Source organism: Medicago truncatula, chromosome 8 (assembly GCF_003473485.1).
Source record: "Medicago truncatula cultivar Jemalong A17 chromosome 8, MtrunA17r5.0-ANR, whole genome shotgun sequence".
Classification (NCBI taxonomy): domain Eukaryota; kingdom Viridiplantae; phylum Streptophyta; class Magnoliopsida; order Fabales; family Fabaceae; genus Medicago; species Medicago truncatula.
Genome location: NC_053049.1, coordinates 1,427,752 through 1,571,930, shown reverse-complemented (window position 1 = coordinate 1,571,930; position 144,179 = coordinate 1,427,752). Strand labels below are relative to the sequence as shown.

At 34.2% G+C, this 144,179-nt stretch overlaps 5 protein-coding genes, 4 non-coding genes and 1 pseudogene across 9 annotated transcripts; 4 read left to right on the top strand and 6 right to left on the bottom strand.

Annotated features, from left to right (window-relative positions):
- Nucleotides 1-5,132: 5,132 nt before the first annotated feature.
- On the bottom strand, nt 5,133-6,739 carry LOC25500143 (UDP-glycosyltransferase 91A1). The gene has a single exon (XM_039828455.1). The coding sequence runs from the start codon at nt 6,693-6,695 to the stop codon at nt 5,283-5,285; it is 1,413 nt and encodes a 470-aa protein (XP_039684389.1). The 5' UTR covers nt 6,696-6,739; the 3' UTR covers nt 5,133-5,282.
- Nucleotides 6,740-29,688: 22,949 nt separating this feature from the next.
- LOC120577813 (small nucleolar RNA R71) lies at nt 29,689-29,795 on the top strand. Its single transcript, XR_005643793.1, has one exon. It is a non-coding gene; the product is annotated as a small nucleolar RNA R71 (small nucleolar RNA).
- Nucleotides 29,796-45,354: 15,559 nt separating this feature from the next.
- LOC25500139 (uncharacterized) lies at nt 45,355-50,884 on the top strand. Its single transcript, XM_013588469.3, has 4 exons — nt 45,355-45,864; nt 45,957-46,190; nt 46,571-46,939; nt 50,211-50,884. Exons 1-4 carry the CDS (start codon nt 45,469-45,471, stop codon nt 50,625-50,627), a joined length of 1,416 nt encoding a protein of 471 aa, XP_013443923.2. The 5' UTR covers nt 45,355-45,468; the 3' UTR covers nt 50,628-50,884.
- A 7,291-nt stretch (nt 50,885-58,175) lies between these two features.
- On the top strand, nt 58,176-60,087 carry LOC25480621 (7-deoxyloganetin glucosyltransferase). Its single transcript, XM_039829569.1, is given in 4 exon segments — nt 58,176-58,701; nt 59,132-59,352; nt 59,354-59,939; nt 59,942-60,087. Coding segments are annotated over 4 exon segments (1,443 nt in total). The 5' UTR covers nt 58,176-58,190; the 3' UTR covers nt 60,067-60,087.
- Nucleotides 60,088-70,134: 10,047 nt separating this feature from the next.
- LOC25500136 (UDP-glycosyltransferase 91A1) lies at nt 70,135-71,740 on the bottom strand. Its single transcript, XM_039828443.1, has one exon. It carries the CDS (start codon nt 71,694-71,696, stop codon nt 70,284-70,286), a length of 1,413 nt encoding a protein of 470 aa, XP_039684377.1. The 5' UTR covers nt 71,697-71,740; the 3' UTR covers nt 70,135-70,283.
- An 8,773-nt stretch (nt 71,741-80,513) lies between these two features.
- On the bottom strand, nt 80,514-127,945 carry LOC120577393 (acetylornithine aminotransferase, mitochondrial-like; annotated as a pseudogene).
- LOC112417643 (U2 spliceosomal RNA) lies at nt 83,350-83,541 on the bottom strand. Its single transcript, XR_003008241.1, has one exon. It is a non-coding gene; the product is annotated as a U2 spliceosomal RNA (small nuclear RNA).
- Nucleotides 93,970-94,076, bottom strand: LOC120577810 (small nucleolar RNA R71). The gene has a single exon (XR_005643790.1). It is a non-coding gene; the product is annotated as a small nucleolar RNA R71 (small nucleolar RNA).
- LOC120577809 (small nucleolar RNA R71) lies at nt 102,796-102,902 on the bottom strand. Its single transcript, XR_005643789.1, has one exon. It is a non-coding gene; the product is annotated as a small nucleolar RNA R71 (small nucleolar RNA).
- A 3,785-nt stretch (nt 127,946-131,730) lies between the features above and the next one.
- On the top strand, nt 131,731-135,658 carry LOC25500129 (junctophilin-2). Its single transcript, XM_013588459.3, has 3 exons — nt 131,731-132,784; nt 134,090-134,351; nt 135,095-135,658. The coding sequence occupies exons 1-3, from the start codon at nt 131,850-131,852 to the stop codon at nt 135,272-135,274; spliced, it is 1,377 nt and encodes a 458-aa protein (XP_013443913.1). The 5' UTR covers nt 131,731-131,849; the 3' UTR covers nt 135,275-135,658.
- The last annotated feature ends 8,521 nt before the right edge of the window (nt 135,659-144,179 follow it).

Genomic DNA, 144,179 nt, shown 5'->3' with positions numbered 1-144,179 from the left:
TCCATTTGAAGTAGGGGTAAACTAAATATGGAAAATTATTTTCATAACAACCAAGTAATATACTGGCTTCTCAAGACGAACAAAATATTACTCGTAATGTTGTTATAAATATAACACTTTACTTAAGTCGAATTCTTTCCATATAAGGGCAGAAAGCAATAAGATTCCAAATTTTAGATGGATATGATATGAGAAGCTTGAAGTTGAACTATATAGATTCATGAAATAAATGGAAAACCAAATATGGTTAGAATAGTAAAAGGGGACCCAACTTCACCTAGAAAGAGCTAAGAGCAATATCAAAAGGCTAAACTCTACAAAGAATATTAATACTAACCAAATGAAATAACTTAATGTATTTAAATCCAAATAAAAGGAAGCAAGTATAGCATAATGAGCTTAAAATTATAGTACGTGAGGTTAGGTGAACTTAACACCTTGACCAACAGAAAGGCTAGCGAGATCGTGTTCCATATATTCACACACAAAATAAAGACTGCATGACATTCTAGAAGTAACCAAATCTTCAAGATTTACATCATTTGGATGATCAAGCTTCCCCAAAACAAGCATCTCTCTTGCCATAAACTTCACACTCTCTAGCTCCAAATTATAAAATCTCACTTTCTTCAATGCCACTATCTTCCCTGTAACCAAGTCTGTTGTGTATGTCTTCAAATTGTATAGTTGGGAAGCAGAGAAATCGTGACACAATTTGGCAATCGTGACACGATTTTGGTAATGTCGAGAGCTGTTTTCAGGGCGTCCAATCGTGACACGATTTTGGGAAATCGTGACACGATTTTTGGCTTGCTGGGCAAGATTTTCAGGATAAGGTTGGTCGTACCTTGGATCGTACGCATCAATCGTGGCACGATTGGGGAAAAACGTGACACGATTTTGACGCAGAAGACAACTATATAAGTGTTCTTTGCAGATTTTGAAGAAGAGCTGGAAGAGAGAGAAACTTGGGAAATCAAAGGAAGCAACTTTAGGGTTTAGGGTCCTTGATTAGAGTTCTCTTTGGTTGGGAAACATTGTAAACACCTTGGTGAGTGAAAATCATTGAGTGTCTTGTTCATTGGTGAGATTGAAAAAAAAAGGTAGAAATTAGGGTTGTTCTTTGTGAACTTGTCAAAGCTAATTTCTTGTAACCCTTTTGTATCTCTTTGAAGAACTCATTGATAGTGGATTGGAGAGTTCAATCTCTCCTCCATAGTAGGTCAAGTTTGGACCGAACTGGGTGAACAATCGTTGGTGTGTTTGTTTCTCTCTTCTCTCCTTTTATATTTTGCTTGTGGTTTGCGCTTTTGACTTTGATTCCTAGATTAGATCTAGGTGCTGTTATTGTTGATTATTGCTTGTGTTCACTTTGTTATTGGTTACTACTTTCCTTTACTCCACACATCATAGTTCGTATTGGTGTGATTTTGAGACCGAAATTCACAACAAAGTCTTTAGCTTTATACACATTAGTATATATCCATTTCCCAGTCTGAACAAATCAAACATAAAATAATCACCCGATTTTTCGTGATAAGATTGATAGATAAGATAAATACTTCAGAGACTAATTTAATTTTTAATGAATAGTTCATGATCGATTTGACAGTCTAACAATTTATAATGACTTTCATTTTAAAAAGTCCAAAATATATAAAAATAAAATTGATCAAATCCGTCCATGTGCACGTGGAAGCTGCTTAGAATTCCACATCATCATTGTTAACGGCAAGACTTGACGGAAGGATTAAATTGATTAACATTTATAAAATTGAGATATATTGGCTATTTCGAAAAATTTAGAGATGAAATTGTTGGAACAAAATATGTTTAGCAATAATAATCCTTAAGAGTTTTGATGATAACAAAGTATTAAAAATTGTCAATTGGATACGCTAATATTTATTCAAGTGTACATGACTATAGACAATATTTGACATCTTAAGATTGGTCTTGAAAGAACAAATAACGAGCAAGTATATCACCAAAAAGGGAAGCTTAAAGCATCTGAAGAAAACTGCGTCTGAAGTTTGGAGTGCTCCTGAAGACAAAGTGCCTCTGAAGTGATGACGTCATCAGAAGCAAGTTCATCAGAAGCTGTGTATCACCAGAAGCTGCAGTTCATCAAGAGATGGAACTCAAGTTTTCAAAAGTTGTTTCAAGGACTCTTACTCGCCTAGAAATTACAGAAGACTAGAAGAGTGTGGCAACGGCTAGTTTGAAATGCATTGGATGCTAATACTTCAAAGTGCGTTGACATAGTACGTCTGTACGAAAGTGTACAACAACTACTTCCACTACTCTGTTTCTGTATCTACTACAAGACAAGAAAAAACAGCTCTGCCTGCAGACAATGTTTATACACATTGGGAACGCATTTAAAATTGATCATTCATAGGACAATAACCATATCAGGCAAAGGATCATTGGTGATAGATCAAAAGCTTCAAACGACTCTATTTTGGATGTGATGACATTTCAACGTCTCTTTCACACCTCTATATAAAGGAGTGAAGACTCAGAGTTTAAAACAGTAAGAATAATAAACACATCAGCTAAGCAAAAACTCTGTTGAATTTGTTCTCCACTCCAAAGTTCACTTAGAATTTATTAACAAAGTTTACATCTTAGGAATTCTAGAGTCTTTAGAGTCTGTATCTGATTTGTATTGTGAACACCACTGATTGTATATCAAGTGTTCAAACTCAAACATATTCTTTGTAATTTTGTTTGAATTGAGAAGTCTCTTGCAGTTTTGATTGAGCAATAGAAGTCTCTTGATTATGTTCATGAGCATAGGAAGTCTCTTGCAGTTGTGCTTGAGCAATTTGTAATCAGATATTACATAGTGAACTCCTCTTGGAAGTGCAAGAGGGACATGACTGACTTCTGGTTTGTGGAAGGAACCTGTATAAATTGCTTGTGTCTCTCTTCTCTCTGTTTTTATCCGCTGCATTTAGTTCTGAACATCTCTTCAGAAGTAGAATTCTATCTGCTTCTGATCTGCCTGTTTCAGATAGGAGAAATAAAAGAAAAAGTTAACACAATTCAACCTCCCTTCTTGCGTTTTTCTCACATTCAGAAATTGATTGTTGCCTACACTCTCCGGTTACTATAATAAGCAAAAATATACATTTTAGATTCATTCATTTAATGATGCACATAGTAGACCATATACATCATTAAATAAATGAACATAAAATATAGATTTTTGCTTATATTAGTGACCGGAGGGTGTACAAATTTGAGAACTATATTGCTTATTCACTCTTTAGAAGTAGGTTAAAAGAGGCTACATCAATCTTTGGAAAGGAAAGAAAAACGGAAATACGGGAGGAGGCATTTCGTTTTGGCCTAGAAGGCGCACATAGAGAAAACATGAAACAACACCGATAAGAAAGAATTTGAAGAGTAATGTCGTTAACGGAGGAATTCCATTGAGTTTATCTTCTTTTTATGTTGTTTATTTTTATGAACATGAGTAGTCAATTTCTATTGATTAGATTTCTAGATGATTTTAATTTGATATGTTTGAAGTTCAAACTTTGAACCATGTAATTGTTGACACAAATTGCAATCTAGTATTATTTCTGTATATGTGTTTTTAATGATTTTCATATGTTGACGAATGTATGAATTGATCAATTGACTGTTAGTTATAGTTGTTCATTTAGATATATAATGTTCAATCTAACAGGTCATTTCAGAGAAATTGACTTGTTAAGAAATTATCGTTATGTAAAACCTTCAACGATTACGAACTCATCTAAGAGATTATGAGGTTGTACTCGGAAAAGAGAGTTTTAAGTTTAAGAGATTGATCATAACTATTTTTCAAAACACTTGTTTGCTCAATTATATGCTTTGCGTACTCCACCAATTGTTAATTCCTTATTATAAATGCATTGCTAAGTTGAGATTGGAACAATATATGTGAAGACAAATTTATATTATTACTTCGATGAATTTTTAGTTGTTAAAAGTCTCTTAGGAATGGGTTGGTTCATTTTGAGGGAGAGATTCATTGGTTGAAAAACGCATGAGAGGAGAGTCTTTTTGAGCAGTTGGGTGAATATTGGAAGACTCAAAAGTGATGATCTTTAGGAAATCAAAGATGAAGAGTTAGTTCCTGGTTAGATTCTTCTAAAGTTGAAAAACAATTGGAAGTATCTTAAATAGTGAAATCATTAAGTCTCTTAACCATATGAAGAGATTCGAGTAATTGCTAAAAATTATGATTGTTCTTGAAAAACTAGTTAAATTTAATTTGTTGTAACTCTTTTGTAATCTCTGTAACAAATAGTTAAAAATTAGAATTGCTCTTGGAGAGGTAGTTGAATCTAATTTAAAAATGATAAACAATAGACCAAATCTTTGAGGAAAAAATTAGAGGTAAACAGTCTATCTTGGGAGCTAATATATGACAGGAATTTTATACCATGGATTGCTCGACGTGTCGGACCTCATTTAATAGGCGTAGAAGCATGATGGTGTTTCTATGTTTTGCACTTTGCCATCTGGTCCCTTGTTATGTTAGAGCAACTTTAGCGGTGGTATTTTACTTCAGTTCGCCAGCATGTCAAACGGTTTTTCAGCAATTTAACACTACTCCGGCCTGGCGCTCTCGTTGCTTCAGTAAATTGCAGTAAAAAATTGGACAATGTCGCAAGTTGTGGGACCCAGCATGTCTCTCCCATTGAATAAATGAGTAGAATATTAGTAATATATAAGACAAAGCTCTGGGACTCAATATGAGTTTTTTAAAGTTATGTCATTGGAGTAAAAAACAAAAGAGTTATTTTGAGATGATATGGTATAATGGGACCCACAAAATAACATTGGAATGAGATCACCATTGAAGTTGCTCTTATATGAATTATTTTGTTAATTTGACATATCTTTAAAGTTTAATTCGGTCCAACGTTTTCCATCTGGTCTCCTGTTATAAAGTTTAATTTTATTTTTGTTTGTGGTATACACAGGAGATACAAGCACCAAGTTATAGTATATATAAATTTTTTATACAAATATCAAATTACGATGTAAATAAATTTTAAGATGAAGAAGTATGATTGAAAGAGTCTAAAATTTGTTTACTACGCACAACCATTATTGTTTGTATTTTTGGAATGTGCTAAAGGCACAACCGGTGGGAACAACGCTTAACTAGTGCGCATGCCTTGAATCGGATTAGTCGTCCATTATTGGTGGGTCGGAAACCGGTGCGAAAGACAAAAAAAAATGAAAAATAAAAATAGAAGTTCATAATCTCTTCAACTTCATATCGCTTTCCTGATTCCATCCTTGAGAAACTGGACAAATGCTGCTATGTAATGATCCTGATGCAGCTTCAAATTTCCTACAATTCCCACAGCTTCTCTTGTCTTAGTTCTGAGTTCTTTTCCTTCCTCCAACACCATAGCTTGTCTAAGTGATTTAGCAATTTCATATCTAGTGAATGTTCCATCTTCATTTCTTTTAACTTCAATAGCCAAACCCTTATCCACCAGAAGCCTTGCATTAAGAGGCTGATCGACATTGAAAGGTAACACAACAAGTTTGTTTTCAAATTGCAATGCTTCAATTGTTGAACCCCACCCAGAATGAAACAAAGACCCCCCAATAGATGAATGTGCTAATATCTCTTGTTGTGGTATCCATCCCATACAAACAAGTCCTCTATCACATGACCTTTCACTAAAACCAATAGGTAGAAAATCTTCATCATTATATGCCCAATTAGGCTTTCTTAATCCCCATAAAAATGACAACTTAGAATCTTCTAGCCCATAAGCTATTTCAAAAACTTGTTCCTTGCTCAATTTGCATTCACTCCCAAACCCTACAAAAACAACCGATTTTGTTGCTTGCTTATCAAGCCACTGAAATATAGCAGTCCTTAATCCTGTTACTGAGCCCAATCCATCAAGAAGTCCTCTTTGTGGCATCTCTACAGGCAACAAACCTATAGGAATCACAGGCTTCCCTACTAGTTTCTTGTATAGGTTCAGATATTCACCTTCGATCTCATAGCAACTGCAACATATTATAGATTTAGCAGCATCAATTACCTTGACAAGCCTTTCAATACCACTAACCTCAGAAGCATTGTTTTGATGGACATACTTAGAAAATGCCACTGCCTCAGTTCTGTTATAAGCAACTGATGATGGAAATGTCATCCATTTCGGTGGCAATGTTAAACTGTCTGGCGAGAAGCGACCATTCATATTACTTGGTGGTCCAAGGAATGCTAATGTTGCTGCCGAAACAACAGAATAGTATATTAGGTTTATATGAAACTCTTGTGCAATATCTACTATCCAATGAGGATTGTAATCACATATTATCCAATTAGGTAACCAATTGGATACTAATTGTTTCACTGGATTTTTGAGTTTATCATATGCTTGTTCTAAGTATTGAATTTTATCAAATGGAATGTCCATAGTTGCTTCAGCACCTTCGGGCAAGAGATCTTCGTTTAATGATGGCAATGGAATTTCTACAAAATCAATCAAATGTGACAGACTTGACGGAATTTTTGGAAGTCTTTGAATGTTTTTGGGAGTTGATATGTAGGAGACATGAACACCAGCTTTGGCTAAGGCGATTGAAAGTTTGAAAAATGGTATTAAGTGGCCAAATGCTGACCACGGAAGCATCACCACATGAATTGTATCCTCAGTCATTTTTGACGTTGATGGATTACCGTCTGCTGAATCAAGCACTTTGCTTCTATATAAATTAGTTGCTCACATATCTCATATAACCCAAAATATGGAAATACAAAGATTGTGAATATGAAAAAGAGGTGATGTGAAATGAATGAATCTTTTTTTTCTTTCCTCTCTCTCTCTCGTGCGTGCTAGCCAACTTATTAACCATGTGTATATACATACACATAATAACCGTTGCAAAGCCTTCAAGTAAAACAGAAAATCCTATTAACTAGGATTATTGACCAAGTAAATAGTAAATACCAACGTTCACATTTGACCGAGCAGAAAATCCTTATTTATATCACCACGTCAAATAGAAAATCCTTATTTTATATTTTTAAGGTTTAATTACCTTTTTGGTCCTCTAACTATTTAATTGGTATCGGATTGGTCCTCTAACTAAAAATTGATTTATTTCGGTCCTCTAAGTTTCTCACCGTTACTACATTTAGTCCTTTTTGTTAGTTTTATTCAAATAAAGTTAGGTTTTGTGTTATGTGGGTCCTCTAACTTTATTTGTTAGTATCATTTTGGTCATATATCTCGTTAAGATATTATGATTAAATAGTGACTGATATTATTGGTAATTCTTATGTTTCATTTGTATGTGTGAAATAGGAGGTCAGGCACCCACATAGCACAAATCTTGACGTTTATTTGAATAAAACTAACAGAAAGGACTAAATGTAATAACAGTGAGAAACTTAGAGGACCGAAATAAATCAATTTTTAGTTAGAGGACTAATCCGATACCGATTAAATAGTTAGAGGACCAAAAAGGTAATTAGACGTTTATTTGTTCCTTTTTAATTGTCACTTTTTGACATTTTACATAAATCAACACAATCAATAAATGTTGTCGATTTTGATAAAACATAATGAGTTTGAGAGATAAAGTTGTCAAAAAATGGTTGTGTAAATATCATTTCTCTAATCAATACCCTATGTCTCACAATATTAGTCGTCTAAGGTTTGTGTACGATTATTAAGGAAATAATTAATTGTGTTGATTTCAATGGTAAAATTAGTACACCCTCCGGTCACTAATATAAGCAAAAATTTACTTTTTAGATACATTCAATTAATGATGTATGTAACATATAATGATGTATGTAAAATTAGTACTATCATTTACCAAAATATTCTTATTAATTGTAGTTAGTTAAGTAGTTAATTTTGATGAAATTTAATAAATAAGGGTATAAAAGTGAGAAAAAAAATAAATGTTACATTGATATTCGAAAATGATAATTATTCTGAGAAAGAAAAAATACTATTAAGAGCCAATTTTTTTGAGACGGATAGAGCATAACAGTGCAAGCATGATCGATAATTGCAGTAGGTGATTAAGTATATCGAAGAATGTAGAAAAATTCTTGTATGAAAACAATATGAGGATTAATATTTAAAACAACAAAATCAAAATAAATATTAAGTATTAAAATTGAAATAAAATTATACTAATATTTGATGAACCAAGGGAAACAACAATAATTTTAAATGACATAACTATTTTAGGGCAATATTGATAGCAATAATAGAAAATTATGTCAATCGAAGATTTCAAACTTGTCCATACTTCAATAATCAAGTGAATCAACCTCCATTAACAATTTAGACTCATTTTTAAAGTTGAGTTTTTTTTGTTAACAACAAAACTTGAGTTTTTAAAGTGAATCAATTTTTTTAAATTCTTCAAATTTCAAAAAGTAGAATATGTTTATGACTTGAGCTCTATCTTCCTCTCCTCCTTATTCTTCAAATTGGGTTTTTCAGATTAACATTTCCACCAACACATTTCCCACCACCAATAATACACTCTAACTCACCATGACTCAATTCCTCGCCCCAAATTTTCTCACATCTTATTGAGCTTCTCAAAGCATCTAATCGAAATAAACAACTCCATCTTTGCCTTCTTTTCGCGATGTGATATCAGGACCGTCTCTATGAAATTGAAAACTTGACTCTCATAATAAATGATTAATCTTTTATTTAAATTGGAAATAACACTTGTATAATGATTATGAGCCACCGAAATTAAAATTACCAATTAAAATTTCGTTGTTAAGTGGTAATGGTAATGGATGCTGACGAGGCACTGCCCTCTCATAAATTAAAGTCATTTATTCCCTTTGTATTTCTTCTTCTTCTTTCCATACTCAATCCCCAAATTTCATCCATATTTTATTCTTCTCCAGATTTAATTACTCCCGGTTTCATCATCAACTAGAATTGCAACTCATCTCTATATTATTTCATCTATTTGATTTCTCACCCCATAATCTTGTTTTCATCAATCAACGATTCATCATCTTCATCGAATTTTATCAAGAGCAATCAAACACATTTGTTTCATTAATCACATGACCAATTTCGATTTCCAACAATTCAGTGGATTTCGATTTCAGTTCGTTCAATTTCATTAAGGAAGTTCGATTTCTGGTTTTGCAGTTTTGATTCGATTTCAACTTAGTTCTATTTCCTTCTATTTCATCTTCGTAATCAATTTTGTCTTCAAAATCGTGTTCGATTTTAGTGTTCAATTTCAAGTTGTTGTTGTTCAATTGTTTTAGTGTGCTTTAGTGTTCGACCATCATCGATGGATTTTTTATTTCAAGTTGTTGTTCTATAAAAATCCCAATTGATGAGAATTTATGGTTTCTCTTTTTAACTATCTATTTAACCATTTTTTAAGGATATTAATCCTTTTTTTTTATATTTAAACACTTCTATTGATTTGTTATACAATCTTTAACTGGGTCTCAAATTTGAAGACTTGTACATATTAGGTACTTCTATTGAAAGAAAGAAAAAATTTGGGTGCCTATAGGATCCGAGATCTCAAATTTAACACTAATCTTAAAGTGGATGCTGCATATTATTAATATAAAAAAATTGAAATGTAATAATATAAAGTTATTGATAGTTGATTAATGTGTTCTATTTAAAAAATTTAGGTGAAACGGTGAGATTGAATATTTACTATCTACTAATATTAAAAAAAATATATATATTTATACACGTATGACTTATTTAAATACTTTAAAATAGATATCTTTATTGTAGATGTTGTTATTCAATTCAATAAAGGTCCAAATAATTGTTAGTTCTACACTATAGTCATGTTTCTCATAATAATAGATACATATTAGTATAGAAATTAAACAAATTTGAATTGAGTAAGGACTAATACTTAGTGCATAGTATTTTTGTAAGAACTAAAACAACTATTAAAATTAAGTAAAGACTAAACTTAAAATGTCTCAATTTGATAGGAACTAAAAACATATTTAACCCAACAAAAAAAGTCAGATGTAGCATCCACGTGTGCTTCACTGTTCGCTCAATCAGTGATGAGATAAAACCGCAAGTGCACGGTCTTACCGAAGTAGTATAAAAAGAGTATCGTTCCGACAGGGAGTAGTTCAATTTAATTAACCTTTAGAAATGATTAGAGAAGAAGAGAATTGTAAGTTGAGGTTTTCAAACGATTGAAAATTAATATAATAAAAGGAGCCTTGGGATCGTTGGTTTCATCTAAATAACAAGTCCTTCTCAAACCAAAACTATAAACTTATAATGTTATGTTAGACCTAATTTCTCAAGACAGTTTCTCTTATGTTCCTCTAGCAACCAAGCCTATTTCGCTGACTTGATTACTATTAGATTTTGGTTCCTCTAACAACCAAGCCTATTTCGCTGACTTGATTGTTATTAGTTCCCTTGAAGATCGAAACTATATGTCTCAAAGATTGCAAAGCCTATTTCGCTGACTTTGCAATCCTTGTCTGAATTCACTTATTCGAATATCAAAGCTCCACTTTCGTTTTATGAATTGATATTTGGAATAATGGATAAACAATTATCAAACCCTCCACTTTCGTTTCCACAGTTTGCTAATGGTTGATCCATGTTAAAGCGGTGAATTCAGATAAGAAATTAGGGTTACATAGGATTAAGGCTTAGAGCTTGGTTTGATTAGGATTATGTCATTTAGACTTATCCAACAATCCCAAGACAAGGAGAAGTCTACTCACTCATGTTCATCGTAGACATGGGAGAGAAGAGAGAAAGCATAAAGGTAAATGACAAGAAAATAAAGGGAAAAGAAAAGAACTTTAACTAGAAAAGCAATTGTCACTTATTGTATTTCAAGTAAAGATGAATATTTGTGATGGATGACTACTCTATTTATAGCAATCATTCGACTTAAAATCTAAGCTATTACATTCGGGCTAAAAATAGAGTAGCTTAAAATCTAAGCAAAAGCAGCAAAAGGCACTCTGGATGGTGGCATGGCCGTGCCAAGGCTAGCACGGGTTGTGCCAAGCTTCTGACTGTGGGGAGACATATTTTTGTCTCTCAATCTTCATATTTTTGCATCCAATCGGCTCCAAGTCCCTCTCTTTTGCTCCAAGACTCAATCCATCCAATATTCATTCCTGAAATAAAATAAAATGCAATTTGTAGTAAACTATCTGTTTACACTGATTTTTGGTAAACAATCGCTGGTTTCAATGATGTTAACTTGCAAGATCAACCAGTAAATCTTAGGAGCATATTGTGTTTTTACTGTTTGAAAATAGGAGTAATACTTGTTCGTAAAGTATTTTCGATAATTGTAAAGAGAAGAACAAAATGTAAAGAATCGAATCCAATCCGTGTTGAATTCAATCGAAATGTTGTAAATGACAGTAATGTAAAAGAAGTACTTTGAAAGACTTAGTAAAACAAGACTTAAATTGCAAAAGTGTTTAAAAGATTGTATTGAATTTGTAAAGACTTAATGAAAGTTGGTACACATATTCATACTTTGCAACTTGTGACTCGTTTGTCGCTTCCATACGGACAGTATTGAGTGTAAGTTTTTAGTATGATTGAATTGTGACCCTTTTTCCTAAGAAAAAACTACTATTTATACAGATAGTCCTATAACTACCTAATCATATCCTTCGATTCAAAATCGAGACTAGCCGTTCGAAACTAGCCGTTTGCTAACCGCTTGGCCTTATCCAAAAAACTTGGAAGGCGCGTCGACAACTTCCTTTACTTGTCGAACAAAAACCCACTCTTCGATTCCTACTGAAGTAGATTTGTATTTTTCGATGGATTCTGTCCACAAAGCTACGCTCCATTTTTTGGTCAAACCCTTGACTGCATTAAATGATCATATTTTTACAAATATTGGCTAACAAATTGCCCCCCAGAAACGTTATGTTCGAACTTTCTTCTTCAATTTTAGGAGAAACTTGACGTTTCTGAAGAAAACATGTGACTCCTCAGCATGACATCATTCTTTTGGCAACAGGATATTTCAAGAAGTGTAGAACCGTCATCATAAAGACTTAGTGGGCCATACTGTCGTTGGGAATCATCAAAAACAACTATTCCACGCGATGATTGACATCTGTCCAATATCAAAAGCTATATATGACTCTGAGTCATACTTTTGCTCTTACTTCGTTTCTTTTAGTTACTTTTACTCTTTTCACCATCCCCTTCTTCTACTTTACGATCCAAAGTACTGTTCATCTTAACGAACCAAAAATTTGAATTTTTATCGCGCGCGTAGAAGGTTCGTCTTCTCAACCAATGAAACAACATGAAACAAATGCCAATCTTTCCATAAATACTCAGTTTATGGAAGAACCAGACGTTAAAGAAGCTGAAGACAGAATCTGGAAATCCCAGGTAATTATTCCATGCTCAAACTCATCGCATGCATACCTAGGGCCTTTGCCGGATGACTCCAACGATCAGAAAAAACTAGCCACTGTTTTTCCTTGCAACGAAGCGCAATCGCCTCTTATTTTCTCCAAAGGTCCATATGACCTAAGTTTTCTGAAATCTAAATTTAGGACTGAACCCAAAATAGAAAACAACGAAAAATATCTTGACTGGCTGGAGAAAGTAGAGAAAATCAAAGGTCCATTTTGGAAAGAAATGGGCATCTTTGATCTCATTCAATTATCTCGCCAAGGACCGAAATATCACAATGAGATGATAATTGCTGCTCTTCACTTCTGGAATCCTTCAACCAATAGCCTTCACTTAAAATGTGGGATGCTGACTCCTACGTTATTAGATGTTGCTGGTTTAGTTGGCCTGAAACCCGTAGGCCAAATTTTCGATCCTGATACTCACTCTTCGGAAATATCTTTTGATTTTTCGAGACCTGCTTATGGTAACTTCATCATCGATCATCACGACACTTCTAGTACTACAGTGTCGGATCAGGAGCACATAGCCTTCCTGACTTATTGGCTATCCATGTATATTTTTTGCTCGAGATCGATTCAAATTCCTAAGAAATTTACCACTTTAGCTATTTAGTTGCATGAAGGGCGAGACATATGCCTAAGTAAACTCATCTTAGGATCTCTATATGAGAGTTTGAACCATGCGGTATCCAGCATAAAGGATTTTCAAGCTGGTAGCAGTCTTATCATTCCTGGCCCTATCTGGCTATTTCAATTGTGGCTTTTGGCCACTTTCAGAACAAAGCTGGCAGTTCACCTGCCCCCTGCTCTTTCGAAAGCCTATGACAACAGATCTATCGAAGGTTTAGGTCTAGCCATGCTTCAATATGGGAACAGGAACTCTCCAGATCTATTTGCAGTGGCTTTCAACGCCTTCTTAAGCTGCATTTCCTTTACTCCTTCGATGGCTCCTTTTACTACTAGATCTCGTGGGCCTTCGTGGTTTACATCAAAATTCCCATCGGATTCTACTGAAGAAGAGGTGGATATAAATGCCATCTGGGAAGCTTACCTTACCCCCACCTTTTTGTCCAGTCGAGTGACCGCTGGAAGCCCATATGGTGTGTACAGCTACCAACCCAATCATGTGGCTCGACAGTTTGGCTTAATTCAAATCAAGCCAAGTTTGTTGCATAAGTGTTTAGATGATTTGAGGCAACCTCTTATAGAGCACGCCTGGAGGTCTATTCTGCGTCAGGCTCAACGGCAAAAGCTGATTTTCGAACCCAAACCATTTACTTCATCTTATGCATGCACTGAAGTGTTCTATCGATGGTGGCAGTGCTATTTTAAGCACCAATCCGATCGCGTAGATCCTGATTCTCTACTTCCTGAACTGATTCTTGCTTTTCACACTGTGCAGAAAAAATCGAAGAAAAACAAAGGTACGCATATTCGAGAAATTCAAGCTTTTCAAAATTTCTTTCAAACTGTATATGATCCTCTCCATCTAAAGAGGACAGTTCATTATGCGGCCAAAACTTTAAAGGATAAAATTCATGACAGAATTCCTTCGATGTCTTTTCCACCCTTTACTCCTAGTAAATATCTTTTTGCACTTCACTTTAGAATTAAGTTCCCTGTTTTGCCAACTAGCCCGTTGGCCTTGGCCTTTAGGCCACCCTATCCCAAATGGTTATTTTGTGATAGTTTGATGGGAATGAAACAAAGATTTGCAAAGAGGGAAAAAGACAGGGTAACTGCAACCAAACACAGCCTATATACATATAGATGGCACCTGCACTTAAATGATCCTCATATTCGAATTTTGTCCGAAATGGGATTCGGTAATGAACCTTTTCGATTTTTTTCTTTTTCTAGAAAAATATCCAAATTTCGAATCTATTATACTTGAATAAGAGAGGATACTTATCTGTTTTGTGTCTATGGCTAGCAGCAATTCCTTGTCTTCAGGAGATGTGGAAGACCTGGAGGAAGACAATTCTCGAAGGACGTCTCGATCGAAGTCTGATAAGACTGCTCAAAAGAAAAAATCTTGGAAGGCGGACAAAAAGAAGAAGTCCGACAAATCTTCCAAAGGAAAACAAGCCCATACTGTCGAAGATGAAGTAAGTTATTCCTCGAATGACTTTAAACTTACACTCCCCGCAGGAAACTTTCTAACACTTATATTTCTCTGTAGGTTGAAGTTTCCCATGCTGCCATCGAAAGAGCTGCTGTCTCTGAGCCCATTCAACCAAAGGAGACTCGTAGGAAGAGGAAACATGACTCTCCGGCTCTCGAGACAATTGTAATAGAAGAAACTCTGGGTCAGCCTAGTCCCAAGAAGATGAAAACCCGCAAAGATTCAAATCCTACCAGTGCTCATTCTTGCGTTGGTGACAACGCTTCGAATGTATTTTTCAAAAAGGACCTCTTTGCTTTTTCTTTACATGAGTTTCGAAATATGCCTCTTACAATAGTGTTTTATTTTGCAGGCCATGCAAATCGACATTCCCCAACATGCTCAAGTTGGTCAAGCTGAAGCTTCGCCTATTGCTGAAGAGGATGAAGGCGTCGAGACCAGTATCCTTACACCCGATTTGGAGATCACTTCACCTAATCATATGGTGGTTGATTTGAGTAATCATCAAGGTGAAGGGCTGGAGGAGGATAGTGACATGGGAGTGGATCTCGACACTGATCAATTTATTGCTACCCCCAAAGAAAATCTGGTTGTTGAAAACTCTCCACTAACACACACCTTGGATGATCAAGGCAACGCTGAGCCATCCCCGAATCCAACTTTGGTCCCAACAAACCTGAGTCAACTTGAGGAATCTAACCCTTTGGATGCTTTTGATCTTTTGGCCAGTGACCTCCTTATGTCCAGGAGCACCGGGAAATCCTCCAATGTGTCGACTGAGGATCCTTCTCAAGCTTCGACCGAAGGTCTCTTTGCGGAATTCTGGAGCAAAGTGTTGAGGGCTGATTTATTCGAAGTCATAGAGCAAGATGAGAATGCTATTTTTGAAATACAAGCATTGTTCCACAAACTCATAGTTCTTCCCTCAAGTCTCAAGTTCCAGCAGTTCTTTGAAGCCTTAAATCCTTTGTTAGATAGCATAAAGCAAGGATGTCTTCAAAGAAAAGATGGCAAGTCCAAGCTAGAGGAGCAGACTCTTCGATATGATCAGCTGTTGGATGAGGTTGCTGCCTTCAAGTCCAAACTGGAAGCCTTTCGACAAGAAACTCCCCTCATTCAATCCCAAGTAGCTGATATTGATTCGTCGATTGCTCAATATAAAGCTAAAATCGAACAGCTGGAGGGTCAAAAAGCTCAACTCTTGGCCAAAGAGGGTGTAATGAAGTCTGAGGCCCAGATTGCCATCAAGAAGATCAAAGAATCGAAGTCTTCTCAACAAGAAATAGTGCTTCTTACTGCCTAGGGCAAAGCACTTGAAGACAAACTTGATGGCTTCAGGCAACAATTGCACCAGCTTACTTCTGGTTTCCAAATGTAATCATCTTGTATCGAAACCATTATGGAAGTTTAGTTTTTATTTTGTTTCTCATTGTACTCGCATTAACTTTGTAACGGTCTAGCAACCGTTTTATCTTAGCACAATTTTATTTGAGAAGTTCCTTCTATTTTCTTAATAAATTTTTTGTTGGAACAAATCTCAAGGCGATCATCATGATGAGAAACCAAAAAGTCCTCTCATAACTTTTAGTAGGATTAGTTCACCTAGGGAACCGTAAACCCTATAAAAATCTAATTATAAGATTCTTTTTTAGGGAAGATGAAACAAAAAGTTTTTTACAACTACTTCATTCCCAAGATTTGGCAATCAAGCCGTATATCTACTGCCACGTGTCCTTTGATGATCCATGATGATCAAGACAAGAGTCGTTTATTTCAAAAGTGAAAAACCGCTTTCAACTTCCCACTCCTCTTATAAATAGAGTCCTTTGGCTTTGTCTCTTCATTTCTCATTTATCTTTCTTTGTGCTTTATCAAACACTTCTTTGCAAACATAGAAATTTTCCCATGGATCATATAAGAAATCTAGGTGATGATCTACTTATAGACATCGCTGCCAGAGTGGCTAAAGAAAGCATGTCTGATCTTTTCTACTTCCAAAGGCAAAACAAACGGATTGCTGCTCTTTGTAGAGACCGTATGGTCTCCAGAGCATTTGGTGAAGATTGTATCAAGCTACTCACCGATTTGAAGCCTTCTCATCCTAAGTTGGATTTCCAACTTCGTTTATGGGAGCATGGACATCATATGTTCTGCATTTTGAGGTGTACTCAGTTCATGCTGTACCCTGAGCCCTGTATTCCTACCGTCCAAGGTTTGCTGAAGAATGCTATGGACGCTGGCTCTGTGACCGCCCTGTACTTCGATGTACTGCTGAGGGTGCTTAACGATGTCAGACTTGATTCCGCTAGACTTTTTCATGATTTCTGGTCTCTTTTGGAGACAAGAAACGTCGCGCGCTATCGCAGAGAGATAACAGGCGGGGACACCCGTTTCCGCTTCGTTTCAGGCTGGTATAAGAGATTACTGCCTCCTCAGTTGGTCCGCCGTCGATTTTGCAATAACTGGCACAACTGTCACGGGGATGGATTGAGACGCAACTATCGAGGTTATCGCCTTGCTGAGGACGAGCAATATGATCTCCAGCGCTTCTGCCTCAGGTGTCGTCTGGATAGCGAGATTCGATGGTTCCTCGATCTCTTTGGCTTTGGCCAACTTGCGTAGGGTTTTCCATCAAAAAACCATTTTCTTTTTTATAGCATTTTTTTCTATAATGGTTTACTTTTGCGCTCTTCTAGAGCTTATTTTGAAACTTTGTGTAAACCACCCATTAGTTGGCCTAATGGAATGCTATGTTTGAGTTTATTTTTTGAATTACTCTTGTATGATTTTAATTTCCTGCAATGTTGGTCTATACTTTTTCAAGTATTTTCCATTTATTCGTAAAATCCTTCGATCGTCGTTCAATTCTTCGATCTCATACGCGTTATTCGAAAAAACCCTTAATATTTGCCATGGTCCTTCCCATCCGGGAGACCACTTTCCCAACGCTCTATCTTTTTTGTCCATTGGTAAGATGACTTTCCATACTAAATCACCTTGGGCAAAAAATTTCGACTTCACCTTTTTATTATATGCTTTTGCTACCCTTTCTTTTTGTCTCGCCAGGACTTCTAACGCTGTTAATCTTTCTTCATCGAGATCGGTCAATTCATCTATGACCATGTCCCAATAATGATTAACTGGTATTTCACATTGTCTTTGAATTCTGACTGATTGCAACAGAATCTCTACTGGTAGTACAACATCATGACCAAATGTCAACCTGAAAGGTGTAGTGTTTGTCGATTCTTTGGGAGACGTTCGACATGCTCATAAAGCTTCGCCTAATATTTTAGGCCAGTTCTTGGGCTTTGCCTTTATTTTTCGTTTAATAATGGCAATGATGTTTTCGTTTGCTGCTTCAACTTGATCATTTGCCTGTGCGTATTATGGTGTCGAAGTTAGCAATTTAAAGCCTGTATCTTCGGCAAATTTCACCATTTTTCGACCAGTGAATATTGATCCTTGGTCTGTGGTTATGGTTTCTGGAATACCAAACCTATAGATGATGAACTTTTGGATAAAGCTTATAACTTCCTCTTGAGTAACATCTTTTAAGGGAATTGCTTCTATCCATTTTGTAAAATAATCTATCCCTACTAAGATATATCTGTATCCTTTCGATGAAGTGTGTTTAATCTCCCCTATCACATCTAAAGCCCATCCTCTGAATGGCCAAGGTTTTATTATTGCATGGAGTTCACTTGCTGGAACGCGTTGAATTCCAGCGTATTTTTGGCATCCTTGGCATCCTTTCGCGAATTCTATGTAATCTTTGAGCATAGTTGGCCAATATAAGCCTTGTCGAAACAAGAGCCATTTCATCTGGTGGCCTACTTGGTGTGTCCCGCATGCTCCATCGTGAGTATTGGAAACAGCCAGATACGCGTCAGTTTCTCTTAGGTATTTCAATAAAACTCCTTCTGAAGTCTTTTTGAATAGCTCAGTACCCATTATCACATAGCTCAGGGCCCTATATTTCATCTTTCGAGGGGTGGTTCCATTTGGATTTTCCAGATAATCTACTATGGGCTTGCGCCAATCATTTTCATTTAAATCGTTAATGACAAAAATTTCGATAGAATCCGTACCGTTTAAAGAAGCTTGGCTTGCTCTGGTCCCCCCAAGTTTTGGCGTTAACGATTTGCCAGAAACACACTCTATCGAGTTTCGCCTGTTTCTAATTTCTATTGGCTCCTACGTCTGCTCTTTGGGCATTTTGTATCCAGAAGCCTTTTGCGCTAGATCATTTTCATCTTGGTTCTCCACTCGAGGTATATGCCGAATGCCCACATGGTTGAATTGCTTTAGTAATCTGCTAGCTATTGCATGATAAGTAACCAAACTCTCTTTGACGCACCTATATTCTTTAGTCATCTGTTTGAGGACAAGTTCGGAATCTCCCTTGATCTCGATGCATCTTGCCCCTAGTTCGAGTGCAATTTCTAGACCTGTAATTAGGGCTTCGTATTCGGCTTCGTTGTTAGAGCAAAACTGACTGATTCGAAACATATGTTCGAATTTATGGTGTTTGGGCGATATTAGGACTATCCCTATGCCAGTACCATTCTTATGGCTAGAACCATCGAAATATAAACACCATGGATGGTTGTCTATTTCGGTCGTTATCTTCAACGGAATCGTGTAGATCCTGATCCGAAATTGACGGTGGCTCCACCATCTACTAGTACTTTATTTACCCCCACACCATTTATCTTGGCCTGAATAAATAAAGGCTTAAGATGCGATTTCATCGAAATATCTGGCTTCTCGAAAACCGCATGTTGTTCTTCCACACAGCCATTATTCATGACATAATAGCAAAGTGGTTTGTGAGTTGCCATCTCATCGACGAAGTCACTTTCGACTTCATTAATATCTGACTGGACATCGTATTCCACAGGCAAGATGGAAACCACATTACAGACTATGTCAAGACTTGGGTCAGATTCCGTGAAATTTGAAGTCATCTCCTCGTCTTCTTTTGAATGATCTTTCTTCAGAATTGACAATGGGGGTGAAATTCGTTCTGTTGCTGGCTTCTTAACCATCTCGAACACAGCTTTCTGCTTGCCCTCCATCTTGTCAATGTTGGTGGTGTCTTGTAGGGCTGTGGCTTTTTTCTGGCGTTGATACCTACACCATTGAGTTCGCGTCATAGGCTGCTGTCCGTTGTAATTATTATTATAAGGATACCTGGTAGGTGATCTTGGTACCTCGACTCGAGGAGCGGGCACTTTTCTCTTTACCCATTTGGTTGGAGGGGCAGAGTAGCCAGATTTTCTTCCTCCTGAAAAGACCCAAGTGTTGGTGGGAGAATTTGCAGGTAGATTGAAAGTTCTCCCCCAATTTCTTTTTTGAGAATTTCCGGCGGCATGGTCTTTATATGGAGCACCCTTTTTGTTGAAATTATATCTAGGGCGGTTATCCTTCTTCTTCCCTTTCCACTTTGCTTGTGGCTGGGCCCCTTCTATTGCTTTAGCGGCCTCTTTATCGAAGACCGCGCTACATCTTGGGCAAAGCATAGCGTTGGTGTTTGAAATTTTGCAACGATTCAGAAAATCAATTAGATCTTCTTCAGCTTTGGGATATGCCTTTTCAACATTCTATTGGAGTTGATCCTCAGTGACCAGGCTAGCATTTTGAACATGGCCTTCAGTAACCATTTCGATGTCATCAGGTACAGCTTCTCTTGATGATAATCTACCATCACTTGGTGTTGCTACGTCCACCATGTTTATACCCACCACTTCAGCGTACATAGATTCGGCCTTTTTGGAAGATTCGACATCAGGCTTGCTTGCTGCTTTAGCCTTTTCTCCGAATTTCAGCCTTCCTTCATTGAGAGCTTTCTGCACAGAATCCCTGAAACGAGTACAACGGGATAAGTTATGGCCCAAAAAACCATGAAATTTACAAAAACCTCTTTTCTTCCTCTGGTCCAGAGGGGGAACTTTCATATTATCTGGCACTAAAATTATGCCATCAGCAACTAAAAGATCAAATATTTCTTCGCATTTAGATACATCAAAAGTATAAGTTTTTGGGGGATATTTTTGATGGCCTTAACAATTTGCAAGTGTAAGGCGGCCCTTCTTTTAACTCCGCGAGATTTACTTCGCTATCCTCAACGGAATCGAAACCCCAATCGAATTCTGGCTCACTATCCCCAGTTTCGATGTAAGCAACTTTTTCTTTCTTAGGGAACCTATTTGTCCTGGCCTTTTCAGCCTTGAGTCTTTCCACTTGGTGGACTCTGTCTGCTAATTGTGCCATGTCCCTAAGGTATTGTGTATCCAATTTCTTTCGGACGGAATAATCTAAACCACCCGCAGCCATTTCGACCAATTCATGTTCTGGCACGGCGGTGAAACATCGGGCTTTGAGGAGTCGAAATCTGTTCAGATAATCATCTATCGACTCATGCGTTTTTCGTCTAACACTGGCCAGTTCTTTCAAACTGATTTTCGATTGGCCCATGTAAAACTGCTCATGGAACGCTTTCTCCAATTGATTCCAAGTGACTATGGAGTGTGGGGGTAATGTCGTGAACCATGTGAATGCGTTCTTCGTCAGAGAACTTGGGAAATATTTCAATTTCAAATTCTCATTATTTGCCAAATCTCCGGCCTCCATAATATATCGAGCAATATGCTCAACAGTGGACTCATTTGTTTCCCCAACAAATTTAGTGAATTTTGGAATCTTATGGTTTCTTGGCATCTCTGTTTCTAGAACGAAATCGGCTAACGCGGAAACGAAATTTGGACGATGTATTCCAGTGTTGAAACCGTTTTGGGCCATCAAAGTTTCGACTATATCGGCTATGTTATTATGGCCTCCATAATTATTTCGACGGGCCTGCATAACCACTTGGTCAGCATTTTGGTTCCTATTTACCACTACGGGGATCCTAACGGGTTCTTTTGGAATTTCAGGCTGTTCGTTTTGTGCCTGATTTTCAAGCACTTGATTAGTCTGTTCTTCGACTGAATTGTGCCTGTTTTTCGAGCACTTGATTGGTCCAAATATTTGTTAGTTCTACACTATAGTCATGTTTCTCATAATAATAGATACATATTAGTATATAGATTAAACAAATTTGAATTGAGTAAGGACTAATACTTAGTGCATAGTATTTTTGTAAAAACTAAAACAACTATTAAATTTAAGTAAGGACTAAACTTAAAATGTCTCAATTTGATAGGAACTAAAAACATATTTAACCCAACAAAAAAAGTCAGATGTAGCATCCACGTGTGCTTCACTGTTTGCTCAATCAGTGATGAGATAAAACCGCAAGTGCACGGTCTTACCGAAGTAGTATAAAAAGAGTATCGTTCCGACAGGGAGTAGTTCAATTTAATTAACCTTTAGAAATGATTAGAGAAGAAGAGAATTGTAAGTTGAGGTTTTCAAACGATTGAAAATTAATATAATAAAAGGAGCCTTGGGATCGTTGGTTTCATCTAAATAACAAGTCCTTCTCAAACCAAAACTATAAACTTATAATGTTATGTTAGACCTAATTTCTCAAGACAGTTTCTCTTATGTTCCTCTAGCAACCAAGCCTATTTCGCTGACTTGATTACTATTAGATTTTGGTTCCTCTAACAACCAAGCCTATTTCGCTGACTTGATTGTTATTAGTTCCCTTGAAGATCGAAACTATATGTCTCAAAGATTGCAAAGCCTATTTCGCTGACTTTGCAATCCTTGTCTGAATTCACTTGTTCGAATATCAAAGCTCCACTTTCGTTTTATGAATTGATATTTGGAATAATGGATAAACAATTATCAAACCCTCCACTTTCGTTTCCACAGTTTGATAATGGTTGATCCATGTTAAATCGGTGAATTCAGATAAGAAATTAGGGTTACATAGGATTAAGGCTTAGAGCTTGGTTTGATTAGGATTATGTCATTTAGACTTATCCAGCAATCCCAAGACAAGGAGAAGTCTACTCACTCATGTTCATCGTAGACATGGGAGAGAAGAGAGAAAGCATAAAGGTAAATGACAAGAAAATAAAGGGAAAAGAAAAGAACTTTAACTAGAAAAGCAATTGTCACTTATTGTATTTCAAGTAAAGATGAATATTTGTGATGGATGACTACTCTATTTATAGCAATCATTTGACTTAAAATCTAAGCTATTACATTCGGGCTAAAAATAGAGTAGCTTAAAATCTAAGCAAAAGCAGCAAAAGGCACTCTGGATGGTGGCATGGCCGTGCCAAGGCTAGCACGGGCTGTGCCAAGCTTCTGACTGTGGGGAGACATATTTTTGTCTCTCAATCTTCATATTTTTGCATCCAATCGGCTCCAAGTCCCTCTCTTTTGCTCCAAGACTCAATCCATCCAATATTCATTCCTGAAATAAAATAAAATGCAATTTGTAGTAAACTATCTGTTTACACTGATTTTTGGTAAACAATCGCTGGTTTCAATGATGTTAACTTGCAAGATCAACCAGTAAATCTTAGGAGCATATTGTGTTTTTACTGTTTGAAAATAGGAGTAATACTTGTTCGTAAAGTATTTTCGATAATTGTAAAGAGAAGAACAAAATGTAAAGAATCGAATCCAATCCGTGTTGAATTCAATTGAAATGTTGTAAATGACAGTAATGTAAAAGAAGTACTTTGAAAGACTTAGTAAAACAAGACTTAAATTGCAAAAGTGTTTAAAAGATTGTATTGAATTTGTAAAGACTTAATGAAAGTTGGTACACATATTCATACTTTCCAACTTGTGACTCGTTTGTCGCTTCCATACGGACAGTATTGAGTGTAAGTTTTTAGTATGATTGAATTGTGACCCTTTTTCCTAAGAAAAAACTACTATTTATACAGATAGTCCTATAACTACCTAATCATATCCTTCGATTCAAAATCGAGACTAGCCGTTCGAAACTAGCCGTTTGCTAACCGCTTGGCCTTATCCAAAAAAATTGGAAGGCGCGTCGACAACTTCCTTTACTTGTCGAACAAAAACCCACTCTTCGATTCCTGCTGAAGTAGATTTGTATTTTTCGATGGATTCTGTCCACAAAGCTACGCTCCATTTTTTGGTCAAACCCTTGACTGCATTAAATGATCATATTTTCACAAATATTGGCTAACACTATCATAAAAAGGAAATAATGCTAATATAAAATAAAATAAAATCTAATTAAAACTAAACTAAAAAGAATATATAAATAGTCAATAAATGACTCATCAAACTCCCCCACACTTGAATCTTTGCTTGTCCTCAAGCAAAAGGCCTAGACATGGCAGCAACAAAAGGATTAATATCTGACACTTTAAATAAAAGCTTATGTCTCCCTCGAGGTTTCATTTCAACGTACACTAATCACAACTTCAAGTATTCTTTGTAAACTTATTCAACCCAACAACAAATCTTAAGTGAGTGTATGTGTGTGTAGTCCAACCCTTTTCTTGCTCTTGTATAAGATAGATATTATGAGGAACAGGTTCTAACCTTAACACTAAAATGACCGAGAAAAATCTTTTCTTCATTTCATATAAGAGAAGTGGGAGAGTTAAGATAGATTTGATGAATTTATACATTTTGTGGCTTGTAGATGCCTAGGGGCTATCATTTCACATTGGAAGTCCGTGAGGGGGTATCCTTTCCTCCAAGTTTCTATGATCACCCTAAGTAGTGCTACAACTTGTTTACTTCACTTAGGAAGTTCCTCTTTTTAGAGGGTTTAATTTAAGCACAATTTGTTTGAGAAGTCATCACCACATTTAGGAAGTTAGTGAGAGGGTATCCTTTCCTCCACGTGCTGGTGATATCCTTCTGCCCCATTTTTGGTTTACACATTTCATCACATTAGAATTATTCCCACACAAACTTATACTACTTTTACTCTGAAGATTTTTAAGGGTCCAGGTTACCATTAAAGTTAGAACGTGTTCCTTAAAATACCTATTCATACACTTACTCAAGGATTGCAACTAGGTGCTTTTCTCATTGGAGAATTTTCACAATAAAACTTGATGTGGGTATAGCAAGAATACTTATAACACAAGAAATCACTTTCATGTACAAGAAACGACCATTGGAGAGACAACAAAAAATTTATGTCATAATAAAACAATAAAAACAAGCTGCTTATTCATGCCTTTTACAATAAAACACAACAAAAGAATAAAGTTCAAGGGAGTTTGAAAACACTACGACTAAAGACACTTTATTAGGCTCCCCCTACACTTAGGAGAAGCATTGTCCTCAATGATTCAAGATAGAAGAAAAAAGAAGAAGGAGAAGAACGAGATAGAGATTGAAAAGATAAGGTGAAAAAGAGGAAGAGGAAAGCTCACATTTTTATTGAGGTCCATAGGGAGGACCTTGGAGGTTGAAGTGTTGCATCATGTTCCGAAGCATTTGGTTATTTTCTTCGGATATGTGGTTGCCCCTTAGGACATCATTTCTTAGCCCGGATAATTCAACACCTTGCCTTTGTTGCTCGGTGCTTATCCTTTGTACCTCGGTTTGCATCCATGCCCAGCTTTCATTGTCGGCGTTATGGTCATGGGGTTCCTCTTCATGGTGCATGTGTGCACCTTCTTCGTCACCTTGATTATGCTCTTCATGTACCTGTAATCCATCACTAACATACAACAAATTTTCCTCCACCTCGGGGTTAGTCCGAGATGGGTTAGGAAGTAGAAACAAGAGGTATATGAAGTTGAAGTGCATAAGTCATGGGTGGGTGAATCTTAATGAAATTCATAGCAACAAGGGTTTCAATATTAAGTCTATTGTTTCCCTCAATTGGATTTATCCCATCTTCCTCACCCACTCCAAACTTCCTAGCGATGAAGGTAATGATACCACCGACTACTATATCAGCTCTATTATCAGGTCTAGAACCTATGGAGGAAAGGTAATCAAGTAGGTAGAAGCAAGTATTAACGGGATTGTTACTAAGCATTTCCCAAAGCATAAAAAGTTCATCCGTCCTAGTTGTTCCAACCTCTTTTCTACCCCAAATAGTACAAGCCATGACTCTTTGGAGGTATCTAAGCACTGGGTTGTGAATGTTACTAGCCTTATTATTACGAGGGTTATATTGCCTTAACCCGGTAATGCGTTTCCAAAAGAGAGTGGGGTCATAGTCTTCCGACTTTAGATTTGGATTCCAAGAGTCATGGATGAACCCCGCATTTGCGAAGTCCATTTCTAAGCAAAAATTTTCAAGAGACATCTCGTAATCCATATTCAAAAGTCGGAAGAAGACTCTATGGTCGGGGTTATCAAAGTTCACCTTATCTTTCGTAAATTCAATAGAACTTAAGAATTCATAAGTGAATTTTTCAAAACCTTTCATAGGTCTAAGCATATCAACCCATCCTAAATTTCCTAGTAAGCTAAACACATTATCCCTTAGTCCTAGCACACTCAAAGTATAAGGATCAGGATATCGACAAGGATGCAAAGGTTTAGAGAGAAGAATTTTGTACCTGTCCCTTTGCTTGGTGTCCTTGAAGATTATGCCATGATTATTGGCTTGCGTTTTCTTCTTTGATTGTGGGCCTCCGGAAGAGCTTGCTCCACCTTTCCTAGATGCCATAATCCTTAACCTTGGTTTGACCTTTTGTGATGGTGATAGAGGTTGGTTTAGTGATGGGGTTAAGGCTTAAGTGAGTTTTAAGAGTTGGGTTGTGGATTTGGATGATGAATTTGTGGGTTTTGGGTTAGGTTAATGGGGGTGACGGATTTGGGTGATTTCGGTTTGGATGGATGAAAGTTGTTTTTGAATGGTGTGTTATGATTGGGATGGTGTTTGTGATTGATGGGGGAAAGAAATGGTGTGAATTGGTGAAGTTTTGAGGGAGATATGGAGTTGTTGAGGTTTTGTGGTTATGGAGGTTTTACAGAAAAATGGAATGATGAGAGATGTTTGTGGTTGAGAATGGAGGATGAAGAAGATGAAAGGTGAGATAAAATTAAACCTGGGATTGGGCACGGCCGTGCCAACCTTAGCACGGGCCGTGCCAACTTTCTGGATGTGGACTAGTTTTTTGGAAGTCAAGGTCTGGCACGGCCGTGCCAGTGTGAGCACGGGCCGTGCCAAGGTTCTGGATGAATTGGCTTCAAAATTTCTCCGTTTTCTCGAATCATACTCGGACAATTACCTACAAAACAATTAAAAACAAACAACAAAACAAAACAAAAGCAGTTAAATGCGTGGGTTGCCTCCCACGAAGCGCTTCTTTATAGTCATTAGCTTGACGTTAAAAGAAAGTGTCCTTAGAAGGGATCAAAGAGGTCATATTGTGTAGATGACGCTAATGAGCGTTCTTTCACATCATGACCTTTAATCACGTGGCAAGAATAGAGATCGGGACCTTTCATATAATTCTCCAACTCAAACCCTATCAGCTCATCACTCACTTGAAAAACAATCCTACCATTCTGAACATCTACTATAGCACCCGCAGTGGCGAGAAAGGGTCGTCCTAAGATTATAGGGCACTCATTGTCCTCATCTATGTCAAGCACCATGAAATCAGTTGGGATGTCTATCCCTTCTATTTTAACGGGGATGTCCTCGACATATCCGACAGGTTGAATATCAGAACGATCGGCTAACTTCAATGTTGTTTCGGTAGGCTTTAACTCTCCCAACCCCAGCCTTTTAAAGAGGGGTAAGGGCAACAGACTAACACTAGCTCCTAAATCACATAAGGTTCGGTTTAAGGTTTCACTCCCTATCATACAAGGGATGGCAAAACTTCTTGGATCTCTAAGCTTTGTAGGTGGCTTCTTAATGATTGCACTATTTTCCCTTGTCAAAGCTATTGTTTCATTATGATCTATAGCCTTTTTCTTTGAAAAAATTTCTTTTAAAAACATGGCGTATAGAGGAATACGAGACAAAGCTTCAGCAAAGGGAATCTTAATGCAAATCTTTTGAAGTATGTTTAAAAATTTAGTGAATTGAGTCTCCAAGTTGAGCTTAGTAAGCCTTAATGGTGTAAGGGCTTTGTTCTTATCAAGCGGTTTCTCACTTTCTATCACACCTTTCTTACCTAGACACTTAACACTCTCTCCCTCGACACTTTTGGCTTTAGCAACGGTCTCTTCTAACTTACTACCCCTGATGAGATAAAACCGCAAGTGCACGGTCTTACCGAAGTAGTAATAAAGAGTATCGTTCCGACAGGGAGTAGTTTAATTTAGTTAACCTTTAGAGATGATTAGAGGAGAGAAGAGGTTGTAAATTGGGGGTTTTTAAACGGTTAAAAACAATATAATAAAAGAGCCTTGGGATCGTTGGTTTCATCTAAATAACAAGTCCTTCTCAAACCAAAACCATAAGCTTATAATGTTATGTTAGACCTAATTTCTCAAGACAGTTTCTCTTAAGTTCCTCTAGCAACCAAGCCTATTTCGCTGACTTGATTACTATTGGATTTTGGTTCCTCTAACAACCAAGCCTATTTCGCTGACTTGATTGTTATTAGTTCCCTTGAAGATCGAAACTATATGTCTCAAAGATTGCAAAGCCTATTTCGCTGACTTTGCAATCCTTGTCTGAATTCACTTGTTCGAATATCGAAGCTCCACTTTCGTTTTATGAATTGATATTTGGAATAATGGACGAACAATTATCAAACCCTCCACTTTCGTTTCCACAGTTTGATAATGGTTAATCCATGTTAAGACGGTGAATTCAGATAAGAAATTAGGGTTACATAAGATTAAGGCTTAGGGCTTGGTTTGATTAGGATTATGTCATTTAGACTTATCCAACAATCCCAAGACAAGAAGAAGTCTACTCACTCATGTTCATCGTAGACATGGGGGAGAAGAGAGAAAGCATGAAGGTAAAAGACAATGAAATAAAGGAAAAGAACTTTATTTAGAAAAGCAAATGTCACTTATTGTATTCCAAGTAAAGATGAATATTAGTGATGGCTAGCTACTCTATTTATAGTACACAATTGACTTAAAATCTAAGCAAGTATATTCCTAGAATATTCCTCGGTAGATTGTGCGCCAAAATAGAATAGCTTGGAGTCAAAGCAAAAGCAGCAAAAGGCATCTGGAGGGTGGCACGGCCGTGCCAAGGCTAGCACGGGCCGTGCCAAGCTTCTGACTTGTGGGAGATATATTTTGCTTCCCAATCTTCATGTTTTTGTGTCCAATCTGCTCCAAATCCCTTTCTTTTGCTCCAAGACTCTCTCCATCAAATATTCCTTCCTGAAATATAATAAATTGCATTTTAAAGTAAACTATCCTAAAAAGGAAATAATACTAATATAAAATTATATAAAATCTAAACTAAAAAGCATATTAAAATAACATATAAATGACTCATCAACCCCCAAGAAAAATAGCGTTGACATGAGCTTTGGGGTTTGTTTCAGGTTGACCAGGAAAGACTCCTGGTGTTTGAGAAGAGGTGGCCACTTGTTGGGCCACTTGGGAGATTTGGAACATTTTGGTGTGTGTGGCGATAGAATCAACCTTGGTAGTGAGTTTGGAGAGAGAGTCGTTCAGAAATCCTGTTTGGTTTTACAGTTCTTGAAGATTTTTATTTTGATGAGCTATGCAATTTTCCAACAAAATCTCCAAACTTGATTTCTGAGCCACTCTCTGGTTGTTTGTATAGCCAGGTGGTGCTGCTTGTCCATAGGAACCTTGAGGATTTTTGTAAAATTTTTGATTTGGCCTCATTCCTTGGTTATATTGAGCGTAATTCAGTTGCTCAATATTGGCAGCACTACGTAAGTGACAATCAACACCGATATGACCGGATATACCACAGATTTCACAAGGAGGGGATGCAGAAGAAGGTGTGACAGCATTAACATTAAGTTTTTCAAATTTTTGGGTTAATGCCTCAACCTTAGCAGCAAGGTGGTTATATTCAGAGACTTCGTATATACCTGCCTCTTTCTTAGAGGGAGTAGGAGCGGTGACGGCTCTCTCGTTGGTCCATTGGTAATGATTCTGAGCCATGTCTTCAATCAAGGCATAAGCCTCCGTATAATTTTTGTTCATTAGAGCTCCACCTACAGCTGCATCAACAGACATCTTAGTGGTATATGACAAGTCATTATAAAACGTGTGGACTATAAGCCACTTTTCCAAACCATGGTGGGGACAAAGTCTAAGCATTTCCTTGAAACGCTCCCACGCTTCATAGAAAGACTCCCCATCTTTTTGATTGAACCGCGTGATTTGATCTCTTAGTTTAGCGGTTTTAGATGGGGGGAAAAATCGGGCAAGGAATGCTCGCCTCATATCGTCCCATGAAGTGATGGAACCGACTTCTAGGGAATGGAACCAAGCGCTAGCTCTATCCCTTAATGAGAAGGGAAAGAGATGAAGTCTTACGGCTTCTTGGTTCTCTTTTATGGTGCCACTGAGTCTAAGGAAGGAAGAAATATGGAGATTTGGATCCTCAGTGGGTGATCCAGAAAACTGATTTTGCTGCACCAAATTGAGTAGTGCAGGCTTGATCTCGAAGTTATTACCCTCAACCGTTGGGTACATGATAATAGCTTGTGGCTCTTCCGCTGAAGGAATAGAATACTCTTTGAGAGTGCGTTCAGCCATAGCGGTGTTATTTTGTGCCTCTCTCTTTTTCTTATGCAAATATCTTTCGATCTCAGGAATAAATTCTCCGAGACTTTTACTTCTTCGAATAAGAAATCGAGAACGCAAGAAGTTAGTGGTAATACAAAGAAAGAAGTAGAAGAAAAGAGGAAGAGAAAAGAGTTCTAATCACAAAGAAAGAGTTAATCAAATTAGTTTACTCCCCGGCAGCGGCGCCAAAAACTTGATGAGATAAAACCGCAAGTGCACGGTCTTACCAAAGTAGTATAAAAAGAGTATCGTTCCGACAGGGAGTAGTTCAATTTAATTAACCTTTAGAAATGATTAGAGAATAAGAGAATTGTAAGTTGGGGTTTTCAAACGATTGAAAATTAATATAATAAAAGGAGCCTTGGGATCGTTGGTTTCATCTAAATAACAAGTCCTTCTCAAACCAAAACTATAAGCTTATAATGTTATGTTAGACCTAATTTCTCAAGACAATTTCTCTTATGTTCCTCTAGCAACCAAGCCTATTTCGCTGACTTGATTACTATTAGATTTTGGTTCCTCTAACAACCAAGCCTATTTCGCTGACTTGATTGTTATTAGTTCCCTTGAAGATCGAAACTATATGTCTCAAAGATTGCAAAGCCTATTTCGCTGACTTTGCAATCCTTGTCTGAATTCACTTGTTCGAATATCAAAGCTCCACTTTCGTTTTATGAATTGATATTTGGAATAATGGATAAACAATTATCAAACCCTCCACTTTCGTTTCCACAGTTTGATAATGGTTGATTCATGTTAAAGCGGTGAATTCAGATAAGAAATTAGGGTTACATAGGATTAAGGCTTAGAGCTTGGTTTGATTAGGATTATGTCATTTAGACTTATCCAACAATCCCAAGACAAGGAGAAGTCTACTCACTCATGTTCATCGTAGACATGGGGGAGAAGAGAGAAAGCATAAAGGTAAATGACAAGAAAATAAAGGGAAAAGAAAAGAACTTTAATTAGAAAAGCAATTGTCACTTATTATATTCCAAGTAAAGATGAATATTTGTGATGGATGGCTACTTTATTTATAGCAATCATTCGACTTAAAATCTAAGCTAGTACATTCGGGTTAAAAATAGAGTAGCTTAAAATCTAAGCAAAAGCAGCAAAAGGCACTCTGGATGGTGGCACGGCTGTGCCAAGGCTAGCACGGGCCATGCCAAGCTTCTGACTGTGGGGAGACATATTTTTGTCTCTCAATCTTCATATTTTTGCATCCAATCGGCTCCAAGTCCTTTTCTTTTGCTCCAAGACTCAATCCTTCCAATATTCATTCATGAAATAAAATAAAATGCAATGTGTAGTAAACTATCCTAAAAAGGAAATAATGCTAATATAAAATAAAATAAAATCTAATTAAAACTAAACTAAAAAGCATATAAAAATAGTCAATAAATGAGTCATCAATCAGCAACAATTAACAACGAGGACATATTTCGCTAACGGAAAAAAACGTTGGGGACCAAAAATTTAATAAAATTTAAGTAGGGACTACTGTTGAAAACACGCCTATTTATAGAGACCTAATACATAATTAACCCTAAATTAATTCATCCATGACACTCTAATGGAACTAACTGGAATGAATATTGATTACAAGAAGAGACAAATAATATGTAATATATTTAAAAAGAGACTATATTTTTATAATTACTCAGCGATAACTTTTGAATAAGTTTCTTTCTTATATCACAACATACCTTTATCCTCTCTTTTCTTTTATCTTTTTCTATATTATTTTTGTACAATAAAAAGAGAGAAAAATATTAGCATAAAAGTTGTTATCAAATGATTGTACGTATATTATTACTCATTTAAAAATGTCGCCCGTCAAGGCCAAAAAGGTCAAATACCTCCCTTAGTCCTTTAAATTTCACATTTGTTCCAAATAGGTCCTTTAAGTTTATAAGGTTTCAGATATGTCCTTTAAGTTTCGAGTTTGTTTTGGATAGGTCATTTCTGTCAACCTCTGTTAGGCCTAAGTTGTTCTGTCTGTTAAGCCAAAGCTGATATGTTTGTTAAGTGGGTGAGGTGGTTCTCTCAAGCACTTGGCATCAATTTTTTCCCCAACCAGATCAACTTTGGCTTAATAGACAGATCAAATTTGGTTTAACGGAGGTTGATAGAAATGACATATATCTGAAACAAACTCGAAACTTAAATGACCTATCTGAAACCTTAGAAACTTAAAGGATTTATCCAAAATAAACTCGAAACTTAAAGGATCTATCCGAAACCTTAGAAACTTAAAGATCTATCCGAAACAAAGATAAAACTTAAAAGGATGAGGTATTTGGCTGGCAAAAAGCTAAAACCATTTTATAGCCTAAGCCTACTAGTCACGTCAACCCTTTGCATCGAAAAATTTAAAAAATCAACCCTAGAACTAAAGATGTCAAACACCTTCTACAATTAATTTTGAGGGGTTAGTGTATTAGTTAGTCCAAGGCAGATAAATAGCAAGAGTATGGGAGTATTGGTATATTTTTTTGGTTTAAATATATTTTTGGTCCTATAAATATACCAACTTTTCGTTTTAGTTCCTCTAAAATTTTCCTTCTACTTTTAGTCCTTATAAAATTTTCAATCATTACTTTGGTCTCTCTTTTAAAGTAAAATCATATGTAGAGTTCATATTTTTAAATAAAATTTTGCAGAAAAATATATAATATTATAAGGATATCTCCCAAAAAAAATTAGAATTTTTTTACCAAAACATGAATTAAATATGAATTTTTATATTTTTGGAGGGAAAAAATTCATATTTAATTCATGTTTTCTTAAAAAATTCTAATTTTTTTCTTGGAGTGATTTTTACAATATTCTATACATTTCTGCATAATTTTATTAAAAAATACAAAAATTTACTTAAAAATAGGAACTAAAAGTAGTGATTGAAAATTTTATAGGGACTAAAAGTTGAAGGAAAATTTTAGAGAGACTAAAACGAAAAGTTAGTATATTTATAGGGACCAAAAACATATTTTACCCTTTTTTTTTTTTGGACAAAATAAGAGGATTGATTCTTTGGAGAAAAAACGGAGTACGAAATGATTTTATATTCTAAATTAAAAATTAAAATACTCAATTCATAACCAAATTTTACAATTGAAATTGAAAGCATACGTTTTGAGTGATGGAAGCCACCGCATGACATGTGACCACGACACAAATGTGAACATCACAATTGGGGATGTGATTTTTATTTTTTATTTTTTTGGTTACAAAGCAAATTAGAGAATAGAAAAACAGGAAAAGAAAGAAAGAAGAAAACACTAGCGCCTAATAAAAATAGAACCTATCTCATCTGTTCTCAACATAGGGATAAGTAACTCGGGAGGCGAAGAGTGAACCGTGAAAGCAACATCAGTCGAAGCTCTAAATTTGGCCATAAAATCCGCGCATTGGTTACCTTCTCTAAGCGAATGATCAAGAGAGAAATTTCTAGAGCTCAGTAGGTCTTTGATGTTTTGAATGATAACCGCGTAAACATGGTACTGACAGATATCTTGCTTGATGAGATTGACGGTGAGGAGAAAATCTGAATAACAAGCCACTTCCTCAAAATTTAAGTTGATAGCTAACCTTAATCCTTGATAAAGGGCCATAAGTTCCGCAAACAGAATGTCCGAAGGGCTGTTTATATAACCTGAAAAGCATGATATGTAGGTGTTATCTCGATTTTGGGGTATCAAGTCATTAATTAGGCTTGAACCTTTCAATCTTTGATATTCTCTATTTTTTTCTTGGGAAGGGTAAAATTGAGAAAACCCTTAGAAACTCTAAGTTCGGGGGTCGTTTTCGTTACGGGAAGGTGTTAAGCACCCGTAACGACTATAGTATTCTATAGTAACCGCTTTCCTAGCTTTATGTCTACGCTTTACTTTTATGCTTATTTATTGAAAAGAAAGTTTATTTAGTTTAAGAATGGAGGGAGGAAATGTTTGAGATTTTGTTTTATTGGACTTGGAGAGGTTTTGACCTCTTGCCTACATACCCTTTTAAGGGATCAAAATTCCATGTAGTTCTCTTCCAAAAGTATTTTTGGTGTGTTTCAATTGATTTTAGTTTTTGAAAATGGTTTTGAAGAAGAGAAAGAGGCCGTAAAGGCATGAGAGGAAAAGATAGTGAATTGTTGGTTCAATTATTAACGAAAAAATGTCTAAGTAGAAATTAAGATTCATTTGAATTTGATTAAGAAAATAAAGGAAAATACAATGGAGTTTTGACTCCAAGGTTTATTCGGAAAGATTTGAGTTATGGAGTTATTTCCGGGAAAATGATATTTTTTCTAAGTATTGCGTTTCCTAAACATACATCTAAGCGGTAAACATACAACGTGTGTGCGTGTCGGTGCTTGTGTCGGTGTACATCATTATAGAGAGTCCATTGTCCTTTACACTTTGCCCTAGTTTACATGCTATGGTCTTGCAAGAAACTAAAAGGAAATTAAACTACCTAGAATTATTACATGTCCACTTAACATAAAAATGAATAGGAATGAAATGATGAAATGCTATAAAATGGATGAGACATAGAACAAAAAATGGTTAGTAAAATAAGGCATGAAAATATGGCAAAGAGAGCAAACAAATGAATATATGGTAAACGGTAAAAAATGACGACAATAACCACAATACAAAGAGGAATGCAATACTTGCAAGGCAATAAATTAACAAATCATATTGAAAACAGCAAAACACACACACAAACAGTGGCATTCTTATCATGAAATTGCACATTGAACGTTCATATCATAGATCAAGATATCACGAACGGAAAAAACGAGAAATTGCATGAAATTCAACTAAAGAAAAGAAAATAATCAAGAAAGCAACACATATATTTTTATCAATTTTATAACATGTTAAAAAAAACACAAAAAAGTAAAAAATGTATCAAGAAACACATAGAAATTTTTAGGAATTTTTACGAGAAAATTAGAACGAACAGTGGTTCAAACAGCAAGAAAACATGGTGTGAATAGCAAGAAAATAGCAAAAACGCAGCAAAGCCAAAAGGAAAAAGCCCAAGCCCAATCCTAAGAGGTCCGGACGCACAGGAACCACAGGATTGATCCAAGGGATCAAACCCTAGATCAAACGGCCAGGAATGAAGGGAATTGGACCGGTCTTGGACCGGTTCGGTTCACTGGCCTATAATAGGAGGGGAGCGCCGGTTCTTTCATTTGCTATTGTTCTTTCTCTCTCTAACTTCTCACTTCTCTCATCTCTCTCTAACTTCCTCCGCCAGATTCATGGATGAATGGCCGGGGAAGATGAAGATCTGTCCGGAACCTTCATAGGTCCGCTGGAATCTTCATCTTCTCCGATGAGATCTCCAGTTTCCGGCAACCTCTAACCTCACCAGAACTTCAAGATTTTTACGTCTTTCTACTCGCCTTTAAACCCTAAACACAAATCTAACACTGATTTTCACAAACAAGGCTTGAAACAACGTAGATCTAGAATTTTCATACGGTTTTGAAAATTATTTAGTTTTTTCAACTTTTTTTGAATGAAACCGTTCAAACTCCTACAGATCTACATAGTTTCGTCTTTGTTGCTGTTCTTGAGGAAAAAAAAATGAAGTTTGAGCTTTACCTGAGTTTTTTATTGGAGATTTTGCGAGATTCTTCAGAAAAACTTGATTCTTGGCTCTACTTTGTTGATTTTGCTTGGGAACCGAAAATAAATCGGTGTCTTCACCGGTTCACTTTCTTCATCTTCTTCACCGGTTTGGAACTCTCTTCCCTTTCTTCTCTGTGATCGGTGCTGGAGTTTCTCACCTCCGGTGAGGAATTCGCGCCTTGAATTGCAGAGATTTCAATTCAATGATGAAGATTCATCCATGGATCTTTGAGAATTGATGCAATTTCATTGAATTTATTGATGAAGTTTCGTTCTGGAAGTTAGGGTTTGTGAATTGTTCTTGGTGATTTTTCTGTTTTGATCCTAACTGCCAAGAGAGAGAATCTTTCACGTGTTTGTGAGTTGGCACTGATTGAATGGGTCTCTGCGGATTTCTCTGACACTGTGCACTATTTATAAGCTGGCACTTGTACTTGAGATCCAATGAAATGGTGACACCTGGACTTGAATGGCTCGGCCTTGGACTTGTTGTGACCTATGGACCTTTCTGCAAAAAAGTAAAATTGAGGACTAAACTGCAATTAATAATAATGGACTAAAATGCAATTTTTAAAAAGTTTTGGACTAAAGTGCAATTCTGGAAACTTGTTTGAGGGACCAGAATGCAATTAAAAATAAAATTGAATTAAAATTGGTAAGTTGGAAAAAAAGTAAAGTGGAACCTAAAATAAAACCAGCAAAAGGACTAAAACGAACCAATTACAACAATGAGGTATTTTAAAATACCTCTCTGTCGAAATTTGGACAGGAAAAGACTAAAATGCCCCTAGGGACTAAACTGACTCAGATGCAATTTTTGAAATGATTTTTAAACAAAGACTCAACAGTGATTTGTAAAACAAGTTGAAAAGACTCATAGACAAACACAGGGACAAAAATGGGTTCCACTGCAGGAAATGACCAAAATACCCTTTTTGTATGATTTTTGAAATAACATGCAAGAAAAGCAATGCAATGATTCAAAGAGTTTTCAAATGACTTGTAATGTAAGAAAGACACTTTGGATGATCTTATGCAAGAAAAACACAGGCAAAATCATGATTTGCAAATACCTTGAGACAGAGACAGTAAAATATACAGATGAAAATAAAGTGAAGATTCAAAGTAAAACATTCATACATCGACTCTACATGCATGTGGTGCCATTGGAGGTCGGAGGTAATTATTTTACCGATTGCTCCCTTTACATATTCTCTACATATTCTCCACAAACAAGACTTATGAAATGAATGAATGTCAAATATTGACTCGATAATGCATAACATCATTAAACTCTTCATATTCTCCACATATTGCATTATCAAAATAATACATTCATACATCGACAATCATCATTAACCAATCATCTCTATTTATTCAACATTATTTATTCATCTCTACATATTCATCATCAATAATCATCAAACAATTATCAATTAATAATCACCACAAAGAAACAACATCATTTCATACATCACAATTCTCATAATAGATTAACAATCGTTCACATCATGATAACCAACACAACATACACCCATCAAGCACTGATTCATTCTTATTTCATCCTTTTCATGATTCAGACAAAGTTCGTCTATTTTCCCAAAACACACCGATTTTCTAAAATTTCACCAAACCAATGATTCAAGCATCAACAACACTCTTATTACATCCCTACATATCATCTAACATCTAGGAAAATCAATCATGCCCTTCCAAGGACTATTTTCAAAAACAAAAAATTTTGCAGGGACCTTTTTTAAAAACAAAATATTTTGCAGGGACCAAAAACTACAAAATTGGTTCAGTTATTAATGAGATAAAACCGCAAGTGCACGGTCTTATCGAAGTAGTAAAATAAGAGTATCGTTCCGACAGGGAGTTATGAATTCAATTATCTTTTAACAATGATTAGAATTAAAGTATAGGAAGTAGAAAGTTGTATTTTTATATATTTAAAAGAAAATAATAATAAAAGATAAAAGCCTTGGGATTATTGGTTCATCCTAACGACAAGTCCTTCTCAAACCAAACTATTAAACTTATAACTTTATGTTAGACCTAATTTCTCAAGACAGTTTCTCTTTTGTTCCTCTAGCAACCAAGCCTATTTCGCTGACTTGATTACTATTAGATTTTGGTTCCTCTAACAACCAAGCCTATTTCGCTGACTTGATTGTTATTAGTTCCCTTGAAGATCGAAACTATATGTCTCAAAGATTGCAAAGCCTATTTCGCTGACTTTGCAATCCTTGTCTAAATTCACTTGTTCGAATATCAAAACTCCACTTTCGTTTTATGAATTGATATTTGAGATGATGGATAAACAATTATCAAACCCTCCACTTTCGTTTCCACAGTTTGATAATGGTTGATCCATGTTAAAGCGGTGAATTTAGATAAGGAATTAGGGTTACATAAGATTAAGGTTTAAAGCTTGGTTTGATTAGGATTATGTCATTAGACTTATCCAACAATCCCAAGACAAGAGAAGTCTACTCACTGACGTTCATCGTAGACAAGGGGAAGAAGAGAGAAAGCATAAAAGTAAATAACAATAAAGTAAAATGAACTTTTATTAGAAAGACAATTGTCACATATTGCATTCCAAGAAAAGATGAATATTTGTGATGGCTAGCTACTCTATTTATAGTACACAATTGACTTAAAATCTAAGCAAGTATATTCCAAGAATATTCCTCGGTAGATTGTGCGCCAAAATAGAATAGCTTGGAGTCCAAGCAAAAGCAGCAAAAGGTGTTCTGGAGAATATTCCAAGTATATTCCACGAGACATATTTTTGTCTCCGAATCTTCATATTTTTGTACCGAATCAGCTCCAAATCCCTTTCTTTTGCTCCAAGACTCAATCCATCCAATATTCGTTCCTGAAATATAATTAAATGCAATTGTAGTAAAATAGTTCAAGAAAGGAAATAATATTAATATAAAATAAACTTAAATCTAAATAAAACTAAACTAAATAACATATTAAAATAGATAATAAATGACTCATCAGTTATAATGTGCCACGTATGCAAATCATCACAAAAGTGGGGTTAGGGCCTATTTTCAAAAGCAAAAAATTTTGCAGTGACCAAAAACAAATTTTTTTTTTACCAAGGACTAAAACCAAAACGAGGCATATTTGCAGGGACTAAAACCATATTTTAACCTTTTTTGAAATTTCTCAAGTTTGTCTCATTTTTAACATGTTTTGAAATCAATTCTTTTTCTCACAACAAGCCATAATAATCCACTCAAATAAGCTCTATTCAAGTAGGTTTACGTGTTAGGAACTCATAGGTTCACAAAGCTCCTTCATTTCTCGAAATTTCTCAAGTTCGTCTCATTTTTAACATATTTTGAAATAAATTCTTTTTCTCACAACAAGCCATAACAATCCACTCAGATAAGCTCAATTAAACTCTATTCAAGTAGGTTTAGGTGTTAAGAACTCATAGGGATATTGTTGGATATTTTTGTGTTGGCTTCATATTTTCTAAAACAAATATTCATGTGTCATGTTTGATACGATGCTCCAACATCCTAGCACAGTTCAGTGTGCCCTGAAGTTGTGCCAAGATTTACGCAAGCTTTATCTTTTTGAGGAAACCACGCCTTATTTCTTGTTGGCCAAGCTGCGTGCTTTTTGGTACAAAATCAGTTGGTTTGTTATTTCCTAAAGCTGTGACAGCAATTTAGTAAACTTTGGATATGTTTGGATTGTTCCTAAAGATGTTCCTACCTTTTAGGAGTTTCCATATTTGGTACGTGGATCAGCTTTTGGATCTACTTTTGTTCGGAAGCCCAACGAGATATTATAACCTATATTGCTTCAGTATATATACAAGACCTAATTCATTTACCGAAGCCGCCATTGAAGATTAGTGCCTTTTTAGGTTTTCGAGTCATTGTTAATTGTGAGCCTTTCTTGTATCACCTTGATACATGTTAAGGACTGTGTTACACTGAGTTGTAATTTGTTCACTACTCCAAAGCTGTGAAGCACGTAGATAGGTAGTTTGTGTACTACACCAAAACTGTGAAGCACGGTGTTAGGTAATTTGTTTGAAGGTAATTTCATCTGATTTATTTGTGTTTGTAACCTGATAATTACAGGGGATGTGATTGGTTGTAGGGAGTGAGATGGGATCTCAGAACTAGGAGTTCTTAGGTTGAAGTCAAGACGGGTATGACCTAGGTCTTTAGTGTAAACGAGGAGTTTGCTGGGAGTTAGAGAATAAGGACTACACTAGTGGATTTCCTCCTGGCTTGGTAGCGCCAGAGTAGGTGACGTTGCACCGAATTGGGTTAACAAACTTCTTGTGCCTTTTACTTTCTTGTCTTTTATTTTGCTGTATTATTTATGTGTGCTGCTAGCTCGATGTTCTAAACATCTCATTCAACATCCGTATTCTATACTAAGTGTTGGAACATCACAGAGAACATTCTGTTGCTAGCCAGCCAGAATTTCAGATACATACGGAACCCCAAAAGTACGAAAAGACAGCCTTTCAGACCACCCATAGAGTGCACGATCGAGCACTTTTGCACAGGCAAAAACGCAAGGTCCAAGAATTTGTGCACGTGTCATGCACTTCCAGAAGGAGACCGTGCACTTTGCTCTGACAACAAAGTTGCACGTTTTCTTATTTTTGCGCACTGGAAAAAGCCTGATTCTCTCCCCAAAATATAGTTTTCTAACCCAAAACAACTTAATTCAAATCAACGCATTAAAACCTTCTGCTGCTAACAAAAATAAAAACGGCGAAAGAGGGTGTCCTTAACGAAGCCCCCTTTTGCATAGGAAATTCCTCCGTCGGACTCCCATTCACCAACACAGATGTCGTAGCTGAGAACCTTCACCAATACCTTATACATACTCCCCACAAGATATATATATATATATATATATATATATATATATATATAGATCGAAAGTCATTCAGATGTTGTGGACTAACCACCTTAGGAATAAGAGAGATTAACGTGGAATTCGCAGGATTTTTAATATGTTGTTGCGGTTATGATGTGAATTTTGATGAGAGACTGATGATGAACGAATTAAAAGATGAAGTTGACATATGAGAATTAAGGAAACTATTTTAGGTTTTCGAATTGAGTGTTTAGCCTTTAAAAGATTAGACGATCTGGTAGGTTAAAGAAGAATTAGTGTTTGAATGATAGTGTAATCAAGGGGTGATGATTAGGGATGAGTAGAATCATATGGATGTCAAGGTGTTAATTGCATATATATATACCTTAAAGCTTCCATGGCCAATCAGTCAGGATTTCAGGCCTTGATGCCATATCTATACGATTTTCGTAGAAGCACAAGTGTTTTCCTTTTGTGTGTGTCTGTTTTGGAGTACATGCATATGACTTTATTTATAAACAACTTTCTAACGTTGTAACCATCATTCATGCATTTTAACTCTCAACAATTACACCAAATCACATGGGCAAAGTAGCCACGTAATATTCCTTTTAATAGTAATAAACCTTTTTAACACTCTCCTCTTCCCAAGCTAGAAGACGCCTTCTCCACACCCAAGCGGAACCCCCTCCTCCACTATATATACCTTAAAGCTTCCATGGCCAATCAGTCAGGATTTCAGGCCTTGATGCCATATCTATATGATTTTCGTAGAAGCACAAGTGTTTTCCTTTTGTGTGTGTGTGTTTTGGAGTACATGCATATGACTTTATTTATAAACAACTTTCTAACGTTGTAACCATCATTCATGCATTTTAACTCCCAACAATTACACCAAATCACATGGGCAAAGTAGCCACGTAATATTCCTTTTAATAGTAATAAACCTTTTTAACACTCTCCTCTTCCCAAGCTAGAAGACGCCTTCTCCACACCCAAGCGGCACCCCCTCCTCCACCGTCACCCATCTATCAACAGCCAAGTCAAAAAGGCGGGGGAGTCTGACCCGTAATGGAACACCGCCCACCCAGCTGTATGTCGACAAAAAAAGTACTGAGTCCTCCTCCTACAACTCTACAAACATTATCCTCGAACTAACCCCCCACTCCTACCCCAACACCATCTCGGATCCCAACCATCATCCTCCACCACAAAGAACAATTCTGCCCCCTTCCTTTAAACGACCACCCTCCTCCCCGTATCGAACTCGATACCAAAAACCGTCATCATCAACTAACATCCTCCACCACCACTTTTCTTACAATGATATTTTAAATTCACGTAACTTCCGCACACCTAACCCTCCATCCTCCTTAGGTAAACACACGGAGTCCCAATGTACCCAATATATTTTCCAAAAATCCTCACCTCCCCCCCCCCCCCAAAAAAAAAAAAAATAAAAAATAAAAACTTTTAAAAATCGAACCCATAGAAGAAATTATACCTACGAGAGCCTTGAAGAAGGAAAGAAAGTAAATCGGCAGAGAGGACATGACAGATTTCAAGAGAATCATACGGCCCCCTAACGGTAAGAATTTGCTTTTCCAACACGACGGTGTAGAAACAATCCGATCAACCACCAGTTTCCAAAACTCTAATCTTCTAGCATCTCCACCAATCGGTAACCCCAAATACACAAAGGGCAAAGATCCCACTCGACAATGCAAAGCTGAAGTAGCCTCATTCAACCAGGATTCTGATACATTAACCCATGTGAGCATAATTTTGTGGAAGTTCACCTTCAGCCTAGACACCTGTTCAAAAATGGTCTGGACTACCCTTATGGATCCAACATTTGCCGAACTTTTTTCTCCCATTAATAATGTGTCATATGCAAACTGAAGGTGAGTCACAGAGACACCATCTGCACACCCCACATGATAACCACTATACATTCCCGCCACCACCAAGGACCTCATCAACGCATTAAAACCTTCTGCTGCTAACAAAAATAAAAACCGTGAAAGAGGGTCTCCTTGACAAAGCCCCCTTTCCATAGGAAATTCCTCCGTACGACTCACATTCACCAACACAGATGTCGTGGCTGATCCAACACATTCTGAAATCCACTTTTGCCATAGAGTAGGAAAATTCATTTTTAACATAACAACATCCAGATATTTTAAGTCGACCGAATCGCAAGCCTTTTCGAAGTCTACTTTAAATAAAAGCATTTATTTTTTTTTAACCGGAGCGCTTCATCAACAACCTCAATAGCAACGAGGATGCCATCCAAAATCAGTTTTCCTTTGACAAAGGCTGCCTGAGAATCTGATACAACACTATAAATGACTCGCGAAGTCGAATAGCTAGAACCTTCACCAATACCTTATACATACTCCCCACAAGAGATATAGGTCGAAAGTGATTCAGCTGTTGAGGACTAACCACCTTAGGAATAAGGGCGATGAACGTGGAATTTGCGGGATTTTGAATATGTTGTTGCGGTTATGATGTGAATTTTGATGAGAGACTGATGATAAACGAATTAAAAGATGAAATTGACAGATGAGAATTAAGGAAACTAGTATCATATGGATGTCAATGTGTTAATTGCGTAGATATATATATATATATATATATATATATATAGAGAGAGAGAGAGAGAGAGAGAGAGAGAGAGAGAGAGAGAGAGAGAGGACAAGTTAATGAATTAATGAAGGATGGTCATGGTTTGAACCCTGAACCTCAAATATATTATGTATTGTTCTGACCAACTGAGTTAAACTTACGAGGATGACATGCTTACTTATGTCCTAAGCACACAAGTTAATGATTCAATTAATGAAGGATGGTCATGGTTTGAACCCTGAACCTCAAATATATTATGTACTGTTCCGACCAACTGAGTTAAGCTTACGAGGATGACATGCTTACTTATGTCCTAAGTACACAAGTTAATGAATTAGAAAAGGAAATAATAAACAAATTTTGTACTGGAACACTAATAAACTTATTGTTTGTCAAAAAAAAAAATTAATAAACTTTTTGTTGAAGAAAAAAAAAATTAATAAACTTGTTGGACTTTGATTTTAATATATTATTATTATTATTATTATTATTATTATTATTATTATTATTATTATTATTATTATTATTATTATTATTATTATTATTATTATTATTATTATTATTATTGTTATAATAGTATTAGATTGATAATTATTTTATTTTTAAGAATTTTCTTTTCTTATTTATTATTTTCTCATTTATTTTTATATAAGAAAAGGAAATAACCCAGTAGAGTGTGGAGTATTTATTAAAAATAAAATAAAATGAGTGTGGAGTATTTATTTAATCACATCATAATTCTTTTCCTTATTAATTTTTAACAGCCATCGACATGCTGCCGTTATGGTGCATAAGGAAATCCTTATGCACCCTGCATAAATCCAGAAATGGTTTCTGTGAGTTGTATTTCAAAACCATTAGATGTATTTAATGGTTTCCATCACCCTACATATATCATAGTATGTTTTGTATAAAATTATGCCAAAACCATTTTGCTGTGGAAATGGTTTATAAGGAAATCCTTATGCACCGTGCATAAATCCCAGCCCATTAACCGGTAGCCCAACATAACTGTTTCCAACACCCCCCAAAGGAAACCAAATGCGGGACCAAACATAACAAAACAAAACGAACCAAACGCGGAAACAAACTGAATCATCACCGTCGTTCATCATCATCAACACCGGAATCTTTAATCTCATGATCAACACCGTCGTTCATCATCATCGTCGTCATTCACCATCATCATCACCGTACCGAAATCATCATCATCATCACCACCGTCATTCATCATCATCCCCGCCAATCAAAATTGTATATGTTAGTTGGAAATGGTTTCAGAGTGTTGATTTGGTTCAATGACAGTCGCAAATGTCCTTATTATATTATGTTTTGTATAAAATTATGCCAAAACCGTTTTGTTGTGTAAATTATTTCTGTGAGTTGTACTCTAAAACCATTAGATGTACTTAATGCTTTCCAGCAGATGAAAAAACTAAGGACCTAGAGCCATTGCCATCATTCAGTTTTGAACTGACACAATTGGAGGAGGAGGAAAGAAATGGTTTCTCTGAGTTGTACTCAAAAACCATTTTGCTGTGGAAATGGTTTCTGTGAGTTGTACTCCAAAACCACCAAAATCTCCACCGGCGGTGTCTTCTTCTTGAATAGTAAATTCATTTTCCAGCAATTCATTTTTTGAGTTTTCACTACAAAGCCACCAAAATCACTAAGCTAAATCACTATTTCGATCCATCAAGAATCGAATTGATCAAAGAGAAGGAGGTAGAAAGTATTTCTGTTCATATCTTAATTCTTAAATCTACGCTTGTTTCCTGTTTGTCTTTGAAAAACAATTTTGAAAATGAGAAATAGGAAGAAAAGGATTGTTGAATATATAAGTTGTTTTTGAAAATGAACGTGGATTATTACACGTATACACTAAATCTGATGATTGTGAAGTGATGTTTAAGCATGGTGCATAAGAAAATGTTTTATGCATAATAACTTTTGTCGGACAAATAGACTGAGCCAGAGACTCGACTAACCATTTATTTCCATAATAATGGTGAAAATATATCACGTCGTCTCATGTATGTTCAGATACCGCACATATATAAATTAAGCAAATTATTAAGCAAGCATAGCTGATTCAAAAACCCCAAACTTGAAAATCGTCGTCACTCTCACCCTCAATGTCTCCAAAACCAAGAGAAGTTGTTGTGAGATTAAGGAACAAATTATTCCTAACCTTTTTGATATGGCAATTAATACCCTCAACTCTCATCTTCCTTCTCTACTTTTCCATTATCCCCAACACCTCATTTTCGTCTTTTCCCCTTTTCCTCTTTTCCCAATTCATCTTCTCCGTTTCTATCTCCTTAATCCCTTCACCTTTTGGTCCTCGTAAAATCAACCTCTCGCTCGCTTTCCTTCTCTTTGTCCCCATCTTCGCGTTCTCCTGGTCCGTTGCGGCGCTTTGTCTCTTTGGAAGAGTTGGGTTTAGGGGTTTTCTTGTTGGTGCCTATTATGGGGTTATTTACGTTGATAACCGTCGTTGGCTTTGGGTTCTTGAGTTTCCCTTTATTCAGGTTAATTACTTAAGCTTTTTAATCAAATGGGTTTCCTTAAAGTTTTACTTTTGAGTTGTAGAATTGATTTTGACATGTTTGTTTGTATGCAGCATCATCCTTTATTGACTTTTAAGAGGCGGATTCCTTTTGCTGCTAAATATGCTTATAAGCTTTCCATTGTTGGTTTCTTTTCTTCTGCTATTTTATCGGTGATGATTCCTGACCCTGACCCTTTCATCAAGTGCATCACTGCAACTCGGGAGTTTGTAGCCGAGCAGATTGTGTTATTTGTTGCTACTTTTGCTATCTTCTTCTGTTGGGAATTGACTCATACTTTACATCGGGTTTGTGTTCCTACTTACACAATGTTTAATTCTTCATTCCTATTTTTCACTCAGCTTCAAATGTTGTTAAATTTTGCAATGTTTTACTTTTTATACCTGTTTTTTAGTTGTTATTTTAGGATGTGTTACTTGAATTGTTGTTCTAAATGTGCATGTTACCGTGTCTGTGCATTGTTTTATGCTTATGCACAAATGGCCGAAAAATGTTCAACCCGGCATGGTTACACATTTGTAACTTAAAATAAGAAATAATTTTGAAACAACTGAGTTAATCTATACAATGCATAATGAATCCCTTTTATATGTGTATCAGTCCTCAGAAGACAGCATTCTTACATATTAACTTGAGTCTCTATATTGGTCAAATATGATACATATAGGTTTTACATACCAAGAGATTCGTATTTGCTCCCCCAAAAGGATCAGCAGCCGCAGAGAAAAATCCAAGTGAGCTCCTCCTTTCAGTTCTACAGCGGAGTAATCCAACATCTCTTCTTCGATATCATGCTTATCTTGATCTCTGTATGGTTTCCGAGAACAATGTTGACGCTTGGCGGCGTGCGGCAATTTTTGAAAAAACCGGTCAGACTTACAAATTGGTAATTGCTGTGTGCTTGAGGCCTTTGGAACAACTTGCCTCAAGATTACGCAAGGACTTGGGGAATTCTGCCGGGAAACCTACAAATCTATCAAATCAATTATCCTCCCCAACAGATGTGAAGCACATAGAAGAACTGGATAACTTCCAGGTACATGTATAACTCTATTATTTGTAGATTGTTTATTTTCTGCTAAGAAATCATTTATTTTTTCCGTATAACTTGAAAGCTTTAAGATTTTTGGGTGGTCACGCTAAACTTTTAAACTCAAGTGTAACAAAATCTCTGAAACAGTGTCTTCTAGACCTTACTGTTTGATTTCAAGTTTTCACTTTGCATATGATATTTGTGAAATTTATTTTAAATTTGTGGAGCCAAAATGGTCTGGATGGATGATGCAGAGAAACATGCTATGATATAAAAAAGAAATAGAATGCAAATTCAAATCAGAATCTTCGAAGACTCAAAACACTACAAAATTCTAGTTTTTATACAATGGTACTCTTGGAAATGGATAGTTTAATGTTGTTCTTGTATCAAAATTCAAAAGTGACAAAACTCAAGTTTTTAACACCCTGAAACCTCATCCTGTGTTTGTTTAAAACACAAGTTCCTGCATTGAAAACAGGGTGTTTGCATATTTAATGAAGTGAGCTTTGAAGTTTTTTCACATGGTTGAAATTATAGGATTGGATGCATTATAAAAAGGATAACTTGATATAACATTTAAGTAATGAGACTCTAACCAACTATGATGCTGTGCTGACATGATATACTAACCCAATACTCTTATTTATAAATTAATATGTGTTCGGTCAATATCAAGCTTAGTATAACTTGTATAGTTCATCTATGTAACAATCCTAGACAATAATATGTCTTACTATATATTGAATTTTCTGTGTTACACCCATAGAAAATGTAAAGCCGCCTCTGCAATCAATTGTCGTATGGTTGATACTTGATATATCAGCATCCTTCTTCACATGTAAATAAAAGTAAAAGTAGACAAAGATTTTGAAGTGTTTACACAACAAAAGCTCTCATCCTTCACTGAGAAAATGATGACAAATGTGGCTGCATGCACAAATAATGCAATTCCTAAATGTGGTTGCACATATCGAGGGAAAGACCAGCCCGTGAAACAGTGGCGGAGCCAGACAAAAAAGTTTGGGGTGGCTGCTATTAAAAAAACTTGCGGAAAAAACGGGAAAAAATACAAAGAGGTGCCGCCTAAATACGTAACACCAATTCACCGAGGAAACCCAAAACCAACAATGGCATCAAACAATGAGGCCGAAGTATATACTAGCATAGAGCAAGCATACCCCTGCTTCACTCCCGAACTAGCCAAGCATCATTGAAAAGCAACCACCAAAGACAGAAAAACAGCTGCAAGCAGCGCTGATCTGCTACACCAGTAGCACCAAAAAACCAGTAAAAAACTGAAAACAGCAGAAAATAAACTGGCAGTAAGGCACAGACAGCTCCAAATACTAAACCATGATCTCTCCTATGGCTCTTGCTCTAGCTAGTTGTCAAACTCAAAGTTCTTTTCTAAGGTTTCATTTTATCATAAATAACTCTTCTTCTCTTCTCCAACATTAAGCTACAACCGCATAGCTATCTTCTTGCTCCAATTTATCTAACATTACATAAAAATATTCACAATTTCAAACAACCATCAAATATACAGCATTTTAACTGCATATCATTTGAGTCATCATCCATTCCACTCCATTAGCTTTCAATTTGGAGCAGTTTAAGATGTAAAAAGTTTAGTCCTACATCAATAATACTATATTTCACATAAAATTAATCAGTAGATTCCTCCAAGAATTTACCACAAAGACTTAAACAAGTAATTTCATTAGAAAGTGAAACCATCACTAGGCTATGATCAAAACTATGATTAACAAAAAAATCTTTGTAAAGAGAGTAAAGGTTGTGCAATTATGAATTTATCAATTAACAAAGGACAGTGAATATGGTTACGACCAAAGGGGCAAAGAACCACAGTCAACAGGTTTAACAATTAGAGTTGACAATCAACTAAAGAACTCATGGCAATCAACTAAAGAACATGTAATCATCAAATCATAATCATAATTGAAGGAAATTACATTCAATTTCACATTACCTTACAAGTTACAACAATTAGGGTTTGTGGAGAGAGATGGAGATAGCTCTCTAAACTGAAGAAGGAGGAGAGTAATCGCGGCGGCGGTGATGGATGGAGAAGGAGGAGAGTGGTCGCGGCTCACCGGCGGTGGTGGATCGATTTGCTTTGGTTGGGAGAAGAAAAGGATCGCGTTTCTCAGATGAAAGAGAAACAGGAAGAGGGAATGAGACTGAATAGGAAATATTAGTACTATTGAAGGATATTTTTGTAATTTCCAGTATATAAAAAAATTTATTTATTTTTAGAATGGGGTGGCGGTGGCTCCCCCTTGCCACCCCCCAGTTCCGCCACTGCCGTGAAACATGAATTGCCACTGCAACCTTTTACATTACAAATTATAAAACCAATGGTGATAGAAAATCACTTGTCCATTGCCTTTGACAAGAGTCCTTGTAGACTTGTAGTGTAGTATTTGGGTCTGTTTAGATGGACTTATTTGAGTTTATCTAGGGATGGCAATTGGACCCAGGCCCAATGGATACCCGCATAAATTACCCACAATGGGTAGGGTAAAACCCCGCTATCATAGGTCCGGGTAATACCCACGAATTTAAATGGCTATGGACACGGGTAAAGGTACTATACTGCCTAGGCCCGCAACCCCGCATATACATATTTATTTAATATCATAAGTAATTTATTTATTTTTAGTGTATAATTAAATAATTTATTTAGCTATTTAAGCCTAAACTAAAACCTAAACCAAAAAACTGCTTAATACAATAACAACTCCATCCTGCCGGTGTACATTTTTTTGGAGATATTTTGGATTTTTTTAATTTGACTAATGTTAAAGTGAGGTTAATGGGTGCGGGTATGGGCACTTAGGTACCCATAGGGTATGGGGAAGGGCACTAAAGTTGTTGCCCACGAGGGCACGGGTAATTTTAATAAATGCGGGTATGGGGATGGGCATTGTAGTACCCTACCCATTTGGTACCCATTGCCATCCCTAAGTTTATCTACTGGCACAAACACTTGTGAGACTGTTTGGGAAATCTTATGACATGTCCATTAGTTTTTTAGTTTATTTCCACATGCGCTCTCCAAGATAGCTTGTGAAAAAAACTTATAACTTGTGAAAAAGTTCAACTTTATTTGACCTTTTGTTATAAAAATAGCTTATATATAAACACTTATATGCTAAAAGCTTAATCTATAAGCTCTCAATCAAGTTGTTTATCAAAACAAGACCTTTGTATGCGAGTTAAAAAAGCTTTCATTTGCTTTTGCATGCAGTCATATGCTTGGTGTTCAAGGATTGTTGCCTCACTGACTGCCCGTTCATGCAAAGAAGATAAGTTTGGGTTTGCTCGGCTTTCTGGGAGTAACACTGCTGTGGTTTCAACCCTGATATCATGCCTTCTTGCTGTTGAGAATTTCATGGGAAAGAAAACAAACCTGCAATCACCAAATCAGTTGGGATCTGCTGTTAAAAGAGAAAATGGGCCAGTGAATTCAAAAGCTTATGCTATTGCTGATGTTCTCAAGACATCAATCTACCAAATAGTATCTGTATTCCATGATGAGATGTTGTCTGATCTTAAATCACGTAATTTGGAGAAGGACTGGATCACAAGCAATACACCACGTTTTGGTACTCGCAGGATGCTTATTCAAAAATTACATCTTTTCCTTGCTTTTCAGGCTACCTAGATGGTACATTGGTACGTGGTTTGGTTGCTACTTAACTGGACTAAACAACATGCTTGTAAGAGGCTATACAAATTGGATGTATTCAAGTAGAGTTGATAATTATATAGTTGGTAGGGATAGAAGGAAAAGGTTCTCAATTTTGTTGTTAGAAATTAGAGATGGATATTAATCTGTAGTGATTATGTGGAACATACTTGCATATGCAGGTGAGTTATCTATAGTATTTACACCTAAAACTAATCATCTTAACCATTTGATCTTTCTGTAAAAAATAAATAATCATCAAATGATTATGTTTAAACCGAAAAATAAGAAGATACACGAATTGACAATGACCTAATTGAAACTAATTGAAAGGACACTTAAAGGGCACTTGTTAGAGAAATGCTAATTAAAACAAGGACTCTTAAAACATTTATTAACGAGACCCTTTCTCTAATATCTTGCACATTAAGATTCAAATTCACTAATACAATATAAGAATTTTAACTCAAGTTAAAATGTCGTGTCGTCTGACTAAAGGAGTTAGCTAATGAAATACACTTGAATTTGTGTCCAATACATAGGGTTTTGGAGTCCGAGGGATGGAAGCTATGCTACCTCCCTTGTTATGAGAAATTGATTTCTTCTTTAATTGACAATTATTTTAATATTAATGAATTTCTTTTTGTATTCATTATTTTTCTCATTTTTTACCATATATTTCTTTTCTTTCTTAGTTTTTCTCATGTCAAACACAGTTTTAAAGAAGACGATTAAGATGTTTTTAACCCCACCAACATTTAAGTAAGAGGTTCGACTTAACTATCCATGTTGGTGAAAATCATATCACATCGTCACAGGTTGTTGTTCAGGTACCACACATATGATAATAATGAGAAAGGTATAAATTAAGCAAGATTCAAAAATCTTAACTTCAAAATCCTTCGTCACCACTCTCAATGTCTCCAAAACCAGAAGAAGTTCTGAGATTAAGGAACAAATTCGTAAGCTTTTTGATATGGCAATCAATACCCACAACTCTCATTTTCCTTCTCTACTTTTCCATTCTCCCCAACACCTCCTACTTTTCACTTGTTTGTCAACCTCCTTTGTATTTTCATTTTTTCCTCTTTATTAAATCACATATATATCACTTGTTTCTCAACCTCCTTTGTATTTTCATTTTTTCCTACTTTGTATGGCAATCAAAATTCTAGTTGTTATGCAATGGTTCCCGTGGAAATGGATAGTTTAATGTTCTTGTATCCAAATTCAAAAGTGACAAAACTCAAGTTTTTAACACCCTGAAACCTCATCTTGTGTTTGTTTGAAACATAAGCTCCTGCCTTGAAAACAGGGTGTCTGCATATTGAATGAAGTGAAGGTAGAAACCTTATGTCCTCACTGAGCTTTGAAGTTATTTTACATGGTTGAAGTAATGAGACTATAACCAACTATGATGTTGTGCCGACATGATATACTAACCCAATACTCTTATTTATATACTAATATGTGTTTAGTCAATTTCAAGCTTAGTATATATAACTGGTACAGTTCATCTATGTAACAATTCTAGACAATAATATATCCTACTATATATTGAATTTTCTGTGTTACACCCAAAGAAAATGTAAAATCGCCCCTGCAACCAATCGTTGTATGGCTGATACTTGATATATCAGCCATCCCTCTTCATGTGTAAATAAAAGTAAAACTAGAGAAAGATTTTGAACTGTTTACACGTGCAAAAGCTCTCATCCTTTACTGAGAAAATGATGACAAATGTTGCTGCATGCACAGATAAAGGTGGTTGCACATATCGAGGGAAAGACCAACCCGTTAAACATGAATTGCCACTGCCACCTTTTACATTACAAATTATAAAACCAACGGTGACAGAAAATCACTTGTCCATTGCCTTTGATGAGAGGCCTTGTAGACTTGTAGTATTTGGGTCTGTTTAGATGGACTTATTTGAGTTTATCTACTAGCATAAACACTTGTGAGACTGTTTGGGAGAGCTTATGACATGTCCATTAGTTGTTTTGAGTTTATTTCCACATGCAACTCTCCAAGAGCTTGTGAAAACAACTTTTAACTTGTGAAAAAAGTTCAACTTTATTTTACCTTTTGTTATAAAAATAGCTTATATATAAACACTTACATGCTAAAAGCTTAATCTATAAGCTCTCAATTAAGTTGTTTATCAAAACAAGACCTTTGTATGCGAGTTATTAAAAAGCATGTTTGCTTTTGCATGCAGCCATATGCTTGGTGTTCAAGGATTGTTGCCTCACTGATTGTCTGTTCACACGAAGTAGATAAGTTTGGGGTTGCTCAGCTTTCTGGGAGTAACGCTGCTGTGGTTTCGACTCTGATATCATGCCTTCTTGCTGTCGAGAATATCATGGGAAAGAAAACAAACCTGCAATTACCAAATCAGTTGGGATCTGCCGGTATCAAATGGGCGATAGCGAATGGCAGAAGATTAGATACTGCAGCTGTTTTTGTTAAAAGAAAAAATAGGGCAGTGAATTCAAAAGCTTATGAATTTTATAATTTTGTTAAAAGACAAAAGTTAAAGATAAAAGTAACAAAATCTGGACATAGAAATAAATTTTTGCTGAGGAACTTTTAGTAACGTTCTTAACATGTTTGCAAAAAATTGTTCAAAAACTTAAAAGTTTAAGCATAAATTAAACATATTTGAATTGAGTAGGGACTAATATTGAGTGCATAAACTTTTTTTAGGGACTCAAAGAACTATTAAAATTAAGTAAGGACTAAACTTAAGAGGTCCCAATTTTATAGGGACCAAAAACATATTTAACCCTATTTTTTATTTCTTTTCAAATCTAAAATGATTTAGAAAATTAGAAGTATCCACAAATAGATTTTGGTAGAATTTTTTTATCCTTGATCGTGTCATTGTCACCATCTTGTATCATATTTCATTTTCAGGGCACCCTTCACTAATAGGGTGTTGAATTCATCAAACATATCTGTCATGGTTCTTTATAGCAAGACTAGAAAAGATACACTGAGGAAGATACTTCTGTACACTTGACAATGTTCCAATCAAAACCTAAAAATCCCTTCTAAAGAAAGGAAACCTTTATTTACAAGTTCCCTACTCTCTTAACAATCAAGATAGGAACTAACTAACTAATCTAACTAAAAACAGAAAATATATAACCACCTAACTAACTCAAAAGGTAGTTAAATCTTATCTCCTACTATGATAGAGTAGCAAAGGCTTTTTGCTGCTATACTCTTTATTAACTGTCCTAACAATATCCTTTTTCATTAGGCTTGTAAATACTTTTTATCAACTTCATTTGATACAAAAATTTGGGGAAAGTCTGAAGATACTTAAAAATAGGAAATTCAAAATAGAAAAACAAAAAAAGTTTTCAGCATTTCAATAACTTGTGAAATATGTCTAAATGAATAAGAAACGTCAAAGACAAATTACCTTTTTGTATAATTTATAATTGATAAAGAAGCCGTGCATGTAGGCTCTAAGTACATTGGTGCCAATCAGGTTGGTCAAATTTAATCTGTCAAGCTCCTCCTTTGTCAAAAATTTGTAATGATCATAGATAGTTGTTTGTCTACCCATCTTTAGTTCCTGCTGTAAAAATAGTTCTGATGTCAATAAGCAAAATAAAGACTACGTAATGTAATAGCAATACCGAAGTAATTACAATCATACCGTGAATTTGGGAACAGGTCTGAGGGAGGGTATGATGTATGATGGTATTTGGCTAAGGTCCAAGGCAAACAGGATCAAACCACTACCAGGAAATGTACACACATCATTTATTGCTCATGTTGTCGGCTCAATACTGGTTAAACCTTCTCCCTGAAAACAGTACAATCTGACATATCATATGGCACAATATAAATGCTGCAATTAAGTTTGAAAAGGAACTCTAATAGGGAATTAGGTGTTTTTGGGTGTCCAGCCAAGTCCCATATCAAGTAGTATCGGATGCTTGGTGGAGTGTTTAAGTGGCTTGGTTTCCCCCTTTATAGCTAACTTTTAATGAAGGATCCTCCAAGTGTTTGGATACTTATGACATTCCAAACCCATCTAAAAACAGCATGCATGAATTTAAAATTTAGCGTAGAAATTGCCACATTATTTATAAAAAAATATATTGCAAGTAACAAGTGACCAGCAAACCACAGTATGAAGGTGCTGACTTGAGTATAACTATTTTAATCTTCCAAAAAGGGTTATTGTATCACTTTACAGTTAACAGCACCTAGTAGCACATGTTCATTAGTCAAATTTAACTTATCAGCTTTACATGGTCAGAGTAACTACAATTTTGTCCTGAAACAATCACATGTGATAAACAAAATAATCACTTTTAGAAGTTTCCATCTGTTTGTTAGAGATTTTCAAAAAAAGAGAATTGAATTGTTTTGACTTTTAAGTAGCCTCTCCAGAATTCGTCAAAAAGAAAAAAGAAAAGTAGCCTCTCCAGAAAATCATTTTTGACAACTGATTTTTTCTATAAAAAAAAAAAATGTGACTTCCGTTGCACACAACTTATATTAAAAATATCTAAAAATAATCTCTAAATTATTGACTATCAAAATCACTTTAACTGTATAGCGTGTAACGAACGGACCCTGAATCAGCTCCCTAGCATCAAACATAACATGATGAAACTATAACAGAACCAGTACAGTTCAGTTTACAGTTAATCGCTTCTCAAAAACAGAAAGCGGCTCTACTCCCTTTCTCCTTTCTTTTCTTTCATTTTCTCAGCACTTTCTCGGTGATTCTTCATTTCTAACACTAGTTAGTAAAATTTGCACCAAATAACATTTAGATTCTGTTTTTACAGTCTGACATGTTCTAACAACCATCTCCAAAAGATAGGATGTGGTATGATAGATATTACAAACACGTCTCATTGAATAGGGAATGCTTGAAATAAAAACATCCACTATTTTTGTTCGCCTAAGAGAATGTTGCTCATATTAAAAACAGACAAAAGAACAAAAATAAAAAAAATTGAATGAAAACAATCATGCTCGAGGGGTAGAGATAAATTTGGAGATGTTAAAATGTTAATGAGAAAACATGAGAGAATGAATCAACTCACCAACTGTGTCAGGATCCCATATCCTAACGACATGTTTATCACTAGTAATCGACTTTGGTCCTCGGAAGTTAAGGGAACGATGCCACTTTATGTCCAATATGGAACTGCCATACCTGTATGACAATTTTTAACCAACAAACCATTAATATAGATGTTTAAGTGATAGAAATAAATCGCAAACAGATCTCTAAAATGAGAATGCCAACTTATATATGATCATGTATCCATTCAGGACATGACGAGCACAGGTCATAGATGTCATATTAAACATAAACAATATCCAATGTTAAAGCGGAAAATATAACCATGGAAATTTAGTTTAGCTAGTGACAATGTGAATATGTGATCCCAGGACATATACAAATAGAAATTAGAAAAAATACAGAAATCTTTGCCATCCCTTACCGCAGCATCCCTATCACATACCACAGTGCCACATTCCTGAACTAAGTATGTGGAACTAGACCTTTTCCTTGTTAGAGAAAAGGTGTTAATCGAAAGGTCACATCCCAGCTCAAGTTTGGTAAGCTCACGCTCTAACCAAAACAATCCTATACAGGTTTGGTGACATGTGTGACAAACTCCGTGATTTATGAATGTCCTTCACTTTCCCACCTTGAGTTTCAGGGAGAAGGGATATACAGATCACTTAAACTACAGAACAATGTTAAACAATAAAGATGTCAATTCAAAACAAAAATTACGAAGAAATTTAAAACCTCTCCGATTCAATTATGACGTGTAAACACGAGAAAAATAGATGTTTCCAGACCACATATGGAACTTCTAAAAGCACATAAATGGTTTGCGACCCCGCACACAAGATTGTGACCCATCACATTTGCCTCATAACAGTTTCAGCACTTCCATTGTAAAAAATCACATTATATTATCATATCTTCTTTACATTGAATATAAATTAAATGAAATAATTTAACATAACATTTTACTATATAAATAACAAATTATTTAATTATAAATTGTGAATATAAAATTATTATTATAAATTTATAATAGCAGTCATCCTACTACACGCGAAAATCGTTATCTTAATTTTGGAGCCGGCTGCTCTGCTCTGCTATCTGGGATCGACTCCTTAGGGCTCAAAATAGTCTGCCGTGATAGAGAAGAAATGCTACCACTAGGTCCGACAACATCAATTCTACCAACTGAAGATCTCACACGGCAGAATTGATGCTGTCGGAGCTAATGGTGATGTTCACCACCAGCAACTAACCCATGAACCTTGCTAAAGTTCAGGTAAGATTCAAGTTCCGCTAATTCAATACAGGGTACGTAAACAATTAAGCTCTGGAATTCTTTAATTTGCCGCATATGCATGTCGTTCACTCTCAATTATTTATAAGTTTGGTGTCAATTCCTTTCTCATGTTTGTTTATAAGCTCTGGAATTCTTTGTTTTGTGCCTTTAATTTCTTTTTCTAAGAACTTTTTTGATAAATTATATGACATATCTATCGATGGTGTTTTTTTCTAAGACCTTGATTATGTATGTTCTTAAATATAAACTGTGTCCTGGATTTTTCTCATTGAAAGGAATAATGTGGATCTAACATGGAGTTTATCAGATACAGAACAATCCAACAATTACAATATTGTGTCATGGTGGTGCTTTTTGATAAACGGGGGAGAACCAGCTTTGGAAAAGACTAAGCGACAGTGCTTCCTGATTAATTCATTGTATTTTCATTTTTTCCACCCTATTAAAATGAAGCACGGACACCCTTCGGATTAGGTGTGTGCAGGTGTCAGACATGTGTCGGTGTCCGACACGACACCTATGATTACACTAAAATATGTCATTTTCACAAATTATTATCCGTGTCGACGTACGTGTGAGTATCCGTATCCTGTCCGGTCTCCGTGCTTCATGGAAAGCACATTCTTCTAACTTGTTTGTCGACCTCCTTTTCTGCATTTCCATATTTTCATCTCTATTTAAGCACATGCTTTTCACTTGTTTGTCAACCTCCTTTGTATTTTCATTTTTTCCTCTTTATTAAATGACATATATATCACTTGTTTCTCAACCTACTTCTTTGTATTTCCTTTTTTTCCTCATGCTTATCACTTGTTTCTTGTTGGTCAACAAAGAAGAGAGAAAGAAGGAGAAACAAGAGAAATAGTAAATAGAAATAAGAAAGGTTACGAGAACTTTAAGGAGAGATTAACTCGTGATCAGAACAAAATTTCCAATAAATATTTTAGTGTAACTAGGTTGTGAGTTTTTGTGAGAAGAGGTCAATCACTTTATAGATTTCACATTATTCTTTTCTCTTCCACAAATCTGACCACGGGAAATTTTGCTTAGTTTCCTAACATTTCTCATCCTCCTTCTTTGTATTTCCACTTTTCCTCTCTATTAAAGCACATGCTTATCACTTGTTTCTCAACCTCATATCTTGCACACATAACATCCAAATAGATAATTATCAAAAATGGGAAACTTTGCAAACAGAAAATCACATGCTGTGTTCATTCCATATCCAGCTCAAGGCCATATCAATCCATTGTTCAAACTAGCAAAACTTATTCACCTTAGAGGCTCTCATGTAACCTATGTCAACACTGAATACAATCACAAACGTTTGCTCAAATCAAGAGGTCCAACTGCCTTGGATGGTTTCACTGATTTTAGCTTTGAAACCATCCCAGATGGTCTAACACCACTAGAAGGTGATGGTGATGTTAGTCAACTACCTTCTCTTTGTCAATCTATAAGAAAGAATTTCCTTAAACCCTTTTGTGAACTCATTAATAGACTTAATCACTCTGCCAATGTTCCACCAGTTACTTGCTTAATTTCTGATTGTTGTATGAGCTTTACTATGCAAGCTGCTGAAGAATTTTCACTCCCAATTCTTCTCTATTTTTCATCAAGTGCATGTTCTTTATTGAATGTTATGCACTTTCGTTCCTTTGTAGAAAGAGGTATCACACCATTCAAAGGTACTAAGTTTATTTTCTTGATAGATAATATTATTTGTATAAATGCACATTATATATTGTGTTTGTGAAAATCAACTTACTCCAAGAGTAAGTCTTGACATATAGTTATTCCGTTTTATTTTTAAAAAATTAGTGAAGGGGAAATTATTTGTTGTCTAAAGGATTTGAACTTTGGGCTTAAGGTTACAAGGTCAAACTATTACACCACCGAACTCACACTTCATAGATTAGTTAGTGCAGTTAACAACAATCCAACCCTCAAATTAAAAGCTCTCGTTGAGAAGACGACCTTCACAAATTTTTATAGAACTTCGAAACTAAAATTTATTATACTTCAACAAATAACTTACATTGAATGTATAATAAATACATTATATATGTGTGTATGAACCTGCAAGCTATTAACTCTTGTACTTATGATGATATGCAGATGAGAGACATCTAACAAATGGATATTTGGAAACAAAAGTCGAGTGGATTCCAGGTTTGAAAAACTTTCGGTTGAAGGATGTTGTTGACTGTATCAGAACAACGGATCCAAATGATATTATGTTAGACTTTTTAATTGATGTCGCTGATAAAGTTCACAGAGACTCTACAATTATTTTGAATACTTTCAATGAACTTGAGAGTGATGTAATAACCGCTCTCCTCCTCTTTGTTTCCTTCTCTTTACCCCATTGGCCCTTTACCTTCATTATTAAACCAAACTCCACAAATTCATCAATTAGAATCTTTAGGTTCCAACCTTTGGAAAGAAGATACTGAGTGTCTTGAATGGCTTGAATCCAACGAACCGGGATCGGTTGTTTATGTGAATTTCGGCAGCATTATAGTTATGACTCCAGATCAACTATTGGAGTTTGCTTGGGGTTTGGCCGATTGCAAGAAACCTTTTTTGTGGATCACTAGGCCTGATCTTGTCATTGGTGGCTCAGTGGTTTTGTCATCTGAGTTTATGAAAGAAATTTCAGATAGAGGCCTAATATCAAATTGGTGTCCACAAGAGAAAGTGTTGAACCACCCTTCAATCGGCGGATTCTTGACACACTGCGGATGGAACTCAACCACTGAAAGCATATGCGCTGGAGTGCCAATGTTGTGTTGGCCATTTTTTGCTGATCAGCCAACAAACTGTAGATTTATTTGTAATGAATGGAAGATTGGTATGGAAATTGATACGAATGTGAAGAGAGAGGGTTTGGAGAAGCTTATCAATGAATTGATGGTGGGAGAGAATGAAAAAAGATGAGGCAAAAGGCCATGGAATTGAAGAAGAAGGCAGAGGAGAACACTAGACCAGGTGGTTGTTCATACATGAACTTGGACAAAGTGATTAAGGAAGTGTTGCTTAAACAAAATTAGATAGAATGATATTGGTTTCTGCAATGCATGCAGCATGTAGAAAACTAAACTGATATATTTAAAGAAGCATTTGACCTGTCATAGTGAAAATGCTGAGAGACAATTTAGCCTCTTAGTAAAGGTTTTCTTTTAACCTTTTATCATAATTTGAACGAATCTTTCTTCTGTCTAGTCTCACTGATAATTTAAAAGGCAGCTCTTCTTCACATGACTCAACCTAGTACTAAATGTAAAAATCTCCGTGAAATACTCCCTTTGTCCCTGTATGTAAGCACCTTTTGCATCTGATAAAAGGGTGCTTAGATACAAGGACGGAGGGAGTAAGTAACAAGTCTTGTATGATTTAACATTTATATTGCAGCTGTTTAACATGTAAAATGACAGATCTTAGGTGATATTGAAACTCTGTTTTCCATTTGAAGTAGGGGTAAACTAAATATGGAAAATTATTTTCATAACAATCAAGTAATATACTGGCTTCTCAAGACGAACAAAATATTACTCGTAATGTTGTTATAAATATAACACTTTACTTTAGTCGAATTCTTTCCATATAAGGGCAGAAAGCAAAAACATTCCAAATTTTAGATGGATATGATATGAGAAGCTTGAAGTTGAACTATATAGATTCATGAAATAAATGGAAAACCAAGTATGGTTAGAATAGTAAAAGGGGACCCAACTTCATCTAGAAAGAGCTAAGAGCAATATCAAAAGGCTAAACTCTACAAAGAATATTAATACTAACCAAATGAAATAACTTAATGTATTTAAATCCAAATAAAAGGAAGCAAGTATAGCATAATGAGCTTAAAATTATAGTACGTGAGGTTAGGTGAACTTAACACCTTGACCAACAGAGAGGCTAGCGAGAACATGTTCCATATATTCACACACAAAATAAAGACTGCATGACATTCTAGAAGTAACCAAACCTTCAAGATTTACAGCATTTGGATGATCAAGCTTCCTCAAAACAAGCATCTCTCTTGCCATAAACTTCACACTCTCTAGCTCCAAATTATAAAATCTCACTTTCTTCAATGCCACTATCTTCCCTATAACCAAGTCTTTAGCTTTATACACATTACTATATATCCATTTCCCAGTCTGAACAAATCAAACATAGATAACCACCGATTTTTCGTGATAAGATTGATAGATAAGATAAATACTTCAGAGACTAATTCAGGGACCAATTTGATTTTTAATGAATAGTTCATGATCGATTTGACAGTCTAACAGTTTATAATGACTTTCGTTTTAAAAAGTTCAAAATATATAAAAATAAAATTGATCAAATCCGTCCATGTGCACGTGGAAGCTGCTTAGAATTCCACATCAGCATTGTTAACGGCAAGACTTGACGGAAGGATTAAATTGATTAATATTTATAAAATTGAGATATATTGGCTATTTCGAAAAATTTAGAGATGAAATTGACTGTTGCCTACACTCTCCGGTCACTATAATAAGCAAAAATATACATTTTAGATTCATTCATTTAATGATGCACATAATCCTTATTATCTAATCCTAAACTACAATGCACACAACAATTGCAAAACCCTAATCCTTAGATTTGAGCGGGAAAATTGTGATTTAACCATATTTAATGTCATTTTTGAATTTCAAATCATGTACCCTTTTGAAATGTGTGCATATGTGCCTAATTAATGTAGATTTTGAAATTCAAATATCCCACCACTTGGAATTGTGGCCGCTTCTTTCCAAGGCATGCAATTACCCACTTCTCAATGCAAAGGCATCTGAACAAACCTATTTCCTTGCATTTTGCTCTCACTCCCTCTCTCTCACTCCCCTCTCACACTCATTTTTCTTTAATAAGAAAAAGTCAGCGATTTTCAGTCCCTCTTCTCTTCTCTCTCACTCCAGATTTCTCTCTAAAAAAAAAGCCTCTTCTCTTCTCCCACGTTATTTTTTTCTTCATTTTCTGACATTCTTCTTCAATTCTCCATCTCTCTGTCATTGTTTATCGCGTAGCTCTTCGTGTCTTAGTTTGGGTGTTCTCTTCATCGCCGGTCAGCCTCACCAAGGCAATAAGCATCTTCAAGTTTTATTGAAAGAGAATGCTTCTATGCAACAAAATTTTCAAGACCTTCGATCCCTCGGTATGCGTTTTCAGTTTCGTTACGTTTTGATTGATTTTGATTTCGTGATTAGGGTTTTGGTATCACCGGTGTTGTTTTGATTGATTTTTCCGATTTGATAGGAAAGGAGCTTGAAGAAGGTGGATTTCTCAGTGAATCGGCACTATCGCATAAGGTTTTTCTTTTCATCAACGATCTTCTCTCTCATTCGCTACTCTTCTCCTCTCTCATTGACTTTTTGTATTAAACTACCTATTCATGTTGTGATAAGCTTTAAAGAATATAATCCAAAGTTTGTTCTTGCTATGAAATTTTCCATTGAAAAACTGCCACTCATGTTTATTTGTATCCTATTATTCCTACTCCATGAGTATCTTGACATCATGAGCCATGAGCCACTATCATCACGATAATGGGTGTGAATAACTAATATGAAATATAGTTTCATTAGATGTAAATAAATAAATAAACTTTACATAAATTGATAAAGATTGTCCTTTGAGAAAATAGTGATAGTTTTGGTGGACTTCGTCGAGGTGGTTTATGTTTTTTATGGTGTGCTCTCGAGGGACAGCAGGCTGTGTGGTGCCTCTGTGTTGGCTGCGTGAGGGTGCTGCTATTTCAGGTAATTAATTTCAACAAAAGAGACCAACTGGCTATTTAATTTTACATATTGATCTTAAGCTATGTTACAGAATGTTAATTATGTTAATATCAATAAGTTAGTTATACATTAATTAGGTGATTTGTCCATATAGATACTATACTTTATTACTCACTCTCAGACTTCCAAATCTCTATTAATCATTTCTCTTGAAATCCTCTGATTACTATAAAGCTAATCATGTGTTAAATTATTATGACAGTGGAGACAAAGATTCCGTTGTGCCATTGCTAGGTTCTCGAACACTCATTCGTGAACTGGCTGATGACCTGAAGTTCAAGATTACAGTCCCATATGGAGCTTGGTTCCGCAAAGGCCAGATAGTTACATTTTTTTAACAGTTTAACCATTTTCTCCATTTCGAAAAATAAGTTCAGTATTCTGTAGTATGGTTATGCGGTCCCAATTACATATTGCTTGACAATATGTAATTACTTTTAACATATGGTTTTGGTGTTTGAAAGGAACATATGAATCTGTTATAATTTTTCATTATGTGGTAGGAACATATGAAACTACTAGGCTACTAATGGAATCACATTGCAAGTGGGCATACTAATGGAATCACATTGTAAGCTACTAAGCTTTGATTGTGGAACGTATGAAGGCAGAGTGACATCTGATAACGATCAGAATCAAGACTACTAAGCTTAGATTGTGGCTTCTAGGGGCAGAGGAAAATGAGGAAGAAAAAGGCACAATCAATTACAATCTGCTCTACATGTATAATGTTTTCCATATTCGAATTATTTTAAATTGCAAGTAATTTAAATTGAGTTTTAAGGTAGTTTTCTTTGACTGCAAATATAAGGGGCTTATTTCACAAGGTTATACTTAGATGTGTATATTCACTATTGAAGCTTATTTTGAGTTTCCGTGATGACTTACTTTATCGAAATCACGGTGTGCCGCCGCGATTTAGAAAAAGTTATAGGGTGCAGCTTTTACAATAACTAAAAATTAACTAATGATTTGCCTGAAGTTTCTAATTCTTTTTACTGGTCTAATTACAGTCCCTCTAATGATTTTCTACAACTATCAGATTTGATTGAATCAACTAAGGTTAATTATTTTGTCCATAATTTTTGCAAGATAACTCTTCAGTCTAGTGTTTTAGGTCAAAATTAATTTATTTTGTGTATAGAACAATAGTTATGCAGACCACCCATTTCAATAGGATAATGTCAAAATTAATTTATGCAGACCATCCATTTCAACAATCAATAATGTTTGTTTGGGTTTGTTTGTATATTAGCAGGTTTTTTAAGATTTGTTTTGTGTATAGGTTTTTTCTAAATTACCTTTGAAAACTCATGGGCAATTTACCCAAACCAATCAAAATTTTCCATGTGTACTCCATTAGAATAATAACATTTATTATTTTATTTTGCAAAAATTTAGCATGTATTTTATTATTTGCATATTCACCCATCTTAAACTAATGATTTTTTACAATTTAAACCATCACAATAATTAAATTTCTCCTCTAATCCAAAGATCATGCATTCATTCAAATTTAGTTGAACGATTTGCAAAAATCATTAAAAATTAAAATTATCACTCGTGGGAATCGAACTTGAATGCACCCACTTATTTGAAATGTTTTCCCAAACCACTTGACCAATACATTTTTTATGAATTAAATTGGAATGCCAAAATATGTTATTAGCGAGCAATTTTTTTTTTTTTTGCAGTGACTTATAACCTAGCTTTAGTAAAAATAATAATAATCATTTTATATGTGTATATTTATGAAATAGTAAATCTTTCTTAAAAAATAATAATAAATTCATTCAATTGATTTTTTATATCGTAAATATCATTCTTTTATATAAATTCATACTTTTATATAGATTCGATGAACTACAACATTGTTTCATTTGTGATCAACTGAATTTTGACTTATTTTAGGTACTATCTTTCATTTGGATCGGATAAATTTTTTAAAGGTATTAATTTTTTTTTTGCAGAGTCTTATAAGTTATAACCTAGCTTTAGTAAAAAAAAAATCATTTTATGTGTATATTTATGAAGAAGTAAATCTTTCTTAAAAAAAAAATATGAATCATTCATTTGATTTTTTATATTTTAAATATCTTTCTTTTATATAAATTCATACTTTTATATAGATTCGATGAACTACAACAATGTTTCATTTGTGATCAACCAAATTATGATTTATTTTAGATAATATCTTTCATTTGGATCAGATAAATTGTTTAAAGGTATTAATTTTTTCTGCAATGTCTTATAAGTTATAACTTAGCTTTAGTAAAAAAAAAGGCTTATTTAATTCTTTGGTTTTATTTTGGTCTCACAATTAATAAAACTCACGTTTTAGTCCTTCACTTTTCCCACAGTTTGCCAAATAAATTAACTTTAACCTCAAATATCTATGGTGAACCCACTGGTCCACTATAGATCCTATTTTTTTTTTTTTAATATAAACCGTTTGATCTTTTTTAATAAAGAAGGATTGTTAGATCATGCATGTCCACTGTATCTTACTGTGAACCAACAACATCTAGCATTATATCCCATACTTCATCTTCTTCCTTCCTCTCATTCATCACCTTCATAAAAAAAATCCAGATAACCACCATCAAAACCTCTTTTTCAAAACCACCATCAACACCGTTGTTTATATATCCATTATCTCAATCCCTCTCTCTATCAATCGAACCCACGTACCCCGAATCTGAATTCGAATTCGACAATAAAGAATTGAAGCTGGGATTGATTTTTTATTGAGAAGTCAAAAATGAAAGAGAAGGAGGAGAATGCAATGAAGATGATAGAAAGGGAAATGGTATCCGATGGAGAAGAGAGAGCATGAGAGGTAAGGAATAGTTTAGGAAAAAAGGGTTTAAGGGGATAGAGAGTGGATCGGGATTGAGAGAGATAGATTGGAAAAAAAAATCAATTTTTTTAAGCATTGTCATTGAGAACTATTGTGATTACATCTATGATTCTGGAATTCTTCTGCTTAATAGTCCTTCTTGGTTCAGCAAAAACGATGCAAATCTATAGGAAGATGAATTGAGTTAAAAATTGGAATAATAAGGAATGAATGAATATGAATCAGAAGAAGCAAAGAGATATTCTTGACGTGGGAGAAAAGAATTATGTAACAACATAAGAATCTTAAAAAAATTCCTTTAAATTTATCTATTTATTTTTTAAAATGTTAGATCTTCTTGTTGTTGATTGATGATTATGGATTTTGTTTTAATTGTATAATTGGGATAATAAAAAAACAAATATTAAATATACTCATATAGTTTGTTACACTTTTTAAATGATAAAGGAAAAAAACCAGACATACATATCGTGTTTGTTACATTTGTTTTAATATTTAAATTTATTCTTATTTATTTGTTACCTGTGTTGTTTGTATTAAAAGTTAAGGGTATTTTTGGAAAGAAAAATCCTGCTCAAAAGTGCTGAAAGAGATAATTTTCTTTATATATAGATGAATTGAATTAAGGGTATTTTCTCTATATATGAACGGTATTTTATATGAAATTTTGATTTTGATTAAAATTATAAGTACAAATATTTGTGAAATTAAAATTGTAACAAACCCAAATAAATCATGTTTATCTTTTACCACAACAACACAGTAGTTTAACAAATATAATACAAATTCTTATCTTTTTTTAATACCACCAAGAATGTAACATTAATATAGGAAAATTTGTTTAAGGGTATAATTGAAATTATAAAAAATTCAGCCCAAAGTCTCTATTCCCTTCATATATAGTATATATAGTATTTTGTCAAAAAAAAAAAGTATATATAGTATTGTTCCTGTTGTAGTGGTATATTTTCTATTTTAATGAGATTTCATTTTTCTAATTCAAATTTAATATAATATTATTAAAGGATAAAATAGTAAATAAAATAAAATATTTTAAATGAACAGTAAAATCAATAGTATATACATATAAAGTAATGTTTTTATGCCACATGTTGCCTTTGTAATGCCCTGAATTCTGGTTGAACCGTGCACTTGCGGTTTTATACCATCAGTCATCGAATCTATATAAAAGAATGATATTTAAAATATAAAAAAAATCAATTGAATGAATTCATTTTTTTTTTTATGAAAGATTTACTATTTCATAAATATACACATATAAAATGTTTTTTTTTTTTTTTTACTAAAGCTAGGTTATAACTTATAAGACACTGCAAGAAAAAAAAATTAATACCTTTGAACAATTTATATGATCAAAATGAAAGATAGTACCTAAAATAAATCATAATTCGTTTGATCACAAATGAAACAATGTTGTAGTTCAGCGAATCTATATAAAAGTATAAATTTATATAAAAGAATGATATTTAAAATATAAAAAATCAATTGAATGAATTCATTTTTTTTAAGAAAGATTTACTCTTTCATAAATATACACATATAAAATGATTTTTTTTACTAAAGCTAGGTTATAACTTATAAGACCTTGCAAAAAAAAATTATTACCTTTAAACAATTTATCTGATCCAAATGAAAGATAGTACCTAAAATAAATCATAATTCGGTGGATCACAAATGAAACATTGTTGTAGGTCATCGAATCTATATAAAAGTATGAATTTATAAAAAAGAATGATATTTAAAATATAAAAAATCAATTGAATGAATTCATTTTTCTTAAGAAAAATTTACTACTTCATAATTATACACATATAAAATGATTTTTTTTTACTAAAAGGCATTGCAAATAAAAATAAAATAATTTGCTCACTAATAACATAATTTTGAATTCCAAATTATTTCATAAAAAAATGTATTGATCAAGTGGTTCCAGAGTACATTGTAAATAGGTGGGAGCACCCTAGTTCGATTCTTAGGGGTGATAATTTTAATTTTTAATGATTTTTGTCAAACATTTCAACTAAATTGGAGAGTGATTGGATTAGAGGTGAAATTTAATTATTGTGATGGTTTAAATTGTAAAAAATCATTAATTTAAGATGGGGTGAATATGCAAATAATAAAATACTTGCTAAATTTTTGCAAAATAAAATAATAAATGTTATTATTTTAATGGAGTACATATGGAAACTTTTGATTGGTTTGGGTAAATTGCCCATGAGTTTTCAAAGGCAACCTAGGCCTCACCGTTGTGTATAATGTGTCATTTCACTCCACGTAGCTAATCTTAGTGTTTGTTCATGAATAGAAAGTGGCTCATAAAACAATTTAAGGGTTCGATTGTTCTATATTATTTTTGCTCATCTCTCTTAGTGTTTGAAATTAGTTCAAAGAGTGGTCTAAAAATTCTGCTAACATATGAGGATGACGCTTGCATTGATAGTTTTCAAAAAAAAAAAAAAATGGCATTGTATACACATAAATTCCTTGAAATATAATTGTATACACAACGTACACTACATACGAGGTCAACTTTACGTCGCAATATCCAAGGAGACCTCCAGGAATGGGTTGAAGATTTTAATGACTGATGAGAATAGTAAAAGCATGAATAACACTTCAAATGTAGTTATAAGGAGATTTTCTGCGATCTACCGATTTAAGGTCTTTTTTTAATGTATTTTTTTTTAGAAACAATTTATTTTGTACCGCAATAATATTTAATTTCAATACATTTGCATGTTTTGTTTCCAATCGAGATAACCCGTGTCGCACGGGTGGATGGTCTAGTAGACCATATACATCATTAAATAAAATGAACATAAAATATAGATTTTTGCTTTTATATTAGTGACCGAAGGGTGTACAAATTTAAGAACTATATTGCTTATTCACTCTTTAGAAGTAGGTCAAAAGAGGCTACATCAATCTTTGGAAAGGAAAGAAAAACGGAAACACGGGAGGAGGCATTTCGTTTTGGCCTAGAAGGCGCACATAGAGAAAACATTAAACAACACCGATAAGAAAGAATTTGAAGAGCAATGTCGTTAACGGAGGAATTCTATTGAGTTTATCTTCTTTATATGTTGTTTATTTTTATGAACATGAGTAGTCAATTTCTATTGATTAGATTTCTAGATGATTTTAATTTGATATGTTTGAAGTTCAAACTGTTAACAACCATGTAATTGTTGACACAAATTGCAATCTAGTATTATTTCTGTATAAGTGTTTTTAATGATTTTCATACGTTGACGAATGTATGAATTGATCAACTGACTATTAGTTATAGTTGTTCATTTAGATATAATATAATGTTCAATCTAACATGTCATTTCAGAGAAATTGGCTTGTTAAGTTATGATTAAGAAATTATCGTTATGTAAAACCTTCAACAATTACGAACTCCCCTAAGAGATTATGAGGTTCTACTCGGAGAAGAGAGTTTTAAATTTAAAAGATCGATCATAACTATTTTTCAAAACACTTGTTTGCTCAATTATATGCTTTGCGTACTCCACCAATTGTTAATTCCTTATTATAAATGAATTGCTAAGTTGAGATTGAAACAATATATGTGAAGACAAATTTATATTATTACTTCGATGAATTTTTAGTTGTTAAAAGTCTCTTGGGAATGGGTTGGTTCATTTTGAGGGAGAGATTCATTGGTTGAAAAACGCATGAGAGGAGAGTCTTTTTGAGCAGTTGGGTGAATCTTGGAAGACCCAAAAGTGATGATCTTTAGGAAATCAAAGATGAAGAGTTAGTTCGTGGTTAGATTCTTCTAAAGTTGAAAAACAATTGAAAATATCTTAAATAGTGAAATCATTAAGTCTCTTAACCACATGAAGAGATTCGAGTAATTGCTAAAAATTATGATTGTTTTTGGAAAGCTAGTTAAATTTAATTTGTTGTAACTCTTTTGTAATCTCTGTAACAAATAGTTAAAAATTAGAATTGCTGCTAGTTGAATCTAATTTAAAAATGATAAACAATAGACCAAATCTTTGAGAGAAAAAATAGAGGTAAACAGTCTATCTTGGGAGCTAATATATGACAGGAATTTTATACCATGGATTGCTCGACGTGTCGGACCTCATGATGGTGTTTCTATGTTTTGCACTTTGCCATCTGGCCCCTTGTTATGTTATATGAATTATTTTGTTAATTTGACATATCTTTAAAGTTTAATTCGGTCCAACGTTTTCCATCTGGTCTCCTGTTATAAAGTTTAATTTTATTTTTGTTTGTGGTATACACAGGAGATACAAGCACCAAGTTATAGTATATATAAATTTTTTATACAAATATCAAATTACGATGTAAATAAATTTTAAGATGAAGAAGTATGATTGAAAGAGTCTAAAATTTGTTTACTACGCACAACCATTATTGTTTGTATTTTTGGAATGTGCTAAAGGCACAACCGGTGGGAACAACGCTTAACTAGTGCGCATGCCTTGAATCGGATTAGTCGTCCATTATTGGTGGGTCGGAAACCGGTGCGAAAGACAAAAAAAATGAAAAATAAAAATAGAAGTTCATAATCTCTTCAACTTCATATCGCTTTCCTGATTCCATCCTTGAGAAACTGGACAAATGCTGCTATGTAATGATCCTGATGCAGCTTCAAATTTCCTACAATTCCCACAGCTTCTCTTGTCTTAGTTCTGAGTTCTTTTCCTTCCTCCAACACCATAGCTTGTCTAAGTGATTTAGCAATTTCATATCTAGTGAATGTTCCATCTTCATTTCTTTTAACTTCAATAGCCAAACCCTTATCCACCAGAAGCCTTGCATTAAGAGGCTGATCGACATTGAAAGGTAACACAACAAGTTTGTTTTCAAATTGCAATGCTTCAATTGTTGAACCCCACCCAGAATGAAACAAAGACCCCCCAATAGATGAATGTGCTAATATCTCTTGTTGTGGTATCCATCCCATACAAACAAGTCCTCTATCACATGACCTTTCACTAAAACCAATAGGTAGAAAATCTTCATCATTATATGCCCAATTAGTCTTTCTTAATCCCCATAAAAATGACAACTTAGAATCTTCTAGCCCATAAGCTATTTCAAAAACTTGTTCCTTGCTCAATTTGCATTCACTCCCAAACCCTACAAAAACAACCGATTTTGTTGCTTGCTTATCAAGCCACTGAAATATAGCAGTCCTTAATCCTGTTACTGAGCCCAATCCATCAAGAAGTCCTCTTTGTGGCATCTCTACAGGCAACAAACCTATAGGAATCACAGGCTTCCCTACTAGTTTCTTGTATAGGTTCAGATATTCACCTTCGATCTCATAGCAACTGCAACATATTATAGATTTAGCAGCATCAATTACCTTGACAAGCCTTTCAATACCACTAACCTCAGAAGCATTGTTTTGATGGACATACTTAGAAAATGCCACTGCCTCAGTTCTGTTATAAGCAACTGATGATGGAAATGTCATCCATTTCGGTGGCAATGTTAAACTGTCTGGCGAGAAGCGACCATTCATATTACTTGGTGGTCCAAGGAATGCTAATGTTGCTGCCGAAACAACAGAATAGTATATTAGGTTTATATGAAACTCTTGTGCAATATCTACTATCCAATGAGGATTGTAATCACATATTATCCAATTAGGTAACCAATTGGATACTAATTGTTTCACTGGATTTTTGAGTTTATCATATGCTTGTTCTAAGTATTGAATTTTATCAAATGGAATGTCCATAGTTGCTTCAGCACCTTCGGGCAAGAGATCTTCGTTTAATGATGGCAATGGAATTTCTACAAAATCAATCAAATGTGACAGACTTGACGGAATTTTTGGAAGTCTTTGAATGTTTTTGGGAGTTGATATGTAGGAGACATGAACACCAGCTTTGGCTAAGGCGATTGAAAGTTTGAAAAATGGTATTAAGTGGCCAAATGCTGACCACGGAAGCATCACCACATGAATTGTATCCTCAGTCATTTTTGACGTTGATGGATTACCGTCTGCTGAATCAAGCACTTTGCTTCTATATAAATTAGTTGCTCACATATCTCATATAACCCAAAATATGGAAATACAAAGATTGTGAATATGAAAAAGAGGTGATGTGAAATGAATGAATCTTTTTTTTTTTCCTCTCTCTCTCTCTCTCTCGTGCGTGCTAGCCAACTTATTAACCATGTGTATATACATACACATAATAACCGTTGCAAAGCCTTCAAGTAAAACAGAAAATCCTATTAACTAGGATTATTGACCAAGTAAATAGTAAATACCAATGTTCACATTTGACCGAGCAGAAAATCCTTATTTATATCACCACGTCAAATAGAAAATCCTTATTTTATATTTTTAAGGTTTAATTACCTTTTTGGTCCTCTAACTATTTAATTGGTATCGGATTGGTCCTCTAACTAAAAATTGATTTATTTCGGTCCTCTAAGTTTCTCACCGTTACTACATTTAGTCCTTTTTGTTAGTTTTATTCAAATAAAGTTAGGTTTTGTGTTATGTGGGTCCTCTAACTTTATTTGTTAGTATCATTTTGGTCATATATCTCGTTAAGATATTATGATTAAATAGTGACTGATATTATTGGTAATTCTTATGTTTCATTTGTATGTGTGAAATAGGAGGTCAGGCACCCACATAGCACAAATCTTGACGTTCAAAAGCCTGATATGTAGGTGCCGGAATGGTTGCACAATACTCCACCAAAACCTGTTCGAACTGGGTCTCCGATGCAACTGCCATCGACGTTCAAAATTGTACCAACGTGATTGTTGTTATTCCAACTAATAAGCCTGGCAGTGGCAGTGGCGCTGACAGAGTTCAGCAAGCAAGAACTGATGGCGTTGGCAGAATTGATGATATTGAAGCTGACACGGACAGGAGACAGAGTTTCGTTATTAAAACACATTTGATTGCGGTGCCTCCATATCGACCACAAACCCAAAAGAAAAATTGTCGAACGAGTGCAATTTGCTCCCTCCTTTAACCAATCTGTCGTCGATAAAGAGGTGAAGAAAGTCTGAGAGGGAAAGCCAACTTGCTGCCAAATACTCTTGGAAAATCGACAGTTTATTTTTTCCCGTGCATGGAAAATTGGGGATGTGATTATAAGCATGCATGTTTTTTCCCGTGCAGTTTATTTATTTTTATTTTTTTCATTTGTTTTTCCAGGCTGATTGCTCACATTTCATTTGTAGTTAAATTAGGAGTAAATAGTTACCCTGAAATTGTAAGTTTCATCAATTACTTCCCTGAAATTAACAAAACTTCACCCTAAAATTTCACAACGTTAGTCAATTTACCCCCTCCGTCAAATTTTTCTGTTAGTGAACATGACGTTTTGCAAATACCCCCCTGAAGTTTTGCACTTATGTGCAAAATGCACCCCAAACTTAAAAATTTATATTATTTTTTTCTTAAAAACAAACAATTAATAGTTAAATATTAAAGCTAACTATTAATTTTGGAGTTTGGAAAAACTACATACATATATACATCAAAATAGAGAAAAATGTGTATTTTTAAAGTGACAATAATGGTTATTTCTAATAGACAAATTATTATTTTTAGAGGTTTATAAACAAATTAATAATCAAATTTATATTTATATTTTCTCCTTCACCATCTTAGTCTTTTAACTTCTCCAACTCCTTCAACAATTTGCTCAAACCATTTAAACTACACAACCCCAAATGTTAATCCACAAATCATCCCATTATTGTCACTTTAAAAAATACATATTTTTCCTCATTTTAGAGCCTATTTTGATGTATATATGCATGTAGTTTTCCCAAATTTCAAAATTAATAGTTAGTTTTAATATTTAACTATTAATTGTTTGTTTTTAAGAAAAAAATAATATAAATTTTTAAGTTTGGGGGGCATTTTGCACATAAGTGCAAAACTTCATGGGGTATTTGCAAAACGTCTTGTTCACTAATAGAAAAATTTGACGGAGGGGGTAAATTGACTAACGTTGTGAAATTTCAAGGGAGTAATTGAAGTTTTGTTAATTTCAGAGGGTAATTGATGAAACTTACAATTTCAGGGGGGAAATTGACTATTTACTCGTTAAATTAGCTTGTAATTAAAGGGACAAGCATTAGACCCTATACTAGGAAAATGTACCCGAAACATTCATATTATTAAGGCTTAAATATGTAAACCGTCCTTGTAAGTTCGCGTGTTTTTAGTTTTCGTTCATGTATCTTTTTTTTATTCTAAAACAACCCTTGTTTGTTATAAATGTTTTGGTTTTCGTCCCTCATGTCAACTTCTGTTACAAAAACACCTACGTGTCTAACGGCCGCTGATGCGGCGAAGAATGATGTGGCAAAATACATTTATGTGTCGTGACAGATGATCTCTAACTATATTACAAGAATCAAAACCAAAAATGAAAAATTACAGAGAGAGAGACGAAATTAAAAACATCTAAATTCCAATCAATGTAAATTCATTTTAAAATATTATTTTTTTTAGCCTTCCATTTAAGAGACATCATTTGCACTGAGTTGGCATTAATAAACAAAATTAAACCTTGCATAATAAAAAGTACAATAAAGCTACTAATCCAAAACAAAAACTAAAACTAAAACTAAAACTAAAAAACAAAATTAGATTCGGTAAACCGAAAATAACAATCATTAAAACTGAGATTAAGCTAAAAACTAAATCTTAAAACCGAGTTGAAGCTGGAAACTATGGTGGTAATGGATTTGTCTGCTGCTTCAACCATTGCAACACCACCTTCTTCCAAAAAGTGATACGCTTTATTGCTGTCACAACAATATTCCAGATTTGATATAATGTTTCTGCTACAGTAAACATCAATACAAGAAAAGCAGAAGCACACCAAACCGTAAAGACTTGAGAAGCACGATGTTCATTAATCTTGAAGAGGTAGTAGTATGATGAAGTTCCATTGAACAACATAATCAATATTACTTCGATATTACCGGTACTCGGTGGAGACAAACCCGCATAGAACATGAACCACGCATATAACGCCTCAAAACCGATGAAGAAGGGATCAATGAAATCTTTGAGATGAACACTCGCAACATTCTCCACAGTTTTTGCAACAGGGGCCGGAGCAAGACCCACTACTATCTTTTGTGCGACAGCTTGAATTTCAACCGTTACAAGTGTTCCGGCAACAACATGCAACCAGAAAGTTAAGTTTCTTATCTCCTTCATTTTCTCCCAATACATGGCATTTCTATGCCTAGTTTGTTCAGGATCTGGTTTTTGAACTTGATCTTGATTTTCATTTTCATTTTGTTCTTGATTTGGATTTTGAACTGGAATCTGATTATTATTAGACATTATGAGTGTGTTGTTTGGGTGTGTTGTTTGAAAGAAAAAGATAAAGTTTTGATGAGTGGTTGTTTCTGTGAATGAAGTAAAGGAAGGAAGAGGGTTGTTTGTTGTTATATGCACAATGACCGTTTTTGAGTGTGTTGTTCTTAAAAATAGTACATTTCTGAAGGAATGAAATGAGGAGAGGATTATGCACTAGTACAATGACCGTTCTTGAGTGTGTTGTTTTATTCTGAAGGAATGAATGACCCGACCCATGTTAACCTATGTAGCATTAGGGAAAACAAAATACAATTTTATTTTATCTAAAGATTGATTAATCTTCAGCACCACTCTTATATTTTAACGCTTGTACACAATTTGAGGCATCAGAGAATCAAAAGAATTTAGAAGATATGGGTGACCCCTTAAAGTACTATAATAGGTAAAAAAAACAAATTAAGAGCATTGATTTTATCCTTTGAATTAAAAACTAAAATATTCAATTTTTTATTTTAGTCCCTCTAAAAAATTTCTTTGATTAGTCCTTATAAAATTTTGTATGATGTTGCTCTGGCCTCCTTATCATGTGACCCTAAGTATAGTCATTTTACTCCTTGAATAGATAATGAGTAACTATATTAGTCTTTTAATGTATTAAAATTTTAAAATAGCTTCAAATTAAACATTTTGTTAGTTAAAATAGTCAATGAATGTTGACGTTAACTCTTTACGTGTAGGTACTGCTATGCCCAATTTTTTATTTGAGTCCATGAAATTTTAAATAGCTTATAGGTTAATAACTTAATTTGCTCTCTAAGAGTTTTCTCATGATCTAATTCAGTCCATAATAAATATATATATATATATATATGTATATATATAAAGGGGAGAAAAAACCAACTCATGTACATGGTGATATACATATTTTTGTCAACAAATTAATAACTCATGTACATTTTATTTTTGACACAATAGTCCTATTTTAAAGATGATTGATTTAAAATATCTATGATATTTTCCCCTAAAAAATTAAGAGATTTAGTTTAAGTATCTATAAAATTAATTAAAATTAACCAATTCTATAATTATAATAAATAATAATAAAGGTACTAGCAATCTAGCATAGATACAGCAATATTCACCTATGAGACAGTCTTTCACAGTCTTATTGTCTACTCAAATCACATTTTAATATTTAACTAAATGCAATTAATTAATTAATTGCATGTCTAAATCTATAGACGGTTAAAGGGGGAAAAAGTAAAGTAGAGTACAGCTATTACAAAAAGTCTACAATTTTGTTTCCATGTTGTACTGCTGGTACAGAAGAGAGAGGGAGAAAAAGAAAGAAAGAAAATATTCATCAAATAATGACCAAATCCAACGTAGCATTAATATAAACAAAATACTAATTTTTTCTAATGGATTTTGATTGATTTTCAGCACCACTCTTAGATTTTAGGACTTGTAAACAATTCGCCAGTTGGTCCAAAGATTTTGAGTGGTTTATAATCAAGGATTAAAAATAAATTATTGCTCTTCTCCCTTTTTTTTACTCATTCCTGTCAAATAGCCGAGCGTGAGTAGACATGGCAACAGGGCGGATCGGAGGCGGATTTAAGCATCCCCATACCCGCCCCCGCTTTCATGCACCCGCCCCTGCCCCCATCCCAAACAATATCGAGCGTAAAAATTGAACACCCAACCCCGCCCTTAATGGGTACGAGTCTCCCGACCCCACCCCACGCTTGCGGAAACTCTATTTCCAATTCTTAACGAGTCGAATCGAACTTAGACAGGTTTGATTTGACTCGACTCATTTCGAGCAATACCTCCGTCCCACAATATAAGAAAAAACACTAATTAAGAAAATCATTTAATGTTCTAAGATTTACAAAGTAGACTTGTTCCTAAATTACCCTTTGTAATATACTCCCTCCGTATTTTAATATAAGTAAAATTGACTTTTTAGGTTCATTCATTTAATGATGTATGTGATTCATAATATGGATCACATACATCATTAAATGAATGAACCTAAAAAATAAATTTTGCTTATATTAAAATACGGAGGGAGTATAATATTAAAACCCACGTTGAAAACTAAAAGAAATACTATAACTATCATTATTACTCTTAGTGACACCCATAAAATATAGGCTTAATTACCTTTTTCGTCCTCTAACTATTTAATTGGTATCGGATTGGTCATCTAACTAAAAATTGATTTATTTCGGTCCTCTAAGTTTCTCACTGTTACTACATTTAGTCCTTTTTGTTAGTTTTATTCAAATAAAGTTAGGTTTTATGTTATGTGGGTCCTCTAACTTTATTTATTAGTATCATTTTGGTCATATATCTCGTTAAGATATTATGATTAAATAGTGACTGATATTATGGGTAATTGTAATGTTTCATTTGTATTTGTATGTGTGAAATAGGAGGTCAGGCACCCACATAGCACAAACCTTGACGTTTATTTGAATAAAACTAACAGAAATGACTAAATATAGTAACAGTGAGAAACTTAGAGGACCGAAATAAATCAATTTTTAGTTAGAGAACCAATCTGATACCAATTAAATAGTTAGAGGACCAAAAAGGTAATTAAGCCTAAAATATACTATCCGCCTAAATTCTATCTCTGTCTCTCTGTTTGCAATTCAGTATTGAAAGAGTAATGATATTTGAACAACTTTTTTGCTATAATTTTTGGAACAATCTTATTGTGCTCTCTTTTCATTGGTCTAAAACAATGGAGAGAGAAAAAAGAAGAGAGAGAATAATAAAATAATGTGAATATGAGAGATAAAGTTGTATAAAAATGATACAAAAATAGTTGTACAAATATCATTTCTCGTATTGAAAATACTACCTGCCTAATAAAATTATTAATCGTCAAATAACTGGCCGTTGGCCGATATACCACTTAATAAATCTCCACCCAATAATTTTGCTCCGTCCTCCTTTCATACTTTATGTAACTCCATGTCCAATAATTAATCCTTCAAACTAATACTAAACAATTTCACGGTATCTCTCCAAAAAAAAAAATCACGGTAATTGGGCAAGTATTTTTAAAAAGAGCAATGCTATATATCAAGAAAGATTTTATCAAGAAAATTTTAAGAAAGACATGGCAGAATAATCACCCTTAGATTTTATCAAGAAATAGTCTTGAAATTAATGTTAGCTAATAAAATCTCAGCCTGGTCGGAAATCATGGGGTGGTGGGTGTTATGTATTTTTTTTTTTATGAAAGATTAATAAATGAGACTGAAATCTAAAGGTGATTATTGTGCCATGTCATTCTTGGTTCTTTCTTATAAAATCATTCTTGATATCTAGCATTTTCCTTTTAAAAATATAACTCAATAAATATTAATGGGTATTTTTGGAACAATAAATTTAATTTGGTCAAATTTGAGTTTTTTTCCTTATATTTTAGGACAAAAAAAATTGATTTTTTTTCTTCTTACATTTTGGGACGCAAGGAATATATACACTTAAATAATTTTAATCCAATAAGGGTTATACAATCGAGATTTAAATCATGAATCAGATGACTTCTTAATCATGAATCGAATTTTATAGTTAATTGTAACACTATCAATTCAATCATGTCAGTTTTATTTATAAAAAAAAGTGACAGAACAAAATTTTAAGTTGATATACTCCCTTTGTTCTGAAATAGATGACCTAACTTACTTTGACCGTATTTTTCTACTAATATACAAAAATAAATAATATCATATAAGATATCGTTAGATTCGTCTCAATGAGTATTTTCAAAATATCAAATTTTTTGTAATTTTTCTAATACATTATTCAAGATATTTAAGCTCAAACTTATGCATTGACATGCGTAATAAGGTCATATGTATCAAGTATTATGGGACGGAGAGAATATCATTTATGAACCTCAAACTACTTCGACATTCTAAGGCATATTTCAAAGTGGAAAGAAAAGAGGTTAGTCATACAAAGTTGAAAAAAAAGATGTAATAAGCCCCACTAAGTTTTGGTAGCAATCTAAACAATTTCAACAGTAGTTTTCTAGTGAGATTTCATTAAATTATTTAAGTCTGCAGACTAAATAGAACATTACTTGATTTTTTTACTTGTAAGTTATCATTAGTATTTTCTTTTCAAAAGTGCATTAGAAAGTGTGGGAAATCTGGAGAATTACAAACATATAGAGGAAATTTAATAAGTTGAAAACGATTTCCACGGCTACATATATGTTAAGTAGGTAAAAAAACCTAATTAAGTACAGTTGTAAATATAATAATCTAGTCAAGTTATCAAGTTATATCTGTACATAGAATATAAAAAACAAAAGCAACTTCGTTGCATTTAATAAACAAACTATACGTTATCGTGAGCTTAGCTCAGTTGGTATGAGCAATGCATAAAATATGTAAGGTCTGGGATTCAAATCCTGACCACCACCAAAAAAACAAACAAACTATACGATAATTTTTTTATCTCTATATGGCTTGATTCTTTTCGACACAAAGTTACATATATGATGAAGAAAGCTGAACCTATCAAGAGAATTTCGCATGGACAACATAACTAAAAGAATGCACAACACAAATAAATCAATGACAGTCACACAGAAGCCCAATTAAAGTATTTTTTATTAAAAGGAAAAATCAATGTATGCGAATGATGGACGAAATTGGCAAGTACACCAAATTGTAACAAGTAAAAAAGTCTCATTAAATTGTGTGTTTGGAAAAATAAAACATATTAATTGAATGTAGGGAAAAAATGCAAATAACAGAAAATAAATGTTGAATTAAGGACCTTATTGGTTAGAAATTCACCATTTTAAGGTGACTAAGTGAGATGTCCAGGGTTTGAACCTTGAGTCTCGCATATATTATACAATATTTATACATATCAATGTTATTTAAAAGTAGCGTTCAAACGGGCATGATGCGATAACGCGTAAAAATTACGAGTAATGATTTTATAAAACTTTAATTTAAATTATAGGTACTATTAGAAAGACGGGCAATCACGTGCTCGTTTTTCCGCTCTTTTATTGCATTAATGCGTGTAGATTATCAACGATATTTAATAAAAAAAATTGCGAGCAAATTGCAAATGATATTTTATAATAAAAAAAATTATATAGATTAAAATTATAAGTAGATATTTGTGACTTTCAAATGTAAAAAAAATTATATAGATTAAAAGAGGTTAGTTATGCAAAGTTGAAAAAAAAGATGTAATAAGCCCCACTAAGTTTTGGTAGCATATAAGATGAAGATTAGATTTCATGCTTGGGAAGAATATACTCTTGACACTCTTGCTTTGTGTTTCTCACTCTAGAAATGCCCTATTTCTCTCTCTCTCTCTCTCTCTCTCTCTCTCTCTCTCTAAAACCAAAAAATTGCAATAAAACACTAAAAAATACCTAGAAAAGAGAAGAGAAAACTATTTAAATGGGCCAAATTCGAGCACATTCGCTTAAGCGAGCCAAAGCCGCTTCATGCGAATGGCCAAGAAATCATCAGTTGGCCATTGGAAGGCTGCCACGTGGACCTTATCCACTGAGATTGATGAACCTCGCTTAAACCGATTTAAGCGATTAACAATGATGCTGAATTCCAAATAGAATTCAACACTAACAAAATTTGCTTTGAAACTGAAATAAGCAAATTTGACCGGAAATTTGATGGATCACATATATACTCAACAAATAAATAACACGCTAAAAAAAATTATTTCAAAAAATTTGTCACGAACAAACTTTATGTTTCCAGTGCGCAACACAAATAAAGTATCATATGATTGTAAACACCAAGAACTGTATTTTTAAACCAAATCGAGAAATTTAAGGAATAACTTTTCTAGCGATATGCCTTGGCTGAAAAAGTAATAAAATTACCTTTACATAGTTTCAGCGTAAACACACAATGAAAAAAATTTAAATGATAATTAAATTAATCACATCATTAAACCATTTATTTTATCTTTAAAAAAATATCAATTGTGTGAATGTGCCTAAGTCTGTTAGATTTCTTTAGACACTAAAGTAAAAACGGTTACTTTTAACAGTGCACACCAAAAATCTTTCCCTTCATCTTCATTCACAATCCTTCATCTTGATTCATGGATTTTAGGGATTCTCCTACACACTGGTTCAATAAGCACGGTCGTTTATATGCTTTCTCCAATTTTCACTATTTCATCATCTTTTCAACCCTTTTCATCGTTTATATGTTTTGTCCAATTTTCATTATTTCTTCATCTCTTCAATTCTCCTCATCGTTTTTATTTTCTGCATTTTATCATTCAAGTTTTTTGACATTCTATAAAATTTAACTTGGTGAATATGAATGTGGAGCATAAGGTGTCTGTTTATTTGCCTGGGTGTTACCTTGTCTAAATGATTACTCATGAAATAATTGTGTTACCTTAAATAATTGGCTATTTGAAAGGAATTTCCATTTGGTTTCTTATCGTGACTCATGGCATAGCAAAGCAATTGTTACGATAAGGTGGTTGAGTTTTATAAGGGTTCCCTTAATAATTTGATTAAGAGATCCATTAAGTGCAAACTATTTGGCTGCAAGAGCTGATGACGGACATGTAGCATGTGAAATCCTTAGCTAGTGAAAAGATAGTTAATCTTTTATTTCAACATGCGGTTTCTTAGTTTAGTTGCTTATATATCTAGCCACAAATCATCTTTCCGGATTAGATATGTAATTTTTGTGATTATGTTAGCTGTTGTTTAATTTTTAACAAAGTATTCATAAATAAAACACTCACTTATAACGACTACAACCGTCTTAAGCAAAAATATTAGACTCAACTTCCCATTTGATCTTTATGTAAAAAATAATAATCAAATGATTATGTTTAAACCGAAAAATAAGAAGATACGCGAATTAAAGACAAACGAGTTCACCCCCTTAGGTAGCATGTTAGTCTAACACTATTGTAGCCGAACAAAGTGAATAAATACACTATGATCTGCCATGCATTATTATTCAAGAAACAAGATACAACCTTTGCTAGAATATTATTACCAACTGGTAAATTATGGCACAGAATTTCAGCAGCTTGCTCAAGGTCCTTCTCCGTTATGATCAACGGTGGAACAAGCATGTCGATATTTCCCTTTCTGGCAGTTAAAACTAGAAGGCCAGAATTTCGGCGCACCTCTACAGGGGTGAAGCATATATATCTAAATCAATATATGATTGATGTACTGTCACCAATTAAAGAATTTCTGCAGATTTAGTAAGTAGAAGGATGTCATTAATCATGATACTAGACAATTTCATGTTTATGAAGCACTGAAACAAACAGACCAAATATTGTACTAACACCAACACGTAGACACTAATAATAATTTGAAAAAGTGGAAGCAATAAAATGTAACTACATATGTCGGTGTCGTGTTGGTCAAACATGCCTTCAATATGAAGTGTTAGTGTTGCATAGTTTCATTCTAATAATCTTTTAATCCAATCGATAATAGTAAAACGGATTAAAAGGTGCAAAGATCAAGAAACAAAACATTTCAACTAAACACGGTGTTGAGTTATTGGACAATCTTTTCCCATGCATAATACAGAAACTAAAAGAATATTTAAAAGTGAAAGCCAATTTTACTTCATTCCTAAGCAAATTCAAAATTTATGTTTGAAAAATTTCACTCACACCATGAATATTTAAAACCGAAATCTAAGTCTACCTTCTCCTTGGATAGGTTCCAATTAACTGCATCAATCTTTCCCTGCTTAATCAATTATATAGCAGCCTTTGAATTTCTATATACTCTATAAAGTTTACTCCAGGCATAACAGATTTAAAAGGTATTCTGTACTGCTGTTTACTTGTCAAAGCAAGTACACCCAAGGTTCTCCCATGGAAGGAGTTACTAAAAGCTATGAACTCTGTTGCTGCATCTTTCTCATTAATTAGTGGTTGTGTCTCTGATACTTTCTTGCAAATTTATTAGCTGCTTCGTTTGCTTCAGTTTTGAAATTTACAAAAAATGCACGATCTGCAAAAGAACAAGTCACTATACGCTTTGCAAGTTCTACATGCATCAAAACCAAAATAATAGTTGAGATACCAGATTAAAGAAACAATAAATAATCTAATCACCATCCCAACCTCTACTGATCCAAACACCTGACGTTGAAAAATGAATTCTCTTCAAAGCATTTACAAGGATATGTTGTGCAATTCATATCAAGCACATATTAAAGAAATCCAATACTATGCAGAAGTATGGAGCATTAATTATTCATAGTAAACAACTAATCAAACAAATTGTTTGTTTTAGGTGAGGTGCACCAAGCCAATGCAGTGGTGCAGCGCAAAGACGGCATGTGAGAGTATTTTAAGCAACTGCGATGAACCGTCTCCCTCAACAGATTAATTTAATATCATGTTGATCGATGGCCCACATGTCAAATATCAAGCTGATCAGACCATGTGCAACACTTGATCTTAGCCTACAGGCTAAGAAAGGTATACTTGTTGCATTGCTTACATATTTCCTAGAAATCAAGAAAATAACAGTACTTTTTTATCTCTAAAATTTTCCATGACTTCTAAGAAATTTGAACTGTTTAGTTAAACAGCTTAATTAAACGCTTATAGAATAAGTTATTTCAATATCAAATAATAAAATACATTCAAATTGTTTTCTGATAAACTATAAGCTGTTTTCATAAGCTATATTTAAGAGCTTATGGAAATAAGCTGGAAAAAAAATTATAGACATGACACAAACTGTATTTATAACCTCTCACAAGTACTTACGTTAGTAGCTAAATTCAAATAAGTCAACCTACACTGGCAAATTAATAACTCAGATACAAATAGAAAAATGATTGATGCCAATTGCCAGCCTTACCTGAGGTATTGAGTAGAAAATATTGCTGGTTTGAGTAAGAGTACCAACTTGTTCTGCAACAGCTTTCAACCAATATTCATCTCCATGTCCTACAGCATTGACAGCAGTTCCAGCACTCAAATCTAAATACTCTCTCCCTTCAACATCATACTGCTTACAAACTTCTCCTCTCTCATGCACAGCCGTTACTCTAGCATATGCCCCACCCAAAACTTCCCTTCAATCTCAATCACTGCCTTTGTCTACTCTGATGCTATCTTCCTTGCATTAGCTGCATTAACATCCACATTAAGGCATGCTGCACTCACTACAGCCCTCCAAAAATTAGTCTAAATTGAAAAGTTGTATTGGTTTGTAAGGTGGTTGAGAAATTGAATGATTTAGACATATTTGAACTGCCTCATTGCTGTTCAACAAAGTGATTGATTTGATTCTCCTCATAAATTTTTCCGAAACAAAAAATCATGAACAAAAAAAATCTGCTTAAAGTTCAGTTTAGACACTCCATATGATACAAGATATTCTGATACATTGGTAACTGAAAATACCAAGTCCCCAAAGAGGTAGCCTAGTGGTTGGCTTGGGACACCGAAGGAGTTACATGTAAGAGGTCCAAGTTCAATGAAGCATGGAGAATTAAGCGTGTTGTAGTGTCGAACACACGTCGGAGTCCAACATCGACACACGTTATTACATTGAATTATGTCATTTTCTCAAAATATTATTATTGTTGACATGTGAATGATTGTGTCGTGCCCGTGCCTCGTAGTCTAGGGTTCCATATGACATTAAAAAGTTTGTAATTTTTTCAATAAACTAAACTCGAAGTTATTTATCCAATTATTCAACCTAACTAATCAATAATTATATTGAAATGGTTGGGCAAAAAACAGTAATTATATAGAAAGGGTTATTTTCATACCAGGTCCAAAATAATTATTACAAGTGCAATAAAGGTACTACAAAACAAAATTAAAAAACAAAATTCCATCAAAATATTAAAATTAAAAGAACAAAATGAAACCTTGCTAAACTCAATAACAGTCCTAAAGCTGGAAACTATGAATCAGTCTTGACATCAAATAATTTTACGATCCTATGTTCTTAATCCCCACCACCGAAGCATACCCAAAACTTATAGTTTATATATAAGAAGAATAGACAAATGTAACCCCATCCCAAATCAATGGCTGTCCATATATGCTTCCAAAGAATGATACGCTTTATTGCCCCACCAACATCCGATAATTGATTAAACGTGACTTCTCCACTAAATAGGAATAGAAGAGCAGCAAAAACAATCCAAACGATGAGGACTTTATGAGCACGGTCATCATCAATTGGGAATATGTAGTTGTAAGAAAAAGCACCATTCAACAACATAATCAAAATTACTTCGAAGTTACTGCTATCCGGTGGAGACAAAGCCGCAGAGAACATAAACCAAGCATATAGTACCTCAAATACCATGAAGAAGGGATCAATGAAATCTGTGAGATGAACACTCGCAACATTCTCCACAGTTTTTGCAACAACAGGGGCCGGAGCAAGACCCTCTACTATCTTTTGTGCGACAGCTTGAATTTCAACCGTTACAAGTGTTCCGGCAACAACATGCAACCAGAAAGTTAAGTTTCTTATCTCCTTCATTTTCTCCCAATACATGGCATTTCTATGCCTAGTTTGTTCAGGATCTGGTTTTTGAACTTGATCTTGATTTTCATTTTCATTTTGTTCTTGATTTGGATTTTGAACTGGAATCTGATTATTATTAGACATTATGAGTGTGTTGTTTGGGTGTGTTGTTTGAAAGAAAAAGATAAAGTTTTGATGAGTGGTTGTTTCTGTGAATGAAGTAAAGGAAGGAAGAGGGTTGTTTGTTGTTATATGCACAATGACCGTTTTTGAGTGTGTTGTTCTTAAAAATAGTACATTTCTGAAGGAATGAAATGAGGAGAGGATTATGCACTAGTACAATGACCGTTCTTGAGTGTGTTGTTTTATTCTGAAGGAATGAATGACCCGACCCATGTTAACCTATGTAGCATTAGGGAAAACAAAATACAATTTTATTTTATCTAAAGATTGATTAATCTTCAGCACCACTCTTATATTTTAACGCTTGTACACAATTTGAGGCATCAGAGAATCAAAAGAATTTAGAAGATATGGGTGACCCCTTAAAGTACTATAATAGGTAAAAAAAACAAATTAAGAGCATTGATTTTATCCTTTGAATTAAAAACTAAAATATTCAATTTTTTATTTTAGTCCCTCTAAAAAATTTCTTTGATTAGTCCTTATAAAATTTTGTATGATGTTGCTCTGGCCTCCTTATCATGTGACCCTAAGTATAGTCATTTTACTCCTTGAATAGATAATGAGTAACTATATTAGTCTTTTAATGTATTAAAATTTTAAAATAGCTTCAAATTAAACATTTGGTTAGTTAAAATAGTCGATGAATGTTGACGTTAACTCTTTACGTGTAGGTACTGCTATGCCCAATTTTTTATCTGAGTCCATGAAATTTTAAATAGCTTATAGGTTAATAACTTGATTTGCTTTCTTAGAGTTTTCTCATGATGCTATAGACCCATTTCATTTTATGAAGGTCTATTTTAGCAATTAGCACCTTTTCATTTGGACTGAAAGACCAATTTCATTATACTAAGAGATATTTAAATTCATGGGGTTTTTGGTCATTTTGAATAGTTATTAATTATGTTGACATCCCTTTTCTCTCTCTCTCAATTAATTTTTGTGATAAAAACGAAAAAAGAGAAGAAAAAATTGGGTTAAAAGGGACAGCCTTCTTCCTCTTCCTATCAACAACAATGTCCTTCTGCTAATCTGAAATTGGAAGAAGATATAATAATTGTTCCTTGCCAATTCATGATATGGCTTGATATCTCAATTTATATTAGTTTTCAGATGCAATGAATCAGAGTAAACACATGAGTCAGAGAAAAAAATTCTTAAAGTTTAGAACTTAGAAAAAGGTAGAGAAACTCAAAAACAATCATGATGCAATGTCTTCTGTGTCCATTATTGGTTTGAAACTTTATGAGAGGTTATTATAAAGTTTTTTTACTTTGATGTTAGTATGGTTCATTGCATGTACCTCTATCAGGAAAAGTGGTGAGAGAAGAAAGTAATTCCAGTCAAAAAACAATGAAGTAAGAAAGACACGGGCTTGAAGCTTCTCGTAAAAATAAAAATAAAAACTAACATTTATATCAAAATGACATACATTTGCGCCCCTTAGTTTTAGTTTTTCCAAAAAACAAAAACAAGGGTCTTTGTGTCCAAATGAAAAGATGTTGGTTGCAAAAATAGATCTTCATGAAAATGAGTGAATCTATTGTAGCAAATATATATATATATATATATATATATATATATATATATATATAGACACACACATACATACAGGTGAAAAACAACTCATGTACATAGTGACGATACGTATTTTTGTCAACAAAAGTAATAACTCATGTACATTTTCTTTTTGACACAATAGTCATATTTTAAAAATGATTGATTTAAAAAATATATGATGTTTGGGTATCAATTGACCTTTATTTTTGTCTCCTCATTGTATGATCATTATATGAATGCTTGTTTTCGGGGATGACACTTTACTACATTTTGAATGTAGGTGGTTCACTACCGTTGTTAATATATTCAGTTTTTATGTCTTAAAAAAAATATCTATAAAATTAATTAAAATTAACCAATTCTATAAATAATTATAATAAATAATAATAAAGGTACTAGCAATCTAGCATAGATACAGCAACATTCTCATATGAGACAGTCTATTGTCTACTCAAATCACATTTTAATATTATTATTTTTTGGAACAAGAGAGGACAAAGCCCAAAAGAAAACAAAATTAAAAAGTTAATCGAACATTTCTAGGCATGCAAGTCCCAGATAAATCATCAAAAATGATTCTTTTGATCTCAAAAGGAGGAGACTCCAGCACAAGAAAATTAAAATGATCTGTAGAAATGATTAAATTAGCGAGCCAATCAGCACTCCTATTTCCTTCACGCTAAGTATGGGTGAGTTGAACATTCCAACTCATCTTCAGCAGCTTCCGGATACGGTAAACTAAAACAGGAATATTCCCATTGAACTTGAAATTATCAGAAATCATGTCGATCAAAATCTTTGAATCACTTTCCACTATAAGATGAGAGTAATATTCCCTCCAAGTCATATCCAAACCCAAATATAGTCCCCACATCTCAGCATGTAAGGCATCACAAGCTCCAATCTTCTTAGTGTAGCCTTTGATCCATTTACCGTCTGAATCACGAAAAAGGCCGCCACATCCAGCAATAACCCCTATATCCTTGCAAGCACCATCACTATTAAGCTTGATCCAACCTTCTTGAGGCCGCTTCCAACCTATATAGATGATTTCCTTCAACTTTCGACCAATATGAACATGCTCCAAGTTACAATCTTCAATATTTTGGACAAATCACATTTTAATATTTAACTAAATGCAATTAATTAATTAATTGCATGTCTAAATCTGTAGACAGTTAAAGGGGAAAAAAAGTAAAGTAGAGTACAGCTATAACAAAAAGTCTACAATTTTGTTTCCATGTTGTACTGCCTGTACAGAAGAGAGAGGAAGAAAAAGAAAGAAAGAAAATATTCATCAAATAATGACCAAATCCAACGTAGCATTAATATAAACAAAATACAAATTTTTTCTTATGGATTGATTGATTTTCAGCACCACTCTTAGATTTTAGGACTTGTAAACAATTCGCCAATTGGTCCAACGATTTTGAGTTGTTGATAATCAAGGATTAAAAATAAATTATTGCTCTTCTCCCTTTTTTTTTACTCATTCCCGTCAAATAGCCGAGCGTAAGTAGACATGGCAACAGGGCAGATCGGAGGCGAATTTAAGCATCCCCGCTTTCATCGCCCGCCCTGCCCCATCCCAAACAATATCGAGCGTAAAAAATGAACACCCAACCTCGCCCTTAATGGGAACGGGTCTCCCGCCCCACCCACGCCCGCGAAAACTCTATTTTCTAGTTGAACTTAGACAGGTTCGATCCGATTCGACTCATTTCCAGCAATACCTCCGTCCCACAATGTAAGAAAAAACACTTATTAAGAAAATCATTTAATGTTCTAAGATTTACAAAGTAGACTTGTTCCTAAATTACCCTTTGTAATATATGTTAAAACCCACGTTGAAAACTAAAAGAAATACTATAACTATCATTATTACTCTTAGACCATGTACAATGACAAAAAAAATTCAATACCCTTCAACACTCACTTTTCAATTCTCAACACTCCACATCATTTTCTCTCTCATAATTCAACACCCATTCAGTTTTTACCTCTCTAATGGTTCTTTCATTCAACACCCTACCTCACCACATTTTATTTCTTATTCTTATTTAATTTTATATTTTTGTTTTTATAATTACCTTAAATTATCGATTATAATTAAATTAAAATAATACAATTAACTATTAATTTTTTAGTTTTTTTTGGAAAAACAAAATTTTGTAAAATAATTTATTTTTATTTTCTTAACTTAAAATGCGACACACAAATAACTTAAAATGAAAGACAACAAACTAAACACGCAACACACAAATAACTTAAAATGGAAGACAACAAACTAAGCATACAACACACAAGTAATTTATTTAGTACGAAACAAATCATCTTCAATCACTATACATTCCAAACTTTGTCCATATGTGCTTCACTAGATCTGCTTGCAATTCGTGATGAACATTTGGATCACGCAACTCGGATCTAGCACGCACATGATTTGCAAAAGTGGGTAACACCTCGGTCGAGTATGGTTGCGGTGTACTGGATTCACTTCCCTCAGATTGCTCAAAATCGGTCCAACGTTGAGCATATGTATCTCGTTCATCCTCAACAATCATATTATGTAATATGATGCATGACCTCATGATGATACCCAAATCGGCTATGTCCCACAAGCGAGCTGGTTCACGGATGATTTTAAATCGAGCTTGAAGCACTCCAAAAGCACGTTCAATGTCCTTCCGACATGCCTCCTGATGTTTTGCAAATAACTTATCGGGTTCACTTTGAGGAAGTCTAATCGATTTAAAGTAAATTGAACATTCTTTCTACATGCAAATAATTCCTACGCTTTTACCAAAACATCATCTTCCGACCAACCGCTTCCTTGCAAACACTTAGCGCTTTCATAAGCACCAATCCATTTATTTATTGAGAAATGATATTTGAACATCCATTTAGTGACAACTTTTGCAACAACTTTCTCTCTCATACTCACATTATTTTTTACTTTATCTCTCTATTGCTATGGTTTCTGTGCCAATACCACTTTTTTCTTTGTAAAGTATGGTTGTCAAATAAGTTGTCACCAAATTGGTTGTTCAAATAACACTCCTCTTATTTATTACTTTGTTCAAATTGCAATACTCAGCAATTTTACCCCAATATGCTTCACTTGTCTGGTTTCTCCCGACAACACTGCATGTTCCAAATTTTATCCACCCACTAATTAGTACCAGATTTTGTTCGGTGTTCCATCCTGGTTGCGGATTTCTCTTGCTCTTAGGAGTTGTATCCTCTGGAATTGGAATGACTTCATTAGCTCTTGTCATTCCACTACGATTTATTTGTGTTGAATATTCAGGATATTCACCAACACTCTGAAAATTTTCATTCATCATTGGCATACAACCATTAAATGGTGGTGTTTGAGATGGATATCCCATCATAGATCTCTAATATGGATTAAAGTTGTTTGGAAAAGAGAATGGGTGAGTGAAATTTGATGCAAAACCAAAATTAGGCATGTTTTGAGAATGTTGATTCGGAAATTGATATGGATTTTGAGGATTTTGGTTGGAAAATTGATTTGGGTTTTGAAGATGTTGGTTGGGAAATTGATTTGGGTGTTGATAATTGTTGGGATTTTGATAGCTAAATGGATAATCAGAAGAATTTTGGGTGTTAAATTGATTATTGTTGGGATCCATTTCACTAAACAAAGACTAAAACTTCAAAAGAAATGCTAATTATAAGATTAAGAGAGTGAAAAATATGATTTTTTTTCTGTGTCCAAATCAAATGATCAAAGTCTCTATTTATAGAGAAAAAAATTACGAATTTTGGTGAAAAAAAAATAAAAATAAATTCATTTGCAATGAAATAATTGAGTCCAAATTATTAAGAAGATAAAAATCCAGCCAGACAATCAGATTGCACCACGTGTCCTGCATTATCCAAAAAAAGCTTCTCTCTCTGCGTCTTCCTGTCCGCAACGCGCCCTGTCGGCGAGTGTGCTGCTCGTGCTCTGCCTGGCAAATGAAAACGCGCCGCGTGGCCCCCTCGGTCAGATTTTCAACTAGTTGAAACCATTCATCTTCTCTCTCCTCTTTCCTCATTTTCAACCAGCCTCTCCAATAATTTCAACTATTGAATTTGGCTTTCAATAACCCCATTGGAGGTGGTCTTAGTGACACTCCCATAAAATATATCCGCCTAAATTCTATCTCGGTCTCTGTTTGCAATACAATATTGAAAATACTACGTGCCTAATAAAATTATTTGCAATACAATATTGAAAATACTACGTGCCTAATAAAATTATTAATCGTCAAATAACTGGCCATTGGCCAATATACCACTTAATAAATCTCCACCCAATATCACTGTGAGCTTAGCTCAGTTGGTAGGAATATTACATATTATATGCAGGAGTCGGGGTTCGAACCCCGGACACTCTACTTCTCCACAATTAAATTGTGTGAGCTCTAACCACTAGGTTACTTGACCAAAAATAAATAAAAATCTCCACCCAATAATTTTGCACCGTCCTCCTTTCATACTTTATGTAACTCCATGTCCAATAATTAACCCTTCAAACTAATACTAACCAATTTCACGGTATCTCTCAACAACAACAAAAAAAATCACGGTAATTGAGCAAGTATTTTGAAAAATATAACTCAATAAATATTAAAGGTTATTTTTGGAACAATAAATTTAAATTGGTCAAAACTGAGTTTTTTTCCTTATATTTTAGGATAAAAAAATTGGTTTTTTTTCTTCTTACATTTTAGAACGGAAGGAATATATACACTGATATAATTTTAATCCAATAATGGTTATAAAATCGAGATTTAAATCATGAATCAGATGACTGATGAGTCATTTATATGTTATTTTAATATGCCTTTTAGTTTAGTTTTAATTAGATTTTATATAATTTTATATTAGTATTATTTCCTTTTTAGGATAGTTTACTTTAAAATGCAATTTATTATATTTCAGGGAAGAATATTGGATGGAGAGAGTCTTGGAGCAAAAGAAAGGGATTTGGAGCAGATTGGACACAAAAACATGAAGATTTGGGAAACAAAATATATCTCCCACAAGTCAGAAGCTTGGCACGGCCCGTGCTAGCCTTGGCACGGCCGTGCCACCCTCCAGATGCCTTTTGCTGCTTTTGCTTTGACTCCAAGCTATTCTATTTTGGCGCACAATCTACTGAGGAATATTCTAGGAATATACTTGCTTAGATTTTAAGTCAATTGTGTACTATAAATAGAGTAGCTAGCCATCACTAATATTCATCTTTACTTGGAATACAATAAGTGACATTTGCTTTTCTAAATAAAGTTCTTTTCCTTTCCTTTATTTTATTGTCTTTTACTTTTATGCTTTCTCTCTTCTCCCCCATGTCTACGATGAACATGAGTGAGTAGACTTCTTCTTGTCTTGGGATTGTTGGATAAGTCTAAATGACATAATCCTAATCAAACCAAGCTCTAAGCCTTAATCTTATGTAACCCTAATTTCTTATCTGAATTCACCGTCTTAACATGGATTAACCATTATCAAACTGTGGAAACGAAAGTGGAGGGTTTGATAATTGTTCGTCCATTATTCCAAATATCAATTCATAAAACGAAAGTGGAGCTTTGATATTCGAACAAGTGAATTCAGACAAGGATTGCAAAGTCAGCGAAATAGGCTTTGCAATCTTTGAGACATATAGTTTCGATCTTCAAGGGAACTAATAACAATCAAGTCAGCGAAATAGGCTTGGTTGTTAGAGGAACCAAAATCCAATAGTAATCAAGTCAGCGAAATAAGCTTGGTTACTAGAGGAACTTAAGAGAAACTGTCTTGAGAAATTAGGTCTAACATAACATTATAAGCTTATGGTTTTGGTTTGAGAAGGACTTGTTATTTAGATGAAACCAACGATCCCAAGGCTCTTTTATTATATTGCTTTCAACCGTTTAAAAACCCCCAATCTACAATCTCTTCTCTCTTCTAATCATCTCTAAAGGTTAATTAAATTGAACTACTCCCTGTCGGAACGATACTCTTTATTACTACTTCGGTAAGACCGTGCACTTGCGGTTTTATCTCATCAAGTTTTTGGCGCCGCTGCCGGGGAGTAAACTAATTTAATTAATTCTTTCTTTGTGATTAGAACTCTCTTCTCTTTTCTCTTCCTCTTCTCTTCTACTTTTCTTTCTTTTTGTTTTTACCACTAACTTCTTGGGTTCTCGGATTCTTATGTGAAGAAGTAAAAGTCTCGGAGAATTTATTCCTGAGATCGAAAGGTTTTTGCATAAGAAAAAGAGAGAGGCACAAAATAATACCGCTATGGCTGAACGTACTCTCAAAGAGTATGCTACTCCTTCAACGGAAGAGCCACAAGCTATTATCGTGTACCCAACGGTTGCGGGTAATAACTTCGAAATCAAGCCTGCACTACTCAATTTAGTGCAGCAAAACCAGTTTTCTGGATCACCCACTGAGGATCCAAATCTCCATATTTCTTCCTTCCTTAGACTCAGTGGCACCATAAAAGAGAACTAAGAAGCCGTAAGACTTCATCTCTTTCCCTTTTCCTTAAGGGATAGAGCTAGCGCTTGGTTCCATTCCCTAGAAGTCGGTTCCATTACTTCATGGGACGATATGAGGCGAGCATTCCTCGCCCGATTCTTTCCCCCATCTAAAACAGCTAAGCTTAGAGACCAAATTACGCGTTTCAATCAAAAAGATGGGGAGTCTCTCTATGAGGCGTGGGAGCGTTTCAAGGAAATGCTTAGACTTTGTCCCCACCATGGCTTAGAGAAGTGGCTTATAGTCCACACGTTTTATAATGGCTTGTCTTATACCACTAAGATGTTTGTTGATGCAGCTGCAGGTGGAGCTCTAATGAACAAAAACTACACGGAGGCTTATGCTTTGATTGAGGACATGGCTCAGAATCACTATCAATGGACTAACGAAAGAGCCGTCACCACTCCTACTCCCTCTAAGAAAGAGGCAGGTATATTGTAACACCCCGTTTTCCCAATATCAAAATTTCTTTAAAAACATAGCATTTATCAGAGTAAGCATCATAAGCAACGGGATATCACATATAACGTAATCCAAAACAGTTAAATAATGATTTAACACAATATCTTAAACATTGCAGCGGAATTTAGTTCGTAATCCATAAACCAGTTTGGCACGTAGGCCCCATCAAATATCTCAAATGAGTTAAATCAACTTAACTAAGCATAACAATTGTTCAACATCATAAAACATAAACATGATAGTCACGTAAGAGAATGAAGCATGCATAATCATAAAGCCCCATCCCGTTACGTATCAGAGCGACCTAGACGACACAGTGAAGGCAAGGCCACTCACGACGGAAACAGCACACTAAGCTCGATCACCTGCACGTTACCCACGGTCGAGGTAACATTCAAACAGAAGGGGTGAGATTTCATAACAGAATAACATTAATCAATGTAATTGAGAATCATAAATTAGCATCATAATCATTCCATTATTAACTTTGCATAATTGCTAAACAGTTAACACGTAATCGTATATCCATTAATTAGGAATAACATAACATAATCCATAAACACATATCACGTAATCACATATTCAATCATTATCAACAAGGCATCTTAATCATGACAATGTGACAATGCTCTTAGACTCCTTATATGCATGTGGTACCAATCGTCATCATAAGTATTAATATACTTTAATCGTGCGGAGGACAAAGCTCCTATAAAACGTGCGGAGGACAAAGCTCCTAATATTCGTGGTGAGGACTAAGCTCAATGATATGCTATGCATGGACACATCTGAACAAAACAACGTAATCGACTTATCAACATGCATCCAATAATTTGGAGCTAAACTTCATCATATACTTATGCACTTAGTTAAATAACGGAAGCAGCATAAACAGGTCACATAACAAGATGATATCATTATATCAAAGCACATAATTTGTATCATTATCACATCTTCTTATCTTGCATGAATATACAAAACCATAGTTCATATCCAATTATTATTAATATAACTCAAACAACTCAATGGTCTGCATTAGACGACATTTCTAGGTCTCATTACCAATTAGGGGTTCACTCTTGATCAACAAGTGCGACACAGATCGCACAAACACATAAACAAGTTCATCCTGGTTGTACTCGCGAGGCGAGAGTACTTACTCGCCATGGCGAGTAACACTCATCTCCCAAACTAAGGTTGTTCTGGGTTCAATCCTGTCCTAAAATCATTCATAATCATCTCTAGGTATGTTTAGGCACTTAAAGGCACTCAAGGTCCAACTAAAAAGTCAAAAATACAAAATATGACATGCACTCTGCCTAAGCTCGCGAGGCGAGGAAGGATTGCTCGCCATGGCGAGTTGGACCAAACAACTCGCGAGGCGAAGGGAAGGGGCTCGCGTGGCGAGCGATGAAGTTCATCACTCGCGAGGCGAGGATCATCACTCGCCGTGGCGAGCGATGAACAGAAGCACGGGCAGACTAGGGTTTTTCTCAAAAATCCATCCTACAACATGTTTCAAAGCTTGGTTTTGATTCCAGAATTCATCCTAAACATATTCTAAGGTTAAAGGACGGTTCTTTCATCAATCTAAACAAGTTTTACCGTTTATTCTCCAATTTTAGGGTTTTGACCTAATTCCAAAACTTTTCTAATTCAATCCTAACTTTGTTAACTAATCATCAGAATTACAGAGATTATTGCTGCTGAGTTATTAGTCCCACCCTTACCTTGTATGAAGAAAAATCGCAGCCCTCTTGGTCTCTTGCTCCTCTCTAAGCTTTTCTCCCTTTTTCCAAAAGTTTTCACGTACAATCAGTTTTTCTAAAACTAGGTCTAGCCTTTTTTATATCCTCTCTTAATTACTTATCTTATCTCACTTTCTCCCCCAAAACTATCTAAAATATCAAAACAGCCCCCAACTAAATATTTTATATTATTTTCAAATCTTTATTCTATTTATCAATAAAATAAATCTCGTATCATAATCAAATCCTCCAAAACTCATAACTTAACACGTCATCAATCAAATCATCAAAACATATCAAAATCATGCATATATTATATAATTATAATATAATTGCCTAAACTCGATTAAATAACGATTAAACGAAAGTGGGCGTTACATATATACGAAGTCTCTGAATATAACCACCTTGCTGCTAAGGTTGAGGCATTAACACAAAAAATTGAAAAACTTAATGTTAATGCTGCCCCACCTTCTCCTGCATCCCCTACTTGTGAAGTCTGTGGTATAACTGGTCAGACAGGTGTTGATTGTCAGTTAGGTAGTGCTGCCAATATTGAGCAACTAAATTACGCTCAATACAACCAAGGAATGAGGCCAAATCAAAAATTTTACAAAAATCCTCAAGGTTCCTATGGGCAAACAGCACCACCTGGCTATACAAACAACCAGAGAGTAGCTCAGAAATCTAGTTTGGAAATAATGTTGGAAAATTGCATGATGAATCAAAATAAACAACTTCAAGAGTTAAAAAACCAAACAGGATCTCTGAACGACTCTCTCTCCAAGCTCAATACCAAGGTTGATTCCATCGCCACACACACCAAAATGCTTGAGACCCAAATCTCCCAAGTGGCCCAACAAGTGGCCACCTCTTCCCAAACACCAGGAGTCTTTCCTGGTCAAACTGAAACAAACCCCAAGGCCCATGTCAACGCTATTTTTCTAAGGGGTAGCAAGATAGAAGAGACTGTTACTAAGGCCAAAAATGTCAAGAGGGAGAGTGTCAGGTGTCTAGGTAAGAATGGTGTGATAAACCGTGAGAAACCGCTTGATAAGAACAAAGCCCTAACACCCTTAAGGCTTACTAAGCTCAACTTGGAGGCTCAATTCACTAAACTCTTTAACATAATTAGCAAGATTTGCATTAAAATCCCCTATGCTGAAGCTTTGTCTCATATGCCTCTATACGCCAAGTTTTTAAAAGAAATTTTTTCAAAGAAAAAGGCTATAGATCATAATGACACAATAGCTTTGACAAAGGACAATAATGCAATCATCAAGAAGCCACCCACAAAGCTTAGAGATCCAGGAAGTTTTGCCATCCCTTGTATGATAGGGAATGAAACCTGAAACCATGCCTTATGTGACTTAGGAGCTAGCGTTAGTCTGTTGCCCTTACCCCTCTTTACAAGGCTAGGGTTGGGCAAGCTAAAGCCTACCGAAACAACATTGAAGTTAGCCGATCGTTCTGATATCCAACCTGTCGGATATGTCGAGGACATCCCCGTCAAAATAGAAGGGATAGAAATCCCAACTGATTTCATGGTACTTGACATAGATGAGGACAATGCGTGCCCTATAATCTTAGGACGACCCTTTCTCGCCACTGCGGGTGCTCTAGTAGATGTTCAAAATGGTAGGATTGTTTTTCAAGTGAGTGATGAGTTGATAGGATTTGAGTTGGAGAATTATATGAAAGGTCCCGCCCTCTATTCTTGTAATATGATTAAAGGTTATAAAGTGAAAGAACGCTTATTAGCGCCATCTACACAACATGACCTCTTTGATCCATTCTAAGGACACTTTCCTAACGTCAAGCTAATGACAATAAACGAGCGCTTCGTGGGAGGCAACCCACGCATTTAACTGCTTTTGTTTTTGTTTTTGTTTTTAAGTTATTTTGTAGGTAATTGTCCGATCGTGATTCAAGCAAAACGAGAAAAATTTTGAGGCCACTGTCCAGAACCTTGGCACGGCCCGTGCTCACACTGGCACGGCCGTGCCAGACCACGCCTATCCAAAACCACCCAAAAATCCAGAGAGTTGGCACGGCCCGTGCTAAGGTTGGCACGGCCGTGCCCGACCACAGGTAAGGATAAACCCACCTTTTCATCATCTTCTTCCTCATTCTCCACCACAAACTCTCTCTCCATTTACACTACTCTCAAAAACCTCCATAGCCATAGAATTTCAAAGCTTCCATATCTCCCCCAAAACCTCACCATTTCACATAATTTCTTCACCCAATCAATCACAAACCCATTCCAAACATAACCCATCAATCAAAAACAACTTTCCTCCATCCCTCCCGAATATCATCAAATTCGTAGCCCCCATTCACCTACCTAAAAAACCCACAAATTCTTCACCAATTCACCCAATCCAACTCATATCACTTACTCAAACCCCAACCCCATTACCCAACCAACCTTTTCTACTCAAAACATTTCCCAAAACCCCACCCCCACCCAAAACACAAACGGTCACCCAAGGTTCCGGATAAATGGCATCTAGGAAAGGTGGAGCAAGCTCTTCTGGAGGACCACAACAAAAGAAGAAAACTCAAGCCAAGAATCATGGAATAATCTTCAAGGACACCAAGCAAAGGGACAGGTATAAAATTCTTCTCTCTAAACCTTTGCATCCTTGTCGATATCCAGATCCTTATACTTTGAGTGTGCTAGGACTAAGGGATAATGTGTTTAGCTTACTAGGAAATTTAGGATGGGTTGATATGCTTAGACCTATGAAGGGCTTCGAAAATCTCACTTATGAATTCTTAAGTTCTATTGAATTTACGAAGGATAAGGTGAACTTTGACAACCCCGATCATAGAGTTTCCTTCCGACTTTTGAATATGGATTATGAGATGTCTCTTGAAAATTTCTGTTTAGAGATGGACTTTGCAAATGCGGGGTTCATCCATGACTCTTGGAATCCAAATTTAAAGTCGGAACACTATGACCCCGCTCTCTTTTGGAAACGCATTACCGGGTTAAGGCAATACAATCCTCGCAACAACAAAGCTAGTAACATTCACAACCCCGTGCTTAGATACCTCCAGAGAGTCATGGCTTGTACAATTTGGGGTAGAAAAGAAGTAGGAACAACTAGGACGGATGAACTTTTTATGCTTTGGGCAATGCTTAATAACAATCCCGTTAATACTTGTTTCTACCTACTTAACTACCTTTCCTCCATAGGAGCTAGACCTGACAATAGAGCTGAGATAGTAGTCGGTGGTATCATTACCTTCATCGCTAGAAAGTTTGGAGTAAGTGAAGAAGATGGGATAAATCCAATTGAGGGCAACAATAGACTTAACATTGAAACCCTTGTTGCTATGAACTTCATTAAGATTCACCCACCCATGACTTATGCACTTCAACTTTGCATACCACTTTTGTTTTTACTTCCTAACCCATCTCGGACTAACCCCGAGGTGGAGGAAAATTTGTTGTATGTTGGTGATGGATTACAGGTACATGAAGAGCATAATCAAGGTGACGAAGAGGGTGCTCACATGCACCATGAAGAAGAGCCCCATGACCATAACGACAACAATGAAAGATGGGCATGGATGAAAACCGAGGTACAAAGGATAAGCACCGAGCAACAAAGGCAAGGTGTTGAATTATCTGGGCTAAGAAATGATGTCCTACGGGGCAACCGCATATCCGAAGAAAATAATCAAATGCTTCGGAACATGATGCAACATTTACACCTTCAGGGCCCTCCCTATGGACCTAAATAAAAATGTGAGCTTTCCTCTTCCTCTTTTTCACCTTATCTCTTTCATCTCTATCTCACTCTTCTACCTCTCCTTCTCTGTTATTTTTCTTTTATCTTGAATCATTGAGGACAATGCTTCTCCTAAGTGTGGGGGGAGCCTAATAAAGTGTCTTTAGTCGTAGTGTTTCCAAACTCCCTTGAACTTTATTCTTTTGTTCTGTTTTATTGTAAAAGGCATAGTTAAGTAGCTAATTTTTATTGAAAAAATCATGACACAAATTTTTTCATTGTCTCCTCTTATTTTGTTCTTGTACATGAAAGCAAACTCTTGTGTTTTAAGTCTTCTTGATATAACCACATCTTGTTTCAAAGTGAATAAATTTCTCCAAATGAGAAAAACACAAAGTTGCTTCCCTTGAGTAAATGTATGAATAGGTATTTTAAGGAAACACATTCTAATCTTAGTGGTGCATTAACCTTTAAAAATTCTCAAAGCGCCAGTAGTATAAGTGAGTATAAGGGAGATCATAAAAAGCCAAAAAGCCAAATAATTCCAAGCTCTCATCACTGAATCTAGATTGGGGAAGGAGGTAGGCCCTCCGACTTCCTACGTGAAGGTGATTGTTATCTTGAGAAAAACTTTAAAAAGCATTGTTGAAACTAGATTGGGGAAGGAGGTAGGCCCTCCGACTTCCTACGTGAAGACGATGTTTTAAGGAATATCATTGAATCTAGATTGGGGAAGGGGGTAGGCCCTCCGACCTCCTACGTGAAAATGTTGTTCCTTGAATAAAGAACTTAAAATGTGCATATGGCAAAAGAACAAAGATTCTCAAAAACTCCCATCTCTCTTATATGAATTGTAGAAGGAATTTTTCCTGGTTAGTTTAGTGCTAGGATTAGACCATGTTTCCTCATTATACCTATCTTATACAGGAGCAAGAAAAGGGTTGGACTTCACACACACACTCACTTGAAACTTGATTGTTGGGTAGAATAAAGATTTCAAGAAATACTTGAGTTTGTGATTAGTGTACATTTTGGGATTTAAGCCCTTGAGGAAACATGTGCTTTAATTAATTGTCATTTGATTTAACTGTTGATGCTACTATGTTTATGCCTTTTGCTTGAGGACAAGCAAAGATTCAAGTATGGGGGAGTTTGATGAGTCATTTATATGTTATTTTAATATGCCTTTTAGTTTAGTTTTAATTAGATTTTATATAATTTTATATTAGTATTATTTCCTTTTTAGGATAGTTTACTTTAAAATGCAATTTATTATATTTCAGGGAAGAATATTGGATGGAGAGAGTCTTGGAGCAAAAGAAAGGGATTTGGAGCAGATTGGACACAAAAACATGAAGATTTGGGAAACAAAATATATCTCCCACAAGTCAGAAGCTTGGCACGGCCCGTGCTAGCCTTGGCACGGCCGTGCCACCCTCCAGATGCCTTTTGCTGCTTTTGCTTTGACTCCAAGCTATTCTATTTTGGCGCACAATCTACCGAGGAATATTCTAGGAATATACTTGCTTAGATTTTAAGTCAATTGTGTACTATAAATAGAGTAGCTAGCCATCACTAATATTCATCTTTACTTGGAATACAATAAGTGACATTTGCTTTTCTAAATAAAGTTCTTTTCCTTTCCTTTATTTTATTGTCTTTTACTTTTATGCTTTCTCTCTTCTCCCCCATGTCTACGATGAACATGAGTGAGTAGACTTCTTCTTGTCTTGGGATTGTTGGATAAGTCTAAATGACATAATCCTAATCAAACCAAGCTCTAAGCCTTAATCTTATGTAACCCTAATTTCTTATCTGAATTCACCGTCTTAACATGGATTAACCATTATCAAACTGTGGAAACGAAAGTGGAGGGTTTGATAATTGTTCGTCCATTATTCCAAATATCAATTCATAAAACGAAAGTGGAGCTTTGATATTCGAACAAGTGAATTCAGACAAGGATTGCAAAGTCAGCGAAATAGGCTTTGCAATCTTTGAGACATATAGTTTCGATCTTCAAGGGAACTAATAACAATCAAGTCAGCGAAATAGGCTTGGTTGTTAGAGGAACCAAAATCCAATAGTAATCAAGTCAGCGAAATAGGCTTGGTTACTAGAGGAACTTAAGAGAAACTGTCTTGAGAAATTAGGTCTAACATAACATTATAAGCTTATGGTTTTGGTTTGAGAAGGACTTGTTATTTAGATGAAACCAACGATCCCAAGGCTCTTTTATTATATTGCTTTCAACCGTTTAAAAACCCCCAATCTACAATCTCTTCTCTCTTCTAATCATCTCTAAAGGTTAATTAAATTGAACTACTCCCTGTCGGAACGATACTCTTTATTACTACTTCGGTAAGACCGTGCACTTGCGGTTTTATCTCATCAAGTTTTTGGCGCCGCTGCCGGGGAGTAAACTAATTTAATTAATTCTTTCTTTGTGATTAGAACTCTCTTCTCTTTTCTCTTCCTCTTCTCTTCTACTTTTCTTTCTTTTTGTTTTTACCACTAACTTCTTGGGTTCTCGGATTCTTATGTGAAGAAGTAAAAGTCTCGGAGAATTTATTCCTGAGATCGAAAGGTTTTTGCATAAGAAAAAGAGAGAGGCACAAAATAATACCGCTATGGCTGAACGTACTCTCAAAGAGTATGCTACTCCTTCAACGGAAGAGCCACAAGCTATTATCGTGTACCCAACGGTTGCGGGTAATAACTTCGAAATCAAGCCTGCACTACTCAATTTAGTGCAGCAAAACCAGTTTTCTGGATCACCCACTGAGGATCCAAATCTCCATATTTCTTCCTTCCTTAGACTCAGTGGCACCATAAAAGAGAACTAAGAAGCCGTAAGACTTCATCTCTTTCCCTTTTCCTTAAGGGATAGAGCTAGCGCTTGGTTCCATTCCCTAGAAGTCGGTTCCATTACTTCATGGGACGATATGAGGCGAGCATTCCTCGCCCGATTCTTTCCCCCATCTAAAACAGCTAAGCTTAGAGACCAAATTACGCGTTTCAATCAAAAAGATGGGGAGTCTCTCTATGAGGCGTGGGAGCGTTTCAAGGAAATGCTTAGACTTTGTCCCCACCATGGCTTAGAGAAGTGGCTTATAGTCCACACGTTTTATAATGGCTTGTCTTATACCACTAAGATGTTTGTTGATGCAGCTGCAGGTGGAGCTCTAATGAACAAAAACTACACGGAGGCTTATGCTTTGATTGAGGACATGGCTCAGAATCACTATCAATGGACTAACGAAAGAGCCGTCACCACTCCTACTCCCTCTAAGAAAGAGGCAGGTATATTGTAACACCCCGTTTTCCCAATATCAAAATTTCTTTAAAAACATAGCATTTATCAGAGTAAGCATCATAAGCAACGGGATATCACATATAACGTAATCCAAAACAGTTAAATAATGATTTAACACAATATCTTAAACATTGCAGCGGAATTTAGTTCGTAATCCATAAACCAGTTTGGCACGTAGGCCCCATCAAATATCTCAAATGAGTTAAATCAACTTAACTAAGCATAACAATTGTTCAACATCATAAAACATAAACATGATAGTCACGTAAGAGAATGAAGCATGCATAATCATAAAGCCCCATCCCGTTACGTATCAGAGCGACCTAGACGACACAGTGAAGGCAAGGCCACTCACGACGGAAACAGCACACTAAGCTCGATCACCTGCACGTTACCCACGGTCGAGGTAACATTCAAACAGAAGGGGTGAGATTTCATAACAGAATAACATTAATCAATGTAATTGAGAATCATAAATTAGCATCATAATCATTCCATTATTAACTTTGCATAATTGCTAAACAGTTAACACGTAATCGTATATCCATTAATTAGGAATAACATAACATAATCCATAAACACATATCACGTAATCACATATTCAATCATTATCAACAAGGCATCTTAATCATGACAATGTGACAATGCTCTTAGACTCCTTATATGCATGTGGTACCAATCGTCATCATAAGTATTAATATACTTTAATCGTGCGGAGGACAAAGCTCCTATAAAACGTGCGGAGGACAAAGCTCCTAATATTCGTGGTGAGGACTAAGCTCAATGATATGCTATGCATGGACACATCTGAACAAAACAACGTAATCGACTTATCAACATGCATCCAATAATTTGGAGCTAAACTTCATCATATACTTATGCACTTAGTTAAATAACGGAAGCAGCATAAACAGGTCACATAACAAGATGATATCATTATATCAAAGCACATAATTTGTATCATTATCACATCTTCTTATCTTGCATGAATATACAAAACCATAGTTCATATCCAATTATTATTAATATAACTCAAACAACTCAATGGTCTGCATTAGACGACATTTCTAGGTCTCATTACCAATTAGGGGTTCACTCTTGATCAACAAGTGCGACACAGATCGCACAAACACATAAACAAGTTCATCCTGGTTGTACTCGCGAGGCGAGAGTACTTACTCGCCATGGCGAGTAACACTCATCTCCCAAACTAAGGTTGTTCTGGGTTCAATCCTGTCCTAAAATCATTCATAATCATCTCTAGGTATGTTTAGGCACTTAAAGGCACTCAAGGTCCAACTAAAAAGTCAAAAATACAAAATATGACATGCACTCTGCCTAAGCTCGCGAGGCGAGGAAGGATTGCTCGCCATGGCGAGTTGGACCAAACAACTCGCGAGGCGAAGGGAAGGGGCTCGCGTGGCGAGCGATGAAGTTCATCACTCGCGAGGCGAGGATCATCACTCGCCGTGGCGAGCGATGAACAGAAGCACGGGCAGACTAGGGTTTTTCTCAAAAATCCATCCTACAACATGTTTCAAAGCTTGGTTTTGATTCCAGAATTCATCCTAAACATATTCTAAGGTTAAAGGACGGTTCTTTCATCAATCTAAACAAGTTTTACCGTTTATTCTCCAATTTTAGGGTTTTGACCTAATTCCAAAACTTTTCTAATTCAATCCTAACTTTGTTAACTAATCATCAGAATTACAGAGATTATTGCTGCTGAGTTATTAGTCCCACCCTTACCTTGTATGAAGAAAAATCGCAGCCCTCTTGGTCTCTTGCTCCTCTCTAAGCTTTTCTCCCTTTTTCCAAAAGTTTTCACGTACAATCAGTTTTTCTAAAACTAGGTCTAGCCTTTTTTATATCCTCTCTTAATTACTTATCTTATCTCACTTTCTCCCCCAAAACTATCTAAAATATCAAAACAGCCCCCAACTAAATATTTTATATTATTTTCAAATCTTTATTCTATTTATCAATAAAATAAATCTCGTATCATAATCAAATCCTCCAAAACTCATAACTTAACACGTCATCAATCAAATCATCAAAACATATCAAAATCATGCATATATTATATAATTATAATATAATTGCCTAAACTCGATTAAATAACGATTAAACGAAAGTGGGCGTTACATATATACGAAGTCTCTGAATATAACCACCTTGCTGCTAAGGTTGAGGCATTAACACAAAAAATTGAAAAACTTAATGTTAATGCTGCCCCACCTTCTCCTGCATCCCCTACTTGTGAAGTCTGTGGTATAACTGGTCAGACAGGTGTTGATTGTCAGTTAGGTAGTGCTGCCAATATTGAGCAACTAAATTACGCTCAATACAACCAAGGAATGAGGCCAAATCAAAAATTTTACAAAAATCCTCAAGGTTCCTATGGGCAAACAGCACCACCTGGCTATACAAACAACCAGAGAGTAGCTCAGAAATCTAGTTTGGAAATAATGTTGGAAAATTGCATGATGAATCAAAATAAACAACTTCAAGAGTTAAAAAACCAAACAGGATCTCTGAACGACTCTCTCTCCAAGCTCAATACCAAGGTTGATTCCATCGCCACACACACCAAAATGCTTGAGACCCAAATCTCCCAAGTGGCCCAACAAGTGGCCACCTCTTCCCAAACACCAGGAGTCTTTCCTGGTCAAACTGAAACAAACCCCAAGGCCCATGTCAACGCTATTTTTCTAAGGGGTAGCAAGATAGAAGAGACTGTTACTAAGGCCAAAAATGTCAAGAGGGAGAGTGTCAGGTGTCTAGGTAAGAATGGTGTGATAAACCGTGAGAAACCGCTTGATAAGAACAAAGCCCTAACACCCTTAAGGCTTACTAAGCTCAACTTGGAGGCTCAATTCACTAAACTCTTTAACATAATTAGCAAGATTTGCATTAAAATCCCCTATGCTGAAGCTTTGTCTCATATGCCTCTATACGCCAAGTTTTTAAAAGAAATTTTTTCAAAGAAAAAGGCTATAGATCATAATGACACAATAGCTTTGACAAAGGACAATAATGCAATCATCAAGAAGCCACCCACAAAGCTTAGAGATCCAGGAAGTTTTGCCATCCCTTGTATGATAGGGAATGAAACCTGAAACCATGCCTTATGTGACTTAGGAGCTAGCGTTAGTCTGTTGCCCTTACCCCTCTTTACAAGGCTAGGGTTGGGCAAGCTAAAGCCTACCGAAACAACATTGAAGTTAGCCGATCGTTCTGATATCCAACCTGTCGGATATGTCGAGGACATCCCCGTCAAAATAGAAGGGATAGAAATCCCAACTGATTTCATGGTACTTGACATAGATGAGGACAATGCGTGCCCTATAATCTTAGGACGACCCTTTCTCGCCACTGCGGGTGCTCTAGTAGATGTTCAAAATGGTAGGATTGTTTTTCAAGTGAGTGATGAGTTGATAGGATTTGAGTTGGAGAATTATATGAAAGGTCCCGCCCTCTATTCTTGTAATATGATTAAAGGTTATAAAGTGAAAGAACGCTTATTAGCGCCATCTACACAACATGACCTCTTTGATCCATTCTAAGGACACTTTCCTAACGTCAAGCTAATGACAATAAACGAGCGCTTCGTGGGAGGCAACCCACGCATTTAACTGCTTTTGTTTTTGTTTTTGTTTTTAAGTTATTTTGTAGGTAATTGTCCGATCGTGATTCAAGCAAAACGAGAAAAATTTTGAGGCCACTGTCCAGAACCTTGGCACGGCCCGTGCTCACACTGGCACGGCCGTGCCAGACCACGCCTATCCAAAACCACCCAAAAATCCAGAGAGTTGGCACGGCCCGTGCTAAGGTTGGCACGGCCGTGCCCGACCACAGGTAAGGATAAACCCACCTTTTCATCATCTTCTTCCTCATTCTCCACCACAAACTCTCTCTCCATTTACACTACTCTCAAAAACCTCCATAGCCATAGAATTTCAAAGCTTCCATATCTCCCCCAAAACCTCACCATTTCACATAATTTCTTCACCCAATCAATCACAAACCCATTCCAAACATAACCCATCAATCAAAAACAACTTTCCTCCATCCCTCCCGAATATCATCAAATTCGTAGCCCCCATTCACCTACCTAAAAACCCACAAATTCTTCACCAATTCACCCAATCCAACTCATATCACTTACTCAAACCCCAACCCCATTACCCAACCAACCTTTTCTACTCAAAACATTTCCCAAAACCCCACCCCCACCCAAAACACAAACGGTCACCCAAGGTTCCGGATAAATGGCATCTAGGAAAGGTGGAGCAAGCTCTTCTGGAGGACCACAACAAAAGAAGAAAACTCAAGCCAAGAATCATGGAATAATCTTCAAGGACACCAAGCAAAGGGACAGGTATAAAATTCTTCTCTCTAAACCTTTGCATCCTTGTCGATATCCAGATCCTTATACTTTGAGTGTGCTAGGACTAAGGGATAATGTGTTTAGCTTACTAGGAAATTTAGGATGGGTTGATATGCTTAGACCTATGAAGGGCTTCGAAAATCTCACTTATGAATTCTTAAGTTCTATTGAATTTACGAAGGATAAGGTGAACTTTGACAACCCCGATCATAGAGTTTCCTTCCGACTTTTGAATATGGATTATGAGATGTCTCTTGAAAATTTCTGTTTAGAGATGGACTTTGCAAATGCGGGGTTCATCCATGACTCTTGGAATCCAAATTTAAAGTCGGAACACTATGACCCCGCTCTCTTTTGGAAACGCATTACCGGGTTAAGGCAATACAATCCTCGCAACAACAAAGCTAGTAACATTCACAACCCCGTGCTTAGATACCTCCAGAGAGTCATGGCTTGTACAATTTGGGGTAGAAAAGAAGTAGGAACAACTAGGACGGATGAACTTTTTATGCTTTGGGCAATGCTTAATAACAATCCCGTTAATACTTGTTTCTACCTACTTAACTACCTTTCCTCCATAGGAGCTAGACCTGACAATAGAGCTGAGATAGTAGTCGGTGGTATCATTACCTTCATCGCTAGAAAGTTTGGAGTAAGTGAAGAAGATGGGATAAATCCAATTGAGGGCAACAATAGACTTAACATTGAAACCCTTGTTGCTATGAACTTCATTAAGATTCACCCACCCATGACTTATGCACTTCAACTTTGCATACCACTTTTGTTTTTACTTCCTAACCCATCTCGGACTAACCCCGAGGTGGAGGAAAATTTGTTGTATGTTGGTGATGGATTACAGGTACATGAAGAGCATAATCAAGGTGACGAAGAGGGTGCTCACATGCACCATGAAGAAGAGCCCCATGACCATAACGACAACAATGAAAGATGGGCATGGATGAAAACCGAGGTACAAAGGATAAGCACCGAGCAACAAAGGCAAGGTGTTGAATTATCTGGGCTAAGAAATGATGTCCTACGGGGCAACCGCATATCCGAAGAAAATAATCAAATGCTTCGGAACATGATGCAACATTTACACCTTCAGGGCCCTCCCTATGGACCTAAATAAAAATGTGAGCTTTCCTCTTCCTCTTTTTCACCTTATCTCTTTCATCTCTATCTCACTCTTCTACCTCTCCTTCTCTGTTATTTTTCTTTTATCTTGAATCATTGAGGACAATGCTTCTCCTAAGTGTGGGGGGAGCCTAATAAAGTGTCTTTAGTCGTAGTGTTTCCAAACTCCCTTGAACTTTATTCTTTTGTTCTGTTTTATTGTAAAAGGCATAGTTAAGTAGCTAATTTTTATTGAAAAAATCATGACACAAATTTTTTCATTGTCTCCTCTTATTTTGTTCTTGTACATGAAAGCAAACTCTTGTGTTTTAAGTCTTCTTGATATAACCACATCTTGTTTCAAAGTGAATAAATTTCTCCAAATGAGAAAAACACAAAGTTGCTTCCCTTGAGTAAATGTATGAATAGGTATTTTAAGGAAACACATTCTAATCTTAGTGGTGCATTAACCTTTAAAAATTCTCAAAGCGCCAGTAGTATAAGTGAGTATAAGGGAGATCATAAAAAGCCAAAAAGCCAAATAATTCCAAGCTCTCATCACTGAATCTAGATTGGGGAAGGAGGTAGGCCCTCCGACTTCCTACGTGAAGGTGATTGTTATCTTGAGAAAAACTTTAAAAAGCATTGTTGAAACTAGATTGGGGAAGGAGGTAGGCCCTCCGACTTCCTACGTGAAGACGATGTTTTAAGGAATATCATTGAATCTAGATTGGGGAAGGGGGTAGGCCCTCCGACCTCCTACGTGAAAATGTTGTTCCTTGAATAAAGAACTTAAAATGTGCATATGGCAAAAGAACAAAGATTCTCAAAAACTCCCATCTCTCTTATATGAATTGTAGAAGGAATTTTTCCTGGTTAGTTTAGTGCTAGGATTAGACCATGTTTCCTCATTATACCTATCTTATACAGGAGCAAGAAAAGGGTTGGACTTCACACACACACTCACTTGAAACTTGATTGTTGGGTAGAATAAAGATTTCAAGAAATACTTGAGTTTGTGATTAGTGTACATTTTGGGATTTAAGCCCTTGAGGAAACATGTGCTTTAATTAATTGTCATTTGATTTAACTGTTGATGCTACTATGTTTATGCCTTTTGCTTGAGGACAAGCAAAGATTCAAGTATGGGGGAGTTTGATGAGTCATTTATATGTTATTTTAATATGCCTTTTAGTTTAGTTTTAATTAGATTTTATATAATTTTATATTAGTATTATTTCCTTTTTAGGATAGTTTACTTTAAAATGCAATTTATTATATTTCAGGGAAGAATATTGGATGGAGAGAGTCTTGGAGCAAAAGAAAGGGATTTGGAGCAGATTGGACACAAAAACATGAAGATTTGGGAAACAAAATATATCTCCCACAAGTCAGAAGCTTGGCACGGCCCGTGCTAGCCTTGGCACGGCCGTGCCACCCTCCAGATGCCTTTTGCTGCTTTTGCTTTGACTCCAAGCTATTCTATTTTGGCGCACAATCTACCGAGGAATATTCTAGGAATATACTTGCTTAGATTTTAAGTCAATTGTGTACTATAAATAGAGTAGCTAGCCATCACTAATATTCATCTTTACTTGGAATACAATAAGTGACATTTGCTTTTCTAAATAAAGTTCTTTTCCTTTCCTTTATTTTATTGTCTTTTACTTTTATGCTTTCTCTCTTCTCCCCCATGTCTACGATGAACATGAGTGAGTAGACTTCTTCTTGTCTTGGGATTGTTGGATAAGTCTAAATGACATAATCCTAATCAAACCAAGCTCTAAGCCTTAATCTTATGTAACCCTAATTTCTTATCTGAATTCACCGTCTTAACATGGATTAACCATTATCAAACTGTGGAAACGAAAGTGGAGGGTTTGATAATTGTTCGTCCATTATTCCAAATATCAATTCATAAAACGAAAGTGGAGCTTTGATATTCAAACAAGTGAATTCAGACAAGGATTGCAAAGTCAGCGAAATAGGCTTTGCAATCTTTGAGACATATAGTTTCGATCTTCAAGGGAACTAATAACAATCAAGTCAGCGAAATAGGCTTGGTTGTTAGAGGAACCAAAATCCAATAGTAATCAAGTCAGCGAAATAGGCTTGGTTACTAGAGGAACTTAAGAGAAACTGTCTTGAGAAATTAGGTCTAACATAACATTATAAGCTTATGGTTTTGGTTTGAGAAGGACTTGTTATTTAGATGAAACCAACGATCCCAAGGCTCTTTTATTATATTGCTTTCAACCGTTTAAAAACCCCCAATCTACAATCTCTTCTCTCTTCTAATCATCTCTAAAGGTTAATTAAATTGAACTACTCCCTGTCGGAACGATACTCTTTATTACTACTTCGGTAAGACCGTGCACTTGCGGTTTTATCTCATCAATGACTTCTTAATCATGAATCGAATTTTACAGTTAGTTGTAACACTATCAATTCAATCATGTCAGTTTTATTTATAAAAAAAAAAAAAAAAAAAAAGTGATAGAACAAAATTTGAATTTGATATACTATCATTTACGAACCTCAACCTACTTCGACATTCTAAGTCATATTTCAAAGTGGAAAGAAAAGAGGTTGGTTATACAAAGTTGAAAAAAAAGAAGATGTAATTAGCCCCACTAAGTTTTGGTAGCAATCTAAACAATTTCAACATTAGTTTTTTTAGTGAGAGAAACTTTAACTTCTCTCTAAACTTTCTTTAGTTAGAGAAAGTTTAAAAGACTATATCAAGTGGTTAGCAACAAAAAGGATAATGAATGATATATGTGTATGTATGTACAAGAAAGAAATTTGCACAAAATTACTTAAAATGACAAAATTGTTGCGATACTTATGATATTATCGCGCCAATCCTCAGCAGCGGCACCATTTTGATGTAAGATTTTTACATGTTATATTCCTATTTACACGTGCTTATATTAGGATCGTTTTCACAGGGACTAGCGTATACCATATTCATTTCAACGACAATTATCATCTTAAGTGTTTGGATTAAAATGTTAGTTTGTGTAAACCTATAATGACTATTTGACATAAAAATAAATAGAGAAGAGATAGGGTCATTTCGCTTGGGGTTAGAATTAATCAACCAAGCGTAACAACTGCAATCTCTTGACCAAATAACGGAATCTAACTTTTTAAACGATATTATCACAATTACTCAACAACATTATTCCTGTCTAAATAATGTCGTGATTTCAATCGTTATTTATGTCTAAATAACTTCATGAGTTCAATCGAATCGTTTAATCGACGATGTCTCAATCTATTAAACGATACAATAGCATTAACTTCTTGATTACAAAGTGATTATCAAAGATTAAATCCTATATCTAGAATAAAAACTTAGATAGATTATTATTCTAACTCTAGATCCAAAATTATTTTTCAATAACATTTCAAATCTTAAATAAAGCATTAAGTACAAGAATAATAACAATATTTAATAAATAAGGTAGAACCATATATTAAATAAATAAAGATTACATAATAGTTTGTTTGAATACCTCAAAATCCACAAGGGTAGATGTAGCTACATATGCCTATGAAAGCTTTGCAAAGGATGAAAGAAAGATGAAGATTCCATGCTAAGATTCATGATGTCTCAACAAATCTTAGGAAGAATATACTCTTAACACCCTTGCTTTGTGTTTCTCTATCTAGAAATGCCTTATTTCTCTCTCTCTCTCTAAAACCCAAAAATTGCAATAAAACAGTAAACGTTACCTAGGAAAGAGAAGAGAAAACTATTTAAATTGGCCGAATTCGAGCACATTCGCTTAAGCGAGCTGAAGTCGCTTCATGCGAATGGCCAAGAAATCATTTGTTGGCCATTGGAAGGCGGCCACGTTGACCTTATCCACTGAGATTGATGAACCTCGCTTAAAGCGTGCCAGAAGCGAGCCATTCTTGTGCTCTTTGGAACTTGGTCGTTTAAAGTGAGATGAAGTCGCTTTAAGCGAATTGGCATTTCTTCAGAAGCGGGCCAGAAGCATGCAAGGATCGAATTTTCTTTTGCTCTCGACGTTGTATTCGTTTAAGCGAGTTGTAGTCGCTTTAAGCGAATGGCTGATTTTCAAGAAGCGAACGGAAAGCGTGGCAGAAGCGTACTGAAGAGCTGCTCTCTGGAACTTGCTCGCTTAAGCGAGTTGCGGTCGCTTCAAGCGATTTGGCTTTGGCTCAGAAGCTTCTTTCTTGGTCCTTGCTTGTACAAATTGGGTAGAATCAGACATGTAAAACATAAATGGTAAAAGTACAACAATTGAAAGCTTTTTCTTAGATAACTTGCAGAACAAGTCACTAAAATGCCTAAATTAACACATGAAATATATTACTTTTGAGCACTTATTATTTTTCCACCAATAATAAAAATCAAAAGCTAAGTGTTTAGCTTTCAATCACTAAAGATAACACATATTTTTGTTGTTTATTTTTAATAGATAAGTAGATGTTATCATTTTAATTTTCAATTAATCTAAACCCATTTATTAAATTTAATGGTGTTTTTATATGGTCAATCAGTGAGAGACTTAACAAAGTCTTCATCTTAGAATCCATCTATAACTATGCATCATTTTTTTTTTATTGTATTTTTTTTTTTTTGACTTAGAGACAATTACAACAGATCATTGATTTTTTAAACCAATTGTTTTAGAAAAAAAAAATGTAACACATGTATTTTTACTTTTTGTCTATAGAATAAGTGACAAGTACAATTAAGACATATAAAATGGGAATATCCAACGTGGATGGTCATAGGAGTCAAGAATGAATATGTTTCAAAATTTTGAGGGATTTTTTAAGAAAATGATATAAAAAGAATCTTACAAAATTATTATATTAGGGGGTGTATTGGATTGAGATTTCAAAGGATTTTAAAAGACTTTTTTGTTTTATAAAAGTCTTGTGGTATTCAATCAAGATTTTTAAGGAATGTAAAACATTCTTGTGGTATTCAATTAAGATTTTCAAGATTTTTTAATGAGTCTAATGAAATCCAGTAGTATTCAATTGAGATTTTGCATAACTTAAAAATTGTCTTTTAAAATCCCACAAAATCAATACAATCCTGCAAAGTCTTTTAAAATCTTCAAGATTTTTTCTATCAAAACAGTATTTTAAAATCTCAATCCAATACAATTATAAATACATAAATCATAAAGTTATGAACCTTTTTTCAATATTTTTTCATTTTTCCCTAAAGAAAAGCATTCTTTTCCTTTTAAAAAAATTGACATTAATAAAAAAATCATTTAGAATGGCTGACTAATTTTGTATCTGTTTGCCACCCGTTCTTTACTCACTATATTAATAATATAATTATTGTGATTTATTGATTTAATTGATTATAATTAAATTAACAATTATATGTTTAAATTCAAATATTAAATACCATAAACAGAACACAAAATTATGATGGACATATTTGGAGGTAACTTTGTCTACATTCAATGGAAACTAGCTTCAAATATTGAGCAAAAAAAAGTTTACTTCAAAAGGTCACCTATAATATATTCATGATGCAAATACTATTATGTTGTATAAGTTAAAATCCTTATCATTATTATCTAATCCTAAACTACGATGCATACAACTATTGTAAAACCCTAATCCTTGATTTAGAGCGGGAAAATTATGCATTAACCACACTTAATGACATTTTTGAATTTCAAATCATATATCCTTTTGAAATGTGTGCATATATGCCTAATTAATGCAGATTTTGAAATTCAAATATCCCACCAATTGGAATTGTGCTCCTTCTTTCCAAGGCATGCAGTAACCCATTTCTCAATGCAAAGGCATCTGAACCAAACAAACCCATTTCCTTGCATTTTGCTCTTTCTCCCTCTCTCTCACGGATAATACTTGGGTGACATTGTAGTTGGTGACATTGGTGACATTTTTCTCTCTCTCACGCCCATTTTTCTCTAATAAAAAAAAGTCAGCGATTTTCAGTCCCTCTTCTCTTCTCTCTCACTCCAGTTTCCTCTCTAAAAAAGAGCCTCTTCTCTTCTTCCACGTTATTTTTTTCTTCATTTTCCGACATTCTTCTTCAATTCTCCATCTCTCTCTCTCTCTCTCTCTCTCTCTCTCTCATTGTTTCTCGCGTAGCTCTTCGTGTCTTAGTTTGGGTGTTCTCTTCATCGCCGGTCAGCCTCACCAAGGCAATAAGCATCTTCAAGTTTTATTGAAAGAGAATGCTTCTATGCAACAAAATTTTCAAGACCTTCGATCCCTCGGTATGCGTTTTCAGTTTCGTTACGTTTTGATTGATTTTGATTTCGCGATTAGGGTTTTGGTATCACCGGTGTTGTTTTGATTGATTTTTCCGATTTGATAGGAAAGGAGTTTGAAGAAGCTGGAGTTCTAAGTGAATCGGCACGGTCGCGGAAGGTTTTTCTTTTCATCAACGATCTTCTCTCTCATTCGCTGCTCTTCTCCTCTCTCATTGATTTTTTGTATTAAACTACCTATACATGTTGTGATAAGCTTTAAAGAATGTAATCCAAAGTTTGTTCTTGCTATAAAAATTTTCATTGAAAAACTGCCACTCATGTCTATTTGTATCCTATTATTCCTACTCCATGAGTATCTTGACATCATGAGCCATGAGCCACTATCATCACGATAATGGGTGTGAATAACTAATATGAAATATAGTTCCATTAGATGTAAATTTACACAACAAGTATTGTCAATGTTATGATAAAATAGTGTGCAAATAAATAAACTTTACATAAATTGATAAAGATTGTCTTTTGAGAAAATAGTGATAGTTTTGGTGGACTTTGTCGATGTGGTTTCTGTTTTTTGTGGTGTGTTCTCGAGGGGCAGCAGGATGTGTAGTGCCTCTTTGTTGGCTGCGTGAGGCTGCTGCTATTTAGATAGCAGGTTTTTGGTTCTGTCACTAGGAATCGTTATGATGTTGGTGTTTTAGGGGCTGCACCTCTTTTGTTTTGTGCCTAGCCTTTTTCTTTTGTTTTCTTTCCGTAATCATGAGGCAGGCGTATGCATTTGGTTTGTGTTTTATATGGTCCTGATGTTGTTTATAGCTCACTGGTTTAGCAATAGCATATTACATGAAGAATTTTGCAATTAGGCATTCTGATCTGTAAGCCATAGATGATATGTCTGCAATTTCGATACGTTAATATGTAATTACTATGAAGTGGCTGGGTCAAGTACAAGTAAAATAGGATGTTTAATTTTTTTTAAGCATGTAATTAGGTGTTTAATGTATAGTTTTAATGTATAACTTTAATAGTATTCTTCTCCATGAAAGTTTAGCTGATCAAGAGCAAAATGATTATTCTATTATTAGATTGTAAACTAGTGGAAGGAGAATAGGTGGTGGTACTGTATAGCTCTTGAAGCACAATGTCATTGATAAGGTTAGGCTTCTCATGAGTTAAGTCAAAACCGGCAAGATAAGTGCCAATCATCCCAATATGGACTTTTTTTTTTTATTGCATCTATATCTTCTTAATCTTTATTTTACAATTTTTCCTGGTTCTCAATTGTTGCATTTCCTGGTTCTCAATTGTTATACTCTTTTTCATCATTTTAGCTTATGTGTTTTATGCCTTGCTGCACTTAGAATCCACGTCGAAATAATCATTGCCTTTCATGTTGATTTTGTTTGGTTGAATTTTGATAATTGAGATTTTCAAACTTACTTGAAATCTTGACTGCTATAATCATAATATATATGCCTTTTTTTTCTTCTTCATTTCATTAGTGATCTGATGTTTGATATGCACTTTTTCTTTATTGCAGTGTTTTAAATTACAATGATACAAATCCTAACATTAATATGCTTCCAATTCTCAAACGGATTGTTCAAAACAATATTCCAGTATGGGTTTTCAGGTAATTAATTTCAACAAAAGAGACCAATTGGCTATTTAATTTTACATATTGATAGTAAGCTATGTTACAGAATGCTAATTATGTTAATATCAATAGGTTACTTATAAATTAGGGTTAATAGCCTTTTACCCCTTGAAATATAGGGCATTTTTTATTGTGCCCCCTGTAATTTTTTTTTTTAGATTCCGTCCTTGTATAATGAAGATTCTTCACGATTGCCCCCTAAACCCAGTGACTCAGCAGAATCTTTGATGTGGCACCTACATTGCTTTTTCTTTTTATTTTTCATTTTTTTTTGCTTCCCACGCGTAAAAAATAGTTTACACGTCATTTTTATTTAAAAAAATAAATATAAAATAAAATTTAAAAAAACGAAAATCATATTTTAAAAAATCTGAAAATTAATTTTCAAAATTTAAAAAAATCTGAAAAAATTCAAACTATTTTTTTAAATCGAAAAAAAAATTAGATTTTTTTTCCAAAAATTAAAAAACATTTAGATTTTTTTCTGAAATAGAAAATTACCTTATCTTTTTCGAAATTAAAAAAAATTCAGATTTTTTTCCGAAATAAAAAAGTTTTTTTAATTTTTTTCTACAAAGAATGAAAATTCTGGAAAATATTATAATTTTTAAAAATCTGGATATACATTTTTTTAAATTCCAACTATTTAATCTGAAAAAATATTTGATTTTATTTAAATTTTTAAAATCTTAACTTTTTTTTTTTGAAATTTTTTACAAAATCTTGAAATATTGTTCTAGAATTCAAATTTTACGAAATTTTGAAGATTTTTTAAATTCTGAATATAATTTTTTTTTAATTCAAATCAAAATCTTAATTTGAGTTTTTTTTTTCAAAAAAATTAAATTTAGATAATATTTCAGATTTTTTTTCGAGAGTTTTATTCCTTAATTTTTATGAAATTAGGAATAGTTAAAAAAAAAATTATGAAACTTAATTTTCAAATAATTTTTTTAAGTTAATATTATAATTTTCGAAGTTTTTTTAATTTATATTTGGATATTTTAGAATCTTTTTCGTAATTATTTTATAATTTTTTTGAAAAATTCAAAATATATTAAATTTTATATATTTTTATAATTTTTTTCTAAATTTACAAAAAATATTTTTTCCTAATTAATTTGTTTTTTATAATTTTTTTAATTATTAATGATGTGTAATTTTTTTTTTCGCGCTTGGCAAGCAAAAAAAAATGAAAAATCAAAAGAAAAGCCATGTAGGTGCCACATCAAAGATTCTGCTGAGTCACTGGGCTTAGGGGGCAATCGTGAAGAATCTTCATTTTACTAGGACGGAATTTAATTTTTTTTTATAGGGGGCAAAACCAAAAGTGCCCTATATTACAGAGGGGTAAAGGTCTATTAACCCTACTTTATTATTCATTTTACATCTTTTATCCGAACGACCCCTTACAAGTTTTACTCACTCTCAGGTTTCCAAATCTCTATTATCATTTCTCTTGAAATCCTCTGATTACTAAGAAGCTAATCATGTGTTAAATTATTATGACAGTGGAGACCAAGATTCCGTTGTGCCATTGCTAGGTTCTCGAACACTCATTCGTGAACTGGCTGATGACCTGAAGTTCAAGATTACAGTCCCATATGGAGCTTGGTTCCGCAAAGACCAGATAATTATATTTTTTTAACAGTTTAACCATTTTCTGCATTTCGAAAAATAAGTTCAGTATTCTATATATGGTTATGCATATTTTGGTCCCAATTACATAGGGTTAATAGGCCTTTACCCCCCTCTAATATAGGACACTTTTGATTTTGCCCCTGTAAATATTTTTTTTTTAGATTCCGTCCTTGTAAAATGAAGATTCTTCACGATTGCCCCCTAAGCCCAGTGACTCAGCAGAATCTTTGATGTGGAACCTACATGGCTTTTTTTTTTTTTTTTTTTTGCTTGCCACGCATGAAATTTTTTTAACACGTCATTAATAATTAAAAAAAATATGAAAATTAATTTACAAAAATTATAAAAAACAAATTAATTAGGAAAAAAATATTGTTTTTTAAATTTAGAAACAAAATTATAAAAAAATCTCAAATTTAATATATTTCGAATTTTTCAAAAAATTATAAAATAATTACGAAAAAGATTCTAAAATATCCAAATATAAATTAAAAAAACTTCGAAAATTATAATATTATTTTGAAAATTAAGTTTCATAATTTTTTTTAACTATTCCTAATTTCATAAAAATTAAGGAATAAAACTTTCGAAAACAATCTGAAATATTTTCTAAATTTAATTTTTTTGAAAAAAAAAACTGAAATTAAGATTTTGATTTGAATTAAAAAAAATTATATTCAGAATTTAAAAAATCTCCAAAATTTCGTAAAATTTGAATTCTAGAACAATATTTCAAGATTTTATAAAAAATTTCAAAAATTTCAAGATTTTTGTAAATTTAAAATTTTCGAAAAAAATCTGAAGTTAAGATTTTAAAAATTTAAATAAAGTCAATTTTTTTTTCTTCAGATTAAATAGTTGGAATTTAAAAATATCCAGAATTTTCATTCTTTGTAGAAAAAAAAAAATAATTATTTCGAAAAAAATCTGATTTTTTTTTTAATTTCGAAAAAGATAAGCCAATTTTCTATTTCAGAAAAAATCTAAATGTTTTTTACTTTTTGGAAAAAAAAATTATTTAATTTTGAAAATTAATTTGCAGATTTTTTAAAATATGATTTTCGTTTTTTTAAATTTTATTTTATATTTATTTTTTTAAATAAAAATGACGTGTAAACTATTTTTTACGCGTGGCAAGCAAAAAAAATGAAAAAGAAAAAGAAAAAGCAAAGTAGGTGCCACATCAAAGATTCTGCTGAGTCAATTAGCTTAGGGGGCAATCGTGAAGAATCTTCATTTTATAAGGACGGAATCTAATTTTTTTTTTATAGGGGGCAAAACCAAAAGTGGCTTATATTACAGGGGGTAAAGACCTATTAACCCCAATTACATATTGCTTGACAATATGTAATTACTTTTAACATATGGTTTTGGTGTTTGAAAGTAACATATGAATATGTTATAATTTTTCATTATGTGATAGGAACATATGAAACTACTAGGCTACTAATGGAATCACATTGCAAGTGGGCATACTTATGGAATCACATTGTAAGCTACTAAGCTTTGATTGTGGAACATATGAAGGCAGAGTGACATCTGATAACGATCAGAATCAAGGCTACTAAGCTTAGATTGTGGCTTCTAGGGGTAGAGGAAAACGAGGAAGAAAAAGCACAATCAATTACAATATGCTCTACATGTATAATGTCTTCCATATTCGAATTATTTCAAATTGCAAGTAATTTAAATTGAGTTTTAACTTTTAAGGTAGTTTTCTTTGACTGTAAATATAAGGGGCTTATTTCATAAGGGTGTACTTAGATGTGTATAATCACTATTTAAGCTTATTTTGAGTTTCCGTGGTGACTTACTTTATCGAAATCACGGTGTGCCGCCGTGATTTAGAAAAAGTTACAGGGTGCAGCTTTTACAATAACTAAAAATTAACTATTGATTTGCCTGAAGTTTCTAATTCTTTTTACTGGTCCGATTACAGTCCCTCTCTGATGATTTTCTACAACTATCAGATTTGATTGAATCAACTGAGGTTAATTATTTTGTCCATAATTTTTGCAATATAACTCTTCAGTGTACTGTTTTAGGTCAAAATTAATTTATTTTGTGTATAAAACAATAGTTATGCCGACCACCCATTTCAATAGGATAATGTCAAACTTAACTTATGCAGACAATCCATTTCAATAATCAATAATGTTTGTTTGGGTTTGTTTGTATAATAAATAACAGGTTTTTTAAGATTTGTTTTGTGTATAATGTGTCATTTCACTCCACGTAGCTAATCTTAGTGTTTGTTCATGAATAGAAAGTGGCTCATAAAACAATTTAAGGGTTCGATTGTTGTATATTATTTTTGCTCATCTCTCTTAGTGTTTGAAATAGGTTCAAAGAGTGGTCTAAAAATTCTGTTAACATATGAAGATGACGCTTGCATTGATAGTTTTCAAAAAAAAAAAAAAACCGCATTGTATACACATAAATTCCTTGAAATATAATTGTATGCACAACGTACCTTGATTATAAAACTACATACGAGGTCAACTTTACGTCGCAATATCCACGGTGACCTTCTGGAATGGGTTGAAGATTTTAATGACTGATGAAAATGGTAAAAGCATGAATAGCACTTCAAATGTAGTTATAAGGAGATTCTAAAAATTCTGTTAACATATGAGGATGACGCTTGCTTTGATAGTTTTCAAAACAAAAAAAAACCGCATTGTTTACACATAAATTCCTTGAAATATAATTGTATACACATCGTACCTTGATTATAAAACTACATATGAGGTCAACTTTACGTCGCAATATTTAGGGTGACCTCCAGGAATGGGTTGAAGATTTTAATGACTGATGAGAATGGTAAAAGCATGAATAGCACTTCAAAGTTATAAGGAGATTTTCCGCAATCTACCAATTTAAGGTCTTTTTTAAATGTATTTTTTTTAGAAACAATTTATTTTGTACCGCAAGCATATTTAATTTCAATACATTTGCATGTTTTGTTTCCAATCGAGATGACCCGTGCAATAGCACAGGTGAATGGTCTAGTTCTTTTATTGTTATAATAAATATAGTGAATCTAAATATAATATAGTTGTTTTTTTTTTTTTATATACAAAATGGGGAAGAGAAATTTTTTATTAATAAGACTGAAAATAGTAAAAAAAAAAAATGACACTAATAACAAATTATAACCATCTAAGATCATCCACAATGCTGAGTGCTTAACCTATTTAGCACCATATTAAATAGGCGCCCCCATTGTCGAACAAAATGTATGAGTGTCTACGAAGAATGGTGGCTATGGAAGCACGCTCTCTCTCTTCATTTTTTTGTTGATCATATTTAATAAATCTTAATAAATTATATATATTTTGTTGAAATGTAATGATATAAAATTATTTGTGGGACCTATTTAATAATTTCTTTTGAGGTGTTCGGTTGGAGAATATTGGTGCTTATTAAATATTACCGTAAAATTAGTGATGTAGACGCAAGGAACCCATTTAACCACCAAATTTAAAGTGCTCTGTTATGGATAGTCTAAGATGAGATCCGATCTGTTTTTATCAAGATTACAAAGCCAAGCTCTAACATCTAAGCTGACATCTCTGGGATAAAGAATACATGAATTTATAAAAGCAAATATTTTAATACAACTATATAAGATTTTTTTCCTTACAAAAGCTATACAATATTATTATTACATTTATAATTTATACTAAATTTACTTTAATTATACGGTGGATTCTAAAGTGAGGGAGCAATTAGGTCCCTCACCGATAGACTATTTCCATTATACCATCGAATCTCTTAAAAGAATTTAAATGTTCAGATTTATTGAAAATAAAAAAGTAAAACATATGCCTTCTCCCACACAATCATTACTCCTTTTCTATTTTCTTGATAGAAGATTCAGGTGAGCAAAGAAACTGAATCACTCACTAATTCACCACTTATGTTATCTTAAATCTTAAAACACAATATCCAAATTTCATACAAGTTGAATCTCAACCAAAATCTCACAGAAAAGGAAATTCTGGATGAGAAACTAATAAATTGGAAGATTATTCTAGGTTTTCAATTCCAAATCTTGTTATCAGCAGATTTGATTTATGATTTCCCTAATCAATGGCATTTCCCTGACATACAATACACATCAATTGTCCAAAAAATGAAAAGAAAGAAGAAACAAAATTAAACTTGTTAAGAATCAACAACAATTTGTTTCATAAATGGTAACAGAAATCTAAAAATAAAAGAGCAAGGATTGGGCGTGGGAAGACATAAGTGCAACTTTTTTTTTATTTTCAAACAAATCTAAACCCTTAAATTCTTTTAAGAGATCTGATGGTATAACATAAGTGGTCCATCAGTGAGGAACTTAATTGCTCACTCACCTTAGAATCCACCTTATTTTGTACAGTATTATTTTTTCTTTTGAAGAAAAATATTTAATGCTTCTGGAGCACATAACCGAAGAAGAGGTCAATTTTAAATAGAACTTTATTAAAGAACTGAGTCATCATTAGATATTAATTTGGTATGATAGAGGAAATATAACTCATGAACTTAAAAAGAGATGGAACATGAGAAATTTTTAAGAGAGTAAGGGCCTGTTTGTTTTAAAAAAAAAAATCTATTTTTTCCTTTAAAAAAATCACTTTTTTTCATTTTTAAGTGTTTGATTTGGATTTTTAGAAAAATTATTTTATAAAAAAATTTATTTTGATCCTAAAATAAAAAGCTATTAGGATTAACTTTTATTAAAATCTATTTTTTTCAATAACAAGGAGGTAACACATGTACAAGTTAAAACTCTTTTTTTAAATTCATTTTTATGGGTAGTAGCTAAACATAAATAACTTCAGATTATTTTAAAATCTCTAAATAAAATCTATAGATTATTTTAAAATAATTTTTTTTTTAAAGTTGAAACAAACGCACCCTAAGAGACTTTTCTAGAAGGGACACATCATCACAATCCTAGTTTTAGAAGAGAGATGGGAATGTTATTAAGAGTTGCTACATAATTAAAGTAAGTGAGAAATGTCAGGGTAACACAACTTCCTAACATATTCTTTTAACATACACCAATAAAAATATTTCATGTTGCTGCCTAAGTGCTAGGTCTGGTGAGATTTCCTTTAAGGATCGCATTCGCATGTTTTGGCTTTTGAGATTTTAGTGGAAAGTAATTTTTGGCTTTTGAGATTTCTTTAAGTACAATTCTAACGAAAGAAGAGGTCAATTTTATTTATATATAGATATAGATTTTCATGTTTATGACCTTAGCAATTCTTTAAGTACAATTCTAACTAAAGAAGAGGTCAATTTATTTATATATAGAATATAGAACTAAAGAAGAGGTCAATTTATTTATATATAGAATATAGATTTGCATGTTTATAAGATCATGATTGTACACTACATGTATTTAAGCATACATGGTCTATGGAATAAGAACAACGTTCAATTTCATTTTCTATCTGCAAGCATCATCATCGATATATAACCACAACTACCCTTTGTTTTTTTTCCAAAAAAACAACCTGAGATGTCTCTTCCAACCACAATAGTTTCGAACATCACACGACCTTATGTAAAATTCTCTCCAAGCGTTTGGGGGAATAGGTTCATTCAATATGCTGACTACGAATTAACGGTACAACCTTATGAAACGTTACATTCATAATTTTTTCTTTTATAAAATCTCTATAAATGGTTAATTATGAACGGTATCAACTATCTTTGTGTCAATAATCCAATAGAAGTTAACTATGAAGGATGGTTAGGCTATTTTGGTTGTATTCAACATTTAGTTTTCTACTTTTCCTTTGATATAATTCTAGAACAGAATTTCTAAGTGTGAAATTGTCATGATATATACTTAGTTTAACTAATGGATTGCTCAATTGAGAGCGAAATCTATTTAAGCATGTAAATTTCAATGTGCCATTTCTATAGAGATTAAAAATTCAAATCTCAACTATAAACATTTCATTCCTTGTGACGTGACTAATAATTGCAGGATATTACTGAGAATATGAAGAACCAGATTCAAATACAAAAAGAGGAAGTGAGGAAGATTTTTCAATCTTCAAGCAATAGTATCTCACAAAAACTAAACATCATTGACTCATTGCAACGTTTGGGAATATCTTATCATTTTGAACGTGAAATTGATGAAATATTAGAAAAAATTCAAGATACCTTTACCACCAATATAGTTACCATAGAAGAAGGTGGCCTTCACTTTTGTGCATTAGCATTTCGTTTGCTTAGGCAAAAAGGACATCACATTTCATCGGGTGTGTAGAACTTTACTGACCATATTTACTTTACCTAGAAAAATTAGTAGTGATGATTAAACATGTTATAAACAGAGAATTTTAATATTAATGATGTAACAATCTCATGATTTTGACAGATATATTTAAAAATTTCAAGAACAATATGGGGAGCTTCGATGAAAAGGTTGTGAAAGATGTTCAAGGAATGTGGAGCTTGTATGAAGCAGCGCATTTAAAGATTCATGGAGAAGATATATTAGATGAAGCGCTTGTTTTCACACATGCTCACCTTAATTCCAAAATTAATACTAACCAATTGAGTCCTTTTCTTGATGCACAAATAAGACAATGCTTGAGGAAACCTCTACACAAGGGAATTCCTAGGTTGGAGACAAGGAGTTACATATCTTCCTACGAAGAAGATCCTTCCCATAGTAAAGTTCTTCTAAACTTTGCAAAATTAGATTTCAACATGCTACAGAAAATGCATCAAAAAGAACTTGCCAATATCACCAAGTAAGTATTGCAAAATATACTCATTTTTCGAATAAAAGGTGAATCACAATCAACCATTTCCTTACAAATACAATTCCAAGGAAATTGTACTTGATTTTTGTTTCTCCTTTGGCTATTCATTTTATTGTATATAGTTGATTATTTGTAACTATAATTGAAATTTAAAATCTTGATATAAGGCTTGTTAAATTGTTACTAAACAATGGCTGATCAACTATTACCAGATATAATATTAGTTATATGTATATTGTAGGTGGTGGAAAGAATCTGACTTTCCGACAAAGGTCCCTTATGCAAGGGATAGAGTGGTTGAGGCTTACTTTTGGTCATTGGCCATGTCCTTCGAACAAAAATCCATCACTTCAAGAAAGATAGGGGGGAAACTGATAGCATGTATTTCACTTCTAGATGATACATATGATAACTACGGCACGGTTGAAGAACTTGAACTCTTCACGCAGGCAATAGAAAGGTTGATTTGAATCCAAAAGATTGGCAAAATCATTTTATATTATCTTTTCACAATGGGAGAATTAATACTTGTGATTGTGTCTTTCAATTATTTATTCTTGTCATTCACCTAGTCCAGTGATATTTTTCTTTCTACGGTTTTTGGAGATAATTCTCTTTTTGTATGAATTTCAGGTGGGATTTTAGTCTCATTCAATCCCTTCCAGATTGCATGAAAGTTGTATTCAATACAATTGTAGGATTATGGGCTGAAATAGAAGTGTCATTGTTGGAGAATAATGAGAAATCGAATTTCGTGCTGGAATACATCAAAAAAGCAGTAGGCTTCCAATTATAGTATATATTTTCAAATTGATCATTTTTTATTTTTTTATCATTCAGCACTTAACTAACAATATATATATTTTGATTAATTAATTCAGTTTTACAGATTGGCACAAGCGTATTTGGTTGAATCAAAGTGGGGAAAAGATAATTTTATACCAACATACGATGATTACAAACTTAACGGAATTGTTTCTTCTACCATCCCACTGTCAACAATTTCTTTTATCGGGCTTGGAGAGTTTTCAAGCAAAGAGTTGCTTGAGTGGATTTTCAGGGACCCAAAAATCATCAATGCTGTATCGGCCATTGGCCGACTTGCAGACGATGTTTCTTCGCATAAGGTACTATCCAGTTCTTGATTGGTTATATATATATATATATATATATATATATTTGTGTGTGTGAGAGAGCTATCTAATAAAGCTTTTATATTTATTTTATTTCTTATAAATATACAGTTTGAGCAACAAAGGGAGCATGTTGCTTCAGCAGTTGAGTGTTGCATGAAGCAATACAACATGTCACCAGAAGATGCATATAAACTCATCAACAAGGACATTGAAATTGGTTGGATGGATATAAATAAAGAGTGCCTCGAGTTAGACTTCATCCCCAAGTCCGTGCTTGAATGTATGGTGAACGTAGCAAGAGTAACCGAGTTCACTTATGAAGATTACAAGGATAAATATACCAACGGGGAACTCTTAAAAGACCACATTATTGCACTTCTAATAGATCCCATAAGAATTGAGCAACACGAATAGATTGAAGTGTATGTTACCTTTTAAGTCTGAGTTTGAAATTTATTTGAAAATAAAGAATGAGGTTGGTCTGTTTTTATCTTCTAGTAGTATGATACACGTGCTAAGTACGGGAATTAACATACTTATGAAAATTTAATAGAAATATTATTTTAAATTGAATTGAAAATTAATTAATTTGAAGTACATGTCACGTTTTTAAGTTATTTGACATATAAGTGAACCTAAATTTAAAGTAAATTTAGTATATAACGTTTTATTTGACAAAAAAGTTAAACTATCAATTTATAAGTAATATATTGTGTAGTTTTCGTTAAGTGTGTCTATATTATAGTTGTATTAATTTGTTTGTTTTTCCTAATAAAATGAAGTGTATATATATATATATATATATATATATATATATATATATATATATATAGTGTGTGTGTTTGTGTGGTGGTGGGGGTGGGAGGGTGGTGGTGGTGGTTGGAGGTTTGGATAGCTCGTCTGGTGTTGATTCGTTCATCGAAATAAATCATGATAATCCACCGATTTCTAAAACAACCCCACACACACATACACTCCGAACCAAAAAATATTAGCATCCTGATGTATAAATCTATTCAGTTCCACACATGATGAATGCTTTTTTCCTAAAGAAAAAAATACCTTCGAACATATTTACTTTGACTAATACAATCAGGTACTGAAATTATAGAATATGTCATACAATGCCATTACGTACATTATCTTAATTACTACAATCACCACAATTTCATTACATTCTGATCTTAGGCTACATCACATACAACTAAGATTAAAAGACAATAGCTGCTTCATTTGTTGCAAGTTTTAGAGCTTCTTCATTTGCTTCGGTTCCGGAATTTACAAAAAGTACACGATCCGCAAAAGAAGAAGCCACTAGAGACGCTTTGCAAGTTATACCTCCATCAATATCAAAATAATGGAAGACGTGTCTTGTGTCGGACACTGACATGACCAACACATGTGATTGCATTCAAATAATATATTTTCTCAAATTATTACTAATGCCGCCTGTTAGTGTCATGTTTGTATCGGTGTCGGTTCATCATACCTTACATGTTTCAAAGAAGACTAGTGTCTCAATTCCAAATACTCTCTCCCTTCAATATCATACACTTTACAACCTTCCCCTCTCTCAAGTACAACCGGTATTCTAGCATATGTCCCCACCAAATACTTCCCTTCCATCTCAATCACCGCCTTCGTCTTCTCCGATGCTATCTTTCCGGCATTAGCTGCACTAACATCCACGTTATTAAGACATGCACTCACAACAGCCCTCTGAAAATTATTCCGTGGAACTGATCTTCCTCTAATCAAAGTGTTATCTCTCTCCAAATTGAAAAAGTGTATTGGTTTGTAAGGTGATTGAGAAGTTGAATGGTTTAGACATATTTGAACTGCACTCATTGTTGTTTAACAAAGGGATTGCTTTGATTCTCGTTATAAATTTTTCTCAAACAAAAAATCATAAACAAAAAAAAAATTCATAGTTCAGTTTGGACACATATGATACAAGATGTTCTGATACATTGCTAACTGAAAATACCAAGTCCTCAAAGAGGTAGCCTAGTGGTTGGCTTGGGACACATAAGGAGTTGCATAGAAGAGGTCCAAGGTCAATGAAGAACGGATGGTACTCGAATTAGGCGACTTTTAGTGTCAGACACGCGTTGGAGTCCGACATAACGCACACATTTACATTGAATTATGTCATTTTCTCAAAATATTACTAGTGTTGATGTGCCAATGTGTGTCAATGCTCGTGTCGTGTCTCTGCCTCATAGTCTACGGTTCAATTGTTGCTACTAACATTGCCTCCCTCTTCCTAACAAACTAACTACCAACATTTTCCTATAAAAAAAATATCTGAAAATATACCAATGTTGTAAAGTTTATTATTTTCCCAGGAATTGAAGGTGAAACTAAGTTGCCTTTGAATATTCAATAATAGTGTATTCACGTGAAAAATTGAAAAATGAAATCAAACTCCAATGCAGTTTTATATACTTAACAAGAATGAAATTTGGTAAGAAGAAGAAAATCAACATTGCATCCAAAGGTAGGGAATGGGGCGAAGACGAGTTTTTGGGACATGGCTTGGAGAGGAAATTGTGCTTTCCAAAGCAAAAATCCTAGACTTTATTTGTTATCCAATCAAAAGGAGGCTAATATCGGTGATTTGGGTGCCCTCGGCTCACCGGAGTTTAATTGGTCGTTTACTTGGAGACATCCTCTTTTTGTTTGGGAGAATGAGTTGTTAAGGGAGTTGTATGCGGATTTGGAAGGTTTTAGAGGGACTGTAGAGGAAGATTTTTGGTGTTGGAGGTTGGAGGAGAGTGATGTGTTTACGGTGAAGTCTATGTATAAGAAGTTGGAGGGAATACTACTATGAGTTTTTTTTTTTTTTGAAGAAGCTAAAATGGAATATATTATCAACACAAAATGTCTTTCCTAGCATAAGGTGTGCAAAGGAAAAACACTAAAATCTGTACAATATTTATAATCGGGAAAAGAAAAAACAACAAAAAGCAATGAAAGAAAATAACAACTAAGTGTAGCCCAACATAGCGAGGGGACTAAGCCACCAACCATGGTAATTGAAAGAGAATTGAAAAAAATTCTCCTTCAACCACGAAAAGGAAAGAGACTTTATTTTGTCCACTATTCGCATAATCGAGCATTCTTTGATCTTGAAACTTCTGTTATTTCTTTTTTTCCATATTTCCCAAACAGTAGCAAACCAAAACACGAGATAAACTATGTTTAAACTAGTATTTCCCTTACATATATTGGCAATAATTAACCCGCGAACTTATTTGGATAAGACTTTTTCTTGAGAGGTTATCTGGATAAGACTTGGACACATCAAAATAATTTGTAAATAAATACATTCTATTATATTGTAAACTAGTAAGCTTGCAGGCGAAGTAACAATTTTGTTTTGAGCAATGAAAATGAGTTGTGCGGTTTATGACATAGTCATAATCAGTAGCCATCAAAATAATATTTTCAAGAAAATAATAGAATTTCTACAAATTGTTGTGGACCAAATGTTATTAATATTAAGATATCAAAGATTTCGTTGGTTCATTCACTTTTGTACAATCCAATACTAGCAGAGAAAAATGGAAGCGAGGCGATACTTCCAATTCTAAAGTATAAACCGACCTTTTTTATTTTAAGGTCGGTTTATATATCTACATTTACATCTTCATTTTTTTTTTTTGACAAATTTACACGTAGGAAATGTGAAGTGAAAGTTTCACATTGAAAAAATTGAGATTCAACATTTTATAATTGAGAGGTTTTATAAATAGAGTATCTTAATGTTTTACATTAAAGTGTAGTGTTAAATTCAATTGTGTGATTGTTTTTCTTACTAAATATAGACTATTTTTAGACATACCTTGTGATCCAATTTTTTTTTTGGTACAATGATCCAATTTTTATTAGTCTCTAAAATATTTACTTTTAGAGCTTAATGAATATCCATAGTTAGTATAAAATTGTTTCAAAATAACTATGCAAAAGTAAAGTGATTTAGCAAAGTAATAGTATAGTTTTATTGAATGTAATGTAAAATTGTTTCACACCAAAACTCAACATCCTTTAAATCTTTGTTTTTAACGAAAATTCTCAATAAAATAAAATAGAAAAGAATAAATTATCAATTTGATTCTTAAACTATCATTATCTTCATAATTTAGGTCTTAAACTATTAAAAATATAATGAAATCTTTTAACTTCATGAAATTTGTTGATTTATAATATTTAAATTATATAAAAAAACTATAAATTGACGAGTTTTATACACTTTAATGAATATTTATTCTACATATATGGTTGCAAATGTTGATGATTGTCCTAAGAGCATTACACCTCCGATCACTATTATAAGAGAAAAAAAATAAATTTATTAATAATTAATGTATTTGACTTATAATATAAATAGTTTAAATAATCTTTACAATTTAACTTAATTTTAAATTTTCTCAAAAAAAAAACTTAACTTTAAATAAATTAATACAAAAATATGACATGTCATTTAATCATTATATGATAGGTACATATACAACTAAATTTAATGGTTCCTTAAGTTCACCATTATTTTTTATCTCACTTGGGTATAAAAAAAAAATTAGTCATTTTTGGTCAGGTAGCATAGTGGCTAGAAATTCACTTTTAAAGTGAATAAGTGGGGTGTCCGAGGTTCGAACCCCGGCCCCTGCATATAATAATGCATTGTCCCTGCCAACTAAGCTATGCTCACAGGGACATTTATTGATTACACTATAAAAAAAACATATTTGTGCCTGATATAAAATTGATGAGTAAATAGTCAATTTTCCCCTGAAATTGTAAGTTTCATCAATTATTCCCCTGAAATTAACAAAACTTCAAATATCACTTGAAATTTCACAACGTTGGTCAATTTACCCCCTCCGTCAAATTTTTCTATTAGTAAACATGATGTTTTGCAAATACCCCCCGAAGTTCCCCAAACTTAAAAATTTATATTATTTTTTTTCTTAAAAACAAACAATTAATAGTTAAATATTAAAACTAACTATTAATTTTAGAATTTGGGAAAACTACATGCATATATATATCAAAATAGGCTCCAAAATGAGGAAAAATATGTATTTTTTAAAGTGACAATAATGGGATGATTTGTGGATTAATATTGAGGGTTATGTAGTTTAAATGGTTTGAGCAAATTGTTGAAGAAGTTGGAGGAGTTAAACGACTAAGATGGTGAAGGAGAAAATATAAATTTAAATCTGATTACTTATTAATTTGTTTATAAACCTCTAAAAATAATAATTTCTCTATTAGAAATAACCATTATTGTCACTTTAAAAATACACATTTTTCCTTATTTTGATGTATATATGTATGTAGTTTTTCCAAACTCCAAAATTAATAGTTAGCTTTAATATTTAACTATTAATTGTTTGTTTTTAAGAAAAAATAATATAAATTTTTAAGTTTGGGGGACATTTTGCACATAAGTGCAAAACTTCAGGGGGTATTTGCAAAACGTCATGTTCACTAAAATTGATTTATTTTTCCTAAAAAAAAAAATATTTTGATTTTTTAAATTCTTCTAGAGTGGAAGTACCTTAATTAAAACGACTCCCACGCGCCGCATTTGATAACACAAAACGCATCATCATCATCATCACAACAATCATAATCCATTTCAAAACTATACATACATACTTACATACACACATTAACTACAGAAAGTGAAGAAGAAGAAAGTTAGTTATTTTCAGCTTAATTTTTAATTGATTTGAATTTGAATGTAATGCATCAGAAAAAATCAGAAATTCAGATCGGAAAAGAAAGTTCTTGTATCTCTTCCGATTTCAACCCTAATCTCTTTCATCACCATAAACTTTTCAATTCAAATTCCAATTCAATTCATCACAAACATCAACACAATTCTATTTCTTCACCAATTCATCCTAAAATTAACAACCCTAATTTTAAAATCAAACCCTCCAAATCATCTTTTCCCCAATTCCCCCATTTCAATTTCAATTTCAATTTCCCACAATTTTCCACTAAAAAATCATCTTTTCATTTTCATTCTCTCTCCGCCGTCTCCTCCGCCGCACTCCGTCGTCTCCGCCATCGTTCCCGTTTAATCCTCCTTCTTTCCCTCCCTTTTTTCTTTTTCTTACTATCCCCACCTACTCACTCTTTCTTCTTTAATTTCCTATCTGCTTTCGCTTTCTCCGCCGCACTTTTCTTCTCTCTCTCCCTCAAATTCAAATCACCACCGTCGTCTCTTCCCATAGTCCTCACCGTGAAACAGTGGAATCGACGGCGGAGAGAGAATAAAATTTCCAAAAATTCATCCAATATTGTGGAAATTAGGGTTAGGGTTTATGCAAATGGTGATGTGTATGAAGGTGAAATGAAGAATGACAGGAGTTGTGGGAGTGGGGTTTATTACTATAATATGAGTGGAAGATATGAAGGGAATTGGGTTGACGGGAAATATGAAGGTTTTGGTGTTGAGAGTTGGAGTAAGGGAAGTAGGTATAAGGGTATGTATAGAGATGGATTGAGAAATGGGTTTGGTGTTTATAGATTTTATACTGGAGATGTTTATGCTGGTGAATGGTTGAATGGACAGAGTCATGGTAGTGGTGTTCATACTTGTGATGATGGGAGTAGATTTGTTGGAGAGTTTAAGTGGGGTGTTAAACATGGTCTTGGCCACTATCACTTTAGGTGAGTTTCTTCAAATCTTCTGAAATTTTGTTTGTGTATTCATTGTAAGATTGTTTTTTTGTAGTTAAGATGTTTACTTTCAATCTCTGTAGTATTGACACTTCTGATCGCGTGTTTGATACGACGCTTGACACATGTGATTACGTTCAATTATGTCATTTTTTCAAATTACTAATGGTGTAGCCGGGTCAGTGCCGTGTCCGGTGTTCTTGAATTGTGATTGCGTCGGTGCTTCGTAGCATTCATTTAATTACATTTCTTTGTTGTGTTGTTTTCATTGCTTTCAGTTATTTTCTTTGTGTGAATCAATGATTGGAATTTGGAGTTTTATTCCTGTGTTTGTTGATATCAGTAGTTGGTTCAATTTGGGCCAAATATTAGGTGGAATAGATTTGGATTTCAGATGTTAGGTTTTAAGGTTTAGTGAAGTAGGAAAAAAATAAGTATGAACTCAGTGGATCATATCTTAGACTGGCTAACTTATTATGACATGTAATCTATCTTTGACCATTCTTTGGATTGTAATATGTTCAGCAGTTCCTAGCTGGTGGCTGGCTGGTGGGTTTTGACATGTTTAGGGCTTGTAGGTTTTGTTTGTTAAGAATATAGTAGACAGATGGAGTTACTAAACTGCGGAAAAATTATAATGTTTCAAGTATATAGCGTAATATTGCATCTGTATATAGGGGCCACTTTTTGTTTTCGTTACTTTATGTATCCGGTGGTTCTAATGCTGGGTTTAGATTCAAAGGTGCTTTATGCCTCTTCAAACTAGTCTGAACGCATAAATGATCTCTTATGTTCCTTGCAAGGGGTTAAAAGTTCATGACTGTGAACTTGTAACCTCCAGATCACGTAGCAACAACTCCAACTGTTGTTCTGTTCCACATTTTATTTTTACTTGCTACTAATTTAAGTTTGGATACTTTTTCGTACTCACACTTCCCCCTTTAATATACTTAACGTGAACTGTGCAAAAAGAAACTCATTAGTGCTTTGATTAATACCTTGTTGATCATCAGCAACACTGATACACCCTATTCTGTTTTTTTTTTGTTAGAACTGAGCTTGCTGATCAGTATCAGTGAGTAGGATTATGGGCATGCTTTTAATGAATAGTGGTCCCTTGTCCTGTTTTATATCCTTCTTATTTTTCTCAAATATAGGTGCATCTCTTCTAAGGAATCACCATTAGTGCATTATTGTTGAATTGATTTATATAGGGCATTCGTTGCCTCCTTTTATTTACTCCATAGTATAAGTATACTCTATTTTCGGGGGAACTGACTATTTTCATTTCTTTAGAAATGGAGATACGTATGCTGGTGAGTATATTGCGGACAAGATGCATGGATTCGGGGTATACTGTTTTGCAAATGGCCATCGTTATGAAGGAACCTGGCATGAGGGGAAAAGACATGGTCTTGGAATGTATACATTTAGAAATGGAGAAACTCAATCCGGTCACTGGAGAAATGGAGTACTTGACATTCCAAGCACGCAGAACGCCACATATCCAGTTTCCCCTGTTGGTGTGAATCACTCCAGAGTACTTAATACAGTGCAGGTACACGCTTTGTTTATTTATACTTTACATTAATCTATTGTTAAATGCTCTTTCCCTAGCTAACACTAAAAGAAAAGAAAATAGATGAATGGTTTTGAACATTTTCTCTTATGTGTCTACACATTGGCCTAGAATAATTAGAATGATGTGTTAAATTGTCAATTGTTCCGTGTTTAACTTTGCCTGTGTAATTCTTATAATTTGATAGGAGTTGCTTCATTTGTGTTTTTTTTTCTTCATGATTTGACTTGTTGAAAAATCTGATTGGCATCCGTGTTTTAGTGTAATTTTTTACAAGTAAATTTTTAAAAAATTCATGTATCGCTGGCTTCCATCTGTCTCAAGTTTCATATAAAGTAATATATATTCTTCACTGAAACCACAAGGGGGGGAACAGAACAATAGTATGTATTAAGGAAATATTGGCCAGAGTTTTGGCTGAACAGTCTAGACTGTATGGGTTTTTGTTGGAAAGGGGAAATGGTAGGAGTCACTCGATCATCCAATAGTCAATACGCATGCCATCTCATTTTGTCGAAATTTCTGGCTGTCAAGTATTTTGTTTTTTGTAAAAGCTTGAGATTATGGACAGATAATTGGACATTTTCTTCTATATGGTTCAAATGAGCACATTTGTGCAAAATAAAGGAAAGACAAGACCGAAAAAACTGCAAAGAGAACAGATACATGGTTTGAAGTATCACGAGCTTTCATTATTAACCGGGTTTTTTGTGAACAAACAGGAAGCTAGAAGAGCAGCTGAGAAAGCCTATGATGTAGCCAAGGTAGATGAACGAGTAAATAGATCAGTATCAGCAGCTAATAGAGCAGCCAATGCAGCCAGAGTAGCTGCTGTCAAGGCTGTGCAAAATGAAATGCATCATCATGTTAATGAAGAGAGCTTCCGAATTCCTGTTTTGTGAGGCTATCAACTGCAACTTTTGTTTTGGTAGAGAAGCATGAGATTGTTGAAGAGATTTGTAGCTAGCTACTCTGGTGGTGTAAACTGCCATCATCTCCAGTTCTCCCTTATAGTTGCTGACTGAATGCAAGCAGATTTAGTATCTATCTGCTATGGGTCTTGTATAGAGAGAGGGAAGACAATGAGTAATGATGTTAATTCGTATGATAAAATTATATGCATTTCTTTTCTTTTTTCTTTAATTTTGCCTGCATTTTTGTAAATTTATGTAGAGCTATATATGCTGGTGTGCTGGTGAAACCTTAACCCAGCTACTGTTGTAAGATCCCATAGTAAAAATAAGAAGAGAACCATCGTTTGCAAGATGTTTTGATATTTTCTTGAACTGAGTTGGAAATGAGGTGTGTTTTATACTTTTTTTTTTTTTTTGAAGGAGTGTTTTATACTTCTTGTTAATAAGATGTTCATTGGCCATATAATACGACACTGTATAGTATATAGTATATACTATATAATTGAATGCTAGAGAATCATTGTTTATATATATATATATATATATATATATATATATTTTCAATAATTTGTTGTTTGGTTTAATGGTTGTAAGCATGTTCTTAATTGGTCAAACATGTAGTTAAGTTTGCAAACATTTGGGTGTGATTTTTGCTGTTCTTAAAATTGACCAAGCAGAGTAAAATTACTTGTTAAGAGTTGTATACTATAATAATAACACCACAGGGGGTACTGAGTTTCAACCATACCAACAAAAGTTAGCATTGTTATATTAAAAATCATCTACACTCTAGTCTTTGGACATCACTATCATCATCATCATCATTGGCTCTCAACCTCATGTTTTCATCATGTTAGCCACGTTGTCGTATTTAAAACGTAGCTTCAGCTTCACTCCTTTAAAACTTGTATCATATGGACTAATTGAGAACTAACAATTATGTGTAGCTAAATCCCCTAAATAAATTAGGTGTAGCTAAATCATTTGGTCGTGGCAGTAGTTGCTATTGAGCTTGAGTAATCATCATCGTGTTGGATAGGCAAGTTAGGAACATATAAAATCATACCTTGTATTACCCCCACATAACTTGAATGAAGATAAAATTAATAATATTACCAATGTCTATCATATGATTGCATGCGTTTGGAAAGGACAAAACAATACATTTGTTTTTGTTGTAATAAACTTTGACAAATTTATGGATTTAAGAAAAACATTGATAATTTAATTAAAAATCATATGAAAAACGCCTAAAAAAATGCAGTCATTCGACAAAAGTTATCAAACTATTTATTTATATATTTTGGATTTTGTTGGGTTAGTTACGGTGGAAAATTGGCAATCCGGCGTCATATTTTTTGTTTATGGCAAGTGAAATATATTGTGTTTTTTTGTGGTGTCCTTTTTTTGGGTAATCTATAGTGTTTAGACACAAGAAGAGATTTTTATCTACAAAATATTAAATCAACTGTTTTTATTATTAAAAGATGGTCTCTTTATGTGCGTTTAAGTACATTTACTCTTGCAACTATATAAAACTATCTTTTTTATTTTTGAAAGAACTATATAAAACTATCTTGTTCATTCAAACATGGTTATCTTTTTTTTTCTTTCTTTTATAACAATTTGGCATTGATAATGCCACTACTGCTGAGCCATTGCTTATAATAAACTTGACATATTTGGATGGGTTGGAGATGTATCCAAAACAATTCATGTATGTTAAACTTAAGAAAATATGTCGGATCTGTGTCGAGTCTCCTAGCATCAGTGAACCATTTCACTCTATACTATACATTTAACCGTACCATAGAATATCCTATAAACTTAATAAATAAAACCTTAATGAATAAAATTTAATTATCAAATAATATTATTAGTCAACAGTTGGGGTGGAAGAGATAAGGTGATGTAAGTTTGGAATCTTTCCATTAGAATATCTAACATTTCCCATTAAAACAATTGCATTAGAGATAAGGTGATTCGTATGGAATTAGCACGACCCGGCAATCAAATTCTTGGTGGGAATCATCAACTTTATAATGTTTTAATAACGGCTCACGCTTTTTTAATGATCTTTTTTATGGTTATGCCGACGATGATAGGTGGATCTGGTAATTGGTCTGTTCCGATTCTTATAGGTGCACATGACATGGTATTTTCACGATTAAATAATATTTCATTCTGGTTGTTGCCACCAAGTCTCTTGCTCCTATTAAGCTCAGCCTTAGTAGAGGTGGGTAGCGGCAATGGTTGTAGCAATCAAATTTCATTACAGAGATGTAAAATTGATTCTTGATTTTCACTGTTCTTGAATTTGATTTTGAGTCCAAAATTAGTTCTAACTTACTTACTACTAGGTATGGAAAAACCAAGTTCTAAATAGATTAAAAATAAAGTTTATTTATAAAGAGTGATATTCATCACCTTACAAGTCTATTATGTAAGGATGAGTAAATTTCAATATAAAAGTATGAGATTAGTGTATATCGGTTTGAACTGTCCACCATTTTTATACTAAAAAAAAAACCAAATCTCACATTTGGCATCATTCGCCTAATGAACTTTTGTTTATTTGTGGGAATTCACCTAATGAACTTGTTTTGTAAGAGCATCCACTTCCCTAACAAGGACTCCTTAAATGGACATCACGTGACACATCACTTATTTATAATTTTTTTTATAGAAACACCTATTAAGGACTTAATGACTCGAATGACAATACATTAATAAGGACTCCAATGAAAAGTACTTAAATATGTCCCACTATCTTTACATCATTAAACAAAAATAATTTACTTATTACTCATTTTTACAAGTGGGACCAAGTAGTACACATTTTATTACTTTTTTAAACGCGAGACCCGTTAGTTACCCAGGAGAGAGAGGGTCCTTATATAGTTGCCCGTTCTTTAATGCGAATTCATTTTTTCTTCCTCCAATGAAGAGTCCTTAACGAGAAGTGGTCCTTGTTAAATAAGGACCCTCCATTGGAGATGCTCTGACGATTGTTATGCTCAAGATAAAAATCTAATACTAGAATACTAGACTGATTAGCTTAATAATCTGATAATTAATATCATCAGCGTAGTGCATTTGTCTTTGAATTCTTGCTTCAGCTTCACGCATTTAAAACATGTACTATCATGATTCATATGGACTAACTGAGAACAAACAGAACAATTATTTGTAGCTAAATAATTTTGTCGTGGCAGTAGTTGTATTGAGCTTGAGTAATCATTATGTTTTGATTGGCAAGTTACTCCCTCCGTCCCTGAATAAATGACCTAGTTGACTCTGACACACGTATCAATGCATATATTTTATCTTTGATATCTTCAATTCTCTACTAAAAAAATTTATAAAAATTTAATATTTTAAAAATATTCATCGAGACGAATCCAACAACATCTTACATGATATTATTTATCTTTGTAAATTAGTAGAAAAGTATGGTCAAAGTATGTCAACTCAATAATGTATATTGTCTAGGTCATTTATTAAGGAACGGAGGGAGTAGTAATCAATACTACTTATCAAATGGAACCATAATTGCATGCTTTTGGCCAAAACTACCGAACCGTTGATGTATATGTCTTGGAGTAGGATTTGATTTGGTTAGTTATGGTGGAAAATTTGGCAATGTGACGTCACTGTTTTTGTTTTACGTGTTTTTGTCTTATGGCCCATTTGTTTTAAAAAAAATCTATTTTCTTAATAGAAAAATCACTTTTATGATTTTTATAATGTTTGTTTCAGATATTTTAAATTTTTTTCTGTTAAAATAATTATTTTTAGTTTCAAAATGAAAAACTATTCTTAGAGTTCGTTTGTTATAACTTTTGCATGTGTTTGTTACAACTTTTAAAAGTTTTTAAGAGCAGGTTCTCAAAAAATAGATTTATTTTTTTATAGTAGAGATAAAATTAAATGTGAAAAGATTGAACTAATTTTGTAACAAAAAATCCATTTTATATAGATGTATTAAACTAATTTTGTAACAAACTAGATTATTTATTAAAAAATATTTTTAATGCGATAAACAAACACAAAATAGATTCTAATTTTTAATAAATATTAAAAAATAATTTCTAAATTATATAACGCTAAAATCACTTTTATTTTAATCTATAACAAATGGGCCCTTAATAGCTTTTTTAAAATCTATTTTTTCTCTAAAAACCGGACTCAAGAGTAAGAACTTCAAATCTTTAAAACAAAAGAAAAAAAAATTATGGTAAACAAATAAAAATTATTTGTTTAAAACAAAATCTTTTTCTTATTTGGACATGTATATGATTTTCAAAAATCTCTAGAAACATCTCTACATTTTTTTGTATGATTTTCATCATATTGATGACCTCGACTATAGCAAGGCAATGGAAGAATCCTTGTAAACGGAAACTATTATTAAAAGGGAACAAGACCACCAAACCATAAGATTTTAAATAAAAGCTAACAACAAACAAAAAGTAGGATTTTTTTATTTTATTTTATCAAAAATAAATAAATAAAGTAGGACATGTATATTCAGATTTCACACATATTTATTATACATAAGACCAAAACTGTCTATTGATTAATCAATTTGGCATTGATAATGCCACTATAGCTGACCCACTGCTTATCATAGAGCTCATGACCGAAAGTTTATAGAACTCTCATAGAATAGTGAAGAAATTCACTCACTTTCACCCTTCTTATTGTATCCCTCGTTTATTTGTTCAAAATCAATCATATGCCCTAAACAATAATATAGTATATTAAAACCTTAGAAAATATAATTTAATAATCAAATAATTTTTTTTAATGACAATATATATATATATATATATATATAGTAAAACCCCTAACAAAAATTACACCAAAAAGAGAAAAATAAAAACACCAAAAAAAACTCCCAAAGAAAAACCACCATCACCCTCAAGCTGCCGAAACCCCTAACAAAAACTCATCAAAGAACCACACCACCAACAATGGACAACCAAGCACCCAATAACGAATTTGCTTCAAGATGCTCAGCTTCGACCACCACTCAAGTTTCGGCCTATCGCAAGAGACATCACAACAACCTAGAAGGACCTGAGTCACAAGACTTGCTCCCGACTTTGAATCAAAAGTGATCGGCCCACAAGACTCCCAACACAAGTAAAAGAGGCATCCCTCAACTCACGAACCACCAGAGCAGACACCTAAACCTATCCAAAACCTTGACCCGCCAAGAACACGATGCCAAAATCCAAAGACAGAGAACAAGCAGAATAGTAGCGCAAAGCGAATCAACTCGAACACAAACTCAAATCAAGCCACCAAATCACTCTGCATCAGCACCACCCGAATTAACCGGCGCACGCCCCAACCCTCGGCTAAACAGCCACAAACCACCATGATCCTTACGACGACGAACGATCCGAAAGTTGCGAAGAAGGGGGATTAATCGTGAAGGATCAACAACCGCCGACAACCGAGTGATCAGGAAGGCTTAAGGTGCAACAAACGACTACTCCGTAAACACGAAGCATCTGCAAACCTAGCTCTTTCGAGCAACAACAACCAAGCAACCAAAACCAAATCCAGGAGCAGGAGACCTCCAACGGCTAGGCTCCAAAGGAACAAAAAGGCAACACAAACAAAACAAATCCCGAGCAACTCGCAGAAAATGACCCGAGAAAAAGTGAAGCACCAGAAAGCTAGGGGAGATCTAGAAAGCCTCGAACCTAAACTCTTGACGGGACACAACACCTAAAACACAAACACAACCAAACAAACAAACATAGACACGACAGAAAGACAGCTGAACAACAAACCACCAAGAGGTTGAGGGAGATCTAACCTGTCTCAACCCTAGACCCCTAGACAGAACTCAACACCTAAAACACGGACACACCAAAGCAAACACAAACAACACAAACATGCAGAGCAGTTAACCACCAAAGGGCTGAGGGAGATCAAAAGCAGCCTCGACCCTAGTCCCTTGACAGAAAATCACCCTAACACACACCCACAACCCAACAACCAGCTGGATACGACACAAGCACCGCCCCGACACCCCACCGAAACCGACCCTAAGAAGAAATTGAACCACCAAAAGGCTGAGGGAGATCTAACCAGCCTCGACCCTAGTCCCTTGACAGAACACAACACCTAAAACGCAAACACAACAAAACAAACCCGAACAGAAAAAACACAAACAAAATAGAAAAAGAACTGAGCACAAGAAGATATGGATCTCTTAAACACGACAATCGACGGGTACGAACCAAAAACATAAACACAACACCTAAGACCACCCCGAACTAAGAACAACAACAAAAACACCAAAAACAACAAAACCGCAACAAACCAGCGACGAAAAAGAGAAAAACGAGAGATGACCCCTTCCCACCAGCGTAGAGAAGAAAACACCCTGAAACTGTAGATCTGCCACAAACCAAACACGGTTCGATGAAGAAACGACAAATCCAAAACTTAAACCACCCACAAGCCAAAAGCCAGGTCCACCCGAACATTAGGGGCGGGATAGATAAGGTGACGTAGTTTGGAATTTTCCATTTGCATTACTAACATTTTTCATTGTCGTGAGTGTGTCCAAATCTTGTGTCTGAACTTTTGTAACCACACCAGATATTCTCCTCCACTCTAATCTTTGGACATCACCCTCATCATCATGCTCCCTGCATTAATATTAATGTTAGCCACGTTGCCATATTTAAATATTAGCTTCACCTTAATATGTTGATAACAATTTTGTCTTTAAATTCTTGCTTCCGCTTCACGTTTTTAAACTTGTATCATGAGTGTATGGACTAACAAAGAACCAACAAGTTAGGGACGCATCTAATCATACCTCGTGTTGGCCTCAAGAGCTTGAAGTTAAATTAATATGAACTAGAAACCATGATATATCTTGGATTTTATTTGGTTAGTATATTAGTTTTCAGAATAACTTTTTGTGATTTGAATGGGCATAGAATTTTCAATATGTGGATTGCCTCAAGTATACATTAACCAAAAGTATATATTGATTTGAAATAAATGATTTTTGCTCGGATAAATTTTGATTAACGACGATGATGATTTGGTAAATAAAAAATGAGTGCGAAAAATTGATTGGGAAGAGTTTGTATGATTGTTGTGGTTTGTTTGTAATTATTTGTTGTAAAAGAGGATTTTAGAACCATCAACTTATACAACTTGCGTCCGGATAACTCAATGTCTTAAAAGATGTTGTATCTACCGTTTTGGTAAACCAAATGTATCTTCTATAGACAATTGTGAATACTAATCCTTTTGAGATTTATGAGATACGTTGCATCTAGTTAAACAATTTTATTATTTTGATTGTAAATAAAAATGTTTTTGAAAAAAGAAAATCTATGTAATAAAACATACTGTAATATTTTGGATTTGGTATCAGAATAACCATTTTGATGTAGTTATTATTTTTTGGGAGGTATTTCAATATAATTATTGATTAGTTAGGTTGGTTGTATTTAATAAATAACTTCAATTGTAGTTTATAGTAAAAATTACGAACTTTTTAATGCCAATTCTGTGCGAATGATATCTCTAAAATCAAAGACTAAAAAATACTGTAATAGTTTAAAACGAATTTATTTCAACTGAAATTTACTTACGATAAACAACAACTTCGACCGTAGTTTATTGAAATCGCTTACAAATGTCCAAAAAACTTATAAACTGGACATTCACTTTTCATTTCATTTCATTGGTAGTACTGGTAGTAATATTGAGACTCACAAACCCTAAAATCTCGTGGGGAAAACGACAAAGGGGTTTAGATTTTTACATTGGATACTTGAGCATTCTAAAATAAACAATTATTCTGTAAAAAAAATAAATATTTCGATTTTCAATGCATTGAATACACGTATTTTCATAAATACATACCGCTTATGGTTTTTAAAGAATGTTCCGGAAACACTCGTTAACATTTCTCATACTCAAGGATCTATAGAATAATTAAACTTTGTTTATTTATTTATTTTGTTGTGTAAAATGATCTATCTATATAATTCAAAGGATCTAATTAGTTAACAAGACATAGACCACGCCACGTTTATGTAATACCGCCACTCTGCAAGTCAGTAACCTGAACATGAAAATGGGTCGTTCATTTTCTCACCACTCCTCATTTCCAACAACAATCCCCTTCGCTCATTTCCTTCATTTAGAAAAACAACACACCGGTAAAAATCCAATCTTTTTCTTTCAAACAACAAAACTCAAGCTTATCCTTCACTCATACAAGACACTCATAATGCAAAATCAAAACACAACACACACACACACACACTTCATTCTACTTTCTTCTCAATAACATAGCAAACAACAAATATGATTCATTCATCTTTTCATTTTATTTCATTCAAACGTACACTGATTTCATTCTAATTGATTACACAACACACACGCTTTCATATCTTTTCAAGAAAATAAAAATCTTTAAGAAAGGCATAATGCAAATGTTATGTATTGGGAGAAACTCAATAAGCTTAGGTATCTCATATTTTGGCTACACGTGATAGCAGCTACACTTGTTGGGGTTGAATATACTCTGGTTGTAGAGAAATTGTTGAAAAAGCATAATCTTTCTCCACTTTGTCCATATCTTCTTTATTGGCATCAAGTATCTTTATTGCTACTTTGTTGTTTCTACAACGCTTTCTCTACCTCCGTGTGGCCCTATAGAGTTTGCTTTGGTGATAGTGTTCAACAAAATAACTTCTCGTAACTATGTTTGTTTTGTTAGACCTTGCTATTAAGATACTCATATTATGGACGATTTTGATCGGTATTCTTTTGTTGTACACTCTAAAAGAGATAGTAAAACAATTAAATAGAATAATAGTGACACCAATAGAGAGAGCAT

What these genes read in the sequence shown, in the direction of transcription:
- LOC25500143 (XM_039828455.1), bottom strand. Translation starts at nt 6,695, where the DNA reads ATGACTGAGGATACAATTCATGTGGTGATGCTTCCGTGGTCAGCATTT.
- LOC25500139 (XM_013588469.3), top strand. Translation starts at nt 45,469, where the DNA reads ATGTCTCCAAAACCAAGAGAAGTTGTTGTGAGATTAAGGAACAAATTA. An exon ending in TTGAGTTTCCCTTTATTCAG is followed by an intron (nt 45,865 to 45,956) that starts GTTAATTACTTA and finishes GTTTGTATGCAG; the next exon opens with CATCATCCTTTATTGACTTT. An exon ending in AAGAACTGGATAACTTCCAG is followed by an intron (nt 46,940 to 50,210) that starts GTACATGTATAA and finishes TTTTGCATGCAG; the next exon opens with TCATATGCTTGGTGTTCAAG.
- LOC25500136 (XM_039828443.1), bottom strand. Translation starts at nt 71,696, where the DNA reads ATGACTGAGGATACAATTCATGTGGTGATGCTTCCGTGGTCAGCATTT.
- LOC25500129 (XM_013588459.3), top strand. Translation starts at nt 131,850, where the DNA reads ATGCATCAGAAAAAATCAGAAATTCAGATCGGAAAAGAAAGTTCTTGT. An exon ending in CTTGGCCACTATCACTTTAG is followed by an intron (nt 132,785 to 134,089) that starts GTGAGTTTCTTC and finishes TCATTTCTTTAG; the next exon opens with AAATGGAGATACGTATGCTG. An exon ending in GAGTACTTAATACAGTGCAG is followed by an intron (nt 134,352 to 135,094) that starts GTACACGCTTTG and finishes GTGAACAAACAG; the next exon opens with GAAGCTAGAAGAGCAGCTGA.